Source organism: Diabrotica undecimpunctata, chromosome 4 (genome assembly GCF_040954645.1).
Source record: "Diabrotica undecimpunctata isolate CICGRU chromosome 4, icDiaUnde3, whole genome shotgun sequence".
Taxonomy (NCBI): Eukaryota; Metazoa; Arthropoda; class Insecta; order Coleoptera; family Chrysomelidae; genus Diabrotica; species Diabrotica undecimpunctata.
In genome coordinates this window covers 117,441,400-117,585,578 of record NC_092806.1, presented here as the reverse complement: position 1 = coordinate 117,585,578, position 144,179 = coordinate 117,441,400, and the positions used below count along the sequence as shown (strand labels likewise).

At 33.4% G+C, this 144,179-nt stretch overlaps 3 protein-coding genes across 3 annotated transcripts; 2 read left to right on the top strand and 1 right to left on the bottom strand.

Annotated features, from left to right (window-relative positions):
- Positions 1 to 39,942: 39,942 nt before the first annotated feature.
- LOC140439901 (non-structural maintenance of chromosomes element 3 homolog) lies at positions 39,943 to 60,299 on the bottom strand. Its single transcript, XM_072530074.1, has 4 exons — positions 59,815 to 60,299; positions 58,176 to 58,371; positions 51,104 to 51,315; positions 39,943 to 40,124 (listed from the first exon to the last, which is right to left on the bottom strand). Exons 1-4 carry the CDS (start codon positions 60,061 to 60,063, stop codon positions 40,002 to 40,004), a joined length of 780 nt encoding a protein of 259 aa, XP_072386175.1. The 5' UTR covers positions 60,064 to 60,299; the 3' UTR covers positions 39,943 to 40,001.
- A 533-nt stretch (positions 60,300 to 60,832) lies between these two features.
- Positions 60,833 to 127,447, top strand: LOC140439899 (breast carcinoma-amplified sequence 3 homolog). The gene is made up of 10 exons (XM_072530073.1): positions 60,833 to 61,088; positions 71,578 to 71,890; positions 71,998 to 72,219; positions 72,423 to 72,680; positions 72,738 to 72,926; positions 73,005 to 73,416; positions 73,542 to 73,730; positions 77,190 to 77,676; positions 81,241 to 81,479; positions 105,672 to 127,447. The coding sequence occupies exons 2-10, from the start codon at positions 71,606 to 71,608 to the stop codon at positions 106,919 to 106,921; spliced, it is 3,531 nt and encodes a 1,176-aa protein (XP_072386174.1). The 5' UTR covers positions 60,833 to 61,088; positions 71,578 to 71,605; the 3' UTR covers positions 106,922 to 127,447.
- On the top strand, positions 121,669 to 121,998 carry LOC140438920 (uncharacterized). The gene has a single exon (XM_072528554.1). The coding sequence runs from the start codon at positions 121,669 to 121,671 to the stop codon at positions 121,996 to 121,998; it is 330 nt and encodes a 109-aa protein (XP_072384655.1).
- Positions 127,448 to 144,179: the final 16,732 nt, after the last annotated feature.

Genomic DNA, 144,179 nt, shown 5'->3' with positions numbered 1-144,179 from the left:
AAGAAGGATAGTTGGAAAGACAAAATAAGATAGATTAAGCAACGAGACTATTAGGAGAATGGCCAACCAGGAACCGATAATGAACAAAATAGCCAAGAGACAAATGAACTGGTATGGGCATCTGATGAGCATGCAATTCACTAGAATAACAAGAAAAGTTTATGAAGCAAAAACATCGGAAAAAAAAGAGGCAGACCAAGAAAAAAATGGATACAGCAAGTAGTAGAAGCGGGAAACCTTAAACAAAAATTACTCGAGGAATTGAAAATAATGGCAGGAAACAGAAAAGAATGGAAGAGATGGGTAAATGGAAATTAAAATAGCTGGCCCAAATCCGACACCCTGATAGGGTAAAAGGAAGGGGAGAAAGAAAGTTTTGGATTTACGATTGAAGATACGAGCAAAAGTCAATTTATATTTATCAATAAATTCTTTTAACAGTGATTGGAATTCTACTTCAGCTATCCGATTGAAGCTCATCGCACAAGCTTCAGAGGTTGCCTTAGGTCTTCTTAAACTTAAATCGGGATTTCCCTCCAAAAAACCATTAATCCAGTCTTGTCCTGTTAGCTTCACTTTATTAACTTTTTCTTATATTTTACTATTTTTATTTTAAAAGTAGTTGGCACTCAACTATGCGATCAACTTCCTATTTACTAAATATAAATATGTCTGTCATATTCTTTTTTTTATTTAATAAAACTCCAACAGGAATCTTATGACTATTGCTATCTGATCATTCACTCTGATCAATAAGCTCTGTCATAATCTAAATTCCAATTTTAATTTTGATTTAATATTTTAATTCCTTTTATTTAGACCCCATTTTGTTTTACAGAACAGTATACAAAACGAATACTTTAGTTAAACAAATAAAAAGGGAACACTGACAGGGCTTCTTAAAACAGATGGAACACGACTTCACCGGAAAACAAAAAGAAATATGGAGAATGATCAGAGGACAAAGAAAACAGATGAACGAACTAATAAAAACGAAACACATTCAGGAAACATGGGCAGACTACTTTCAATCCCTATTTGCCAATGGTGATGATAATGAACCACCAACACCAGAAGTGACGACAAACGAAGAAATAAATATTGAGAATGAAGAGGTAAAGGAAATTAAAAAACAGAAAATCACCAGCAGATGACGGAATACCGAACGAACTCCTGGAGTGCGACGGACCAGATCTGACCAAACAACTACTAAAACTAATCGAAAAAATTATAAAACAAAACAGAATTCCTCAAGAATAGAGATAAAGTATCCTAACACCTCACTTCAAAAAGGGAGACAAATCGGAAAGGGAGACAAATTACAGAGGAATTATAATTACACAACACTAAAATTAACAACCAAAGTGATAAACAATAAACTGAATGAAATTATAACATCAGTAGAAGAACAACAAGGTTTTAGTTCAGGAAGATCAAGCACCGACGCTATATTTATAATGAGACAAGTGCAAGAGCTCTGTCCCATAGTGTTTTACCATCAATTGTTCTTTTCATCTCTGCTTTTTCTAACATCCTTTTTATCCTCCGTGTGTCAGGTCGTGTTTCTCCCGCGTATATCATTATTGGTCTGATGACTGTTGTGTAAATTCTTATTTCTCCATGTTGTTTTATTCAGGCAACCTGCAGCTCTGTTTGCTCTATTCACTTGATCTTCCACTTCTATTTCGAGCTTTCCGTAGCTAGATAATTTGATGCCTAGATATTTAAACTTCATCGCTTGCTCTATTATCTGACCTTTCAGATCCAATTTATATCTTTAGTAAATTTGCTGTTATAACCATGCATTTTGTCTTTTTTGAGGAAATTAACATGTTCAATTTTCTAGCGGTTATATTAAATTGGTGCAGCATACGTTGTAAATCATCTTCACTTTGAGAGACTTGTATTGCGTCGTCTCCATAGCAGATTATTTTAAGTTGTTTTTCTCTCATTGGGTATCCCTTTTTTAGTTCTTACTTTTTTATTATTTCATCCATAATCAGGTTGAATAATATAGGACTCAGATAATCTCCCTGTCTTATCCCATTGCCAGCTTCAATAGAGTCAGTTAGTTCTTCTTCTACTTTTACTTTTATTGTGTTATTTTGGTAGATATTTTCAATCGTTTTGATTATTCCTAGAGGTATCTCCCTTGTATATAATAAGTAGATAACGATATCGTCCGTTATTCACGTAGGATAAAAAGGATGTTAGAAACAGCAGAGATGAAAAGACTTAGAACAATTGATGGTAAAACACTATGGGACAGAGCTAGAAGTACAGACGGTGGAACGACAACTTACTGAATGCACATTGTAAAACAAACAGTTATGTCTAAATAAAAAGAAGAAGAAGAAGAGGAGAACAGTATACAATTTCTATGCCTGTCGATAAAGTATATCCTGTCAGTTGGCAACTCTGCCGTGTCATGTCAGTTTAATTCAATGTAGAAGTTAAATGTTTTTATATCTTTTGCCTACTTAGGTAGGATTGAAAGTTGATTTTTTTTAACGTGAGTCGAGAAGGGGGTGGGTTATTTTTAACTGTGTTACCTACTCTTGCTCATAATAACCTTTGTATGATCTGATAAGAGATCATAGCTGGATTCTATATATACGTGTACAGTGGTGTTTCACTAAGTCTTTTGACCTAAACCTCAAGAATTTTGGAATTTTGAATATATATATATATATATATATATATATATATATATATATATATATATACATTATAGTTTATTTATGTCAAAATGTATGTAAGGTAGGAGTACGTAATATGGCCATGTATGGTAATATGGGCATCTAACAAATTTCCTACTATTTTTATGTTTAAACGATAGAAATCTTGATACTAGCATAGTAATACAAATTTAGTATCGAAATTGTTAAACAGATGGTCCCACATTCACTATACGTCAGTCGCCATTGTAGAAGCTGGTTAATAATTCCATATTTTAAAAAAAATCATAACTCGTTTAATAGGTACGTTTTTATTATATTAATTGTACTTACATGTTTCGTAGACCTTAATAATCGTGTACATGTTCTTATTTTAGTGTATAATTTTTGATTTATTAAATTTTTTTAGACAAATATCAAAATACAGTGTTGAGTAATATGGCCAGGTGAAAAGTAGGGTTGTATGGCCATGACCATATTTATTTTCCTGTGGCCATATTACTCTACAATAAATATTTTGCTTGCTGTATTGATATGATTTCTTTTGTTCAAGAAGCAGAATTAGTTCAACGTATTATCGTCTATCGCAAATTGAATATCCACTTACTGAAAGGGTACTTTGTAAGTGTGTATATCGGTATACAGAACTGATGGTGCAAGATGTCACTTGGATCACATTATTGTAGAAACTGTCGAAAGATACGAAATCACTTTATACTGTTTACCTAGTAATACTACTCACGAGCTCCAACCAATAGACAAAGCTGTATTTAGAGCTTTTGAATATTACTGGAATGATGAATTTATGAAATATTTTTCTATCCATAGGGATCGTGTTATTACTAAACAGAGATTTGGGGTAATTTTTTAGACTGTTTAGGACAAAACAATGACATCATTTAATATAAAATCGGGGTTTTCTTCAACGAGAATTTATCCATTCAACCCAGAAGCTATCCCAGAGATAGCGTTTGCTTCTAGTACTATCACGTACCAACATCAGAAAGATAAAGAGAACCACTGCCACTGTCAGAAACTAACGTTGGTATAAAGCAGATGATTGCATCCCATCAACTTTAGACATGCAACAAAAAGATTACCGTTGTCATTCTACTTTCGCATTACAATCGAAAAATAGCTCAAAAGAAGTATGTCTGGAAACTGATAATAGCAACTCTTGTCGCACCCTTCACTTCAGGTCACACGTTCAGCTCCGTCTCTTTTTTTAAGGGAAAACAGTGGGCCACTGAGATGTATTTGTGTAAACTAATTAATTTTTAAGGTACTCTTTAAAAAGTCATTTATAATAAATATGGGTACAAAAAAAATTAATTTGGTCACAAAAAAAAACTCACCGCGTGAGTCGCGTTGGTGGCCACAGGGCAGAAAATTTGTCGGTTGAACTTAAAAAAAAATAATAATCTGATTGAGAAAAGATATAATTATGAACCTAGATAACTAACATAAGTAATTATTAAATAGCAACAACATCAAGAAAACAAATTAATTATCTAATTTTCAATTTCTTCATGAAAACGTCTAAAACAATTTTTTAAGCACAATCCCGGATGTTCAGGGCACTCCGCACAATGAAACAATGAGTTTTCTTTCTTTCTTTCTTTTTTAGTTTGCCAGCAATATTTACACCGTCGTCGTTTTGTAATACCATTAGCTGATTTAGGGCAATGGGATGGCAAATGAAACGTCAAATTTTTCTTGACTTGATGGATTTTTGGGTTTGGTCCCAAAACACTATCAATCACCGACAATCGAAAGTCATACAATGACATTTTTGTATTAGAATTATTAAAGAAATAGTATGCGTTGATTAGCATAATTTGAAAAATATGTATGCCTATTTTTTTGTACCACCTCATAGTTTTGTGTTCGCAACTATAATAATTTAACATCTGGTCGCCTAAGTCAATACCACCTTTATTTTTGTTATATTCAGCGACTAAACGGGGCTTTTCTTTATCAATTCTTTTTCTAGATATTGTTGGAACCATTTCATGACCAAATTCGGAAGAGATCATTAAAATATCTCGCTGATCTTTTCATTTACACACACATATCCCTTTATTATTGTAAGCACTCACCAGTTCATTTTGTTTTATTTTTTGAGGAACAACTTCGTGTGGATTTCCCGCTCTTCCTGTTCTCAATGTTCCTGTAAGATAAGTTTTAACCGAAAGTAGTTTTTTACACAATGGAACACTAGTATAAAAATTATCCATATATAAGGAGTGACCAACATTTAGTTTCGAATCCTTCAAATTTAGCACTACTTTTTCCGTATGATTACGTCCTCCAACTACAGGGTCACTAGCTCCACTATAAACTAATATGCGTTGAATCATCCCGGTACATTCTGCCAAAGTATACAGTTTAATACCATATTTGTGTCGTTTGCCCTTGAGAAATTGATGAAAACTAAGTCTTCCTCTTCATAAAATCATAGATTCATCCAGGGCTAATTTTCTTTCTGGATAATAAAGATTTTCCATTTTATTATTAAAAAAATCTAATAATGGAGATATCTTGGCAAGTCTGGACTGGTTATTGTCACTATTATTGTTAAAATGTAACGCACGCAAAATTAACATAAAACGATTTCGGCGCATGTATTGTCCAAACACTGGAATACTAAATAAATGATTTTTCTTCCAATAATCATTCATACGATTAATTTTTATGGTTCCCATGTGAAACAACAAACCAAGAAAAATTTTAAATTCCTCTACAGTTATATCCTTTCAAGCTGCAATTCTACTTTTCTCAGATTTACTTAGAGAAAGAATATCAACGGCATATAAATTGCTATTTTGAATAATCAGGTCATAGAATAATTCACTTGCCAATAAATTGAAGTAATCAATAGGATTGCTGCCACCCACATTAATTTTTAATCCTGGTATTGCTGTAAATGGTAGCACTGTAGGATGTTGAACCTCTGAAGACCATTCAATAATATTTTGAGACTCATTATCACCATCATCATCTTCAGATTCTTCTTGTAAATTAGGATCGTCTGTCCGATCATCTTCATCACAATATAAATCTTCATCACTAGCGTCATGTGAATCTTCTAATATGTGTAATAATTTATCATCTGAGATTGGCTGAGAAGTTCTCCACCTACCTCGTTTACAAGTCGAAGGTTGGCAATATTCATCACTCATTTTAAAAATAAATTAAAAATGAAGCATTTAACAAAACACGTGCAATGACTAACAGTAAATCCAAAAAACATCCAACACCGAAGGCGTAGAAAATATTACTGAATGCATAGCAAAATAAACTGACGGGATTAGATTATGATAATACAACAAATTATTGCAAATGCAATATAATCTAAATACATCTGGTGATTCTTTCAAAGCTTACCGATGCTTTTAATTTTATTATTTTACAACCTTTTATTACAGCTAATTTTGTCGTTTTCGAGCACGTCTAGCTTGAATATTTAAAAAGTATGCAATGCAATTGAGGGTTTCATATTTTATCATCCAATTTATCAATGGGACAGAAGATATTTGTTATAATTTTTGAAAAATCCGCCTAGATAACATTCATACATTGTCATATACTCAGAATCACGATACACTTACACACGGTATGCCAATGCGCATATTGACAACATCTCTGTCGCTTGGCGTGACGTCACTTGCGAGGTAAAACTCTACTGGTTCTAATGGTGCTAGCGTAGTTGAAAGCATAATTTTCAGTTATTTAAAATTATAATAGCCAATTTTTGGGTAGGATATACTTAAAACGAATTTTATAAATATTAGCTATTTTTACGGAATTGTTCAATATCGATAAGTTCATAAATTATATATTCAAATGACAAATGCTGATATTAATATAAAGATTATCGTTTTTCCGCTAATGTATATTCTTACATTTTTTGTAAATACTAGGTATATTTTTTCTTACATAATATAATAAATATTCTTACATTTTGTATACCAAAAATGAGGTTTTAAAACGCGTTTTATTGTCAGTTTGATCTTATATAGCTATTATTGAATGTTTTGAATTCTTTGACCAGATTAATTAAGAAAAACTGAATTATTAGATTACTAAGATATTCTAACGACTTTCAAACCTTGGAAAAAGGTGAATATTTCGTTAAATAATGTAATACAATAAAATATAGGAGCAAATACAACATGTCCTTCCAATAATACACTATACTATAATACTAAAAAACTTGTTACAAAATATAATACATACTTGTTTTTATTCCTATGCGGCGTCGGCTTCCCGAATTAAGTTTCTCATGGATAAAAGTTGTAGGTCTACTTTCTAAAATTAGTAAATTTTGTCATCTTTTTCTCCAAGTTTCTTTGAGCATTTTTGAAACTTATTTTCCTATTCAGGTCCCTCAGTCTTATATAAGTTCTAGTTCTGGCAAGACACAGGATAACCTCATAAGGAACAGTGGTATTTTGTATTTCGGCCATCGTGTTTTCAGCTAATTTGTGATAAATGTTTACTTCTTTAGATAAAGAATTGCCATGCATTTTATGAAACTGAGACTCGAGTTTCAATGCTACTTCCCATAACTCATGATAGGGTTGCACGAGAGAACCTCGAGAAAGAGCATCTATCCAATCAGGTGCATTTTTTGTGTCTATACATGTAGATGTTCCTAGAGAGTACTTGTTTTTATATTTAAATGCCACGAAGCCTGCTATATATTTTAATGATTCCTGGCTTACTGTTTCTTTCATTTCAAAATTTTGCAACAACTGTTCTGCTTCATCATCTATAACTTCTTGTAAATAACATGGTTAACCGACATTTTATAGAATAAATTATAACAAGATATCTTATTACAAGATAGAATAAAAAGATATCTACTATTATTTTTTAAAATTGGTAAATTTTGACATTTTCTTCTCTAGGCTTCTTTGAGCATTCTTAAGACTAATTTTTCTATTTAACTCTCGTAGCCTAATATATGTTCGAGTTTTAGCAAAGTAAAGGACAACTTCGTAAGGCACAGACGTGGTTTTTATTTGTGACATGGTTTTATCAGCTAATTTATGAAAATTTTTCTCGTCTTTAGATAAAGAGTTACCATGCATTTTATGGAACTCAGTCTCAAGTTTCAGAGCAACTTCCCACAAATCATCATTTGGATGTATAAGAGAACCTCTAGAGAGAGTTTGTATCCAGTCAGGGGCTCTAGTTATGTCCATACCTGCAGTGGGGTTTTCCAATGAGTATTTATTTTTAAATTTGTATGCTACAAATCCTGCAATATATTTTAGTGATTCTTGACTCACTTTTTCTTTTACCTCAAAATCTTGCATTATCTGCCCTATTTCGTCATCGATAAATTCGTCTTGCAAATAATATGGTTCTACAAAAGAAATCGTCATAATTTCTTTTTCGGCATATTCTTTTGTTTCTTGCGGCTTGTCAAATTTTGCAAGGTTGTACAACAATTTCTGTGTCAAGCAAACTTCTTCTGTTTCTAGATCAGATGTTACGTCCTGAGACTCCTTGAGAATATCCAACAAACACTCCTCATTAGAATCTGTTGTATTTCGGTTTTCTGTGAAAATTGCTGACGAATTTTTGCCCAGAATGTACCATCGAAGTCTGTACCGAAAATCGAGGGGAGAAGGGTGATCATTACTTGTACCCATGCCCCGAATATATGCAAAAAAGTTCTCAAGAACATCTTGGTTTAGTCTGGAAGTTAATATATACTCCACATCGTATTTGTTTTTCAAATAATCGTACATTTGCGACATTGATGTACTTGTAAGTCAAATTCCTTTTTGAAAGGGAATCATTTTCTTGTGAGTGCCTACTCTCATAGACTTAATGAATACCATCATTTGATCCAGTAGGTGTCGTTGGTTGTTAATATCTGTACCGAAAGCATTTCTTCCTGGACAGTTAGAAGTGAATTTTGAACGTGAGTTGAACAAATCGAACCAGCCATTGAACAGTTGGACCATATCAGAGGCTTCTTGCCAAAAGCTATTTTTCGGCATAAGGCCACTCTCTCCACAATATTTTATGGCTTTTGCCACCGAGTTGGATAGAACTTGCACTGCTGGACGTACCCTTTGTCGCATGGATCCTCTTACATTCAAATGTTGTTGGGTCAATTTATGAGCGTAGGTTAATTCTGAAGTAGATATGTTAAGGAGCGTTTCAAAATAATCGATATTTATTATTTTATCATCAATAATGAATCCATGGTCCATTAAGTGATTTCTTACAAGTTTTATCAAATGTGGAATATCTGCAAAAACAAAAATCTTTAAAGTTTCGTCACATGGATGAACGAAAAAGCAACTTTTATCGTGTTCGACCTTCAGTTTATTCCACAACGAAATATTTCCAGGACCCATATCACTTGTAATGAAAACCACAATAAAATTGGCTTGGTAATGTTCAGAAATAATTTCTTCAGGAATTTCTTTAGATATTGGTTGATCAAATTGGTAGTACAAGGGTTGTTTCCAGTTTGAAATTAATCCGCGTGCCATAACTGTCTGACAAGCGTTGTGTGGTCCAACAGCCTGCTCTTGTTTTTTCTCTATGTCCATTTTATTTGAGACATAAATTTCATCGAATGTCAAAACACATTGCCGATCAAGAATATTGAAATCGGATGACTTTTTCTTCATTAGTGTTATAACACTTTTTAAAATCCCCTCGTTGACATCAAAATTGCTAGCCCATTTTCTTAATGTCGACAGAGCTGGCAATGGATAATTATTTGCTCTTAAATATCGGTACGCTTTCGGACTTACGCTTCGCAATGAAATTGCTGAAGCGATATCTTCTGTCGACCAACGAACCCTTATTTTTTTATCTGGGTTTAATAACATTTTAATTTGTCCCGGCGTAAACACTGTCGCTAAAAGACTATGATATTTTCGAGCAGTAGATGACTTAGTCTCTTCGATTTCCTTCAAAAGATGTTTGTTCTGTGCTTCCAAGGACTCTACTTTTTGTCTGAGTTTAATTAGTTCAGCCTGGTCTCTTCTGGAAATAAAATAAGTCTGTGGATGTTGGAAGCTGTGATTCCTCAGTAACCGTTTCATTGTTCTGTGCTAGTGTACAACTTGAAATACTACTGGCTGATGTTTTTATAATATTTGCCACCTCTTCTCTACGTCTTCTTTTTGTAATCCTCAGTGTTCTTTCCTCAGATTTTCGCTTTTTGTCAGCATTTGATGAGCCTCCAAGTAAGTTTAAAGTAGGTACTGCATCAGCCTTTAAATGACGAGCATTCTTTGGGAAGTAATTCAATAATCTTTGTTTCAGAGGAATTTCAAAATACTTCTCTTCAAAATGTATTGAGCAAATCGTTGCTGAAATATATATATATATATATATATATATATATATATATATATATATATATATGTATATATATATATTGTTATGATGTGTTTTTTGTTTGAATGATGAGCAATGAGTATTTTTAATAATATAATATATAGGGTTTTTATCGCGGTTCTCAAAGAATTAGCTTGTAAGTACTTTTTTAAATTATCTTTATTATAACTATTATGAAACACACATATATATCTAACCTAGTCAATGTAAATTTAAAATAAACTATCTTTAAACTGATATTCTTATAAAACTAATTAAATTCTATAGACAATCTAAAATTTAAACAAACTATCTTCAAAATTGAAATTGTTATGACACTAACTAAATTATATTAACAAAATTTTGTACCTTTCTTTCACTGAATGCCTAAATGAACTATTTTCCACTAAGTATATAGATTCTAATCACCACTGAATGTCTTCGTACTTCAGTTATCCTTGTTTTTTTGTGAAATTACTTTTTTCAATTATCAGCTTCTACCAATTTAAGATATATTTTTCTTCACCAGCATCTATACACCACCAACCAAACCAGCAAACAGCATTTATATTTATTCTTCTTTTCAATATACCAATATCCAATTATTATAAGTTGATTTATACTAATCTCCAACCATAATATAATTTAATTTCTTCCAATATACCTTTTTTTATCTTCAATAATTATTTGTGTATAATTATAAATGTGCATTAAATTATATGCATAATTTTTAATCTTCATTTAACTCACTATATTAAACTATTGGACTATTTGTACTTGATTCACTGACTCTAACTAACTTTCATAATAAACTGCTTGACTTCTGACTAAAAACTTCTAAAAACTCCCAAAAACTCTTCTGACTGCACTATCTAAAACTTTTCTGACTAAAAACTTTCAAAAACTGCCGAACAATTGACTTCACTAAGTAAATGTATCTATCTTCTAACTAACTTTCATGATAAAACTGCTAAAAACTTTTTAAAACTGCCATCTTGAATCCAAATCACGGGTATTTATATCTTTTGGACATTCTAGAACCATCTCGTAAGATATCATGTTCCAATTTGTTCTATCAAATACTTGTCTGAATTTTCTGGAACAAACCATTTCGCAAACATGGCCATCTCCGGAGATCCAGAGAATTCCATTCTTTTCTATTAATAATTTTGTTTACATTTAGGCTTTTCAGATCAGAATATATAATTAAATTAGTAACTTAACATTCTAATTTAATAAAATACACATTTCAAACAATATATTATTATAACCCACTTATATTCGTAAATATTCTTAAACGTCACTTCAGAGTATAAATATCTGTCAATCTCCGAGAGTATTTTTGGTTGCCTAAGCACATGGCTCACTTATATATATTTACAACATTAAAATTACTAAATACAACTTTTTACAATTATTATTTGCTAATTTATTAAAAATGCCCTCACATAAATATTATTTTATAAAATTCTCTAGTATATAACTTATTTAAATTAATCAAATACTTTTTTATATCTAATATTATGTAGTATATAACTGATAAATTATTTTCTATAAACCCCAATTGTCACAATACCCCAAAATTTAAATTTAAAATAAATAATTTACTTATTATTTTTTTAAATATTAATTTTCTTATCCCTTATTAAATTTAATAAATCAATTTTTTTTTTTTTTATTTAAAATGTGTTAAATACATCCCTGTTCGCTGTCTATGTCAAAACAGAGAACAACGGAGCAAGCACAGTTCGGCTATTCTATGGTCAAATTGTCATGTCAATTGGAGCAATGAAAATGGAGGCTATGTCAAAAATTAAAAACAACTAATGTAAGGTTCTATAATTATTTTGTATTCTGTTTATTTATAGACAAAATCTAGGAAGCATTTCCATTCAAAATAACTTTCATCAATATAAATTGGTAAGTTTTTCCACTTTATTACATTAGAAAGACATTTTTATAGCAATTATAGTATCTAACCCCAAATTATGATTTTTAGGGTACCAAACAATTTCCATATGTACAAAATTCAACAAGTATGATGTCAAATTTATTCACAACAAAGAAATCTACCATCTATCTATGAAATGGATCTATCAGTAAGTTATTAGTGTTTTTATAATTAGTGTTAAGTTTATAATATATTACTTCTTTTTGAAAAATTGTACATTTTTCTTGATTTATTTTAAGTCCAACTTTATCTAATCTGTTTATTATAATTTTTAGGTGTTTCTCATGATCTTCAGCCGTTTTAGAAACAATTAATATATCACCAATGTAGTGAATTACAAAATGTTCATATTGATCCAAAATATCATGAAGACATCTACATAGAACACTGCAAGATCATTGAAGTCCAACTTGTACTACTTTGAATTGATATACTAATCTATCTATCTGAAATCCTGTATACTGTCTACTTTTTCTTTCTAGAGGTATTAACCAGAAACTATGCTGTAAATCGATTTTAGTGAAAAATGACATTCCTGTAATTCTTCCTAATATTCCATCTATACTCATTGGTGCTTCAAATTGCTTTTCAGTAATCTTGTTAATATTCCTTGCATCCAAACATAACCTGATTTCAACTGATCTTTTTCGTACTACTACTATGGGGTTAATAAAATGTGTATCTGCCTTCTCAATGATTCCATCTTCTAACATATTATTAATTGTTTTGTTTACTTCTTCTCTGTATTTATATGGTATTGGGTATGATTTTGTTTTAAAATCTTTTTCTTCTTTAACTTTTATACTATGGATATAATTTTGTGCAATTCTATTTTCTTTATTGACAAGTCCCTTGTGTTGCTGCAATATGGAAATGACTGTTGATTTATATTCTTCAGTGCAATTTAAAACTTTTATCACATCTTCTTCTTTACAAATAAAATTATTCTTCATTATGTACTCATTATTCCTTGCTTCCAATTTTACGCACTCCGCCTCGTAGGCATCCATCTGCTTAAAATTTCCATTCCTTAAATATTCACTACAATAATTATTCTTTACATTCTTTTGGGACATATCCCTATCATCAAAATACATTTCTTCTTCATAAACATCATTATTTTCTTTTAATAATATCCTATCAACTCTTATTCCTTCTTCCACCTCATCTTTCTGCATAAATTTAATTATTTGCCCTTCCAAAGTTACCATTTTTTCTTCAAAATCTATCTTTACTTTCTTCTTTTCCAATTCATCATTTCCCATTAATATATCAACACATAAATCCTTGACAATAAATCCTTGCATATTAATTTCTTTATTAAGAATATTAATTTTAAAATTGGCTAGTTTATCAATTTCACCCAACTTCTTATTATTTGCACCAATAATTTTAATTTTTGGAATCTTTATTATATCTGATAGTTTTAATGTATTAAAAATAAAATTCTCCGAGACTAAAGTACTTTCTGAACCAGTATCTATCATAATTTTAATCATTTTATTTTTGGCCAAAGCATTTATATAAATTAAATTAATAGATTCAATAATTTTCTCTTCATCTAAAGAAATAAATTCAGAAGGTTTTTCATAATAGCAATGGCCTAACTTGTAATTCAGAAAGTTTACTGCACAAAATTTTGATTATTAGAATTGTCAGATTGTATCTGACCACTTGGATCTGATGTCCTATGTCTTTCCCTACTATGACTTCTACTCACATTCTCCTGCCTTGTACTACTTCGTTCCCTGCCTTCGCAGCTTCTATTCCTTTGAACACAATTTACCTGTCTGTTATAGTTAGGTCGCTCTGTATTTCTTCTATTGTTAAAATCTTGTCTATTATTATTAGTACTGTTATTAAAATGTTGTCTATTATAACTAGTATTGTTATTGCAATTTTGTCTAATTTGATTACTGTTATTATTATTAAAATTTTGTAAATTATTACCATACCTAGTATTATTGTTATATTGTTGATTATCATTTTTATTATATTGAAAGTTATTATTGTTTTTTCTGTTGTTATTATTACTTGTCATATTGCCTCTTTGTATTCTTTGAATAAAATTAATAAAACTATCTATTGTTTGAATATTTTGTACAGTTACGGTTTGCACAACATCAGCATCAAAATGTCTAGATACATTTAAGACTGTTTCATCCTCTCTAAGTGGTGGTTCTAAATATTTTGCAACTGTTATCAATTTCAATGCATAATCTACCATATTTGATTTTAAATTTTGATTATACTTTCCAAAATATAGAATTTCTCTAAACTTGGCTTGCTCTAGTTCACCCCAATAATAATTTAAAAATTTATTTTCAAATGTTTGAAAATTATCTAAATCATTCTCAATACTAGCAAACCAAGTTGCTGCATTGTCATTTAATGTCACTCTAATATAATCTTTAATATCATTAATATTATTCACAAATCTTAATTTATGTTTTAAACTATTTATGTATACTCTAGGATGCAAATTTTTTATATTACCAGAGAATTTAATCCCAGTCTCATTTGTTAAATTTAAGTAAGGTCTCCCTATGTCTCTCATTTGTGAAATATCATCTATTCTCTGTTCCACATTTCTTATTTGATTACAATTTATTTGGATATTTTGTTGTATATCGTCTAATTTTTCTTCTGTGTTTCTCCTGTCTTCGTTAATTTTTACTTCTAAGTTACATTTCTGTAACTCTATTTTCTGTTCTATATCTATCTTATTATCTTGAATAATCCTCTTTACTTCTGTCCTCTCATTGTCTATCCTTTTCTTGTAGTCATTCCGTATACTTTTTATTTCATTTGCTACTTTTTTCTCTGCAGCTTCAAGTTTTTTATCCATTTGTTTTACAATTTTATTATTATTATCTTCTATTTTCTTTTCTAATTTTCTATAATTCTCTTCCAATTTCTGTTCCATTTTTTTCATGTCTTCTTTGACTTCTTTTGAACTCTCTTCCAATTTTTTTATGTCTTCTTTGATTTCTTTTGAATTCTCTTCCATTTTCTGTTCCATTTTTTTCATGTCTTCTTTGATTTCTTTTGAATTCTCTTCCATTGTCTTGTTCATCTGCATCATTAATGACATCAAAGCTGCCATATTAACATTTTCCTCTCTTTCTGGATTCATTTCTGCAGTATCTTGTGGAACTTGAACTAAACTCTCCTCTTGTATAGGTTGTGTTTCTACTTCCACATCTTCTTCATTCTTTTTGCTTCTTGTACCTTTCTTTCCTTGAGACATTTTGAGACTTTACTTGTTCAAATATAATTAAAAATAAAATCTATAATTTTTCCTTTCTACTGATAATTAATTTAATTATATGAGAGCACTTATCTTCCCAAACTAATTCTTTTAAATAGAGAGCCACCGCGTTGGGTGCCAAATTGTTATGATGTGTTTTTTGTTTGAATGATGAGCAATGAGTATTTTTAATAATATAATATATAGGGTTTTTATCGCGGTTCTCAAAGAATTAGCTTGTAAGTACTTTTTTAAATTATCTTTATTATAACTATTATGAAACACACATATATATCTAACCTAGTCAATGTAAATTTAAAATAAACTATCTTTAAACTGATATTCTTATAAAACTAATTAAATTCTATAGACAATCTAAAATTTAAACAAACTATCTTCAAAATTGAAATTGTTATGACACTAACTAAATTATATTAACAAAATTTTGTACCTTTCTTTCACTGAATGCCTAAATGAACTATTTTCCACTAAGTATATAGATTCTAATCACCACTGAATGTCTTCGTACTTCAGTTATCCTTGTTTTTTTGTGAAATTACTTTTTTCAATTATCAGCTTCTACCAATTTAAGATATATTTTTCTTCACCAGCATCTATACACCACCAACCAAACCAGCAAACAGCATTTATATTTATTCTTCTTTTCAATATACCAATATCCAATTATTATAAGTTGATTTATACTAATCTCCAACCATAATATAATTTAATTTCTTCCAATATACCTTTTTTTATCTTCAATAATTATTTGTGTATAATTATAAATGTGCATTAAATTATATGCATAATTTTTAATCTTCATTTAACTCACTATATTAAACTATTGGACTATTTGTACTTGATTCACTGACTCTAACTAACTTTCATAATAAACTGCTTGACTTCTGACTAAAAACTTCTAAAAACTCCCAAAAACTCTTCTGACTGCACTATCTAAAACTTTTCTGACTAAAAACTTTCAAAAACTGCCGAACAATTGACTTCACTAAGTAAATGTATCTATCTTCTAACTAACTTTCATGATAAAACTGCTAAAAACTTTTTAAAACTGCCATCTTGAATCCAAATCACGGGTATTTATATCTTTTGGACATTCTAGAACCATCTCGTAAGATATCATGTTCCAATTTGTTCTATCAAATACTTGTCTGAATTTTCTGGAACAAACCATTTCGCAAACATGGCCATCTCCGGAGATCCAGAGAATTCCATTCTTTTCTATTAATAATTTTGTTTACATTTAGGCTTTTCAGATCAGAATATATAATTAAATTAGTAACTTAACATTCTAATTTAATAAAATACACATTTCAAACAATATATTATTATAACCCACTTATATTCGTAAATATTCTTAAACGTCACTTCAGAGTATAAATATCTGTCAATCTCCGAGAGTATTTTTGGTTGCCTAAGCACATGGCTCACTTATATATATTTACAACATTAAAATTACTAAATACAACTTTTTACAATTATTATTTGCTAATTTATTAAAAATGCCCTCACATAAATATTATTTTATAAAATTCTCTAGTATATAACTTATTTAAATTAATCAAATACTTTTTTATATCTAATATTATGTAGTATATAACTTATAAATTATTTTCTATAAACCCCAATTGTCACAATATATATATATATATATATATATATATATATATATATATATATATATATATATGTATATATATATATATATATATATATATATATATATATATATATATATATATATATATATATATATATATATATATATATTGATTTAGAGTATCAGCAATCGGTCAGGAAATAAAACTCTATTTGTTCAGTCTCAATATTTCGTCACGATTTTGTGACTTCTTCAGGAGAAAACTGTAAATTTATTAGAATAATTAATGATTATATGTAAACAAAATGAATATTTTAATACTTACAACTATAAGAATAAATAAAAATTATATAAAATATTCATTTTGTTTACATATAATCATTAATTATTCTAATAAATTTACAGTTTTCTCCTGAAGAAGTCACAAAATCGTGACGAAATATTGAGACTGAACAAATAGAGTTTTATTTCCTGACCGATTGCTGATACTCTAAATCAATATTTAAAACAGTACGGTCGAAAAAATCATTTGAAAAATATATATATATATATATATATATATATATATATATATATATATATATATATATATATATATATATATGTATATATATATATATATATATATATATATATATATATATATATATATATATATATATATATATATATATTACCTATTTAATACAGTTCTTTAAGGTCTTTCTTATAAATATACATTTCAGAATTAATTCCACACTTACCATTTTTTAAATTAATTTTATCTTCTCTCCGACAAGCGTTTATCCATTGCTTTGCCAAATTTTCTTCTTTTGGAAAGCTGAAGTATTTTATTTTCGTAGCTTTTGTACTTTGATTACAATTTTTGCACTTACACACGGCACAATTCGGCATTGTAAATTTACTACATACTCACAAAATACAAAAAACAATACAAATAATAAATTGGGTATCCAACACGTTAATAATAATGAGAAACAATTAAAAAACAACAAAATATTCTCTCCGTTCCGTAAAAATAACATGTAAACAAAGCACTTGCAAGTCAAATAGCAAGTGTTGGTCCTCGTACCTGACGTCATGCGCGAAGTGGACGGAATTACGTATCAATAGTGGCATACGTCTCAGAATAAAGTTTAAACACAGTATATTGCTTTAAGCAATATACTGTGGTTTAACATCAGAATTCGAAAACCAAACACAAATTCCAGTATATGCCAGTGTTTCAAAGCGGCCAGCAGATATTTGTTGTAATTCGTGAAAAATCCGTTGAGATAACGTTCATATATTGTCGTATAGTCAAAGACCGCGCGACTCGCGTTGGTGGCCTCTGAGGCTATATTCACTGAACGCGACAGTCGCGTTGTCGGACTTGAACGTGCGCCCGAAAAAACCTTTTCTAGACACTGATAGTAGCAACTCTGACCCATCCTCTGAAATTATTGATTCAGAAGACGATCAGAGATTCCTTAAACATTCACAATACTTCATTCAGAAGTATGCTCGAAACTCCTGAAAATGCAGCAATCAAGAACAATAACAAAAAGCCAAGAAAACTAGCTATCAATAGTTAAGCTATTAATCTTGGTTCTGCAAATATGTAGCGTATGTAGCGTATGCACTTATATCCACGAAGAGTACATGGTTCTCACAGCCAAAGACAAAATTGATACATTCTTATGCCCTGATTGTGAAAAATAAGATAATATTAAGTTTTTGTACTGTATTTGCTTAACATTTAATAAAATTGTTAAAAATTCTGAAACTATTTTATTGTTTTATGTGTTAAGTTTCATAGTTAGAGATAAAAATTTACTTATTGTAGAGTGGCCATATTGCGGACACCATGTTGGTAATATGCCCAAATTCAAGGCTCAAAAGCGTATTGTCAGATGTATTGCGGGTGTTCCGTATGGTTGGTCTTGTAAAAACCTATTTAGAGATTTGAATATATTAACAGTGTATGGAATTTACATTTTGGAATTATTGATACTAATTCATAAAAATAAAAGAACTTTTTTATGTAACAGTGATATTCACTCACACAACACAAGAAATAAGAGACAGTTTGTAGTACCCTATCGACATTTAGAAATAAGTAGGAAGGCATCTACTGTCTGTGGTTTACTATTGTATAATCAGCTTCCTCAAAAATTTAAAAACATTCATTCAACTACAGCCTTTAAAAACAAAGTCAAAGAGTACCTAGTGACCATGTGTCCTTATACATTAAGTGAATATTACCAGAGTGTATCTGTGAATGCCCAAGCTGTAACATAACCAAATTTAATGTTATTTTAATTATATTATGATGTCCATATTGTACGTTTTATATGTATTTTAATGTTTTAAATCTTTTTAATGTATTGTTTTCATTTTGTTGTAATGATTAATATTTATAATTTCAGTTTGACTTGCTGTAAACCTTGTTGTAAATTACAGTCAAATAAACTATCTATCTATCTATCTATCTATCTATCTAATAGCAGTATTTTTTAATTACGTCATAAATACCTATCGTACTTTTAGCAATTTTTGAAATATTATAAAACAAATATATATTTAGAAAACCCATATAACTGTAATAACAGTTACTTTTTAAAAGACTTATATTTGGCCACAAATACAGACAAATGTTCTTAAGGTGTCCATATTACCTGCACATACCTTACTTGATTACTAAACAAACTTTATAAGCATAATTACGTTCTAAATCGTATAAATTTCACAAAGACATACTAGAATTGAACAAATGCAACCAAATATTAGTATATAAAATATTACAATAATATCTTTGAGTTTCAGTGCTTCAGAGTCAAGTTCGTTTTCACCTTTATTGTTAACGGAAAAAATTTCTTGTTTCCATTTCTGAACTACTCCTGTAGATAACAATTGGTGAATAATCGTATTAAATTCATTAATATATAGAAAACCTTTCCTCATAATCAAAGATATGGAGCTTCCATATGAATAATGAAAGCAATAAATGGATTTTTTATTAACTTCTTTCATATTTAGCAAATACTCAGTATTACTTTTCGTAGTCAAAAAAGCGGAACCTCTTTCTGAAATAAATTTTAAACATTTTAGTGCATCGTGACAATCAATTTTCCTCTTTACTATCTCATCTCTCGATATACCCTCAATGAAGTCACTGCTGAAATATCTTAAAGAATTTGTAACAAAATAAGTTGTTAAATTATGTTTATATATTTTAGGCATTGAATCATACATCTGGCATGGTTCCCTTCTTATAAAGAAACTTGTTATTTTCGTGGTAAACATGGTATTGCAGAAAAATGAAAAAATAATTAATAAACCCACAAAGTATCTTAACCTGTTAGATTTTGGCAAGCGCGTAATCGTAACGTGCAAACAAATGGCAAATGTTTTTAAAACGATACCATCGATAGATGAGTCAAATCTTAATTTGGGTTCTTCGCTTCTGTTAGCATACCAAATGAAAACTATTAACACTAATAATATTAGTAAGCCAAGCAAGATTACCATGTTTTGAATGTATATGTTATCTTCGTAATGTTTTGTGCTTGGGACGCACCATTGTAATTCATCATAGTAATAGGAAATACTAGGACTGAGGTACAATATTCTTTCGTAGGTTAATACATATCCACCAAATATTATATCGAATTTGTTATCCGATAACTCTTTAAACTCATTTGTTAGAGTCCCATTGTCGAAAACTTCCCCGCTAGGATATCTTGGGTCAATTACATAATACTCCACAGTAAGTTTAAATGTTTGAGCTAATGTCTCTATCAGCCTTATCTCTATTCCCGGTTTTTTTAAGTTGAAAGAAATACCGTTGTACATAGTAAAAGGGGGCCATGGGTAGAATTTGGCCCTAACTATTTTGAATGTGTCCATTGGCGTGGTTACTATTTTGTTATAAGCTATATTTTCTCTTCTCAATCGTCTACATATATTCGACGCTGAGACATCTACATTTAGGTCGTACGTGGAAGATCTCGTAAATATATTAAAGGAAGTTAAATTTTTTTGATCTATTAGTATAACAGCTATTGGTATAATTCCTTCTTTCCAAAGTATAGTGAAAATCATGTTAGCTGTTACCTTGGAATCTTCGAATGCTGTAAACGATATAATTAAAAAGTTAGCTTTAGGGTTCCAACTCGGTAGTACTTTTATTATTTCAATAGTTTCTTTGAATTTTTCGACAGACGAAATTTCTATTAATAGATGCTTGAATATTCTTGTTGATTTGTTTCTTAATATGGATTTTTTCAAAGATATTATATAGTATGGTTTATTTTCATTGGCTAATTCACTGACTAAAAATGAACGGAGAGTTGAAAATTTCGTAGAATTTTCGAAAATCACGATAACGGTTTCATTAAATTGGTCTTTAAAATGGATTCTAGACAATTCAGCAGCACAATTATTTAAAGACTGTTCAGTGCTTAGGTCTTTAAGTGGATCAATATTTAATATTGCTTCAGTAGAAGTAGAAGATATTAAAAATAACCGAACAATCAAAACAAACATATTTAATAATATAGTAGCGTTGGCTGTTAAATATTAGTTGAAAATTTTATAGATATATTCTTACTTGTTTAAATTATTTTACTACAATTATGTTGAAAATTCATTTTTGCGTGTAGATAGCTAGTAATGATAAAATAATTATAATATACCTCACGGTAAAAAAATTTGGCTTGTCACAAATACAAACTAAAATTTTATAAAAATAATTATACACAAGAAACTTTGATAAATATAAATTACATAATATACAGTTTGTACATAGAAACGATTTAGAAAATCGTACGAAACGGACACGCAGAACTACCACTTAAGTTTTTACAACTTATTGTAAGCATGCTACTCCAGTCGTCAGAGACGAAAATGGCACTGAATCTCTAAAAATCATACCAACAAGCTGAATTTTGCCAAGCATATTATTTTGGGACTCCAAAAAAGATGTAAAAAAAGTTTAAAACCCCCCTCACAGGGGGGTAAAAACGCAAAAACATCAATTTACCAAGAATCTGTACACCGTAGAAAAAAATGTTTTAAATAAAAAATGTAGCTGAGATAATTTTAAACAAAAATGTTTATAAGCATTTTTTGTGTAGAATGAACCTTTCTCTTAGAAACAACGCATGAAGAAACCGTCGATTTTGCATGTGTTACGCGCGCGAAATCAATGTTCAATAAAATTTATATTTTGATTCAAGTGACCTATCGACAAAAATCAAGATGCATTTTAAAGGTAAAGAGTTCAGCTTTCGTATGCAGTTTTTGTATTTTGCCGCAAATAAACTCAGTTTTTATAAAGGTCTTAAATAAATAAACGTGGCGCGATTTTTGTCATTTTTTATGATTCTCGCGAGATCAATACAATCTATCCCTTTCATTGACTGGTCACTATGAAGTTTCGATTACTAGAGCCTAACCTTTATAACCTATAGTAAGGGAGCCTTATAACTGGCTACCTACATAAGAGGGTTGGAAATCTTTGGATTCCAAGCCTTACTTCAAAGGACCTGTGAATGGATGTATCTCCATAGGTTTGGTTCTTCAGTAACAGTTGAAGGATAAGGATTCTTAATATGAGCAAATATAGCTCCAGAGAAATAAAAGCACTTTTGAGTTTATCGATTTATAATTAAGTCTTATAAGAGTAGAGAGGCCCAACACGGCCGTAGCTTACTATACAATATCAAAAATTCTTTCTTTATAACACGTAAAAGAAAACCGGTATGATAAAATGCCCAATTTCGGCGGAGAGAAGTATTTAATACGTGAATTGAGAGTTTTTAAATAATCGATGCCTCGATGGCGATGTGTGAACTTGAACTGATAAATCACTACTTTATGCGTGAACGTGAAGATTACTCCTCTTTTATTTAGGTGTGAAAAAATATTTAAGAGGGTCAGACGCCAGTCAGTCGGGTGTCGCGAACAAACTTGATGAAGTGACTATTCTAGTTATTCTACACTAAGAAAAGTCTGAAGAACTACATTTTTATTTTATATTTTAAAACAATATTTTCATTTCTGGAACATATAGCATGAAATTTGAGTTTTGGTTACAAATGTGAGGCATTTAAAATATGCTTAAAAAACGCTGGATTTAAACTTTCACACAACAAACGATCTAAAACATTTTTTTTAATTACACTAGTACCTTTTTCAAAAGAACAAAATTTCTGTAATAAACTACACCCAAAACCGTCTTCTTAAATGCATTTCACGTGACGTGTGATCGTTTGTAATGTAAAACATTAAATTCTGCGATTTTTATTCATATTTCAAATGTCTCATATTTGTTACCACAACCCAAAATTAAAATTTCATGTCATTATTTTAAAGATTGATCTCTAAAATGGAAATTTTACTACAACTGTCGTATTACAATCGTATTGATCTCACGAGAATCGTAAAAAATGGCAAAAATCGCGCCACATTAATTTATTTAACACCTTTATAAAAACTGAGTTTATTCTCGGCAAAATACAAAAACTGCATACAAAAGCTGCACTCTTTGCCTTTGAAACGTATCTTGATTTTTGTCGATAGGACATTTGGATCAAAAGATATCGAATTTTTACCGTCGAGCTGATACAAATTTTATTGAACATCGATTTCACGCAAGTAACTGACATACAAAATCGACGGTCGCTTCAAGCGTTGTTTCTAAGAGAACGGTTGATTCTACACAAAAAATGCTTATAAATATTTTTCTTTAAAATGATCTCAGCTATATTTTAATTTTTTTCTACGGTATACAGATTCTTGGTAAATCGATTTTTTTGTTTTACCCCCCTACCAGGGGGTTTTGGGGGGAAGCCCGGGGAGTGGTAAACTTTTTTGCATATGTGTTGGGGTCCCAAAATTAATATTCTCTGCAAACTTCAGCTTGTTCGTATGATTTTTAGGGCTCAACTCTCGACCACTGGACTATGCAAAGAATTTGATATTTTAATTCTCTAATTTGTCTTACTCTTCGGATATATACAGGTTAACAAAGCGTAGTGGCTATGAATGTCGACGTTATTTCATTTTTAATTGCCCATAATGCAGTAATGAAGTTGGAGTTTAGTAATTTAACAGTCCATCGGATTTGTGATAATAAATTCTTCTCCTTTTCGGTTTCCTTGGATCCCAAGTCTTTCTATATTATGGGTACGTATGATATATCCGAAGAATGTTATTTTTCTTGAAAATATGGAACTGGAAAGATGTTATTGATTAGTTTCAGCAAAAACATGTATTTGCCCTTGTATCTATTTACAGTGGGATTCAAATGTGGTAGTGATGCGCAAATAGTATGCGTCAAAATATGACGCTGAGGTAATCTAACCCAAAGATCAGGCAAAGATTAGGGAGTTGGGCAAAAGTTTAAAGACCTCTTCCCTCAAAAAGAAATTGAAAGCTTGTTATGAAAGCAAAAATCTAAAAAGCCGGACTGTTTAATAATAATAACGATGTACGGATCTACACATGGAACGTACAAACAATTTATGTCACAGACGCTCTTAGATTGCTGACACAAGAACTGAATAAAATGAAACCGATGTAATAGCGATTTAACAAATGAAATGGACTGGTTCAGGAATTATCGAGAGAAGTGACTGCAATATATAGGGAAGGCCTGGAAGACTTTGGACATATTTTAGATATACTTTCCAAACAATGATTAGAAAATTAATTTAAGCCCATACTATATTTTACCAAATACAATACATATTAACTAACGTCTAGGCAGTTTTTCATTGTGTTAAAATGATTACAGTCCTTATGGGAGAGTATAACTCACAGAGGTGCTTCTGTCCATAGTCTCCTTACCCTCAAGGAGACTATGGCCAACCATAAAGGAGATAGAGGACAATGAATTTCTCCAAAACAACCTTTATTTTTAAGAAAAACTTAAACATTGTATATTCAGAAACGCTTACAAAATCGATATAATACTAATAATTAATGTAAATTGTATTGTGATAAATCTGTATTAAAATAAATCATTCCCTCATAGCTTGCTCTGTTATCTTTAATTGGCGAGGATAGAATTAATACAATGTCAGTAACACTCATTGTAGCTTTAAGCTCAGAAGTGAAACTGAATCTATTTGATGGAATATTTTTCTTTAACAATCTGACCTCAAAATCTGTTTGATTCACTTTATCCCACAAAGCCACAAAATTTCTAACACGTTTTTCCCAAAAACTTTGGTAATAATGTAATCGCCCTTAAAAATTTCTGTATCTATCTAGCCTTTCTTCTTCTAATTCGAAACTATCATCTGACGAATTATCGTTGTACGCTACTTCATCACTCTCGGAGTCCGATGATTCCTCCTGTAAGATTTTCTTCTTAACTTCTTTCTTTTCTTATTTGCGACTATATTTTTTCCCTTCAATGTTTCCTCAAGTAGATTTTTCTCCAGTGTGTCGGTTGTAATCATACATCGGCCTCTTTTCCTACCTCTATTAGAAATTTTTGTAGCAGGCGCTTTTGGATAGGGCTAAATAAGTTCTAAAGATATAAAATTATTTGTGTCTTGTAATGAGTTGTTTTTAAGTGGTGTTTGCAGGTCTGAAATTTCCTGATCTTGAACCGAACTTGTAGATGCAGAAGCCATATTGTCAGGTATAGGACGATCTGTGACAGACGAAGATAGAAAATCCTCTTCAGAAAATATATTTTTATCAAATGGAACAATCCGACGTTTCCTCTCAAATCTCGCAGTGTACGATCAAGCGCTTCCAATGCTTTCTTGTGAATGCGACGCTTTTGCAGTACTTTTCCCATTCCAAAGTTTTTGCTGATATTGCATGTTGTTACCTCAGTGTTTTGCAAATTCAACGGCAGTTTCAATGCTGAATGCACTCTTCGGCTACCAACCAAAAGACTTGCCGCAATTCCAGATGATGCAATGGCCAGTGCAATTTTATTTTGTGATCGTATGATTGCTAAAATGAGTAAAAGATGAAAAGTCTTGCCCGTACCACCTACGAATCTACGAAAAATGCCATCTATGAAAAATAGTTCACCGCTTTGTTCTGTGATTGCACGCGTAATTTTGTCATAAACAATGCGTTATTCTAGAACCAACTGCGGAAGATTTGTCTGAATAAATATCTCCAGTTCGTCAGAATCAAAGTGTGCTTCAGTTGCACTAGTGCCTTGTTAGTTATTGCCTTCAATCAAAATATGCCTTCAATCAAAATCAATGTAGAATATCTTCACTCATGTCATCATCATCATTGGTGCTACAGGCCTATAAAAGAGTCTGGACCTTCCCAAGTCTATTACGCCAGTCAGTTTTATCCACTGCCAACTCTTGCCAGTTTGCTGCGCCTATTTTTCTACCATCCTCATCTACACCATCCCTCCATCTGAGTTTTGGCCTACCCCTACTTTTGCTTCCCACAGGTTGTGACATAAGGATTCTTCTAGGAGGGTTGTTCTTTTGTGATCTTGCCAGATGTCCTGCCCATCTTAGTCTTCCTATTTTTATAAGAGATACCACCAAATATATGTTTATATCTGTGATATATCTCGTAGTTGTACCTCCTTCTCCAAACACCATTTTCACAGATGCCACTGAATATTCTTCTCAGGATCCTTCGTTCAAATATAAGCAGGAGGTTTTCATTTGCCTTGGAAATGGTCCATGTCTCCGATTCATATGTCAACACTGGTTGTATAAGGGTTTTTTATATGGTTATGTTTGTTTTTTGGCTTAAGTTTCTGCTTCTCATATGTCTACTCAGTCCAAAATAGCATTTGTTTGCTAGGATTATTCTTCGCTTAATTTCTTCCGTCATGACGTTCTCCTTAGTGATCAGGCAGCCTAAATATGTGAATTTGTCCACCACTTCAAAGGTAGAGTTATCAACCGTGAATTCGTGGCCAATGTTTTTGGCTCTATTGTTGGGTGTTGATGTCATTATCTTAGTTTTCTCCTCGTTTACTTGCAGGCCCATATTTTTTGAGACATTTGACAAGGTGGTATACATTTATTCTAGCTTGCCTGTTGTGCGGGGAACTAGATCAACGTCATCTGCATATGCCAAAATTTTGAATGATTTATTAAAAATGTTACATCTGTTGTCTATTTGGGCATCCCTGACCGCTTTTTCCAGAGCTATGTTGAAAAGGAGACACGCCAGCGCATCTCTCTGTCGCAGCCAACATGCGTTTCAAATGCCTGTGATTGTTCGCCCTATATTTCGACCTTGCCAACAACTTTACGCATTGTAGCCTTAACCAATCTTATCAGTTTATCGGGGATGTGGAATTCATCCATGGCTTTATACAATTTATTTCTTAGGACACTATCATAGGCCGATTTAAAATCTACGAAAAGATGGTATGTGTCGATATTGAATTCATTGGTTTTTTCCAGTATTTGCCTTAGCACAAAGATCTGGTCTGTTGTTGATCGACCAGGCCTAAAACCACTTTGATATTCGCTAAGAAGCTCCTCTGAATATGTACTCAGGCGACCATATAAAATACTTGAAAATATTTTGTATGCTGTATTAAGGAGGGTTATTCCCCTATAGTTTCTACATTCCAACTGATCACCCTTTTTGCGTAGCGGGCAAACGATCCCAATACACCACTCTTCCGGGATTTGTTCCTCATTCCAGGCTCATCCCGTACTTCTTGAATTGATGGAGGCTCTAATGGTGAATTGTTGCTTGCTCTCGAGGGGGGGGGAGGGGGGGGGGGGGTTGATTTGGATCTTCTACTTCGATAGTAAGTAGTTCTTTATAGTGTTCCACCCACATTTTCAATACTTCTTCTTTTGTATTAAGTATGCCTTATCCTTACATAGTCCGATCCTTGGTTTAAATTCTTTTCTTGCATTATTTAGATTTTTATAGAATTTTCTTGTTTGTTTTTCCTTTTTTAATGCCTCGTGTTCTTCCAATATTCTATTTTCATAAGTTCGCTTTTTTCTCCGATGGATGTACTTCTCTTCTCTTCTGAGATCTTTATATTTTTGTTCTTTTTCTCGGGTTCTTCTTTTCTGCATCAGTTTATATGCATTGTTCTTTCTTCTTGTAACGTCCTCGCACTCAGCATCGAACCACTTATTGCGTGGTGGTGGTCTTTGCGGCCCTAGAATGTTGTTGGGGCTTGTACATTAATAAGGCTAATATTAAAAAACTTGCCCCTGATCCTTAAGCAGCTCATTCACGGATTTATCGGCTTAAAATCTATAACCAAGTGCTTGAATTTATTGTTGACTATAAAGGCTGTCCCAAATTCATGTCTGGTTCTATGGCAACTATAGTATATATTGTAGTTTGCTTTTTGGATTATGCCATAGCCTGTCCATCGTATTTCTTGTATTGCAGTAATATCAGCATTATATTGTGCTAATATGTCACACAGTTTGCGGATGTTTCCAGGTTCGTTAAGTGTGCGAACGTTCCAGGTATATACATTAAGATCATTATTTCCATTATTCAGGTCCGTATTTCGTTGCATAGGTCGTCGTCGAGATTTCCGTCCGGCATTTTTGACTTTCGATTTCGTAACTATAGGGTTTTACCGGGTTGGGTAGTAACCCAACGCCAAACCCCCTTTTTGAAGGGCCATTTCACTCGCTCTCGTCAGTTCCCGACCCAACTTTCTACCCAGGTTGGATACCGGATCTCCAACTGGGTTGCTCGGTTAACAGGGGGCATCAGCGCGAAGGTGAGAGTCGGATTTGAGTAGAAGAGGCTAGTTGGAGTAAACTGCAATCAACTACATGTATTCGCATTCTACCACTATTATCCCCTTCTTCACTCATCTAGTCCTTGTATTTTTCCCAAAGATCTTTTGGATTAGATGGGAAGCAGGTTGTCGATATTATGGCAAATAACATGCGTATTTACTGTGGTCAAGCGGTATTCGATGCATCAGCGAGTGCAGTGTCCCAATGTGCATCATTCTCAAGAATATTTAGTTCCTGGCAAGCTTGGCGATAAGTGGCGCACAGCTCACCATTGACTTTTTTTAAATCTTGGAAGGATGTCGGTCTACGTACATCGATTAACAGCAATCGAAGATAGAAGCATTCTGTACTGTTCGGGTGAACAGTATACAGACGACCCAATGCGCCACTGGAATACAATTTGGGATGTCCTTAAACTGCTTTACCTTGTTTGCGAAGTTGAAACTTTTTAGCCGATGCATTCCATGTCCAAAATTTTGGTACTTCAGAATAAAGTAGAGTTTTTGTAAAAAGATCATCTTGGCACAATGAGTAAAATGCAGTTCAAGTTGTTGCCGGTGGAACCAATGCTGATGGCCAAAGCTCTGAAGTACATGCGCTGTCCATTTTCAAAATGTACCGCCAAGTGTACTCCTGTTGGATGTCGTTCATGGATCGAAAATGATAAGATGCGCTATACTGCTTCATTGCTGCTAATGTAGCATTCAAGTAGGTACTGGTTGATTTCATCTAGCGGTGCGGCCACATTCCCTACTCCAAAGACTGCCATGTGGCTTCCTTCGTTGACATTTTTGCAAATGTATTTAATCGACTTCACTGAATTGCAATGCTCAACATTAATGTGTGCTTTGAAGGTCTTTGAGAGCAACGGTGAATATTGATTGATTAACTAAACCAAAATATGTACGTGTTAATGTTTTTGCTCCATAAGTGAGTACAGGTAACACACATTGGTCAAAGATTTTCCTTTTTGAGGCATATGGGTAGATCCGATTTAATTATAGTTTAATTTACCAAACGCTTCCCAGGCTAATCCTATGCGACGTAGGAGCTCACATGTCTGGTTATTTCAGTCCAATCGAATTTCATTTCCTAGGTACTTATAAGATGTAGTCTGTACGATATCCCTTCCATCAACAGCAATATTTCGATTTAGCAGCAGATTAGTCATTATTTGCGTCTCGTCCATATTAATCTTTAGTCTGACCTCGAACGAAGCGTGATATAATTTTTCAAACATTATTATTGCATCATCCATACGTTCGGACGGTGTTATACTTATGTAAATCTCAAATGACTAAGTTTCTCTGAAAAAGAAAAATTCAAAGAAGAATAGTAAAGGGAAATATTTAGACATATTAAAGAAATCTAAGTATGGAGATCCAGGTACAACCATGAACTCTACCATTTGTTCAAAGAGACACCGATTTCAGAATTCGTTAAACTCCAGATACTTCGATGGGTTGGTCATATAGTGAGAATGGAGAAAGATTGGCGAAAAAAATCCTAGATGTTAATATGCAGCTCACAAGACCAAAAGAAAGGCCATGGAAATGGTAGGAGGATGATGTGGCAACGGACGCCTAAAATTTGCTAGTCCTGAGAATCTAGAGAAGGCTGGAGGCATAGTTTGAAGGAGGCCAAGGCTTGGTTTGGGCTGTAGCGCCATTGGGGATATATATATATATATATATATATATATATATATATATATATATATATATATATACACATATAACACTAAGCACCTGAAAATATTATAACAGATTTTTGTCAGAATGCAGATTCTGTGAGATAGAGAATAAAACCTCTATACATATATATATATATATATATATATATATATATATATATATATATATATATATATATATATATATATATATTTGAGCGCAAAATACTAAGGAAGATATTTGGACCAACCCAATGCAGCGATAATTCGTGGAGAATTAAAATGAACCACGAGCTGGATGAACTAATCCAGAGCGCAGATATTGTCAGATTTGTAAAATCACAAAGACTAAACTGGCTTGGTCACCTAGAAAGAATGCCAGATAATCGAGCTGTAAAAGTAGTTCAGAGATGGAAGCCCCAAGGAAACAGAACAAGAGGAAGGCCCCGTAAAAGATGGATAGACGACGTAGAGAGGGATCTTAAAACCATGAACATCAGGCAGTGGCGAAGGAAAGTATCCGACAGGGCAGAATGGAAGAACATTGTTAAGCAGGCCAAGACTCACAAAGGGTTGTAGCGCCATTAGAAGAAGAAGAAGAAGAAGAAGATATATATATATATATATATATATATATATATATATACATATATATATATATATATATATATATATATATATATATATATATATATATATATATATATATATATAAATATATATACTCCCAAACTGCTGCGCCCTAATAAATTCCAAAGCACGTTATCTGATAGCATATAAGTATACCGTTTGCACTTCGTTATTATTTTTTTTAATTTCGGTTTATTCTATTTTTTTAATTATTTTAGATATACTTTAGATGACTTTTGCATAAATTTTGTGTAATTTTAGGTCCGCATTTTCATAATAATTTAGCTAATAATTTCGAGAAATTTAAGTAATACGACCGATGCGGTGAAAGTCTGATAATACTAACATATCTTTTATTTAGCAGCACATTTATTTAGTGTATCATTAATTTGTATATATTGTGAAATATTTTTGAACTACTGAAAATATCGAGAATGTTGAACTATATTTACCATGACGGTCCTTATCAAAACCTGTAATTAAATCTAAGAACTTCGTGGACGTATTTATTGATCTTGTTATGTTTTGTATAAGATAATTGTCATTTCTCGTGATTTTTGTTCCTTATCAAATTGTATTGAAATCTTCCTGGTAAACTACTTCGTACGATAATAATTATGAGGCAAGACGAAATATTGTTTTGACTATTGAATCCGTCTTGACGTATTTTTGATATTTTTTTTTTTTAATTCGTAAAATGATTTTGGTAATTTTGATTAAAAATATTTTTGAGAAGTGCATGTTTTGTTTATAGAAAATATATAGTCTATAATATTGATAAACTAAAAGTATTGTAAACTGAATTATTCGTAATCAGAATCACAAATATAGGTACATTAAGTATTACTAGGTAATCTGATGTAACGGCCTAAAGAAGAAGTTGGGAAGTTGTTTTATTGCTTTATACAATATCGTAGTTGACATTCTTCTACTAACATCGGTTTATTCCAATTAGCATGAAATACATTTTAGGGGATTTTAATCTAATGTTAACTAATTCTAACTTCTAACTCTAATCGTTGATTGAATAAACCCTCTAATCTAGTTAGATTCTAACTCGATGTGCTGTGGTCAATTCAAAGTTGAGTTTAGACAAATCCATCCATCCATGGCGCTACAGCCCAAATCGGGCCTTGGCCTCCTTCAACAGGCTTCTCCAACCATCTCTATTTACCGCTGTTCTTTTCCATGAACGCGTTCCCAGGCAGTTCCTGGCATCCTCATCGACTTCATCTTCCCATCTCTTTTTAGGTCTTCCAACAGGTCTTTTTCCCTGCATTCTTGCATTTAATAATTTTCTGGGGATTCTATTCTCATGCATGCGGACCACGTGCCCTGCCCATCGTAATCTCTGCAGTTTAGTATGTTGTGCTAGAGTTGGTTCGCTATATTGCTCGTATATTTCTCTATTGTACCTAATTCGCCAGTTGTTGTTTTCACTTATTGGGCCCAGGATCCTACGTAATATTTTTCTTTCAAACACATCTAAGGCATTGGCAGAGTTTAGACAAATACGGCGCCATATTTGTATTTGTTTTATTTTTTATAATTTAAAATTTTTTATATAAGTAGTGTAAAAAGGTACAATTTTAGATGATTTTTTATTATGGCATCGAACACATTATATGGAATACCAATGGAAAAACGAAGAAATGAACAAAGAAGATGTGTTCCAGATTGCATGGATACTACTAGCAAGCATTACCATTTTCCAAGTCCATGAAATTATGTATATATGTTTGATAAATGGGTGGAGCCCTAAATTGTAAATTTATGCGACTAAAATTGTAGTAAAATGCATTTTGCAGAATTAGGCTTTTATTCACATAAAACTTGACATAAGAATGACAAAACAATTATTTAAATACTGACCAGTTGTTTTCACAACATTAAGAAAACTAAATTATACTACACTTGGCTAGTACCTATTATTAATATTTCTTGTAACACACATAACATTTCTTGTTACATTTTTATAAATAAAGGTTTTATTCTATATTTTATTCTTTAATTTTTTTAATCACTTTGACATTTTAATGTAATGGAAAATAAATATAGTCTCAACATAACGAGAAAACCCAAAAAGTATACGAAAAATATTTATTATCGTATACGATAAGGATTTTTCTTGTTATTTTAGGATTATATCGACTTTCCTTTACTTTAAAATGAGTTCACAATCCTAGGCAATATTACTAAACTTTTGAATTTAGCGCCATGTATATATAGTTACGCTCCCGGTCACTAGGTGATGCGCCAATCATTGTTTTATTCGTTAACACGGAAGTTTCAATGCTATGTGGTAGCTTTGGTGGTAGTGGTAGTGTCAGTGTGCTATGGCTTCAGTTTGCTTGTTTGTTTTTACGTGTCAGCTGGTATTGTGATTTTTGCTGCCGAAACTAATTATATTGTTCCTCACATCCACCGATATTATTCGGTTTTACATTGAGTTATTATCGATATTATTTTTATTTTACCGAATTTAGAAAAAATATCACACTTTGGTGAAATTGTACCTGTGGGGTACAGTGAGACAATTCTTAGTGGGGCAGACTGAGACGCGTCTTACTGTACCCCATCGAGGACGTTAGTTGGATAATACAAACTCATACTATTTGTTTCTTTTTTTTTGTAGATCATGGCAAGGAATAGAAAAAGAAAGACTAACATTGCTTCATTTTCTGACATTCAAATGAGAGAAGCCGTGGAATTCGTCACAAAAGAAGGGTTTTCATTGCGAAAACTAGCAAAACTGAAGAGGGTGTTATTTCAGACTTTAGCAAAGTAAAGGAAACTAGGATCGATTGGGTTTCGCGTAAAAGATTTTACTTTTTCAATAAACAATAATCTTTTTAAATCTTGAGTATAAGAATAATATTTTTATTTCATATACGTGAAAAAATAAAGGAATAACCCTGCTACCGAAGTAAAAATACCGCCAAATTATGTCGAAAGAACAAGAATTTGCACTGGCAGAATACCTCGGAATGTGCTCAAAAATGAACTACGGCCTAACAACTCTTGGATGCCGCCGTTTAGCATACGAAATGGCTTAAAAAAATAATACTCGGATTCCGAATAATTGGTCAGAAAATAGAATTGATGGCTTAGAATGGATGAGAGGATTTTTAAAACGATCACTTAACTTGAGCATCAGGCAACCAGAAGGATGTAGTCTCCCGCGTGTTACATCTTTCAATAAACATAATGTGTCAATTTTCTTTGATAAAAAGCACAATATCTTGAGCAGACACGAAGGCTTTGCTGATGGCTCTAGAATATGGCATCTAGATGAAACTGGGATGACAACTGTGCAGAAACAAAAAAAAAAGATCGCTTGCAAAGGAGTTAAACAAGTGAGTCAAGTAACTAGTGCCGAAAGAGGGTCTTTAGTAACGACTTGCTGCTTCATAAGTGCTTCAGGAAACACGATTCCACCAGCTATTCTATTTCCTAGGGCTCATTTTAAATCGTATATGCTTCGTAATGCACCAAATGCTAGTTTGGGACTTGCAACACCTTCGGGCTGAATGAACAGTGAGTTGTATGTGGATGTGATGTGTCATTTCATAAACCATACAAATTTCTCAATCAAAAATCCAACATTCCTGTTGTTCGATAACCACGAAAGTCATCTTTCAATTGAATGTGTCGATTTAGCCAAATCTAATGTACCTAGTGGCTATTTTAACCTTTCCGCCCCATTGCACTAATAAACTACAACCATTAGATGTTGGCGTTTATTTTTGATTTAAAGCACACTATAACAGTGCTGTCGACTTTTGGCTGATGCACCACCCCGGTAAATTGGGTATTTTCCCTTATGATCGGAATGTTTTTTTTACTAAACGTGCAGATTACTGCACAAATGACAAACATGGGGAAAAGGATCCTACTTCGAATCTTGACACTGTGATAACAAAGCTTACTATTGACCATGATTCTGAAGCAACCATCATGAAAACAAAATCGTTTTCGAGCCCTCAAGAGTTTCGAGGCTACCCCAAAGCCCCTCCGAAAAAACGAGCGCAGAACAGAAAACGAGGAAAAAGTTTTATTCCAACAGACACTCCAGAAAAAATTGAACTTCAAACAAAGAACGCCGAAAAACGCAAAGCTAGAGATAAGACAGTAAAAAAAGATTTATCGAATCCGAAAATAATTCTTTAAGTGACTAAGCAGAATCCCTGAATAGCTCATCTGAATATCATGCCGACCTTGATGCTCCAATAACAGGATTCGCAGAACTGGATAGAAATGCAGTCATTGATGACTATGTTCTTGTAAAGTTCGCAAGCAAAAAGTCAGTAAATATTTTGTTGGCAAAATTTTGACTAATCTTTCCGATGATTTCGAAAATGAGATCAACTATCTGAGAAGAAAAAATAAATCGAACAAATTCTTTTATCCAAACTTTCCTGAAGTTCTTCTTCCTGTTTATAAGCAATAACTTATTTATTGGCGGATTAATACCTCTATGGAAGGTTGTCACTCCATCTTTTGCGCGGTCGTCCGATACTTATTTTGCCGATTGCTCACTTATCTCTTGCTATTTTGACGACACAGGTCTCCTCCATTCTGCTTATGTGGTTATTCCATTCTTTTTTTCTATTTTGTGTCCATTCATTTATACACTGTACGTTACATTTTTATTTAATGTCTTCACTTCTCTTTCGATCTCTCAACGTATTTCCTGTAATTCTTCTCAGTACTCTCATCTCTGCCGTTTCCAATAGCCTTTGCGTTGTGGCTGTGTCGGGTCTTGTTTCTGAGGCATATGTCATTATTGGTCTTATACTGGCTTTATAAATTCTTGATTTCATCTCAGTGTTAATATGTCTGTTTCGCCATATGTGTTATTAAGGCATCCTGCCAGTCTATTTGCTTTTTGTACTTGATCCCTCACTTCTTTGTCCAGGTCTCCATAGCTAGACAGTGTAATTCCCAAGTATTTTATTTCCATTACTTGTTCAATACTGATGCCATCAATTTCTATCTTACATCTGGTTGGTTCTTTGCTGACTACTATTGTTTTAGTTTTCTGAGATGCGATTGTCATATTAAATTCTTTTGCTCTTATGTTAAATCTATGGACCAGTCTTTGCAGACTATCTTCATCTTGGGCTATCAATATTGCGTCGTCTGCGTAACAGAGTATTTTGATTTCTTTGTTTCCCATTCTGTATCCTCTTCATTTGTTAACGCTTTTTCATGATCAAATTAAAGAGCATGGGTCTCAACGAATCCCCTTGTCTTATTCTGCTGCCTATTTCTGTAGGTTCTGTAAGTTGTCCATCTATTCTGACTTCCATTTTGTTCTTTTGGTAGATGTTTTCGATAGTTTTTATATTTAGGGGAGCTTCTCTATTATACAGAAGATGGATTACATCTTCGAGTCTTACTCTGTCAAACGCTCTCTTTAGGTCAATCAGACACAGAAATGTTGGTCTATTATACTCTAGTCATTTTTCAGTAATTTGCTTTATAACGAATATTGCATCTGTACATGATCTTCCATTACGAAAACCCTGTTGTTCATCTGCTAAACTTATCCTCTGATTTAGTAGCACTTGTACAATTTTAGTTGCAAGTTTTAGCGTAGTATTTAAAGAGTTTATACCTCTGTAGTTTTCTGACTGTTTTTTTTATCTACTTTTTTGAATAGTAGAATTAGTTCGCTCGTTCTCCATTCTTCCGGTATTTTATTGTGTTTTATAATTTTATTAATTAATATTGTTAATTGTTCTGTCATTGCTGCTCCACAATATTTCAGTAACTTGTTTAGTATCCCGTCATTACCAGCTGCTGTTCCTGAAGTTGCTAGTGTTTTATCACAAGACATAGTGATGATTTTACCTGTACCAGTGTTATATGGAAAAACAAAGAGGCAAAATAATTGTATTCAGATCGAAGTGAATTTTGGCGCACTACATGTTCAATGAACGATGTAATGTGAATGATTAAAAGCCATCTCACCGTGGACCACTTCTCCCCTACATTAATATACATAAGATACTTTTAATAATATGACAGATTAGGTGATATTCCTCATATACAGTGTGGCGCACCGAAAACGAAACAGAGGCATTTACTGGCAGATGATTCCTTTTTTGAAAAAACGCTCGGATCCGTCGATTTTGTTTTCGAGGGGGACACAAAATGGGCATAAAATCACTTTAACATTTGCAGCCCCTTAAGCGGGGGTGGCATCATCCCTAAAATCTTAAATGAAAAGGGGGGTCGAATGATCCATTATTTGAAAGGTCTTTCAACTCCCTTTATAATGATGTAAAATTCATGTATTCAATTCAGTAGTTTTAGAGATTTATTGATTTAAAGTTTAAAGTAGACTTTAATAGGTACATCAAATTAGTTTGTACTTCTTTCAGAAGAAATTTGAGTTAAAGCATTTTCTTGATAAGTAAATGCTTTATTTACTACGCCCATGGTTTATTAATAATAAAAATAGCAATTGAAGTGTCCTTTGTGACAAAAAAAGTTGTTTTTTGAAGAAAGATAAGTAGAGAATGCCACGTACTTATTTTAAATAGGAAATAGTACATTAGTTTGCGATTGATTTGACCAATCTTTGTTGTTAAAATATCATTTATTGCTTTATACATAAATTAACCATGGTATATTCCACGGCAGAAAGGGTTGAAATTATTGAAATATTTTTCGGAAATAATCAGTGCGCTAATAGAACAGCACAAATTTTTAATAAGCGACATGAGAACAATAATGTGCACCGAAAATATGTTCTAGAACTTGTAGCTAAATTTCGGGAAACTGGATCAGTCGCCAATAAAAAAACGTAATATTAAAAATCCTATAAGGAACGAAGCAACAGATGTGGGGGTTTTAGGGCAAGTTATTGTAGATCCTACATTAAGTACCCGCAAATTGCAAACTTCGTGTGGCGTTAGTCGATGTACTATCCAACGGATTCTAAAGGCCCATAATTTTCATCCGTATAAAATTTACCTTGTACAAGAACTTAATGAAGACGATTTTGATAAGCGATTAGAATTTTGTGAAGTTATGAGTGAACGAATTACAAACGATGAACAATTTTTATTTAACATTTGCTTTTCCGACGAAAGTTCCTTTTTTTTTTTAAACGGCAAAATAAATCGTCATAATTGTCGATATTGGTCGGACTCTAATCCCAGAATTTACCATGAGGTACATACACAGCAGCCACAAAAATTAAATGTTTGGGCTGGCATTTTTGGCGATCATTTGGTAGGTCCTTTTTTCTTACCTGGAAATTTGACTGGTGAAATGTATTTGGAATTACTGCAAAATGCCATAGATCCTGCGCTAACAGATATAATTGAAAATTAGTATGATGGTCGATACGTTGAGAATATGTTGATGTTCCAACAGGATGGTGCCCCACCACAGTACGCATTAAGAGTTCGGCATTATTTAGATCAGACCTTTCCAGGTCAATGGATTGGTAGAAGAGGTGCCGTTGAATGGCCCCCAAGATCGCCAGATTTATCACCTTTGGATTTCTTTTTGTAGGGTTACTTAAAAAGCAAAATCTATGCTACTCAGCCAACATCCTTAGAAGATTTACGACAAAGAATTGTGAATGAGTGCCATCAAATTACTCCTCAAATATTGCAAAATGTCCGGCAACGTTTTCAGCAAAATCTTTATTATTGCATGAAAAGTAATGGTGGTCATTTTCAACATTTACTCGGCTGACAGGTCAGTTCATTCTTTATTTTTTAACAAGTTTGCTGCTATGTATTGATCTCCTCTTACGATGATGTATTTAAACTTTAAATCAATAAATCTCCAAAACTACTGAATTGAAGTACATGAATTTTACATCATTGTAAAGGGAGTTGAAAGACCTTTTAAATGATGGATCATTCGACCCCCCTTTCCATTTAAGATTTTAGGGATGGTGCCACCTCCGCTTAGGGGGCTGCAAATGTTAATGTGATTTTATGCCAATTTTGTTTCCCCCTCGATAACAAAATCGACGGGTCCAAGCGTTTTTTTTTAAAAGGAATCATCTGCCAGTAAATGCATCTGTTTCGTTTTCGGTGCGCCACCCTGTATAATCACAGATAATAATTTGTGGTTCATAATTGTTTTTTAAACGCAATAACCTATCAGCACTATCTCTATATCTTCTATGACCCACTTAGGTTGTTCGCCTTTTATGTACTGTTAAATTTTTAGTTCATTTAAACTTTGTTCTCGTTTTAGGGTGGATATAAATTTTCAAATGCTTGGATGGTCAGCACTTATTTGTATTTGGAATCCGCGATAAAATTATTTGCTTTAGGAAATCCATCCCGTATTCCATAGTAACAATTCCACATGGTATGGGCAAAAAGTGGTTGACGTCGTTGAACTGAACTAGCCTCTCTTCTTACGTGTTCCCAGTCCATATTCGCCTACTTCGTCTCTATTCCTTTCCCTACCTTGACATTAAATTCGCCTAAAATAATATTAACTTCCTCTTTTTTGGTGTCTTCCAGTGTTTTGTCTAATGCAATTCGATTCAATTTAATATTGCCCGACATTCGAGATATCTATGGGAGCCTAGTAACAAAAAACATCTGGGTTTCTTTCCAGTAATGGACTCCTTTTTTCTATACAGCTTTTTAAATTTTCTTTTATATTTTCAATACTGAGTTCATTTCTTACATCCTCATGACGTAAACTAGAGTCTTGTGCAACCTATAATGATTTCTAGAAATTCCATTTTCAAAACTTCATTCTGCTGTCATTGGTCCTGCAGGTATTTTCCACTACGTTAAATAATCCGCATTTAAAATATTTTTACATTAGTACAATTTATACACGCTCCATTAAGATAGAACATAACACTAATGTTGCAGCACTATTAAATTTACATTGGTGTTCCAATCCATATATTTGGATTTTTCCATGTCATATATTTGGACGAAAGTTCTAGACTTTCGTGCTTTCTTCAATATGTCTAGTTTCACATCAGAATACTTTTAAGTTTTAAGAACATTCTTGCACTGACTTTGGAAGACAAGCTTGTGAAATGATGTTATATAGAAACTGTTAGTTCATAAAAATATTTTTATTAAGAAAAAACCAGTAAGAGATAAGTAAAATAAATATATATCAACTTTGTGTGTTTTGTGTAAGTCCATCATCAGCAACATTATTAGTTTCATTTGCTTGGATTTGTTCTTGAACAGATTGGTACTGTTTGGTCCATGCAGTCGGTGTAGTTGTTTTGTACATCTAAAACACAATTTATTAATATATTATACGCTTGTATATAAAGTTTGGTATAAAAAATTTAAACTATAAAATAATGGTTTAAACAAAAATGCGATAATTTTTTTCTGACTTTACATAATAGTTATGCAATCTTCAGTATACGATCTTCAGTATGGCTGAATTGTAAAAATATTGTAGAAAATATGTAGTAGTATGTAGTAGTATGTACTGAAAAAAGAGAAAATATGTACTCCATTTTTTTTATTGGGAAACACTCTGTTTTGGAACTGGCTGAAAGTTCTAGAAATTGTGAATTCTGTATTTATGGTGACTAGAACTTGCCTGCGCCGTTATTGTAAAATCTCAATAAAGGTGTGATAGTTAAGTACCCACCTCTTAAGTCTGCAAACATCTTCGTCTACCAAAGATGGCTATCTTCTTATGATATTGCCGACCGCATTAACATCTTATCCGATTCACTGCAGCTCGAAATAGATCAGTAGACGTTAGACCAGTCAATTTCCTAAGATTGGCCAGCCAGGATATACGTATGCGTCCAGATCCTCTCTTGCCTTTTAGAATTAACTGTAGAAACCGGTATTTATTATTACGCATATTGTTGCCGAAGTAAGCTATTTTTCTGTTTTTAAGGTGTTAGCAATTTCTGTCTTTTTCTTAGTCTCTCGAGAATAGTTACATAGTTATATAGTGTACATATGAGATCCTTAACATACGTCGGTAGCACCATATTTCGAATGCACCGAACCATTTTATGACTTCTTCTGCGATACTCCAGCCTAGTATTCTGTAGAGGAGGATGATACAATAAAATATCACAATTGTAGAAAGCGACTCATGTTTTAATTTTTTTAGGCCAGTAAAATTAGACGTTTACCCTATAGAAAAAAATATATTTTTTAAACGTAACATTTATGACGTTTTATGCGTATTTTGATACTTAAATATAGGTTACATAGAATCTTCATAATTAAGAGGTTTTTCATTATTAGTTTTTATTTCGTAGCTATGATCTTAAGTATCCTTAACATTGCAACCCAGGTGGTAAAGATTTCCTGGCTGTAAAATCTACGTACGTGGTTCAACACAACAACCACAAATCTTTTCAGAGCAGCAGTTTGCAAAATACAGATTACCATAATGGTCGCCAACATCTGAAACGGATAAGCACTACAAGAAAAAGAAGGTAGCATATTTTCTCGACTTTCTAACGGTGTATCGTTTATTGTAACTTGGGCGTTTATATTGCTGTTCTTTCAAATGATCATCATGTTTTTCTTCTTACAATTTGTCCTTGAGTCCTTGCACTCTATATGATGTCCTTGCAAGGGATACGGCGGCGTTTGCATATCTAATATTGTTTATAAGTTGGTAATTCCTAATGTTTTTAGGATATCGATTAGTTTCACATGTGGTACTTTGTCAAATGTTTCCTCGAAATCGATAAAACATGCAACCACACCGCAGTTGACATCCATGTCTCCCAATACTAGAACATACAAACTGAAAAGTGCTTCCATTATTCTAAGTCCTGCTCTGAACTTTGTGAATGCTTTAGTGAATGATAGTAAGGACTACTTTCAGAACATTTCTCATTAAACTAATTAATATGTATTCTTCACATTTCCTGGCCTTGGCTTTTTTGGGAAGTGGGATGAATATTTATAGTAGCCAGTCTTTTGGTAACTTATCAGTCTCATATATGTTGTTGAATAGCTCAGTAAGAGCTGTGATTTGGTGTCCCTCTAATAGCTTTAAAATTTCACCATGCACTTCATCAGCTCCTGCCATCTTTAACCTTCCAGTCGGTCCTCTTGTTGTATCTTCGAATAATTCTTGCATGCATTCTTTCCATCTTCTTAATTTGTCTTCAATTGTAATCAAAATCTGGCCTTCGATGTCTATAACTATACGAGTATTGCGTTGTTTTCTGGCGTTCTGTACCTCTTTAATCTTTTTGTTCATATGGAAGTCGTCACGTTTGCGTTTTAGTGTTCCAATTTGCGTACATTTCTTCGTCAGTCCTGATTCTTTTGCTCTTTTATTTTCCGTAGTATATTCTTATGCAACTTATTGTATTAATTGACTTTTACCTTTTAATTTCCTTCGCTCATCCATCATCTGCAATATTTCATCTGTTATCCATTCTTGCTTACGGTAGATGTTTTACTTAATAGGTGTCTTTATTTCGTTCCACTCTTCTTATATGTCGCTAGTGGGGTTTTCAATTATTTCGCAAAATTCTTATTAAGCTCTGTTTTTACTTTATCCTGGATAATGTTTTCTTTCAGTAATTTCATATCTATTTTGGGTCTGAATAAAGACATCTGCACCTGGATATGTTTTTGCCGAGGTGATAAAACGTAACTTTTTGTTTATGTTAATAAAATCAGTATAGTCTCTTATCATTCTCCTAGGGTATCCCCGGAAGCTTTCCATGCATAAAGCCTTCTTGAATATAATTTGAAAAATGTATTCGTTACACCCATATCCGTCTCTTGACAGAATTAGATCACCCTTGCTCCTCTTTCGGTTCTTGTGTCAATATGTTCCTACATTTTTGACTGTACCTTGCCCTATTTTAGGGTTAAAATCGCCTATGATAATAGTTTGTTTTTTTGTGTCAGTTTTAGAGAGTTATCTAGACATTTTCTATTTCTTCTTTAATAGGTTGGGTGCATAGACCTGAATAATTGCAACGCAACTCTGTCTGAAATGGGCGTAAATCTTATCACTGCTTTAGCTATTTTCCTTGTTACTATTATCGCTGTTTCGTGTTGTGCCATCTCCCGAATAATAGATATAGTGTTTATCTACATGTAATTGTTACTCCAGAAATTCAATGCATCCTAGAATATCTATGTTTAAGAGTGTCATTTCTTGAATAATATTTACTGCCCTAGCTGATTGGTACATGCTATGAATATTCCACGTACCGGTCCTTTTCACTTTTGGCACAATATTAACTCAATTTTTAAATATGTTGCAGGTTAATTGTCTACCTAACCGTAATAATAATTAGTTGGATTTAGTTTTCTGTACACATCGAGATGCAGTTGTGTCGATTTCGACTGATATTCTGTTGAATACTTCGAAGCATCTTTCAGTATATTGTTCTGAAGCTATTTTCTTGTGGCATTTTAAATTAATTACTATTTAAATGAGAATAAGCCACAATTAAAGGTTAAAGTAAGTTTATTGACGTTTCAATTTCCACTTCGGAAATCGTTCTCAAAATACAAATATTAGTAAATTAAACAAATTTTGTTTTTTGTTACTTAGTGAAAAATTCTTCTAATAATTTAATTTTATCTGACTCATCTATATTGACAATTCAGACATACCTTATACATTTTAAAGTAGACGACTTTAAAATGATATTGCCAATATTGTTGAGTTGCGTTCCTGGGACGACTTTACTTATAAGATAGTTCATTCGATTACATGAAATCAACTTTAACTTGAGAATATCCGTCAGAAAAGATCATAACATGTAATTCGTCTTTAAAAAGACAAATACATGACATGATGACAGTAAAATTCTCCTGTTAGTGATTCCATAGTAAATTATGAGGGAAAAACCAGGAAAAAACCTCATAATACTATCCCGACATGGTAAGTATTTGATCGTGCATTTAGTTTACCTTCAATAAACACCAAATTCCGATTTTATATGTTTGTTATTTAAAAAACATAAATGATGTATTGTCTATATGTTACTGACTTACCAATACTGGTATTTTCCTTTTAATAACTTCCTCTTTCAATATGGGTAACCAGATCCTACTACATTCTGCCGAGGAATTCGCGACACAATTGGTCTCATTTAGCATAATTAGAGCCGCTTCTTTGATTTTTCTCTTTTTACCATCCGTTTCTTTTAGGACTATATTTGAATCATTCCATTGAACCCTATGTTCATTATTATTATTATTAGGGATAATGAACATAGGGTTCAATGGAATGATTCAAATATAGTCCTAAAAGAAACGGATGGTAAAAAGAGAAAAATCAAAGAAGCGGCTCTAATTATCCTAAATGAGACCAATTGTGTCGCGAATTCCTCGGCAGAATGTAGTAGCATCTGGTTACCCATATTGAAAGAGGAAGTTATTAAAAGGAAAATACCAGTATTGGTAAGTCAGTAACATATAGAGAATACATCATTTATGTTTTTTAAATAACAAACATATAAAATCGGAATTTGGTGTTTATTGAAGGTAAACTAAATGTACGATCAAATACTTACCATGTCGGGATAGTATTATGAGGTTTTTTCCTGGTTTTTCCCTCATAATTTACTATGGAATCACTAACAGGAGAATTTTACTGTCATCATGGTATGTATTTGTCTTTTTAAAGACGAATTACATGTTATGATCTTTTCTGACGGATATTCTCAAGTTAAAGTTGATTTCATGTAATTGAATGAACTATCTTATAAGTAAAGTCGTCCCAGGAACGCAACTCAACAATATTGGCAATATCATTTTAAAGTCGTCTACTTTAAAATGTATAAGGTATGTCTGAATTGTCAATATAGATGAGTCAGATACAATTAAATTATTAGAAGAATTTTTCACTAAGTAACAAAAAACAAAATTTGTTTAATTTACTAATATTTGTATTTTGAGAACGATTTCCGAAGTGGAAATTGAAATGTCAATAAACGTATTTTAACCTTTAATTGTGGCTTATTCCCATTTAAACAGTAATTATCTTTCAGTATGTACTATTAGTATGTACTATTCAGTATGTATGTGTTAAAGTCTTAACATGCCATCAAGAATTCTTTATTCGTTCTGTTAAAATCAGTCGAAAAGTTTCGTTTTTACAAGCTTACACATAGTCATAAAATGTTCTTCGTATCTGATCCGCTTTGCAAATTCGTTAAAAAACAGGTATCAATGGATACTCAAAAGTGGGTCAGTAAGCTTTATTGTTTTCGGAATTCTCATTTAAAGGGGAATAAATCTTTCAGTTTTATGTTTTATTTATGCATTTTCTTCGTAAATATATGGCAAAAATTGTTTATTGCTGAAATAACTCACTTTATCAAAATACGTTAAATTTCGTCAAAAGCCGTTGAAACTATAAAGCCATTTTTAAGGATTCCACTAAACAATCCATGAAGAAAATTTCTATAATGAATTCCATTACTATTACTATTCACAATAACACATGTTATTACTATTCACAGATGACTATCGAATAAGATCGTAACTATAAATTCCACTTTTACTATACTGACAATGAATTCCATATTAAAACCAGATAGTAACAGAACATTTTATATATGGAAGAGAAGGTTTAGGTACTATTTTATCCAATGGAAGTGGCTGTGAAGTTGAAGGTTCAACCATTGTAATCTACAGCAAAATTCTATAACCTAGCGAGAGATCAAAATGAAGACAATTTTAAATATGAATTGTTTAATGAAGACATTATTGAACTTTCTAAAGTTAAAGATGTTTGAGCTAACCTTATATAATATTTTAGTGTTATGGAGAAACCTCAGAAGAATCATTAATATACATGTATGATTTTTTTATTCGGTATTAAATTTTTCTTTACGTAATTTAATTTATTCCTACCACCACAAATTGTATAATCAAAAGAGATATTAAAACATTAGTGTGATTTCTTTGACAATTAATTAAATATTGGTGTGTTCCGAAATAAATTTTACATTTATCTTACAGATAAGTAACAAAATTTGATGTTAAAAGACGGGTAAATTTTATTCTATGAATAAATGTCTATCCTGCAGATATCTATCTGTCAGATAGGACAGTATTATCTGGAGATGAAAAGACCGGCCCTTTCTTGCATGAAGTTTATTATTTTAAAAATTTAATTTTTAACTCTTGAAAGTTTGATGATTGGTAAAAAATTTATTAGAAAACTGCACTAACTTAAACTGTTTTATCTTGTTGATTTGCTAAATATTTCACTTTACCTCATACTATTTTATTGTCTGCTACTTCCAAAGCTATAAAGATCCCCAAACATCGCCCATATAGGCGAAAAGCGAGTACCACTAGACCAGTAGACAGCTGATCTGATCCCTTAAGATGTCATTTTCGGGTATGAATTCAAAAATTTTGTATCTGCGATCTAATTCACACATCACAACGCAATCTCAGCAGTAAAAATTCCCCACGGATACTCCCAAAGAGTGTTCCCCCCGAGACTGGAATACTTTGATCGGCGCACTATATACGTCGATTCTCACACCGGTCTTAATTAAAATCGAATTATTAAAATGCAATTTCCGCTGAGTAAAATAAATATTAGATGTTTATTCTATTCCAAGAAAACTTAAACACTTCGCCGAAGTTTTTAGATGAGATTCGAATGTTTATAACAAACTTTCGTTAGAATATACGTCTAAGAAAGAGGTATATTAAAACCTTATACAGGATGGAATTTGAAATGCGTGAATGAAACAATGATTTTTTATATTATTGAAAAAAGTGAAAGCAATTTTTAAAAAAATATTTCCAGGTTCTGGAACTTCGCCTGAGTTATTGTGTTTGGGAAAATATGAGTCGAAAACTAAGCAACGTATTCATTAAGAATGCATGTTTTCCTTATGTACATCTTTAAAACAAATTTTAATCTTGCTGGAGCATATAAATCCATATTCTGACCAGTGTCACAAGCGAGTAACAAACGCTTAATCCAGCCGTAGCATTTATTACAAAATTTATAAAGAAAAAGGAAACACTAGACAGATCGAGATCAGATATTTGGGGGTACAGGAACATATTCCGTTGTTTTAACTTTTTACAAATATTTTTATTCTATTTGCTGATATTATGCAACTTTTTTATTGGGGTTTTTATCTGTACATGCATTTTTTACCCTTCCCCATTTTTTTAACATAAAATTTCGATTTTGAGTTTTGGCAACAAATATGGGGCATTTGAAATATGCCTAAAAAACGCTGAATTTAAACTTTTACATTACAAATGATCTCACGGCATGGGAAATACTTCCACGAAGAAAGCATTCGGTGAAATTTGTAGCTGAAGTTGTGTAGTTTTGAAAAACCTACTTGTGCAATCGAAAAGAAAGAGTTTTAACACGTTCAGCTCCGTCTCTTTTTTAAGGGAAAACAGTGGGCCATTGAGATGTATTTGTGTAAACTAATTAATTTTTAAGGTACACTTTAAAAAGTCATTTATAATAAATATGGGTACAAAAAAAATTAATTTGGTCACAAAAGAAAACTCACCGCGTGAGTCGCGTTGGTGGCCACAGGGCAGAAAATGTGTCGGTTGAACTTAAAAAAAAATAATAATCTGATTGAGAAAAGATATAATTATGAACCTAGATAACTAACATAAGTAATTATTAAATGGCAACAACATCAAGAAAACAAATTAATTATCTAATTTTCAATTTCTTCATGAAAACGTCTAAAATAATTTTCTAAGCACAATCCCGGATGTTCAGGGCACTCCGCACAATGAAACAATGAGTCCTTTCTTTCTTTTTTAGTTTTCCAGCAATATTTACACCGTCGTCGTTTTGTAATACCATTAGCTGATTTAGGGCAATGGGATGGCAAATGAAACGTCAAATTTTTCTTGACTTGAGGGCTTTTTGGGTTTGGTCCCAAAAGACTATCAATCACCGACAATCGAAAGTCATACAATGACATTTTTGTATTAGAAATATTATAGAAATAGTATGCGTTGATTAGCATAATTTGAAAAATATGTATGCCTATTTTTTTTGTACCACCTCATAGTTTTGTGTTCGCAACTATAATAATTTAACATCTGGTCGCCTAAGTCAATACCACCTTTATTTTTGTTATATTCAGCGACTAAACGGGGTTTTTCTTTATCAATTCCTTTCCTAGATATTGTTGGAACCATTTCAGGACCAAATTCGGAAGAGATCATTAAAATATCTCGCTGATCTTTCCATTTACACACACATATCCCTTTATTATTGTAAGCACTCACCAGTTCATTTTGTTTTAATTTTTGAGAAACAACTTTGTGTGGATTTTCCGCTCTTCCTGTTCTCAATGTTCCTATAAGATAAGTTTTAACCTAAAGTAGTTTTTTACACAATTGAACACTATTATAAACATTATCCATATATAAGGAGTGACCAACATTTAGTTTCGAATCCATCAAATTTAGCACTACTTTTTCCGTATGATTACGTCCTCCAACTACAGGGTCACTAGCTCCACTATAAACTAATATGCGTTGAATCATCCCGGTACATTCTACCAAAGTATACAGTTTGACACCCTATTTGTGTCGTTTGCCCTTGAGAAATTGACGAAAACTAAGTCTTCCTCTCCATAAAATCATAGATTCATCCAGGGCTAATTTTCTTTCTGGATAATAAAGATTCTCCATTTTATTATTAAAAAAATCTAATAATGGAGATATCTTGGCAAGTCTGGACTGGTTATTGTCACTATTATTGTTAAAATGTAAGGCACGCAAAATTAACATAAAACGATTTCGGCTCATGTATTGTCCAAACACTGGAATACCAAATAAATGATTTTTCTTCCAATAATCATTCATACGATTAATTTTTATGGTTCCCATGTGAAACAACAAACCAAGAAAAATTTTAAATTCTTCTACAGTTATATCCTTCCAAGCTGCAATTCTACTTTTCTCAGATTTACTTAGAGAAAGAATATCAACGGCATATAAATTGCTATTTTGAATAATCAGGTCATAGAATAATTCACATGCCAATAAATTGAAGTAATCAATAGGATTGCTGCCACCCACATTAATTTTCAATCCTGGTATTGCTGTAAATGGTAGCACTGTAGGATGTTGAACCTCTGAAGACCATTCAATAATATTTTGAGACTCATCATCACCATCATCATCTTCAGATTCTTCTTGTAAATTAGGATCGTCTGTCCGATCATCTTGATCACAATATAAATCTTCATCACTTGCGTCACTAGTGTCATGTGAATCTTCTAATATGTGTAATAATTCATCATCTGAGATTGGCTGAGAAGTTTCCCACCTACCTCGTTTAGAAGTCGAAGGTTGGCAACATTCATCACTCATTTTACAAATAATTTAAAATTGAAGTATTTAGCAAAACACGTGCAATGACTAACAGTAAAACCAAAAACATCTAACACGGAAGGCGTAGAAAATATTACTGAATGCATAGCAAAATAAACCGACGGGATTAGATTATGATAATACAACAAATTATTGGAAATGCAATATAATCTAAATACATCTGGTGATTCTTTCAAAGCTTACTGATGCTTTTAATTTTATTACTTTACAACCTTTTATTACAGCAAATTTGTCGTTTTCGAGCATGTCTAGCTTGAATATTTAAAAAGTAAGCAATGAAATTGAGGGTTTCATATTTTATTATCCAATTTATCAATGGGACAGAAGATATTTGTTATTATTTTTGAAAAATCCGCCTAGATAACATTCATACATTGTCATATACTCAGAATAAAGTTTAACATCAGAATTCGAATACCAAACACAAACTCCAGTATATGCCAGTGTTTCGAAGCGGCCAGCAGATATTTGTTGTAATTCGTGAAAAATCCGTTGAGATAACGTTCATATATTGTCATATATTATAGTATATGTGTCGCATATAGTCAAAGACCGCGCGACTCGCGTTGGTGGCCTCTGAGGCTATATTTACTGAACGCGACAGTCGCTTTGTCGGACTTGAACGTGTTAAATGTTTTAGATTGTAATGTAAAAGTGTAAAGGCAGCGTTTTTAGGCATATTTCAAATGCCTCATATTTGTTGCTAAAACTGAAATTCGAAATTTGATACTATAGGTTTTAAAGATTCAGCTCTAAAAATGGAAATTCCATAGTGACCGGTCAATGGAAGTGACAAATTTTATTGATCTCATGAGAATCGTAAAAATAGCAAAAATCGCGCAACTTTTATTTATTTAATAGCTTTATAGAAACTGACGTGGCAAAATACAAAAATTGCGTACTAATGCTGCACTCTTCACCTATAAAACATATTTTGATTTTTGTAGATAAAACACTGTAAAAATTCGACATCTTTTGATCAGAAGAATTGATACAAATCTTATTCAATAAACTTAATTTCACGGGCGCCAAATTGAAATAATATTCAAAATCGCCGGTCGCTTCAAGCGCTATTTCTGAGAGAATAGTTCATTCTACAGAAAAAGTGCTAATAAACAATTCTGTTTAAAATTATCTCAGTTAAATTTCCTGTTTAAAACATTTTTGAAGTTTGTATCAGTCTGGGCTACGACGAGGATGCGTCGGACGGAAGTTACATCCGATAATATCACGTGTCCATATGCCCCGTCGGAAGAGGCAAGTGGTTTTAGGTAGTAGGCAGTGCACCACAGATATTCGGGGGCAGGATTCCCAAGTGAGGCAAATGTGCTCGGAGATATCCTTCTGCATTGAATCCAACACACGCCAGGTCATCCCCTACAGGGATATAATCAGGTATGGTTTTTAGAAGATTTCCACCTGCCACAAAATAATATATAGGCAGAGCCAAACTCAGGACATGTAATAGGAAGCATAGCTTTGTTATCGCGGGCTACGGACTGAATACATTATGATCGGTGTGGTAGATCGCGCAGCAAAATAAAAACAAAAAATGCAGTCCGCTCGGCGTTTCTTAATAAAATAAAATAAAATCAAAATAATTTAAAATAAAATAAAATAAAATCAATTAAATTAAAATAAATTAAATTAAAATAAAATAAAAATTAAAATAAAATTAATAAAACAAAATAAATTTAAAAAGCTATGCGTTTTCTCTTCGATCACTTCTGGAGTGCCACATCCCGTTTTAATTTTTTTTCAGTCCCGAACTTATGGCCTAAAAACATATTTATTTAAAAGTTTTATAATTTCGTCTATTTGAACGCTCAATACGGTTAATATAAAGCAATTAATGTTTGCTACAATTTATTATGTCTTCCCTTATCTTACCTTACAGACAAACTTTAATACTTCCAGTTTGGATATTTCTTTTTCAGCTCTGCTGCCCCAAGAAAATGTGACCTTTTTGGATAACTGCTCCGTTTCCATGTTTATATATTTTTTATTTTTTAATAAATTTAAACAATCCTTAATGTTTCCAAAAATTTCATGTCGCCTTTGTATGTCTATCCCAAATGTCTCTAAGAAGGAATAAAGAGAATCTGAAAAAGAACATTTTCATTAAATTTGAAATATATAGTTTAGATCAACTATCAGTTGATTTTGTATTTCAATTTAATAATACTCTCAGACCACTAGAGCTGCACAACCCCTCTCTTGCATACTAAATTCTATTCTCGACGGTTTTGATCTTTCTGCAACTTCACCCTTTCATATCTCTACACATCCTCCGTGGCATAAGCAACTTCCGAATGTCAACACTTCCCTTTGCTCTTTCAATAAACACGATACTCCTAAAGCTATAATTAAACAATTGTTCCTAGACATACTTAATCGAAATCAGTTTCGTAAAGTTCTTTATACAGATGCCTCTAAAAATGATGTGGGGGTGGGTAGTGCTGTTGTTTCCTCTTTCAGCACTACAAAACTAATCAAACTTTCTGCCGTTTGTAGTGTATACACTGCAGAACTATACGGTATCGTCGAGGCTTTTCATATGTTGGAACCAACTGACCGCAATGTAGCGATTTACACAGACTCCTTATCATCAATACAAGTAATCAAAAACATGTTCTCAGATCATCCTCTGGTAAATTTAATACATGACATATATAATAAATTTACGGATAATGGAGTAATTGTCACTATTGTCTGGCTACCTTCACATGTAGGAGTTGTAGGAAATGAGGCTGCAGATGTAGCCGCAAAAGAAGCTTCTACTTTGGATATACCTATATCAAATATCCAGTTGCATAATGATATTAAGAAAATGTTTAAATAGCGTATATATGACAAATGGCAAGCTAATTGGAACACAACTCAGAGTCACTTACACGATATACAACCAGTTACACCTTCCTTAGAGCTACCACCTATGCCCAGAAGACACAAGGATATTCTAAGAAGATTAAGACTTGTACACACTCGTCTTACACATGGCTTTCTAATGGCATCTAGCGATCCACCTTCATGCGGCCATTGCAGCAGTCTCTTAACAGTCAGACATTTTTTTATAGAATGTCCGCACCTTTCTGCTAAAAGAAAACACCAGTTGGGAGATAATATTAAAGAAATGTTAAGTGAAACTCAGAAATTTGTAAACCTGTTTAAATATTTAAAAGACATTGAAGTGCTTAGTAAACTCTAAAGTTTAGTAATTATGTGTAACGGTTAAATTTGTAAAAAATAAGTACCTACTGTATATTGTCAAATGTAAAATTGTATATACTTTATATTGTATTATAAAATTATAAATCACCATTATAAAACAGGTGGTGAAACTAAAGAATAAGCAATGAGCATTTCTTGTTCTGTATTTTCTTAAATTCTTGATAAATTTATATTAATTTTTACTATATATTAATTTATATATTAATATTTACTGGCGTAAGCACATATTTTTCTGCTCTGTTAATGATGTACAATTTAAGTGATATTTATTAGTGATTAATGTGTTTTTTGGTATCAAAAAACCCGTAAAAATTCAGACCCTATTTATCTGTAAGTTATTTTTCATATTTATTAGTGAATGTTCCAGAAATTGCATTTATTTGCAATTAGAAGCACATATTCTCCTAATTGAGTTCAACAAAAACTTAAGTACTCTTCATAAAAAGTTATCAGTACTTCTACAAATAATATATTTAGAAGATAGGCCAGTACTTGATCTAAAAATTTTTAAAATTTTTTAAATATGTCATGCACAAAATGTTTGTTGGATGTCAAGGGTGGTGAATATTGGGTTTGTGATGGTTGCAATCAGAATATTCATCATCAATGTGCCAATCTGACAGCATCAGAAATCAGGGTGTTGGAGTTGAAGGGTAGAAGAGTCCTTAAACTTTTTTGCGAATCCTGTGAGGAGGGTATTAAAATGATTCCTATGATGAAGAAGCAAATCAGTTCTCTTGAACAAAAGGTGGAACAACTTATTGATAAAATTAGCTCACTAGAACTGCCTAGAGATAACAAAGCCACAGATCTTGACACCATCATCCAGGAAGTGGAGGAACGTAAATTCCGTGAAAATAATATTATTATTTATAACCTCCATGAAACCAACTCTAGCACAGCACCAGCAAGAATTGAAGAAGATATGAAGAAAGTTAAACAATTAAGCGTGACCAATCCCAATATTCAAGTTAAAAAAGTCATTAGACTTGGTAATATCAAGAATAATATTTCACGTCCACTTTAAGTAGTCCTTGAAAATAAGAATGTAGCACTATCAATTTTAAAAAATAAAAATAAACTTGCTGCATCCAATATTAAGATTAGCTCCGATTCCACCTATCTACAGAGAAAATACCTTAGTGAACTTCGTACTAATTTGGCAGATAGGGTTTCAAAAGGTGAAGAAAATCTTACCATTAGGTACATTCGTGGCGTACCAAAAATAGTAATCCAGAAAAAAAACTGAATTCCAGGGGTACCTCCCACATTGTGTCTAATGAACTAATAGTATATTATCAGAATATTAGAGGAATTAGAACTAAGCTTGGTGCTCTTGAAGAAAGTGCTGCTACAACTGACTATGATGTGCTTATATTTACTGAGTCGTGGTTGTGTGATGGTATCAGTAGTGACGAATTGGGACTCTTAGATTTTTATATATATCGAAAGGACCGCTCTCCATTAACTAGTGTTAAAGTAATTGGAGGGGGTGTCCTTATTGCAGTTAAAAAATGTTACTCATCGAGGTCTATTCTATTACCACATGTTCACTTGGAGGAACTGTTTATCAAAGTTTGCACTCTGAATCAATGCTATATACTTGGTACAGTTTATCTTCCGCCTAATTCAGCCTTAATATGCTATGAGAATCATTGTATTAGTATAGAATCTGTCTGTAACAATTTTCCTGAACACAAGTTCATTCTAACAGGAGACTACAATCTGCCAAACAGCCAAATCAAATCACAAATTGCAACGGAGTTTTACTTGACCTAGTTTTTGCAAATGATAATGAAAATGTAACAGTTGAAATTGCTAACGATTATTTATTGCCTTGTGATCGTTATCATCCTGCGTTATCAATTTCTTTAGCTATAAAAGATAATATGCCCGAGCTTCAATATAATAGTTTTGCCTTCAATTTTAGGAGAGGAGACTATGTTGCTCTTAATATGTATCTTGCTAGTATCTCCTGGGAGAACGTTTTAGGTATTTGCAGAGATATTAACGAAGCCACGGAACTGTTCTACTCCATATTGCAGTTTGGTGTCAATTGTCCAATACCACGTACAAGATTAAAAAATCCCAAATTTCCTCGTTGGATGACTAATGACCTAAAATCATTAATATTTAGGAAAAAAATTGCTCATAAGATATATAAACAAACAAATTCTTGGGACGATTATCTACTTTTCTCTTCCTTGAGAACCAAATGCAAAGAACTAAGCAGGTCATGTCATGAAATTTATATAAGTGAAACTGAATCTAGAATTAGTTCAAACGTAAAGCACTTTTGGAATTTTGATAACAGCAAACGCAAAAATAATGGTCTACCAAACACAATGTTTTTTGGAAACACAATGCTTAATAATGGTGCGGATATCGTTAATAGCTTTGCGCAATGCTTTCAAAATATTTACAGAGCAAATGATGATTTAATACAGCCCATCTTAGAGTATGAGAAAACAGTGAGTCTAAATTCTTGTAATGTATCTATTGAAATCATATTTGAAAAATTAGCCAATTTAGACATTTATAAGGGCTCTGGGCCAGATGGAATTCCACCCATACTATTAAAAAAATGTAGATGTACTTTAACCCATCCCTTATATTTTCTGTTTTCTCATTCAGTTGATTCAGGTATTTGTCCAAGTTTGTGGAAATCTAGTTTTATTGTTCCTATTCATAAATCAGGTGACAGGAGTAACATAGCTAACTACAGACCAATAAGCATTCTTTCTTCTATTCCTAAAATACTAGAGAGTATAATATGTGACACTATTAAAACACCTTTAGGCAATGTACTAATTGAAGAGCAACATGGTTTTCTTTCAGGTAGATCAACTTTGACAAATCTTTTACTTTTCACGCAATACATATCTGATGCTTTGGAAAGGAGACTACAGGTGGATGCTATTTATACAGATTTCTCCAAAGCATTTGACACTGTGAATCATAAATTGTTGTGTAACAAGCTTAAAACTATTGGATTTACAGGCAATCTGTATAACTGGTTATGTAGTTACCTAACTAGCAGAATACAACTTGTTAAAATTAAACACTTTCAATCTAGTGAGATCTCCGTAACATCTGGTGTTCCACAAGGAAGCCACTTAGGGCCTTTCCTTTTTAATACATTTGTTAACGACATTAAATCTCAAATTAACTCTAAATTTTTGCTATTTGCTGATGATTTAAAAATCTATAGAATTATCGAAGACATCTCAGATTGTGAAAAACTCCAAATTGATATTAACAAAATTATGGCATGGTGTAATTGGAACCAAATGAGCATTAATGTTGGAAAATGTCACTCTATTAGTTTCTGTAGAAGAATTAACAACCTCTCTTATAATTACAAATTAGCTGAAGAACCACTGAAGGCTGTCTCAACTGTAAGAGATCTAGGATTCCAAACTAAATTTTTGCGCTCATTTTGATTATGTGAATAACCAGGCATTTAAAATGTTAGGCTTCATTATTAGAACCTCTAGATGTTTGCATAACATTAATTCCATCAGACTGATTTACATTTCCCTAGTTAGATCTGTTCTTGAGAATTGCTCATTCGTTTGGTCACCCACTTATGAAGTCCATATAGCCAAGCTTGAAAAAGTCCAAAATAAACTCATTAGGTACTTAAGTTTTAAATTACACAAACCTTTAAGCGACCATTCCTACTCAGAAATTAGAAATACATTAAACCTTCCTAGGCTATCTTCCAGACGGATGTATGCTGATGTTTTGTTTCTTCATAAACTACTGAATTCAAAAATTAATTGCAATGATCTACTGTCTCTAACTGACTTTAATGTTCCCTCTAGAGTTACTAGAACATCTCATAATTTTGCAATTAAATTTCATCGCTCTAACTTTGGTAGGCATTTTCCACTGAGTAGAATCATTCTAAATGGAAATAGAATAGACTTTGATTTGTTGCTGTGCGCTTCGGAAAATGTCTGTAGAATGTGTTAAAAAAAAAAAATTGTAATTTTATGTGATTTATATTTGCTATGGGCTTTATATAATTTTAATATTTGTTTTTTTTTTCTATATAGCTGCATCGCCAATTCTTTTCATACATATTTACTATATCTTTATAATTATTGTATTACTAGATAATACTTGTAATACTTTGTGTATATATTAAATTGGGTGGTATCCCGTTAATAAATAAATAAAAATAATAAAAAATTATACTGTCATGGTGTCAATGACCTCGTAGTCGAGACACGTTAATTAAAACAAAAAAAAATTTCAACATTAAAATTGGGTAAAGTGCAATGAACTCTTGAAATAAAGACGGGATGAGCCATTTCATCAAGGAAGGGAAGCACATTCAAATAGTTTTAAATATACTAGAGACATTAGGATAGCATCCTGCAATGTCATTTTGGCAAAAACTTCTAAAACGTAACACAGCAATGACACCAAAAACTGAGATTTCCGGTTCTCGCCATTTCATGGATTTTAGATGCTTTAGATCTTCAGTTGTGGCTAATAACTTAACACAAGATACAAATGTAGATTATCTTAAACCCTCTCTCATTTCCTCCCTTACGCAAAATCTAGGTTGTATACGGTTGCAACTTCTCTTACAAGTTTTTTACTTCTTAGGTTTACATACTGTTCTTTTGTTATTAACATGAAAGTATTTTATTTATGAACACCTCAAGTTAAAAGATGACTCATGAAACTTTTTTGAAGATTTTTTGGTGGATATTCCAGTGTGTGGTCTTTTTAAGTCAGATCTAGATGTTGTGACTGTTTCTGCTACTTTTTGTTTTACATTAGATATAAAATATTTTATTGGTTTATGTTTATCGTTGCCAACAGTGTGCAGGTCATAATGACTAACCTGAAGTTTGATATTAAATAAGGTTACAAAAAAAACAGCAACGAAATAAAAATTCAAAGTGGTGTTAGACAGAGTGACACACTATCGCCAAAGCTTTTTATAACTGCCCTAGATTATGCTGTTAAAACCCTTAATTGGGATCATAAAGGAATACATGTCAACGGAAAAAGACTGTACTACCTGAGTTATGCTAATGACATAATTTTAAAAAGGAGATGACTTTAAAAATAAATATCTCCAAAACAAAATTCATGACGAACCTCGTGAACAGTAACAACTTATAAATTCAGAAAAACGAAATAGAACTTGTTCATAAATACATATACATTGAACACGAAATTAGAATAGGCAAGCAAAACCAAACAGGTGATGTATCAAGAAGAATAGCACATGGATGGGTAGCACATGGATCTCTTAAAAACGTATTTAAATACGAAAACATACCGATCAATCTGAAGAGGAAAGTCTTCGATCGTGTTCCGAAGGTAATGACCTACGAAAAAATTGTTATAAAAAAAAACAATGTCTCAAAACTAGGAATAGAACAAAGGAGGATGAATAGCATAAATAGAAGCAGAGTTACAGATGTTAGGGAGACAGCTTGCAGATTGAAATGGAGATGGGCTGGTCACTAGGCAAGGATGAAAGATGGAAGGTGGACACGTAAGTTAACCGGAATCAGATAAAAGAAGCAGAGGAAGACTAAATGGCAATGGCAAAAGATGGCAAGATGATCAGCGAAAGATGACGAAAAATTGGATCCATACTGCATAAGACCTTGCACTGTAGATACAAACAGGAGAGGGCCATATCCTGGAGGGGACTTAAAATGGACTGATGATGATAATGATTCTTAAGTTTAATACTTACTATCACTCACTGAATTATTACTCATAAATATGTGGGACAAAACCAATAGAGTAAAAACCTTATTTACATCTTCAGGATAACCATTGGGAGGTATATATTCAGTGGGATCTGGTTTATATGGTAAAGCATTAGTAATCAGGTACTCCTTTGCCGAGTTTTGTGATGAATCTCCTACTAATATCTTATAACCATATACCTAAAAAAAAAATAGCTTTATAAAACATTAAAACACAAGAATAAATTTAAGACAGTGGCACGTGATAATTTACATTAAAAATATTGCAATAAACAGAAAGATCATTAACCTGAAGGGTCTACTTGTAACACAGTTAAAATTATCAGTCAGTAGATGATAAAAATGCAAAATAAGATAGGCCTAATCACATCGCACTGCGAATACAATACTAACATAACTCAAAATTAACAGTTTGGAGATAATCTCAATTAAAGTTTTTTAGCCACAATCTTTAGATAATATCGTTGGATCTAAGGACACCATGTTAGCCAGTTTTGCGGTATTTGATCGATTATTCATATTTGTATATGGTGTGATAAAATGAAAAGCTGTTAATTGACCACAGATTAATAAATTCGAAAAAAATATAAATAATTTCAAGTTATGATGGTATTGCATTGATTTTTTTTAAGTAAATACCATTGTTTTTGAAGTAATAACATAATTTTAATGAATTGTTGTACCCCAAGGTAGTAAATTAAATTAGACCTACTGCTGTAGAAAAATATTGGTACCAGGAGCAGGGAATATTTTTTATTTTCAGAAAACTTTTTCCCCATTTTCAGCAATTTGACACAGTACGGCATTCATACACAAAGTTCCAGATCAGTATATAGATTATTTATTTTTGTAACTCTGTACATGTCAGCCGGAACAGGGATGAAAAATCTGGGGCACAACCCTTAATTTGAACCCCCATGATTTGAATACCAATAAGAATTGGCAGCATAGTTTCTTAAGTTGTTATTACATATTGTAATATTGATTTACATGTGATTCAAGTTAAATCACCTCCTAAAAATGTCCCATGGCCTTGCAGTCTATACTTCCATTGTTCAAAAATTTTCAGTTACCAAAACTGTGCAACATAGTCTAGAAAATGAACTAAGAATGATGAAGAGAGTAAAAAATAAAGGGATCTTAACTATAATTTGGTAGATATTGTTAAATATAAAGTTTACATATAACAGTATGAAACTAGTAACAGTAGAAAAGAAGAAAACATATAATATTGGAACAGTCTAATGTTCGGGTGGTACAAACACCAAACAACCTGTCTATTAAAACTGGTGAATTGTCTTTTGAAAAAGGGCCCTAAACTACAGCAATCACAATTTTACTATGTAGGTAGAGTGTAGACTATTATAGTCATAGTCTTCAAAGCGAATAAATATAATTGTAAAAATATTGTAGTTTTTATGACTCCATTAAGTCCTCATATAAGGTATATATTATGCTTGAAAAATTATACAAAGAAAATTTATCACCAATTGAAAGAATATAAAAGAGTTTTGAATTTTTGAAAACTATTTCTTACATAACACTCCGTTTAAGTAATTTACTCTATACTTTGAGGAACATGTCATATGAAATTTATAAACTACCACTCAGTTATAAACTTACTTCTTCCAATATTTTTGAAGCTTTATTAAAAATCTCTTGAAATTGTGTCCCAACGTTTGCTAGTACGTTTTTCCTTAATTCCGTTTTTTTGAAAGATACATGTACTCCTGCTCTATTGATAAAATACCTTAACAAATTATTAACTTGTTCTTCAATATCATCTGTTCCAATTTCATTTCTTTGTGAGCTTTGCTGAGATAAAGATGTTTTAGATCCTTTACTTCTAGACGAATTTGGTGGTCTTCCCATGATTAATTATAACGCATAAATAAATTTACTATTATTTATAAAAGTACATTGGTTGATTTTATTTTAAATTTGCACTGTTTACCTTTAAAAACAATTCAAGAATATTTACAATACAGAACAAAATAAACACTTTCCCACAGTTTAATTTTCTTAACCATTTACAATTATTTAATGTTCTACAATATATTTATCATTGAAGGAAACGCCTTTGATAAAAATAAATATTTAAAACCACAGAGTTAAAAAACGTATCTTTACATTGTTGCCATGTGTAAAGCAAACTCAATCTAACTGAAAATTTTCAGTAAATAATAATTCTTCAAGTTGGAAAAAATAGTGTAAACATTAATTTTGCATAAAAACCTATTTACAAATATTTAACATATTTACAATTAATATAGAATTTACAACAATTAATAAATAAGGAGGAGGTAAGGTAATTATTTCTAAAATAGCCCAAACATTTGTATAGACAAAAATCAAAATCTTTTATTTAACTGCTTTTGTAAGTGCAAAAATGCATGAAGCGGGATAGCTAGCAGCTAGTTAAATAATATAAAGATTATAATAGGTTACGTGTATGGTGTATATTAAATATAATTAATTAATAATCATTTCGAAAACAACATAATTTCTCTTTCAAATTTTGCTATCAAAGTTGCCTAATTATAGGCGCGATGTAACATTCCTTTCGATGGCAACATGCCTCCCTCCTTTTCCAAGGATTTTATTTTCAAGGGTGGGAGTGGGAGTGTTTTGTTTTCCTACCAGCTGATTTGTGTCTGAAGAAAATGTCACTATTGTGAAGGTTGTTGTTGACTATTATTTTAAAATTAGTAAATAACTTAAAAAGCTGGTTGTTTTTATACTTTAACTTAATATATCGGTTTTTAAAATGTGTGATTTTGTTTTAAAAGTATTAATTTGTATCTAGATTGGACATAAACTATATTAAGATGATCTTTTGATATATTGAGAAATGACGCAGTTTTATATTAAAGCAATTTTTTGTTAGGTATTTCAAGGTAAGGAAAATGTTTTTATGTAATTGAATGTAAACAAAGCTTAATGATGTTTTTAGTATGTTACATTTTCATATGCACCCTTAATTATCATTTATTTTATATAATTTTATCCACACCCCTTTGTTGTCAGTTGCTTTGTTTTGCTTGATTGTGCAAAGCTGTGACATCCAGAGAGTAATGATGTTTTGATTGTTTTAAATTGCCAATCGCGATTAGGTATGCTCGTTTTTATTTCCTCTTGTCTATTTTAATTATTCCTACTAAATCTGTAATTATTTAGATAATTGCTTTAAGGGTAAAAGGAAGGTATTACTGATCTTTTGTAAGAAAATGACACTAAGAGAATTAAAACAGTTTTTAAAAAATACTGGAATATGATTTTGATTTCTTAAAATATCTTTCTTTATCAGTGTATTGAAACCTCTCACTTCTTGTATTTATTGACATAGCAAGGGGAATTTAATTAATACTTGTAATTTTATTTCAGTTAATCATGTTTCCTAGTTTTAATGCAGTAATGCATATTTAATGCATTTATTGGTAGATTATTATCTATAAGTTATACTATTTTTAATCCTTTATAAAAAATTAGAAAAGTCTACAGGAGAAAAGTCTGGAGCTTTTGTTGGTTACTTGTTATCACTATTTTCATACAGAATAAATATTCATTATGTTTCATAGAAATATAATCTTGGGTCATACCTTGTTCCAATATTTTACATATCTACAAATTATTTATTGGGATTGGATATAATTATCATTATCAATTAATATATAGGAAATCATAGTTACAGTGAAAGTATATTATTATTTTGTAAAATAATCATATTCAATTAGATAATTATTTTCAATGCAAGAAGCATGATACTATGAATAACAAGATAAGATCTTCCCGTAGCACAAAATCTGTCGTGTTCGCGCATGCCGTCATTGGAGAGCAGAATTTGAATTCTTGTTAAAGTTAAATGGGATTTTTATGCATTCTGTGATGAAATTATTAGCAAAATAATAATATTAAAAAAAGGTCTAATAATTACAATAATCGTACACAAAAGGATATCTCCAAACTATTTATTAAAGATTATTTATTGACACATACAAAAAACTGACATTACGAACGTGCAGCTGTCCAATTACGTCACGACTTATGCGCAATATCTTATCTTCTTAATCATAGTATCATGGCAAGAAGTATAAACTTAAATAAAAAGTAATATATGATAATTTAACATTTACAAAAGTTAATGTATCAAAATAAGTAGTTTACCAATATAGAGCTAATTCATTTATATTAGATTTGGTTATAAAAAATAATATTTTTGACAAAATATTTAAGATCTTCATTTCTAATGACAACATTAGATCTGGTTGGTAATAATTTGTGAATTATTTCCAACAAGTATGGCATACTTAGTCTGATGACTCCTTGCACATGTGCCATCCCTCAATTTATGTGAACTAAATGTGATTATTCCATTCATTTTGTGTTTAGTATCTACTCATTTATACCTTGCATTTTCTTCTTGCCTTTACTCCTCTTTAAGCCTCAGTGTATTTTCTATAACTCTTTTAAATATCCTAATCTCTGCCATCTCCAATAGCCTCTGTGTTGGGTATTATTTCTGATACATATGTCGTTATTAGTCTTATACTGGCTTTATACATTCTTGATGTTGATTTTGCTGATAGTGTTATTAACATTTCATGCCAGGCTATTTGCTTTTTCTACTTGATCTCTTATATCTATCTCCAGGTCTCCATAGCTGGACAGTGTAATCTATATCTACAAATCTGTATTTTTCTTCTATGTATATCTTTACTCATCACTATAGTTTTGGTTTTCTGAGTTAAAACCGTCATATTAAATTCTTTTGCTCTTGTGTTGAATAGTTGAATATATGGACTACTCTTTATAGAGTGATCATCTTTGCCTTAGGCTATCAGTATTGCTTCATATGCACAACAGAGTATTTTTACTTTTTTGGTCCCCATTCTATATCCTATTTCTTTGTTAATGCTTTTGATAATTTCATCCATAATTAAATTGAAAGTATAGGGCTTAATAAGCTCCCTGATATTATTCCATTGCCTTTATGATATCGAAGAGAACATTTCTATTATAAAAGATGGATTACATCTTTGAGTTTACTCCTAAAATTGATTTCTTAGATCAGACACTACATTACTATTATTACTACTATTATACTCTATGATTTCAGGGTAATTTGCTTTATGACGAATACTGCATATACACACATTCTTCCAGTATCTATTAAGTTTATCCACAAGTGTTTTTTGAAAAGTGTTCCTGTGTGTTCTTATTAACTTTTTCATTTCTGGCTATCTCTGATGCTTCTAGTCCTAATCACATTTGTTGTCCCTTTGTGTACAGATAGTCAATCCATGTATGCTTTTTATATGTTTGAGATCTATTAGTTTCTTCATCTACATTTTTTGTCCCCTTATAAAGTGCCAAATTTCCTTCTGTAGACCAATAAAATCATGTTACCATTTCTTTTGAAAAACTTTTGCACTGATTTTTTCCTATTCTTTTTACAATAGTATGTGTTTCATTTCTTATTGTCTTGTAACTGTTGTAAGCTTTTTGTATCTTGGTTGACATTTAAGTATTTCATTTAAGATTTTTTTACATTTTTCCTTCCCTTCTGTGCAGAACCATTGAGTGTGTCGCCTTGAAAACAATTTATTTTTATTTATCTTTCTTTTGGCAAGGGTTTCCTTAGGTAAGTAAGGTATTTGATTTAATTTTTGCCCAACTTTCTTCGACTTCAGAACTTTCTCTGATATGTAGATACAAAAAAAATAATCATTATTATTACAAAATTAGCAAAAGATACTAACATTATGTTTCTGCTTAATAAACAGAAATCAAAATCATATTTCCCCCTAGTCTCCTATCCACATTCTGCATCAACTCCCACAATGAAGCATTATACCGAGTGATAAAACTGATTGTTTATTCATATAAATCCCTCATTTATTCGAGAAGTAGCTACTAGGTGTGACAATCAAAATTCAATATGCGGACTGTTTATACCACTACAGAAAGAGTAAAAAAATAATAAAATGGTACTTTGGGGGACATTCTGTACAAGAAGCTTTTAATTTATTACAGCTTTTCAAAAAAAAACCTATACCCATAGAAAAAACTGTATTAGCCATTATTTATCAATTTGAAAAGTTTGGCTGTACTCATTACAGATGTAAAAACTGCTTCTATCAGATCAACCTTATGAAAGGAAAATTAGTTAGGCAAGGCTGAAGTAATGCCATGTTCAAGTAGACCAATTGTCGTTGAAGTTAACATATATGAAAAAAACAATGAGGAATACTTTGAAAAGAAACAACTACTATTGTTATAAAGTGCAGACCACTCAAGAAAGATCTCCTATTGATCATTTTAAACAGATGGAATTCTGTGAAATAATATTGAGGAAATCAAATGAAAAAAATAATTTTTAAAGAATATTTTGTTTACAGATTAGTCCTTCTTCAGAATTTACTAGACATAATCTATCCTTTGTATGTTATTGGTCTCAGGAAAATAAGCATTTCAGTGTGTCTATACATATGCAGATACACTTTGATACTGGAATCAAAGAGCACAAATCGTAATAGATAACGAACCCAATCCAGAAATTGAAATCAGGAGAGGAGTTAGGCCGAGATGTATTATGTCCCCATTACTATTTAATGTATGTAGTGAAGCCATTTTGACGAAGCATCTCAAAGTGAAGGAATAATAATTAACAGAAGATCTATTAACAACACGAGATATGCAGATGACACCGTGATTATGACAGGCTTTGGTGAACATTTCTAATTACTGCTAAACAAAACAAACAGTTTCTGTGAAAAATATGGACTAAAAATGAATATAAAAAAGACCAAATACATAATAATAACAAAGAAAACAAATATACCAACAAACATACATTTGGGAAATGTACCGATAGAAAGGGTTGATAAATACAAATACCTAGGAACTTGGATTTCAAGACAATAATGATCAAAGAACCGAAATAAGAGCCAGGATAGAAATAGCAAGAAATGCGTTTGTAAAAATAAAAACAATTCTCTGCAACAAAAACCTTAGATTAGAACTGAGAGTAAGAGCACTGCGATATTATCGATACTGCAATGTGGACTTGAAAGCTGGGCATTAAAGCAAGAACACATAAATAAGTTACAGTGCTTTGAAATGTGGTGTTGCGAGAAATGGGCAAAGAATGCAAAATAATAAACACAATAAAAATAAGAAATCCACAAGGAAACTAAGTTCCTGTGTTTGGCTGTATACCATATATTAAAAATTTTGAATAAAATCCTTTATAAAAAGGTATATAAAAAACCCAGTTGGGCTATGTTAAATTGGCAAAACGTTTTCGGAATAAGTATTCCATCATCAGTACCAAGTTAATACATGGATGTAGCCACTAAATATGGGGTTACAAACCCTTTAAAAATTGCTAATTGAAATTTAGTTTACATAATGTCTGTTTTACAATTTAGATGGTAAAGTTACCGTTGGATTGGTACCTGGATTGGCACCATGTTACCAATCCAACGGTAACTTTACCATCTAAATTGTAAAACAGACATTATGTAAACTAAATTTCAATTAGCAATTTTTAAAGGGTTTGTAACCCCATATTTAGTGGCTACATCCATGTATTAACTTGGTACTGATGATGGAATACTTATTCCGAAAACGTTTTGCCAATTTAACATAGCCCAACTGGGTTTTTATATACCTTTTTATAAAGGATTTTATTCAAAATTAAAAATAAGAAAGTTACAATATGTTGGACACGTAATGAGGGGGCAGTGATATGAACTGCTAAGGCTGATACAGGGAAAGATAAGAGGAGGAAGGAGTATAGGAAGAAGGAGAGTGTCATGGTTGAGGAACTTAAGGGACTGGTTTAAATGCAGTTCTATAGAACTCTTCAGAGCAGCAGTAGATAGAGTAAAGATAGTGATGATGATATCCAACCTCCGATCGGGAGACGACACTTAAAGAAAAATATGTACATACGCAGTATCCATAAAACGTTGAACGTTTGGATTGGAATTTTAGGGGATCATATTATTGATCTCCACCAGGAAAATCATTTAAAGTGTTTTTACATGCATATTTAGTGGATTCACTCATGTATACCTGGTAACCGCACTGATGATGGAAATTCAAATATCTTGAATTACTAGGAAATCAAACTATTCCTGCCCTTCAACATCTTCAAATCAGGTTAAACTAAATTTTTCCTTCTTATTTCGTATATTATGTCTAGTATGTAATTTTCTCAAATTCATTTTCTAGATCTGGCAATTAGTGATTTGTTAATAATGATAATAATACTGATCAATTGTAACTACTCTCCTGGGTTATTCTTGTTTTATGATCTAGCATATGGTAATTTTTTTTTATTTAATGAAGAGGTTTCCATATTTAAAACGTCAGGTGGGTTGCCAGTTTTAATTCAGTTATCCACTTTGGGTCACTCGCTGTTTGCAACCTCTCACTCAGACGAGCTTTGTTTGCTAGTTTTGGTGACAGTCATGAGCACTAGCTTATCTCTATAGGCTATTATTTTATGTTTGAATTCGTTTCTACAGTTGTTGATAGAATTTTCGTAGGTGTTTTTTTAAAATCGTGATTGACTATTTTGATTTTGATTGACATCACGATCTTAAAATCGTGATGAAGCCATGGACGAATTCTACATTCCCAGTTAACTAATAAGAAACATTGGGCAGCAATTCATTGTTGATAACTCTAGCTTTGAAGTGATGGACAAATTCACATACTTAGGCTCCCTGATACCCAATGAAAACTTGAAGAATTCAACGTAAGAACAATTCTAGCAAATAAGTATTACTTTTGGCTGCATAGACACGTGAAAAGTATAAACTTAAGCTAGAAAACAAAAATAAAAAAAATATGTGTGCATCAGAAACTTGGACCATCTTCAAGACAGATAAAAACCTCTTTCTTATGTTTGAACAAAGAATCTTAAGAGGAATATTCGGTGGCATAGGTAAAAACGATATTTGGAGAGTTGGAGAGGGTACAGCTATGAGATATACCACAAATACAAACAGATATCTAATGACGTGATATTTCCCATTAAAATAGGAAGACTAAGATGAGCAAGACATCTAGCAAGATCACAGCAGAACAACCCTTCTAGACGAATTCTTATGTCACAGCCGGTGGGAAGTAGATGAAGATGTAGGCCAAAACTTAGATGAAAGGATGGTGTAGACTAAGATGCCAGAAAAATAGGTGTAGTAACAGGCAACGATTGGCAATGGATAGGGCTGACTGGCGAAATAAACTTGAAGGTCAAGGATCTACTATAGTGCTGTAGCACGATTGATGATGGTGACACCATTGATGAACATATTTTTATGCCTTCTGATGTTTTTTCACACTTTCCATCATTATTATATTCTAGTTAGTAGTTAGTATACCATCATGTTTATGTGTTCCCATCCCATTAAATCCATCTTCTGTAGCTAACATTATTTTCTTTAAAATATGTAACTATTATCACGTATTCTGTGGCCAAAAATAGTTCGATTGAACCTAACTTACATTAGTACAAAAATGTGCACATAAAAAAAAGTTACAGCCCTCTGAAGTTATAGAATGAAAATCGATTTTTTCCAATATATCGAAAACTGTTCTATTATATATATTCTATTGAAAATGGAGATGTGACTTTCTTACGGCAGGAATATCTTTAAAAAAACGTGAAATTTGTGTCCCCCCATATGTTTTTATACATACGTTCCAATTAAATTATTATTGTGGTACCATTAGTTAAAAACAATGTTTTTAAAACTTTTTTGCCTTTTAGTACTTTTTAGATAAGCCAGTTTTTATCGAGATACGGATTCTTTTTTAATATGTTTCAAAATTTTTAGAGTATCTAACGAAATGTAAAGTATAAATAAATTTTCATATTATGTATTACCAGGTCTCTATAAACTGACTTAACCATTTACAAATATGTGGTGGATTTTACAAATGGTGAAAATGACCTCCATTTACTCGAATACACATTCGACACTGTTTTAAAAAAGGAAAATCGAATATTTTGGAAAATCATGGGCTTCTGACGAAATCGATTTGCAACTTCTATGATTCTATTTCTTATTTATTGTTCGTTCAAAATTGATGCGGAATTTACGTACCCTTTCATAAAACTCCAGAAGCAAAAGTCAATTGGGTTAAGATCTGCACCTATTTGTGGCCAAGAAATAGGCGGATCAGGGCCCCTTCCAATCCAACGTCCAGGATACTGATCGAAAAGATATTCTCTTATTTCATTATGTTAATGCGCTGGAGTAAAATCCACATATTTTTCCTGACTGCGAGATTGACCTCGTCTAAGTGCTCTGGTAACACGTTTTGTAGAAAGTGTATATAATTTTCACCTTTTAAATTGTTTGGAAGAAATACTGGCCCTATTAGGTTATTATCCACAATTCCTGCCCGAACATTTTTTTTCCGTGTGGGTTTTCTTCGGCCCAGATGTGCGTGTTATGATGGTTCGTAATGCCATTTCTGTTAAAGGTAGCTTCGTCGGTCAACAAAACATGATTAATAAAATTGACATTTTGTTTGTTTTCCGTTAAAAACCAATCGCAAAAGCCCCTTCTTCAAGCTCAAATTCTTGAACGGGTGTTAAGTAATAAGGATCATACTGCTGTTCCTTGAATCTTCTCCAAATCATCATTTGAGAAACATCTAATTGGGCCGCTACTACTCTTTTATTGCTTCCAGGGATTTCTTCAATTGCTTCTAAAATCTCTTCATCGTTTGTATCTACTTTTGGTAGACCATTATTGCCAAACAAGTTGCGGTCGCAATGTGCCTGTCTCTCGTAAACGACGATCAATGGAAAGAAATAATAGTCTGTCGGGTGTATTTCGATTAGGATATTTTTCTGTATAAGGCCTTGCAGCTGCTGTACTATTCTTTTGGCATTCGCCTAATTCAAATTACTAATATCTAAAACCCTAATTTAGCCAGCTCAAACGTAGCCAGAATTAAATGCATATCTGCCATTCCTAAAAACGTGTACACATTGCTAAAAAGCTAACCACAGGAACACCTGTAGGAAGAAGAAGCAAAGGCCGACCGCGAATTAGGTGGTTAGATGGAGTTGAAACCGACTTACGGATATTAAAAATAAGATGGCAATATGTTGCCAGAAACCGAACAGAATGGCGACGAATCTTAGAGCAGGCCAAGATCCACAGAGGATTGTCGAGCCAAAGATGATGATGATGACTTTTAGTTCATAGTAACCATAGTAACAATAATGACTAAAGAATTTTTAATTCATAATAAAAAAGTAACCTCATCTGGATAAAAATTGGCTTCTCGAAAAAGTACTAAGAAGCAAAAAAGTTTTAAAAACATTGTGTTTAACTAATGGTACCACAATAATAATTTAATTGGAACGTATATAAACATTTGGGGGGGGGGTTTAAGGGAACAAAACCCCTAATTTTTATGGGGTGTACAAATTTCAGTGTTATTTTTTTAAAAGATATTCTTGCCATAAGAAAGTTACATGTCCATTTTCAATATAAAATCTCTAACAGTTTTCGATATATTGGAAAAAATCGATTTTCATTTTGTAACTTCAAAGGGCTGTAACTTTTTATGTACACATTTGTATTAAGGTAAGTTAGGTTCAATCGAACTATTTGTGGTCCCAGAATACGTGATTTAATTTATGACTTAACTTTTTTTTACACCCTGTATATATTCTCAAACGTTGTTTTTTATCTTCCATTATACACTCGCGATCATAAAATCCGGGTCATCTTGAAAATTTCAAGTTTCTTAAATATTTTTGCCTCTGGTGCAGTAATAACCTTTTTTTTTGGCTGATGTATTTTTTATTTGTCATCAATGTTTGTTTTGAAAGAAAAAAAAATGGTTTTTTATTGTTTTTATTAAAAAAAAACAGAAAACAAATAAAATTGTTGATAAAACAGACATACGAAAAAAAAATGGAAAATACAGAACGTGGTAAAAAATCAGTGAAATTTTAATGACCAATATCGTGCATTGCCTCCCCTTGCTCTAATAACCTCTTGCAGACGACGGGGCATACTCTTAATTTTTCTCCGGATTACATGGTGGTATGTTATTCCACTCTCTCACTAACAGATCCTTAAGCTCCTGTGCGTTGTTAGGAGGAGGTGTATGGGTTTGAATACGTTTTTTCAAATCGTCCCAGAGATGTTCGATGGGATTCAGGTCCGGAGACCTAGCTGGCCAGGGTACCCTCGTAATTCCAACTTCGTCCAAGTATTACATACTGATCCTGGCAACGTGCGGTCGCACGTTGTCCTGCATAAAAACGGCGTTTTCTCCAAGCCCTGTCATGTTCGGCATAACAGGTTCTTCCGGAATCTCCGTAATGTACCTTCATGCAGTTAGGGACCCATTTTCGATGAAGGGTAATTCTGTGTGGAAGTCGGAAGATATACCTCCCCAAGCCATGACCGAGCCTCCACCAAATGGCATTCTTGGAGTAATGCAAGCTTGTGAAAATCGTTCACCGGTTCTCCTCCAAACTCTTACACGTCCATCGGATCCAGTTAGGCAGAAACGGGATTCATCTGAGAATAACACTTTGCTACAATCGTTAATTCCCCAATGCGCGTATTGTCGAGCAAAAGCTAGTCGTGCAACTCGAGGCACCCGGCGAAGTGGCGGTCCTCTAGCCATTACCCGAGAAATAGTCAAGAAGAACGAAGTCTTCTTCTGTCTGTTGCAACACTAAAATTGCTATTTCGTACTTCCTCTAGACGATTTTGATGCATAACCGCAGTAGAGGTCCGGTTTCGTAAAGCCTGAAACACAAGGAAACGGTCATCTAGTGCCTTGGTCGTTCTTCTTCGTCCAGAGCCAGGTCGCCTGGTTAGCAAACTTGCCTCCTGAAAGCATTGAAGCACTCGTTGAACCGTAGAAAGGCTTACGCCAACAGTTCTTGCGACTTGCCGTTGAGTGTGACCGTCTTCCACAAGTGCAACAATTTGTGCCGTTTCAACAACAGTCAAAGGCATTTTTGTCAAAAAATAAACACTAATAATGGCACTAATAAACACTAATGGTGGCAATAATAAACGTTTGTCTGTTGCATTTGAACAGAAAGTCGAAGTACAAACGAGACATTTAAAACAAGCGGAGTTACAGGTAGCGTTCATTTTGGGAAGTGTGCACTTTACCGCGAAATCGGCACTATTGGAATTCTTTGTTACAAAGGAAACCGCAACAATTCTCAGAAACATGCATTAGTTTGTATTTGTGTTATTATTATTTACGATAAAGCTCGTTAAAAATGAAATATCGGTGATTTTCAAGGTGACCCGGATTTGATGATCGCGAGTGTATATACCTGAATAAAATTAAACTATTTAATGTTTTTCTTTATTCCAGACTATAGTTTAGTAAATTTATTTTAAAAATGTCAGAATCACCTGTAAACACAGGCCCTGAAGCACTAAGTGGACCGTCTAAAGTCTTACCAAGACATGTCAATGATCCAACGATTCTTGAAAGTGTTGCTGGCTTTATAAATGATGTAGTTCCTACATCCCACTTGGATCTTCATAATATCAATAATCAGATTCTTTGGGCTAGGTTTGAAGAACCTGAAACTGACAAAACAGCGGTTGTTGAGGTTGGCAGCTATGCTAGCTTTATACCATCGACACTTATTCTTATTTTGGGGTATAATACAGGAATACAGGTAAGTTATATGTGATAATTTTTTCTTGATGTGATCCTAGGAATAATCTACATTAAAGATGAATATATGTATTTGTGCGGCTGTATTATTTTAATTTATTTTTGTAGGTCTGGGCCATACCAGCTAATGGTGAAGCCACTGAAATTTTATCTTGGAGGCACGGTTATGTTAATCTACTTAAATTTTTACCTGTGCCATATATAGTTGGTAATACAACCAAAAAGGACTTATATTCCTCGAAGAGACCCTTGCTTGCGATCTGTGATAATTCATCGTCTGGACCTAAATTTAGCTCTTTAAATTTTGTTTCACTGAAAACAGGAGAACAGGTAGGATATGGCTTTTATTTCTAGTTTGCTGAATCATGTTTTTGTTTTTAAAATTAATCTACATTATTAAATTATTCTACGTTAGTGCACATAAATTAGGTCTCTTTATTTAAACAAGTTTTCCAGTAGTTTCTTTTTTCCAAATATCACTATCTAATCATTATTTTTACTTGGAGAATAATCTTATTTCTCCTTTTTTCCAGGTTAAAGTAATTAAGTTCAAAAATTCTGTAATTGATGTGCTAGCCAACAAACAATTTGTTGTGGTAAGTTTTCAAGAAAAAATTGCTGTATTCGATGCTCTCACTCTGGAAGATCACATGACTGTTACAACTTGTTTCTTGAGTCCTGGGTTGAACTCCAATCCGGTAACTCTTGGATCGAGGTGGTTAGCCTATGCTGAGAAAAAGTTAAATATGTCGAAAAGAAGCAATGGAGGGATGGATGGAGAAGGTGTACAAGTAAGTTTATCCAACTCATGCTGGAACGTGAAAATTACTTGTTAAAATCAATTTTAGAGTTATACCGCAACTGTTATCCATGCTGCGAAGTCTTTGGGCAGAGGACTACGAGGCTTAGGAGAAACTGTCGCCAGTAGTTTGACGGGAAATAATACATTTAAACCAGGAACTTCTCCAAACAGTCCCCAAGCTGGTGGTCAGTCGGATGTTCCTCATAAAGGAATAGTTACCATTTTAGACATTGGGGTAAGCCTCTCAGAAGTGACAATATACTTTTGATAATATTTGGTTAAAATTTATCTATTAATATAGAATACTTTTCAGTGTCCCAGTTATAATAACATTCAAGAAAACTCGACTCCAACAGGTGATCCGGTGATAGCACACTTTATCGCACATACAAAACCCGTAGTAGCTCTACAGTTCGATCCTAGCGGCATGTTACTTTTGACGGCCGATAAACGTGGTCACGATTTTCATCTATTCAGAATTCATCCACATCCAGGAGGACCTCAGTTGACGTCTGTTCATCATTTATACATTTTACATCGAGGAGATACATCTGCGATTGTACAAGATATGTGCTTTTCAAAAGATTCAAGGTGGGCTTGTGTCAGCACTTTAAGAGGTACTACACACGTCTTTCCGGTTACACCGTATGGCGGGAATGTTGGAATGCGAACACACGCTACCTCACATGTTGTTAACAAGATGTCACGGTTTCATAGATCTGCAGGTAAGTTATTTCTTGTAATGGATATTACAATTGACTCCTATTCGTTGTCTATATTTCACAGTATCAAGAATAGTCATTATCTACAATGATTTTAAAACATATGTTAACGCTTATTCATTTTTTAGGTTTGTCAGTTGATGGGAGGTCAAACAGTCCAATCTCGGTGATAGAAATGCCTAGTGTGTCTCATTATCCATATCACAATCCAAGATTTCCGCCATATCCACATCCGACTGTCGTTAATCCCCTAGCTCAAATTAGGCAACCCATAGTGCTGCAAAATAGCGGGAATACCCCACCAAGACAGTCGACAGGTTTGTAACAGGTTTTATCTTTAAAATATAATATATCTCTATATAATATATATAATATATCTCTATAAGCGATTTAAAATTATTTTATGAAAAAAATTACGAGAGAATTAGATTATGAGAAATCTGGAGACATAACTGAGATATTGGACACAATAAGGCTTGTTGTTATGTGCACAACACAATTTATGGTAAAATTAGTTCGTGTAAATTTAACACTTTTCCAAAAATCAATTTGGAATGGAAGCAAATATGGAGTATTTAAAGAAAGTTTCCTTAGTAGGGAAGTACACATGGAAATTTTTTACTTCATTGAAAAAAAAAACGCGTATAAAGTTCCACGATTGTAGAGGTCCAACTTGCAATAGTGGCCACTACTTACTAAGCTGCACTCTAGCCTGCACTTTACTTACTAGATTTTTCTCAATTATAAAGTATTTAGTACTGAGTAAGAGCTATTTGCAAAGATCGGTTAAGTAGAACCAAAGTGTTTTTCTATAAAAATGTTTCCACTATCCTCCACCTCTTAATTGAAAAGATAGACTAAAACTGTGAAATCAATTACACGCAGAATTTTGTGAAGAATACGACGATATTTCAGTGCCTAAATAATTTTTAGGTTAATCTAGAAGCCACTTTTATTATAAACAATTTTATATTATAACCCATTCCCGAGATATGGTCGAGAGCCGTTCTTAGTTGGTCACCCGATACATAGTTTTGCCGTTTGAGCAAAGACTCACAAACGCTTGATCCATTAGTTGTTGCTCATGTTCAAGTTATGTCAGTGTTTCGGGTAGTAACGGATCTTTCTTTGACCTCAAAGCATCTCTCTCGGATTGAGTTCACAATGAGAGAGAAGTAATTGCAAGATTTCTACACCATATTTCTCAGCCAAAGTTTCCATGTTATACTTGTATAAATATATCTACATAACTGTTTGCTAAATTCAATATCTACATAACTGTTTGCTCTGACTTCAAATAAGTAATGGTATTTTCAAAATAATTCATGTTCTCATAACTATTCTTTAATGTGTACTTTGTTGCAGTAACTGTTTTGTTAATTTGAAATTAATTGAAAATTTGTTGGAACCATTTGTTGGTACAAATGGTTTGGATTGTTCATTAGTAGCCCACTTAACACCCTATTTATTACATTTTCATCCAAATAAAAAATATTGTATCCTTCCGATCGATTTTTCTTGATGTTCATTAAAGTTGATGCATTCGATTTATAATGTCAGCGTACTCCACCATTACAGCTTTCCAATTTTTTTCACAAATAAAGCCTAATTATAAAAAACCTGCAATAGTCGGTAGAGAGTACTTTTGAAAATTTGGATACATTTTTATGTAAAACAACGGCTGCCGGTATGGCTTTGATTCTGGTAGATATGTTATAAAAGAATTCCATGTAGTCTTCTCGATTGAATCCTCATAGTCTTATTGTAAGTAAACTCCTCATTGGTCTCCTATCGGTTTGTTTCCAAATATTTTACAGAAATATTGGAGAAAGTTTCAACTATTATCTAATCGTTCCTCATGAATTTATCCGACTGTTCTGTCGCTAACACCAAGCGTTGTACTTGTAGACACAATTTCTGTTGGAGTCAGATCGGAATTAGTTTTTGTTGTATAAATCAACAAAATGATTTTTTACGCATACCATTTGTAAGATTTGTGCTCACTTGAAAAGTTTCACCCCTAAATGCTCCATGGTTTTGACGCAGCGGATAAAAAATGCATTTATGTTTCGATCGGTTTTTCGAAATAAAATATTCACTAAGTCCCTGGAGAATAGAGAGAAGGTTATTTGATGATTTTAAATAATAAATTTGTCAATTATAGAGGCATTGCAATCACCAGTACAGTGAACAGAGTCTAAATCCCAATCAATTTATTTTAATTGCTACTATCAATCAATTTATACTACCAATAGATTGGCTAGAACTACCAATGTGGGTAACGAATAGACGATAGATGAGTCCGTATAAGGGGATATCTTAAAAATACCAATTTTCTAACTTACAATCAATACAGCTGATACAAAGCTAATCTACACATCATCATCATCATCAGTGGCGTTACAGCTCTTTATGAGCCAAAGCCTTCTTCAGAACAATCCTCCATTCGCCCCTGTCTCTGGCAACTCTTCTCCATGCTCTAATTCCGATAGACTTCAAATCATTTTCTAGGTTGTCTTGGTACCTAAGTCTCAGTCTTCCTCTTCTTCGTTGTCCGATCGGCCCTCTTCGGTCAAAAACTTTTCTGACTATGGCATCTTCCTCTCGTCTGATTACATGACCTATCCATCTGAGGCGTGCTACCTTAATGAATTTTACAACGTCAGGTTCTCCAAATCTTCTATACAACTCAAAATTGCCTGCGCCACAAACCTTGTTCTTTTATGCCTCCATATATTCGTCTTAGTATTTTTCGCTCAAAACGTTTGAACAATTCTTGGTCATTCTGTGTTAGTGTCCAAGTTTCTGAACCATATGTTAGCACTGGTCTTATTAGTGTTTTGTATACAGTCAGTTTAATTTTTCCAGGCATTTTTGACGCCATCTGTCTTCTTAAGCCATAGTAACACTTATTGGCGAGCACTATTCTTCATTTGATTTCTTCACTGACGTTGTTATCTTTGGTTAGCAGCGACCCTAAGTATATGAAGGTGTCAACACCTTCCAGTTCTAGGTCATCAATTATTATTCGTGTAGGTGTCGGGTTGCTTGACCTAGTGCGACACATATATTTGGTCTTTTTAACCTTTATATTTAGTCCCATTCTGTGTGCAGATGCTCTTAACGACCGAAATGCTTCAGTCAGAGATTCTGTGGACCTACCTATGATGTCTATGTCATCTGCGTATCCGACAATTTGTACTGATTTGTTAAAGATAGTACCATTCGTAGTAATCTGCGACTCTCGAATTATTTTTTCTAATGCCAGGTTAAATAAGAGACACGATAGTCCATCACCCTGTCTTAGTCCATTTTTGCAATGGAAGGGTCTTGAGAGATCGTTTTGGATTTTTACCATGCTCTCTGCACCTGTGAGTGTAAGTTCAGTTAACCGGACAAGATCAAACGGAATGCGAAATTCTACAATAGCAAGTAGAAGTTTATTTCTATTTTCGGAGTCGTATGTAGCTTTGGAGTCAACATATATGTTGTGGTGGGTGTCGACGCCGAACTCTAGGGTTTTTTCAAGGATCTGCCTCACTGTAAATATCTGGTCCGTTGTTGATTTATTAGGACGGAAACCGCACTGATATCCTCCCACTATTTGTTCGGCGTAGGGGAGAAGTCTTTTGTACAATACGTTGGACAACACTTTATATGCCATATTGAGTAGAGTGATGCCTCTATAATTATCATACAAATCTACACATACAAGTGGTATAAATTTTTCAAAGTATACCCAATTTTACTTTAATTATAATCAACTCGTATTTTAGGTCGCCAAAGATTGCCATCTTCATCAGAGGAGAACATCTCTCTTCGGCTGGTCACTTGCTTCGGGGCTCCACGAGCCTTGCTTGACATGACCCGCGATAGCTCCGTAATAAAGAACACGAAACCTATTGACTCTCTGTTTGTCATGTCCTGTTTGGGAACTCTTATACAATATGATCTCGATCCCCACCAGCAATCCAACATACCGAAAGAACGAGTCTCCAGTGACACTCCCATTGAACTGACAGTTACCGCTCGAGCGCAGTGGTTGTTGCAGAGAAAAACTGGTGGAGTAGATTTGGTGCCACCCATGACGAAAGAGAATCTTAATTTCGTTAATCAGGACAAGGTGGAAGTTAAGAATAAGAAAGCGGAATATAATGATGAGCATTGGTTGTCACAAGTGGAGATAATTACACATGCAGGACCTCACAGGAGATTGTGGATGGGACCACAGTTTACTTTTAAAACATATAAAACTATTGCCGGGTAAGTTTTTATATATTTTTTTGTATTTGCCATCTATATTGTAAGGTTTTTATCCTGAAAGTAAATAGTGCTATGATGATATTGCTAAAACACGGGTTCATCAGCCAATATTTCTATTTCAATCGCATTATAACGTACTAATGGTGCTCAAACTAGAGATTCTATGTTCTTGCATGCAGTCATTCTCGAGAAATATATGCAATGTTTAGTTCAACGTTTTACTTAAAAATCTAGACAATGCTGAGCAGAAGTGCTAATATCAATCAATAGTACAGGAAAAAGGGAAATCGTAAAACATATTGTCTTCAGACATCTTCCTTCTTAGGCAGTGCTATGATGCGTTTTCAGCAATACCTTAAATTTTTGTTCTTATTATTTGACCATGTGTGATTTGAGTATGATTTTTTTATTTCTAGATAAATTCAATATTTCTCCTTTTTCTCTTGTCTGGTGGTGATCAGTTCGTTATCTCTTTTTGATAATGAGCTCTCAGTTTCTCTCACTTATTTCTTTGTTAACAGTTTTGTATTTAAATTGCCCTCTCTTCCACTAATGTCCTCAGTTTTGGAAATGTAAGCCAGAAATTCATTTCTGTGACTTCCAACATATTTTTCCTTTTTTTTGTTCTAATTAATATACAGCTAAAAGGTGCAATTGTGTCATTCAACAAACAGCAAATACTTATCAATATAGTATGTTAGAACTCATTTTGGCTGTTGACTAACCCAAGAAAATCATATCCGAAAAAAAGAAAATAGCTAAATTCCGTGAACTAATTTGAGCAAACCTTAACTTATGATATAATTAAAGAACAAATGATGATCTAGTGATATATATGAAATCTAATCGAACCCCACCTATCCAAATAGTTTTGATTATCCCTATTGGATATTAGTTATAACTGTCATCGCATGCCCTTAGTCGTGGACTAATACGCACTCCGATGAGCATCACTCTGCCTCAAAACTTCTACAATATTAGCTATTAAAACTATTAGCCAATTGACCTGAAAATGCCCATATCGAGAGAAAAGGAAATGTATAAATATGGTCCTAGAAACAAAAATAAGGCTCCTTAAATGTTACGTGTACTCAGTGCTTTTGTACGGAGTAGAAACGTGGACATTGAAGGCGGAAACTCCATCAAAACTTCAGGCTTTTGAGCTATGGTTATACAGAAGGATCCTGAAGATACCATCGGCAGAAAAGTCACCAATGAAGAAGTACTGCGGAGGATGAACACAACCGCAGATTTGGTCAACATCGTGAAAGGCCGTAAGCTGCAGTACTTGGGATATACAATGACAAATCAAGGCAGATACGAGCTCTCCAATGCATTTTGCAACGTAAAATTGAAGGAAAAATGCCTCAGGACGAAGAAGAATATCCTGGCTTGCTAACCTGAGAGCATGGTATAGAAAGACCTCAACACAGCTATGCCGTATAGCAACCAACAAAGTTATCATAGCCAGAATGATTGCCAACGTTCGGAACGGACAGGCACCCTAAGAAGAAGATAATTATGGGACATTTTCAAGTCACTAACCAGTCTCGCTCCGGCTCCCATACAGGGTCTCCTATACCTTGGGAGCCCTTTGCCGGGACTCCGCTCTTATTCTACGAACCTAGACTCTTGGCTGGACTCTTTTTACCTTTAAAAATGTGTTTTTTATTACAGATGTAAAAATTAATGATAATCCACCAAAGGTGGAATCTGCGCAGAGGGCACTTCGAAATCCCTCTGTAAGGCACCGTGAGAATGGATAAGTGGCCGTAGTATTCCAGGCCCTTACTTTCCTCTTGTTTATATAACATACATAAATTTTTTGACTGTTTGACAACAAAATTTTTTATCTTGGTTTATGTTATGAATTTTTTCCTCGCAGGATCTTCATGTTCTACAGTCTGCTTGGTGCTCGCCCAGTTGTTGATTTAAAATGGGCTCTGCTTTATTTAACAACAGCCCAGATAAGATTTTTGTAGGTCTATGGAAGCAAAGAGGTTCCGCGGTAATTGTCTAAATCGGCGAATTTGCACATTTCATCCAAAATACAATTTTTACCACCAGATTTGTTGTTTTTCATAATACGTATAGTCTCCATGATTTCATCTAAAGTGAGTGGAGGACTATCTGAAGGAGACACACATCTTTTATTTGGGATTTTAGCATTAAGAAGGGATGGAAAATAATCTCCAAAAGCTGCAGCACAGAATTGGTCTTTAAGATTTAATTTACCATTTATTCCTCTTAATGTAACGATAGAGGTTTAAATTAGTTTAATTGTTACTTGAAAGCCTGATAGAATTTACGAGTATGGGGTCTTTTGAAATTATCTTCAATTTCATTGATTTGACTTTTGTTGAACAGTCTTTTAGTTGATTTTAATATTTTTGATGTCTCTTTCCTAGTCTTACTTAACTTTCTCTAAACTCTGAATAATGTCAGACGAGTTAAGCGGGCTACTTCAACCAAACATTTGAACTTATAGTTATTTTAGTCAGATTGTTCAAGAGCATGACGGAATAATCCTCGTCCAACACAGTTTTAAAAAGTCCACAAGGAAAATGAAATTCCTGTAGTTGCCTGTATACCTTGAATCATAAAACTCTTATTAAAAAACCCTTTATAAAAGGTAAGAAAGGCTAAAATTGCCATCTCGGGTTACATCCTAGAACGTTTTCGGACTAATAAGTTCATCATCAGTGCAGTTACCTAAAATAAGTGCCAACACTTTGATTAAAGCAAATAAAAATATGAAATTTTGACCAAGGTTAAAGAACACGTGGTTGAACTCTGACTAGGTATACATGAGGGAAGCCACTAAATATGTGGGTAAAAACCTTTTAAAAACTTAATTGTGATTGATAAAAAACTTGTTAATTAATAAATATTTGTTGTTGTTAAGCACATATTTATGTTTGTTTTTTTTTAAGTGTTGATACTTAGGTAACTGCACTGATAATGGACTTATTAGTCCGAAAACGTTCTGTGACGTAACCCGAAAGGGCAATGTTAGAATATATATACCTTTTATAAAGGATTTTTTTAAATAACAGTTTTTTTTAGAACTGATAGTTCTCAAGTGCTCCTTGAAATAACGGCGGGAATTATCCGGCTTACTGGCAGGCAAATTGAAGCAGCGCTGGTAAAAGTAAAAAATCTGGTGATGATAACATATATCCAGAGTTCTCAACATAATGTAGCCTATGATGAATTCGTGGTTGACTAGATTTTTACTGATTCCTTGCTCGACAAATCTACTCAGATAATTTATACAATCAAAAATTATGTCAATTCTTAAGCTAAGCAAATCATAAATAGTCCAGTTGTCAGAGATTTGACCATTTGATTTGATTACTCGACAAGGAAGTAGAAGTGGCTTAATTTTATGGGTTTATGTTCTGTAAGAAAAAAAGATACGTAATATAAAAATATTTCATAATATGTGAATAATGTCATATTCGCAAATAATTACCAGACGAACTTATGGTTTGTTTAGTTTTGTTTTTTGTGATTTACGAAACGTCTCCTTCCATCTACTTTTATTAATTAAAAAAATTTTAGGTCTCCCCTATCAGTAGGAGAATCTCAGCCTATTGATTTGGGTCACTCAAAACCCATCAATATGCCGATAACGAAAGCAAACGCTGTTCTGATAGAATCAAGTTCTGCCTCGAGCTGTGAACAACATCTGCTGGAGAATTACCATAGAACTTTGGAAGAAGGAGGAGGAGTAGGGGAGTTGCAATTGAAAGAAGATCTAGCCGACGCAATGTTGGAATCGCCTGGAATGAGAGATACTGGTAAGTTGACAATGATGAATGTGAAGTTTTCTTTTCGATGTTTTCTTTTGATAGTTTTTTTTATAACGTAGCTTACGCACGATTATTTCATTTTCTTACATAATTATTGATTGCGTCCATTTTAATAGCCTACAATTTAGACTTATTTTTGATCTTTTAGTTTTCAGTTTTGATCTTTTATGAACATTTTACATTTTCTATCGTGGCCAAAACGGTAGGCATGTCGAGTACTTACTGACTTTCTATAAATCTTTCTTGAAGTTCTAGGCGTGTATTTCTAGTATACTATATTAATAAATGTAATATCAGCCTATCAAGATCTCTGTAAAATTTGAAGTTGTTAACCGATTTCAATCAACATTTTTTGGATGTCAAGTAATAATAGATGTAGTTCGGACAGGATATAAAATATTTAATTAAATGTTCAGAGCATACATCGATACCTTTTCTTAGCCAAAGATATAGAATTTTTATCGAGGATTTTCATAAAAACATTTATTGATAACAAAAGCAGAATAACTTAAAATTTAGAAATCTATTTAATCAATGTACAAAAATTAAGACTGATGAATTTTCCGTTACTTGATAAAAATTCATTTTATCTAACAGTAAAACAGTGCAAACTTTTGTTTTCAAAACTTCCAAAAAATTTATTATCACTACAGCTGTTTCAGCAAAGTGCCTTTCTCAAGAGTTTCTCACTCTTTAACTGAATAAGTTAAGGGAGAACTGTTTGTCTTAAGTTGGTCATTCAGAATTATGTCTGTATTTTTTAATTTGTTAATTTTTTTTTCAATTAGCGCTTCCAGTTAGCAGTGAAGAATATTTCATAAAAATATGATTAGATATACGTTAGATTAAGTTCTGAAATTCCCTCATATAAGAGTTGAATATAATGTGACACGTGCCAATAATATTTTACTAATGGGTAACTTCTAAAAGACTTCTTTTAAGGCGTTTAGCCTGCTATTAGTTGTGGTACAATTAATAAAATAACTAAAATATTGAATGAATCTGGTCTTGTATAAAAATTTCGTTTAAAAAGTAATCCGTAAAAAAAGAATCAGGAATGATCAAATCATTTTAGATCATTTTGGAAATAAACCTAATGACAGTTTAGATTTCAACTGAGAAAATAATTGTCGCGAAACAAAGTTAAATGTTATTGTTAATGCAAGCAGTATTAAACCTCTAAAACAAATGTATAAAATATTGCTTAAGGCTAAAGAATCAGAGTACAGTGTGCATAGTGACATAAAATGCTTAGTACAAGTAGAAGTCCATTAGTAAATTGGTCACTCAATCTTACACTTGACTTCTTTCTCAGGAGAGTTACCATACAAATCCTTTGTACAAGAATTCGACAAACATGTGCAGATATTAACAATACAACAAACATGTGCAATAACTAAGAAATGTTATTGGAAACATTTGTAAGCTCGACGACAAATGTACTCAAAGATATAACCAACTACAGGGATGGGTATAAATCAGTTGGCAAATTAACAAACAAAAAATTTAAAAAAAAACACATTTAAGAAACTTTGGTTTTATTTCTTTAAAGGCAAAAAGGTGTATTTGCAATAAATAATCAAAACGTTTATCATTCATCTCAATACACCTCAAATAACGTTTTTCGATCAATGTAATAATGCGTGCGAGATCTCTATTGATGATATATAACTCGATTGTTATCCACTGTTTGAGATCTTCAACGTTTTCTATCGTATGCGCAAAAACTATGTTGCCCCAGATTGAGAAATGCGTAGAGGTTATGTCTGGCGACCTTGGAGACCATGGTTCTTTTTCGCCTCTACCGATTCATCCAGGAAAATGCAAAATATACAAGGGCTTCGTCCTGCTGCAAAATGATATTTCGTCCTTCTAAATGGTCATCTTTAACCAAAGTTGCGCGTAATTCCTGTAAAAGCTCCAAGTACCTTTCGGAATTAATGGACTCGTCGAAATAAAGAGGGCCACTGCTCAAATCATAACTCCGGGAGAATTCAGTTTCTTTTCCATGATTTCGTGAGGATGAGCATCGACCTAATAAAGACAGTTGTGCTTATTTACCGTGTCATTAACCTTAAATTGTGTTTCGTCACTCCAGAGGATTTGTCACTCGAAAAAGCGCCGGCTGCTCTCATGATTAGGTACCACTCGCAGAAATCGATGCGTGAGGCTGAAAGTGCTGCGGTTTCAGCTCTTGCAGCAAATTCTGACGGTAACAGTGCAAATCAATACCTTGAAAAATACTACAAAGCGTGCGAGATGGTATAAGCTTTAACGATGTCCATTTGGCGGAGAAGCGAGGGTTTTCAACGAATTGTTGCACGACTGCCATGGTATTCTCATATGTGCTCACCGAACGTGGGTGGTCGGCCGCTACGCTTTGCATCTTTAACACTATCGGTCCGTTCAAACTTATTGGCTGCATCTACCATGTAATTGCGATTCGGAAACCGTTCATCAGGCCATCTTTCTGTAAAATATTCCTCAATAACTTCGTAATCGCGATCCCGATAGTAAAACCTGCGTTTTAATAAAAACACACGTTGTTCTAACGTAAACTCTGCCATTTACAAGTATAACCAAGTACAACAAGTAAGTACACAAAAAACCGGTATTCATTCGTCTCGATGTCGTGAATTATGCCATGCACAGTCAGCCGTGTTGCTAGGTAACTAACGCTGAAGGCTTGTGTGTGTGTGTGTGTGTGTGTGTGTGTGAGAGAGAGAGAGAGAGAGAGTGCATGTGAACACATAATTAGGATAAAAAATACCAAAGAAAGGCTTGCTATAAAAAAGGAAATACCCACTAAAATAAAATAAAAAATGCGTTAATTAGCAAATCAATTTTTTTAATCGATTATTATGATACCTATATAAATAAGGAACAACGAAGCGATGTGGTTATCGAGTATGTAAGAGTGATACACGCTTTAAATAATTTAGAGACAACACATATTTTATAAATTTTCTAAAGCCTTTATATCTTAATAAACAATGTTATTTCTTTATTAAATAAAATATATTTATTTAATAAATATTTCTTTATAAATTTATAAACCATTCACGTATGAGGTATATTATCCGTCATTAATCAAAATTTTTAGCATTAAATTAACCCTCTCGTTTTAAGACCAAAATATGTTTGAAATGTCAGATGTTGGTAGTTCAGATTTCTTTCCCAGGTGGCGTAGCTACCCCATTGGACAAACTGTGGCACTTGTCATCCTAGCCTTTTATATAAATAGATAAAGAATCCGTGGCTATCTGTAATATGATACTAATTTGTGACTGTTAGCTTAATTAATTTTTCAAATTTGAAGTTTCAACTTCGTTATTAATAAATATATTTTTATAAAATTTTGGTCATAGCTATTTGGAGACACTATAAATTCAGTGACGTAGTAAGTTTCTTTTTTAATAAAAAAATTGCTAATAAAAATTCTTAATTTTCGAGTAAGAAATAATATCGTAGTATGCCCTGATAATGTGGTATAATAACTTAAAATTTTACATCGAATTCAATCGAATGGGCCACATTGTACGGGGTGGTCCAATAAGCCGATCTCTCGGCTATATATCAGAAACTATTCATGTTATAACTTTAGGAGAAAAAATTCCTTAGTAAAAGTGGCCAAGAGAAATCGCTGGAAATAACTTTCAAGTTTCTGGGTTAACCGCTAGGGGGAGTAACCTGTGAAAAAAACTTTGAAAACCAGTTTTTTGGGAAATATGCCCAATTATGTGTTAAATAAGTGTTAAATAAGTAAACTAGAAAGAGGCCTAAATTCTGCACAAAGTTGTTCAAGTACTTTTTTTAAATTTTTTCCAGTAAAGGGTGGGGGAGAGTGGGAAAGTATTTGTGGATAAATACCTGTAACTTTGGTTTGGATCAACCGATTTTAACGAAATTAGTGTCATTAGAAAGAGTTTGGATGATTTAATATACATCTACTATAAAACAATTGCATTTAGTTTTAATTGTCATGGGTAGAGGGTACTTTCGAATAGAAAAAATTAAAATTTGTTTTTCTTCAAAATGTTTAACGGAAACACCTATTTATTGTAAATTATAATGGAACTGGATGTTGATAGCTCAAAAAAAAAATGGCTCAAACCGCATGTTGATAGCTTTTGTCGAACTCGAGACGTGAATAAAAACGCATAAACATAAGTAAGTATAGTATTGACTCACCCTTTAACTTAAAATTAAATATGTGAAAGATCATACACATATCTCGATCATTAAAACTTAATGTCCAATTAAATGTTCAAATTGTTTTCCATCGTTGTCCACACAAAGATGTAATCTTTCGCACGTAGACATAACAGCTGCTTCAATCTCGGCTGTTGATATACTATTTATTGCGTTTATAATGCGCTGTTTCATGTCGTCTCGTGTGGTTGGTCGAGTTTGATACACTAAGTACTTCAATCTTCCCCACAGATAAAAGTCCCGACATGTTAAGTCTGGAGATCTAGCTGGCCATGAAAATATACTTCCCCTTCCAATCCATTTATTTGGATAACTTGCATACAAATAATCTCGAACTCGTCTGGAAAAGTGCGCAGGACACCCGTCATGTTGTAATATCATATCTCTTCTTGTTTGTAAGGAAATATCTTCTAATAAAACAGGCAACTGATTTTCCAGAAAATCCAAATATGTTTCGTCATTTAAAGTTCTATCAAAGAAATATGGACCTACGATCTTTCCATCAACTATACCACACCAAACATTAAGACTCCATCTACCTTGAACCTGCACCTCATGTATCCAGTGCGGATTTTCTTCAGCCCAATAATGCATATTATGCAGATTAACACCACCCGCACTATTAAACGTTGCCTCGTCTCTCCACAAAATCTTTGACATGATATGCGGTTGTTCTTCTAGCAGACCTAACATCCAATTGCAGTAATCCAGCCTTGCATCAAAATCTCTTTCATGTAAAGCTTGGTGGAGAACTACATGATAAGGATGCAGTCTAAAAAACAGATCAACAAATATTGGTGAAAAAGAAACCACTATATTTACTAAAACTCAAAAAATCTTGAAAAATCCACAATTGTTTCACAAGATAAATTGTGCATAAGTATTTTTAAGAAACGGATAAAAGGATAAAAGCGTTCACTTTATAATATGAAAAACCAACCTGTGATGTTTTAAAATCCTTAGAACAGTAGTTTTGGGTAAGTTTAATTCTATAGGGATTTGCCGACTACTTATATGTGGATTATGTTGAATTAAAGCAAGAACATTGATTGAATTATCTTCGGTCATACCTCTACTACGTCGTTTAAAACAAGGACGATGAAAACTACCAGTTTCTCTTAATCTTCTTGCCTTTCTTTCAAATACTTCTTTGCCATAATGTCTCCTGTCAGAATATCTTACAGAATATATACGTGTGGCAATAGCGGCATTTTGGTAGCATTCGAAATAAACTCCAATCATATCATACAATTCTGAATTTGATATACTCATTACGAATATTAGTAATGATAATTAATTACTAATATTACCAATATTAATATCTATTGAAGAAAGTGCAATCTTCAATTCGAATTATAATAAAACACTTCTTAACAATGTTTTGACTGCTGTCAATAAATAAACAATATGAACTCCCCGTCAAATTCATTGTCGTAGCCTACTTAGTTTCGAAAAAAAACTATTTTTATTCATATGTAATAACAATGGTCAAAATAGGTATCAACATTAAGATTCTTCTGCTATAAAAAATTTTGAAAGTACCTACTGACTTATTATTTAATTTAATTTATAATACAGGGTGAGTCATTACTATACTTACTTATGTTTATGCGTTTTTATTCATATCTCGAATTCGAAAAAAGCTATTAACATGTTCCAGTTAACAAATTTAATCCAGTTCCATTATAATTTACAATAAATAGGTGTTTCCATTAAACATTTTGAAGAAAAACAAATTTTAATTTTTTCTATTCGAAAGTACCCTCTATCCATGACAATTAAAACTAATTGCAATTGTTTCATAGTAGATGTATATTAAATCATCCAAACTCTTTCTAATGACACTAATTTCGTTAAAATCGGTTGATCTAAACCAAAGTTATAGGTATTTATCCACAAATACTTTCCCACCCTCCCCCACCCTTTATTTGAAAAAAATACAAAAAAAATTCTTGAACAACTTTGTGTACAATTTAGGCCTCTTTCTAGTTTACTTATTTAACACTTGGTATAATTGGGCATATTTCCGAAAAAATTAGTTTTCAAAGTTTTCTTCACAGGTTACACCCCCTAGCGGTTAACCCAGAAACTTGAAAGTTATTTTCAGTGATTCCTCTTGACCACTTTTACTAAGGAATTTTTTCTGCTAAAGTTATAACGTAAATAGTTTCTGATATATAGCCGAGAGATCGGCTTATTGGACCACCTGGTACAGTGAAGGAAATAAATTGTAATATGCAGTTGTCTGTATTTTTACTGGATTTTCTTACTGGAGTTAATATCCATACGTTTCTCTCTTTTTGCTTTTTTAATTTTTATTGGTATGATTGTTACAAATAAGTCTTACATTTTATGTGAATCTAATCTTATCTTCTTTTATTAACTTCTTACCTCTAAGCTAATTTGTAATAAGAAATAATAGGGACATAGACTTTATAACATGATACTTGTAATATATATTTTGTTGTATCTACTAGTATATTACTTGGTGTGGGATCTGTTACTATTGATTCAGCTTTTTGGCCGTTTTGCAAACCTATTAATTGGCTTACATTTTGGGTGAATAGTAACTAAAATCTTAAGGCTTCATCACTAATAATCATTCATTTTTTTATTTTCTTACTTTCATATGTTCGTGACACTACTAAAAAATCTATCTACTGTTTATCGACAAACATTTAATTGTTGAATAAATAGTAGTTGCACTTACGCACAAAGTTGAAATAAATAGTAGCAAGGTCGAAGCATCAATATTTATTTTAATTAATGTGAAAATTTTAAGATATTTAGTGATCAAGGATTGTACAGTTTTTTAACCACTTTTAAATTAACATATTTAATATAAATTCTTTAGAACAGCTCAAATTCTCGATTTTATTTAAATCGACAACAAATATATATATATATATATATATATATATATATATATATATATATATATATATATATACAAGAATTACTGGATATTAGTGACTGTCAATATAAACAAACAACACAGTTTATTAGGGTTGCAGTCAGAAAATTGGCCGGGATGTTAATGAAACACTCTTTTCCTTATAATGTCAAAAAACTTTTGTCTTTGGGTCCAAAATTTTGCCTATTTCCTAGTGCCAGAGATTTCAAAATGTCTTCGCTTCTCTCAGATATTGAGTTTCTTATTTCTGCTCTAGAACTTCAAGAGAAGGACATTGTGAGATCTCAAAGCACTAATGTTATCACTAACTTTTTACACAAAACAAGTAAAGAAGGACATTTTTGAACACAATATACAATGAGTGTAAACAATTTTTAAAATCACATCCAGAAATTTACATTGTTAGGAGTGACAAGGGAAATGTAACAGTGGCAATGTATAAGAATGATTACATTGAAAAAAGTAATAGTTTATTAAATGACACAAAAAGTTACATCAAACTTAAGAACAGTCCGGTGGGCACCCTCCAACAAAAGGCAAACAAGCTGGTGTCAGATTTAGCTTCTTCCAAATCCATAACAACAGAAGTTGCAAAATCCTTGAAAATTTATAATGCAGTTGCACCCAGCTTATTCACTGCCTAAAGTTCACAAACCCACTATTTCAATGAGACCTATTGTCTCTTCCATTGATGCTCCTAATAGTAAACTTGCTAAACACCTCACAGATATCCTCACAATTGCCTATAACGAATCCAATGAATTCTATATTAGAGATTCTTTTACGTTTAGTAACTTCATTAACAATGTTAAAGTTCCGAATAATTATATACTGATTAGTTTAGATGTTGTGTCACTGTTTACAAACTTACCACTAGACGCTATTCTTAACAGCATCAAAAATAACTGGAACAGCATCTCTCCGCATACCAAGATCAGTTTAGATGATTTCATAAGAGTTTTAACATTTATATTTGACTCTAACATCTTTTTATTCAATGGTAATTTCTTTAAACAAATCTTTGGCACTCCAATGGGCAGCAAAATATCCCCCATACAATGTAACTTTGTTTTGGATGAACTTATAACAACGTGTAAAGAAAAGATACTTTTTCACATACCTTTTATTAAACGATATGTTGATGATTTGATTTTATTCCCTAAAAACAAAGTAACTGATGTGTTAAACACCTTTAACGCCCAATGTGAACACCTAAAGTTTACGGTTGAGAGAGAGGTTGATAATATGATTCCTTTTTTAGACATGCTAATCCATCGTGGCAATGATGGCATGCTAAGGACGGAGTGGTATCGTAAACCTTGTTTTAGTAACCGTTTTATAAACTTTTATTCTCAACATCCATCCAAGATGAAAACAAATTTGGTTTTGGCCCTAAAAACTAGGGTTATCAACTTGTCACACATCGAGTTCAGAGACAAGGGACTAAAAAAGCTGAGATCTATATTACAAGAGAACTCCTATCCTATAGGGCTGTTAAATAAACTCATTTTCGGTTCTACTTTTCCTTCGCATTTTTCTGACAACCAAAATTTTCATAACAATGAGGTCCGACAATTGACATTGACACAGAACACGTCAGTTATACCATCTAAAATAACTTATGGTTGCCTACCCTACATTCCAGTTTTGACATCGAAGCTAATGAACGTCTTCAAAAATGTTAGTGATTTAAAAATTACAACCAAAAATGTGAAAACGGTATCAAAGTTATACACAAAAACAAAAGATCCTTTCACAATACGGGAGTCATCGAATGTTGTTTATTCTATACCGTGTAATAATTGTAACAAAATATATATAGGAGAATCATCTCGTAATTTTCACAGTAGGGTGATCTCACATCGTAGCGATATAAAAACCAAAAAATAAATGCATGTGCATTGACAGAACATGCATTAAGGTTGAAACATGAATTTAATTTCGAGGATTCCTGTATTTTGGCAAAGAAAAAGAACCATTCAAAGCGTGTATTCTTGGAAATGTGTTCCATAAAATCGAGTACATCTTGCATCAATAAAAGTCAGACATAGTTAAACTGAGCAACATTTATTGTTACTTACTGGAAAAACATCCAAAATAATATTAATATCTACCTGTACCCGTACCCACACAAATTACAGTTATATGCATAACATGTTGCATACCATTAAGACAGGTTTAAAAATTAAAATCACCCAAGATGGGTCTCTGGTTTTTCTTAAAAAGAAATATGATATTAAGTACACCTAATTACTTTTTAATCATAGGATTTTTTCTTTTTGTTCTCTATGTGCCAGAGTTAAAACACACCAGTAAAAGATGACAACAAAATGTTTACTACTTGTACCTAAATTTTAAAGAACTGTTGTGAATTTATTAATTGTTAAGTCTTTAATTTATAATGTCTTGTTCTTATCTTAATTCATTAAAAAGCACAATGACTGATATTTATTTATTTTCACTAAACATACATAATTTATTAAAAAGCGAACGTAACATTTTATCGCGAGCGCGTCGTCCGAATTAACTCTTCCTCCCAAATAAAATGTCCATTATTATATATAAAACCACAACTGGCCTAGAATTCAGGAGAACTCCTCTGATGTATACTAGAAGGTCATCGTCTGACCGGTTTTCTCTCTGCCAGCTGGTAGAATTCTCTCGTATAATCTACAACATATTAGTGAATTAGTCATAATATATTTACGGTTATTTTAGGCCAGGATAATTATCGTAACATTGCCCCCCTCTTAAAAGATGGTTCCTCCTGGAACCTTGTCGGGACTGAAACCGGAACTGTATGCTGGTATCGGCAACTGGACCCTCTTTTACAACTTCCAGTTGTATAAAAATGACAAGGGACGGTTTTCTCTCCGCACCAGTAACTATGCGGATTGCAACAGACTAACACCTGGACTTCGGTGTCTTTAAAGATCTCCTCCACCATATTTCGGATAACCCTCCAATCTAATTGGCGGCACTCCAACTTTGGCATGGCTAACTTTTGCACGTCGGACTCTAGTACGTGCTCTCTCAATTGAAGTAAGGCTTCCCACACATCTCGGTAGGTAGGTTGGTCACGGGCAGTGTCTTTTGTTACCAGGTAGAAAAGGTAACGTGATGCATCTTGGAGTTTCAAGGTTTTACCGGGAGCTGGCACCTGGCATTGAAGTTCTGCAACTCGACCAAACTTCCTTCGAAAGACGGATGCCAACCCTGGTGCGTCTTTGATACTGGCCGGGATGGTAAGGGCCAGCGAGTAGTCATCGGGGAGCGCGAGTAGATCTTGCTTTTCTTCAGTGGTAACACCATGTCTTGCTTTACCGGTACCTCCATAGGCACCCATGAATTCCTCAAACGTGAGGTCAGACACGTCTTGGACTTGGTTTACTTCCACTTCTTCATCTACGTCGTGGTCACCTTCGAAAGACGCCAGCCGGTTATGGTGTACTATCATCGGCTTTCCCCTCGGAATCTTGCTTATTCGGTAGATGACATCGTTGATCTTCTCCATAATTAGGTATGGGCCTTCCCAAAACTGCTGCAATTTGGGAGAACAACCTTTTCGCTTCTTGGGATTATACAGCCATACTTTGTCGTTCTTCTTAAAGCAACCCTTTTCGGCTTGTGTATCGTACCGTTTCTTCATTCTGTCGCTAGCGATCTGAAGGTGGGAACGGACCAACTCATGTACATCGTCCATTCTTCTTCGTAATTCGATCACATAATCTTCACCTGCTACATCTTCTCCAGGTTTACATCCAAACTCGAGATCACAAGGTAGTCGCATTTCGCGTCCGAATAGGACTTTGGCTGGTGTCTGGCCTGTTGATTCGTTAACAGCAGATCTGTAGGCCATTGTGAAGAACGGAAGGTATTGGTCCCAGTCTCGCTGATGATCGGACACCATCTTTGTCAAATACTTGCCAACTGTCCTATTCATTCGTTCTACCATACCATCCGATTGCGGATGATACGCGGTAGTTCTTGTTTTCTTCATGCCTAGTCTATCACATATTCCTTGGAATAGATCGCTTTCGAAGTTCCTGCCTTGGTCACTATGGATCTCCAAAGGCACTCCAAATCGGCTGATATATTCTTGGATCAACTTATCTGCAACGGTGGCGGCCTTCTGGTCTGGAAGTGCGTAAATCTCGACCCACTTAGTGAAGTAATCCATTACTACCAGCATGTACTTGCCTCCGTTTTCACTTTCTGGAAATGGCCCAGCGATGTCCAAAGCTATTCTTTCAAACGGGCTTCCAACATTATATTGTCTCATAGGAGCTCTCCTTTTCCGGTGAGGCCCGTTACTCGTAGCACAAATAGTACATTTCTTACACCAGTCTTTTACGTCGTCGGAACTGTTCATCCAATAAAACCGTTCCCGAATTCGCTGAAGGGTTTTCCTTACACCAAAATGCCCTCCCGATGGACTGTCGTGTAACTGACGAAGTACTTCGGCTATTCTGCTCTTTGGGATCACCAACTGTCTTCTCTTCTCTGAACCGTCATCATTTTCCAGGACTCGTTTAAGCAAGCCATCTTCGATGATAAATGAGTCCCACTGGGCCCAATACGTCTTAACTACTGAGCATAGGTTTGATATTTCCTGCCAAGGTGGTCGACGGTTTTCCTCTTTCCATTTTCGGATTTTCTGTATAACTGGATCTCTCTCTTGTTCTTCCCTTATCTTAGTAGGCGTCCAGTCGTCGTTGACAATCGTCGTTCTTAGCACTGCTGCTTCCTTGGATTCCGTTTTGTTGCAGTGGGGACACTCTGCTGGGCATGGCCGTCTGGAAAGAGAATCAGCGTTTCTGTGGCTAACTCCGTCTCGGTGCTCAATCTTAAAATCGTATTCTTGGAGTCGTTCGATCCACCTGGCTATCTGACCCTCTGGATTCTTAAACTGCATCAACCACTTAAGGGCGGCATGGTCGGTTCGGATTAAAAACTTCCTTCCATAGAGGTATTGATAGAAGTGCTCTACTGATTTCACTACTGCCAGAAGTTCTCTTCTCGTGACGCAATAATTCCGCTCAGGTTTTGAAAGGACTTTACTAAAATATCCGAGGACTCGTTCCTGTCCTCCTTGAATCTGAGACAGCACTCCTCCAATTCCCACGTTACTTGCATCCGTATCTAAGATGAACTCTCCTTCTGGCAGTGGATACCCCAAAATTGGTGCTGTTATTAAATGCTTTTTCAACGTTTCAAAGGCATTTTGGCAGTCTATATCCCAGCGGTATTCTCTTGCTTCCTCTGTAAGTCGCGTTAATGGCTTAGCGATATCTGCAAACTTCTTAATAAACCTCCGGTAGTAAGTACATAGTCCAAGAAAACTTCTCACTTGATGTTTGTCAGTTGGTTTTGGCCATTCCTTAATGGAATCGATTTTTCCCTTATCCACGGCCACTCCTTCTTTACTGACTATATGACCCAGATAATTGACTTTACCTTGAAATAGCTGGCACTTCTTGGGGTTTAGCATCAATTGGGCAGCTTTAAGTCGATTAAAAACGTTTTCTAAATTCCTCAAATGATCTTCGAATGTCTCCCCCAAGACGATTATGTCATCTAAATAAACCAGGCATGTTTTCCAAGATAACCCTCTCAACACATTTTCCATAAGCCTCTCAAATGTCGCAGGAGCATTACAAAGTCCAAATGGCATAACGTTGAATTGCCACAATCCAGATCCTGTGGTGAAGGCTGTCTTTTCTTTATCGACTGGGTCCATTTCTACCTGCCAGTATCCAGACTTCAAATCTAAAGTAGAAAACAATTTACTTCCAGCCAATGTGTCCAATGTGTCATCGATCCGAGGCAGAGGATAACTATCTTTCTTGGTAACGTTGTTCAGCAAACGGTAATCCACACAGAACCTCGTCGTTCCGTCTTTCTTCTTAACCAGGACCACCGGAGAGACCCATGGACTCGTAGAAGGTTCTATCACCCCGTCTTTCTTCATTTCCTGAACAATCGTTTCAGCTTCCTCTCTCTTCGCCTGTGGTAATCGTCGAGCTGTTTGACGAATTGGCTTAGCATTACCAGTATCAATTTTATGCTTAACAACGGTAGTCCTTCCCGTCTTTCCTCCTTTCGGTACGAAAATATCACGATACTGCCGAAGAAATTCCGTTAATTTCCTCTTCTCCATCTGATTTAGAGACTGTCCTGCAACTGCAACCATTTGGTCGAATTTGTCGTTGGAATTATCAGATGTTGTCGCCTGACGAATTATGGATGTCACAGGTACACAAGTTCCTACTTTTGTCTCTTTCTTTATGGTCACTGGGTAGTCGTTGACATTGATAAGTCTCACAGGAATTTCTTTAGCCGAAGTCACCAATTCCTTTCCAATTATGATTCCACGGCCAACCTCATCGTCGTGGTTCCAAGGCTCCATCATAACAGGTCTCCCTTCGTCTACAATTCCCTGTAGTCGCGCTACTATGATCGTTTCGCTTCTCGCAGGCACGACTGTATCTTCTGTAATGGCTGCTTGCACAGTGTTGTCATTATGTGGATGGAGAAATACCTCCTCGTTGCCAACTTTGATTACCTTATTCTTAAAATCCAATTGGAATCCATGCATATTCATTACGTCCATTCCTAATATAACATCCTCTTCGATGTCAGCAACTATAACAGTATGGACGAACTTTTCTGCTCCAATTCCCAATTGTACCTGGATTTCTCCATGAATGTTAGCATTTTCACCTGTAGCGGTCCGAAGTCGCAACCTCGTTGGTAACAGTTTCTTTCGGCTGTTTATAACTGTCGGGCGTATAATGGTTCTGGTCGCTCCGGTATCCACCAACAACGTATGCTTTTTACCATTTATGTCTCCATCGACATATACACTATCTTCACGACATTTCAAAGAAGCTATTAGTATGAGAGGGTCTTTGGAAAAGTTCTGGGTCGAAGCTGCCCCCCTAAGGCTGACCCGTTCTAGTTTTCCTGATGGTGAGTTTCTTGATTTGCGTCGTACCTAGGGTGCTTACAGGAGCTTCGTACGTGTCCTATTTCGCCACAATTCCAGCATCTGATGGTCTTCGTTTTCTTGTATGTCATGCTTTTCATCATATTAACGAGCTGGTCAAGTTTATCTTCATCTCCTTCCTCTTTTACAGTCCTAACTTTACTGTACCCGCCAGAGGCCTGCGTAGCTGACTCGTATTCGAGGGCGGCGGATAGGACATCAACCAGCGTCTTGTGACGAGCTAATCGCAGTGTTCTCTGCATTTCATGATCACGAAGACCATCAATAAACGTTTGAACGGCCAATTTTTCCATCATGTCTTCGGGAGCTGTTGGATAAGCATATCGTACTAATCTGGCAATATCTACCTCATATTCTTGAAGAGCCTCATCTTTCTTCTGTCTACGATTTTTAAGCTGTGACTGATATACATGCTCCAAATGTTCGTGGCCATATCGCATATTTAACCTCTTCTTCAGTTGTTCGAAATCATCGGTCTCCTCTACGGCTATGGTCTGAAGCACATCTAAGGCATCTCCTCGAAGAGCGATAGTCAGGTTTACCGCCTTTTCTTTTTCAGACCATCCATTTGCTCTTGCGGCTGATTCGAACTGTTTCATGTAGTTGTTCCATGATGATTTTCCGTCGAAAGTTGGGACTTTAACATGAATAGAACCTCCACTTCCTTCAAATTTCGGCCGTGTCTCCAACTTAAATTTCGTCTGGTCTTCTTTTATCTCCACTGTAATCGGATTGTTACCTCTCTCTGCTGTCCCTGTTTCCTCCATCTTCCTTTCCATCTCTTTCCATATCTTTTCTTCGAAGGCTAACATATCGGCAGCAACTTGGTTTTTTAATGAAGATATTCTATCGTCCAGGGCAGACATCTCAGAAGTGACTTTAGAGATTTCCGAAGAGATGTTAGCAGAGACTTTGCTTTCCAGCGAAGAAATCTCGTTAGAAACTTTGTCTTCCAACGAAGCGATGTCGCCGGAAACTTTGGCTACATCACCAGAAACCTTGGCTACATCAGAAGAAACTTTCGAAATATCGTCAGAAACTTTGTTCTCTAATGATGCGATGTCACCAGAAACTTTGGCTACATCAGAAGAAACTTTCGAAATCGACGAGAGGACAGCATCTTCAAATATATAAGTCTCTGGATCTAGTCCTTCTTCTAGCAAAGCGTTCTTTAGTCGTTGGACTAACTCAGCCTTTTTTCCGGTAGAAGCTAATTCTCTGTCTTCGAGATGTCTTCTTAAATTAGTCACTGTCAGCTCATAAATCGTAGCCATTTTCACAATTTATTTTATATTCACTTGTATTATTATTATAAGTCTAATTTATGTTCGATCTCACTCTGACACCATTTGTTGTGAATTTATTAATTGTTAAGTCTTTAATTTATAATGTCTTGTTCTTATCTTAATTCATTAAAAAGCACAATGACTGATATTTATTTATTTTCACTAAACATACATAATTTATTAAAAAGCGAACGTAACATTTTATCGCGAGCGCGTCGTCCGAATTAACTCTTCCTCCCAAATAAAATGTCCATTATTATATATAAAACCACAACTGGCCTAGAATTCAGGAGAACTCCTCTGATGTATACTAGAAGGTCATCGTCTGACCGGTTTTCTCTCTGCCAGCTGGTAGAATTCTCTCGTATAATCTACAACATATTAGTGAATTAGTCATAATATATTTACGGTTATTTTAGGCCAGGATAATTATCGTAACAGAACGTTAAAATTTATTTTGTCCACTATTTTATATTTTATGTGTGTGTTATTAATGTTGAGTGTCTATGCTTTTATAAATAATCTCAACGACTAGTAAGTTGCACTGAAGATTTGTGATATTTTATAAATATTTACACTTTTTCTTATTACAGTGTCTTGAAAAAGGAATAAAACCATTCCGAAAGCTAGACAAAAATTCTAAGAGTGTTTCATTAAAATCCCGGCCAATTTTCTGACTGCAACCCTAATAAACTGTGTTGTTTGTATATATATATATATATATATATATATATATATATATGACTTTAATTTTTCCGTCTGGCATATTCCTATCTACGTACTATAACAACGAAATTTTAAATTTTCAGTCGAACACACATTTATTGAAATTTTTAATCTACACAAACTTACTAAATTGAAGAACTGTATTAATAATTTATTAAATTCTTCTTCGTAGTTGTGCCACATCCAATGTTGAGCATATGCAGCTCCTATCCGTATATTATCAGTATTGTGTATTATTAAGTCTTCACAAATGTACCGGAACTGCAACGTAATGTTGACTCTTACTTTTTGATTTTATAATGGGAATCGAATCCGTATTATTCGGCACCAAAAATACAGTCAATGTGAGAGTAATTCTTCTTCTCATTGAGCCGTCTCCTTTCGAAGGTTGGCGATCCAAATGGCAATTGTAGTTTTGGAAACTGCTGCCCGAAAGATCTCTGCGGATGAGCGGTCGAACTATCTCCTCAGGTCTTTCAGCCAGGAGTTCTGGCGTCTTCCTACTGATCTTTTGCCCTGTACTTTTCCTTCCAGTATAACTTGAAGTATTCATATCTTTCGCCTCTCAACACATGACCCAAGTATTGCATTTTCCTCTCTTTGATTATTCTTAGTAATTCTTTTTGTTTACACATGCGACGAAGTACCTCAACATTAGTAACTCTTTGTACCCATGGACTCCTCAACATTCGTCTGTATATATACATCTCAAAGGCATCTATTCTTAGAGTAATTAGAGAGTAATTAGGCAAGAATATTATCTTCTTATTTTTCTTCCTCTTTTTGTGTAGACATAACTTCGTCTGTTTTTCAATGTGCCTCCAATAAGTTATCATTCCATCGTTTTCGTGGTCTTCCTACTGTTCCGTGATCTCGTGGTTTTCCTATTGGGGAACCGTCTCTTGCCGTCTTTACTACTCTATTTGTTGTCATTCGGTTTGTATGATCGTCCCATTCCACTCTTCTATTTCTTTCCCAGTCCTTGATGTTCTCCTTGCATCTACGTAGTATATCTGTACTTATAGCTCTGTCCCATAGTGTCTTATCATTAATTTTTCTAAGTGTTTTCATCACTGCTGTTTCTAACATCCTTCTTGTCCTGTCTGTGTCAGGTAGTGTTTCTGCCACGTGTCATTATTGCTCTGATGACAATTTTGTAAATTCTGCTTTTCATTTCTTTCCCGATATTTTTATTTCTCCATATTGTTTCATTCAGGCAACATGTGGCTCTGTTTACTCTATTCACTTGATATTCCACTTCTTTTTCGAGCTTTCTGTAGCTAGATAATGTGATGCCTAGATATTTAAACTCCATCTCTTGTTCTATTATCTGACCTTTCAGCTCCAATTTACATCTTAGTAAATTTGCTGTTATAAGCACGCATTTTGTCTTTTTTGGGGAAATTAACGTGGTAAATTGGTGCAGCATACGTTGTAAATCATCTTCACTTTGAGAGAGTAGTATTGCGTGGTCTGCATAGCAGATTATTTTAAATTGTTTTTATCCCATTTGGTATCCTTTTTTAGTTCTTACTTTTTTTTATTATTTCATTCATAATCAGATTGAATAAAAAGGACTCAGGGAATCTCCTTGTCTTATCCCATTGGCAGCTTCAATAGGATCAGTTAATTCTTCTACTTTTGCTTTTATTGTGTTATTTTGGTAGATATTTTCAATTGTTTTGATTATGTCATCAACGTACGCGTTTTGTACGCAAGAGGCATCCCTCTTGCGTACAAAAATGGATAACATCCTTTAATTTGACCAGGTCAAATGTATTCTAATGATTACTCTACTACTACAATGTTCATTTAGAGGGATAGGTAAGGATTCTTTATTTCGATAGGATGAACATGTGTGTTCCATTTATGATCTTGTCTCGTTAGCTTTCGAGAGGCGGTTTATCATAAGTAGTCCAGTGTGAGTGTGTTTGTGATAGCATGACAGAGATGGACGCTACCATTTCGATGTTACTTTGGTTCCGTTAGTCGGTTAGACGTCCCCAGCCGACCCTAGAATTTGTGGCGAACTTATAAAGTTTTATCATTGTTCAGTTTCGTGTATTAAAACCTGCGATTTTTTGATCAATGCGAGTTTTTGTAGCTGTGATGTTAGCGTTCCTGTTAATACTCCAGAGGTTGTGGTTCAAGCCTTGAGAAATCTCTTTTTAAAACGACAGCGGGACTATAGCTGAAGACAGTGAAGACATCATATGAAGGTCTATTTTCCCAGGATTTTCATATGACATTCATAAAATTTGACGTTAGTAGTCCTCCAACGTTATAACGATACGCATGGGATGGTGGTGGAGTATTTGGGGAGCATTGGGGTTGGGTGAGTTCGTGTCTGGCTTGTTCAAGTACTAACTCTTTCCTCCTCAAGAATGGATGTCCGATAGTATGTTAAGGGCATGCATTCCACTTCAGACCAGCATTATCACTTTGTGTGCGTGAGTGTGATCAATCCCTTTATCTCTCGTAAAACTTTTGTAACACCCTAGTTAATTAAAATAATCTATTTGTTTTAGTAGATGATGATCAATTACTATATTTGTTCTTATGGGGTATTTACCTTCAAACATCATGGCTTACGTATTTTGGTCGATATTTTTATATTGAAATGATGCTAGATATAGTTTGTACATGGGTCTTTGTAGCTCACTTTCACAATTTTGAATTATCAGCTTGAATACGAGTATATACCTGTCTGTATTGTTTTATCCCACTCTTTAGGATGCTATATAAAAAAACAAAAGTTTTATTTTGAGGTTGCAGTCATTAGTTGAAAGGACAGCATAAGAGAAACTCTGGGTTAATATCTAGCTTACGCTAAAATTTTCTTGCTTCTTCAGGATATGCTTCTAGAGTTTAAAATTATTTTTACAGTAATTGAAGATGAAAAGCATTGTATAAAACTAGCAATTAAAACTTATAATGTAAGGTCCTTCTTCTTGTAATGACATGGTTGGAGGCATATTCGTAGATATGGTTGTCTAGCTTCAGATTCTCATGTCGATTCGACTTTGTGCACTCCATATATTTTGTTTTCCTTTCATTTATATTTAGACCAACTGCAGCGGCCTCCTCTTTCAAATCTATAGCTTTTTCGGTTTCATAAAATTTTCAATATTGCCCCAAAATATTAAAATTAAAATTCTTACTTCATTCAACAATCATATTGTTTTAATATCATTTAAGTTGAGAAAGTACATCCTAAAATAATTTAATTAAAATTCAATCAATGTTAGAAAGAGACTCATCTGTGTTCATTATTAACGAGTGTCTTTCTGACATATAATATATGTCAGATATAAAATTAAAATATACAATATTTTAATTTTATTGAAATATATATTGTACTTACATAACTAGATAATTTTAATAAGTTAAGTTTTAATGTTTTGTAAATTTGAAAATTTAATGGATTAACCTCATGTTGTAAGTTTTTATACTAGTTTTATACAATGCTATTTAATTTTAATTTCATTGTATTTACTGATACCATATTTTAGCATATCCTGAAGAAGCAAATAAATTTTGCGAAAGCTAGATAAAGAACAAAGAGTTTCATTTTCCTGCCCTATTAATGACTGCAACCCCAAAATAAAACTTTATTTTACATAACTTGTCAGTCAATAATACCTAACTACTTTATATATATATATATATATATATATATATATATATATATATATATATATATGAAAGTTGAGCAATATGTTTTGTATTAATAACTGTCTGGTAGTTTCCTCGTCTAATTCTTAGTAAAATATTTTATTTTAAGTAATGTAAATGGGCTTCTTCTGTGCTGTTATATCTAATTTATTTTACAGGCTAGAGGAAATTCTGTAGGATTTCAGTTAAAGTACTAGTTATTACGAAAGGGCATTATATGATTATATAAGCATATAAGTGGTTAAAAAATTCTATTTATTCTTATTAAGATTATTATTTAGTATTTTGCGTAAGCACACTAGACTGATGTACAGTTTTGATCACCTAACGTTGAGAAGAAAGCCTTGCTGCCAAAACAAAGAACCAGTTAACCTTAAGTTCTGGATCCACGCATATTCCGAACAGTAGACATTTGAAGATACCATTTTTTAGTTGATTGCGCATAGTTTTGTGTGACCGCTTCATTGTTCATAGCATGCTTGCACGTGTGGCCAAAGTATTCGCACAATAATTTATATATCCAGCCGAGTTACTTATTAGTTGACCAATTAAACCAACCTCCTAACAGTTAGCAGGTAGATAGCGAGGTGAGGTATGTATTGATTGGGAAACTCACAGGACAAGTCTTTGATTCGACCAAAAGGCACATTCCTGTCTACCAGCTAAATGTTTCGATCAGTCTTTGTTGAATGTAACTCGACTTTTAGTTTAGTAGCTTCGCGAATAGATTAATTCTATAGAATATATTAACGTCACATTTATTTACAGATCGATTTGTTTGGTGTTTTTAATAAAAATCTGATTAAATATATGACACACGTTTTCAAAATTTTTTCGTAGAAATTATTACACATATTCAGCCTAAAACAAAACAAGTGAAATATGTTCCTTACTTCAACTGTGTAATAGTGGACTTACTTCCTGACCCTGTACTTCTTTAGAATAATGCAATGATTTTAATTTTCTCACATCTAATAGAAATAGTAATCATTGTACAAAATAATCTCTCTGAACATTTTTCTGTAACTTAGATTTATGTTGGGCACTTTATGCCTTCGAGACACAACGTTTTGCCAGACTTTCAATTAGAAATTTGTTTAATACTAGCATTTGTTATGTTATTTTAATTTGTTAAAAATAGAATATATTCATTGTCTGATACAAGTAAGATCAGTTGGAATATTATCTATCTTTTTAAATACAGTTTGGCTCTAAAGTCTTCCATTTACCCAAGTTATTTCTGAAAATTTCTTGAAATTTCTATCTACTTTCTGAAAATTATTTTCAGCCCAAAAAGCTCAAAGTATTAATTATTCAATTATTATATTCAAATATTAAGAGGTATATCCTCCTAGTGGAATAGAAATGTTTAAATTTCTATCACTACTAAATATTGTTACCCGACCCTTCTGTAGTTTTAGTCCCGCTTGTGTACTAGGTATAACCCTGCAGTATGGGTCGAGTGTTTCCTCTGTCCCATTCCTCTCGTGGGTAAATGTCCACTTGGAAAGGTACTTTAGGCGTATTACCATATTGTTAGAAATCATCATCCATTCGGAATGCCTAATTTAATTTATGATCCTGATCTAACTATTATGTTACTCAAGTTTGTTCACAGTCTATAATATTCCGTTCTCGCCTCCCCTCTTATGACTATTTATAAATTTATGTATTTGTAAAGGAGAGAGGTCAAGTAGGGCATCTATAACTGCCGTTGGTGTTCTCTTCATAGCTCCCTTAGGCAAACAAGTTTTTGCCACTTGCTTTTCTCCATGCAGGACCACGTAGAAACCACATTTCTCCATGTAGGAAGCTTTTAGGAAGTCCTTTTCTAGCTATCTTTAACGTAATTACCGCTCTCTTGGTTATTCTTTTTATTTGCTGATTCCAAGTATTCCTCGAGTCTAATATTACCCCAAGATACTTTACTTCACTCACCAGATGTGTGCCATTTAATTAGTTTGGAGTTAGATTGGAGGACGCAATCCCTCTAAATTCCTCCTTGTGATAAATTTCATGATTTTGAACATCTGTAACTAGTCAGAGCCTGGTATATTCTATAGCTAACTGTACCAATAAATTTGCCGTAGGTCATCCTCCTAGCCCAGGATACGATGTCTGTCATTTCTGAGTCTAGCTATCAGATCATCCATGACGGTGATAAAACTCCCCACTGCGGACAGCCTCGCAGCCTCTGGTTACATGAGCTGACACTGTATCCCCATTAACTTTGCGTTGATCACACGGCTTCTCAGCATGTAGTATATCCATCTGCAGCTTGTTTCGACTATTTCTTTCAGACGAATTACCTTTGTGATTGTTTCATAGGAGGTGTCGAATGCTCTCTGTATATAGAGAAATGCATCCAACATCACATCTTGGTTTTCCAGAACGTGCTCCACTCGTACGAGATGGTGCAATGCCGTTTCCGTAGAGAGTCCTGCTCGATACGCAGACTTTAATTGATGTATCGGACATTCAACCAATATACTATCTCTAATATGCATATCGAGCAGTTTTTCTAGTCTTCAGTACGAATGAAATCAGACTTATCGGTCTCAAAGACTTAGCTTTTTCGTGTCAGGTTTTGCCAGGTTTGGGTATAAAAACAACCCTTATTGGCTTCCATGCTTTTGGTATGTACCCCAGTCTAAGCTAGCCTGTAGTATCATACATAATTATTGTACGGAATGACATTTCCCCTTTGTAGAAGTATTGTAAAGCTTAAATGAGTAAATTGCCTATTTAATTTTGTCCTGCTTAACCACTTTTTTGCCAGCTTTCCCTATAAATATAAGTCGTAGTATTCAGCCCACTCTGCTACCATGTGTCGGGTGAAATCAGTTTTGTTTTACACCCAGGAAAGTATATCCTGAACAGTTCTTTCAGGGTATCTTCACCATTCTTAATGTATTTACCTGACTCCTTTTGGAGCGACAGAACGTTTACCTGAGGGCCCTTTGAGAGAACTATATGGAGCCTTGACATTTTTTTACATCTGTCCTTATCAGTTCGTTACTCGTTCGATATTCAGTCAGAGCTTTGCGATAATCGACCCACCACCCAATCTTTTTGCGAAATTTAATTTAAAAAAAAAATTAATTTCACCAAAAGTCAAAGGCAGAACCTTGCAATTATGTCCTTTGAATTGCAAGATCGTCATTCCGCCAACGTACTTTTCTATTGAAATTCTCGAATCGCTTGAATATTTTTATTCGTTTCAACTTTTTTGTTCTTACCAAATTAAGATTTATATGTTCCTTCGCCTGCTTGTTTTCTTTTTTTAGAAAAATGGACTTAGACTCTTTATTATATTAGTCCATTGAAAAGTTACATTAAGAATACATTTTTGAGTAGACGCAATTTTATTTTTTTTATGTGTGGGGGTGGTTATTAAAAATTCGTAAATTAGCAACCCCACGGAAAATTTTATAAAACATTATTTGAAGCAAATTAAATTTTCTACAACTTTATTTTTATTACTTTTTATCGTATAATTGGAAATAAAGAAGTTATAAACAATATAAAAAAATATAAATAAAAAAAAGTTATAAACAAAAATAACTTAAAATTTTTGAACAAATGTTTTTTAGATCTTATAACTTTTTCTCGTCATTTTACCTACTAATTTGTTTATTTGTAATTTCATTAATTTCTCTGCATTTTACAGCGCTCCGAAATTGACCGGGCAAGACAATTTAATTTGCTACAAATAATGTATGATAAAATGTTTTGTAGGGTTGCAAGGTTAACGAGATACAGCGCGAACACCCTTTCCTCCTTTCTTAAAAAGAAAATTTGGTAATTATGTATGTCAAAATAATGAAATTTTATAAAAATGAAAAGTTATGAATACAAATATAACATTTCTTTAAATGAATCGTTTTTACGATAAGGTACAATCTACTAAATAAGTATACAACAGATCATTATTTAAAAAGACAACTGTTATGCAAAAATGTAAATTAATCTGATGTTACAATACCATTATCAGGGTGTTGTTTTTTAAAAGTGGTTTCCTGAATTATCAGTGAATTACAATTTTAGTTTATGGGGAGAGTTTCAGAACATCATTTACGCCACTAATGATGAAATCGTCCCTCTGTATAAAATGGTATTAGCTAAATAGTTTGAATAAGATACATTTTCTAATATTTTAAAAAATATTCACCATTTATGGTTTTGATTTTGTCCTGTATGAAGCAATCATATAATGATTTCAGATTTTTATAAAAAATGTCAAACAGAGCTATTTGAGATAACAATTTGTGACTGTTTTATATTCGTTGTGAAGTTATTGGATTAAGAATACCAGTAAAAAATGTGAATAAACTGCCACTAGTTTTCTCTTTGTTCAGGTGGCCGTTGCGTAATCGTTCAAATGAAGCCAGCAGTGGCAAAGGTTGTGAATCCTTTGGGCACCGTGGTGAACGTTCATTCTGACGACGAAGCCGACATAGAAGTTTTCGAAGAAGCCATTCACGAGAATTGTGATGAAACGTTATTTAGGCCAGTAGTCGCACCTAAACCTGCACTGCATCACGATAAGGTGCAATACGGTGAGAATATTCTTACTAAAAGTTTAGATTCCACAACGGAAGTAGCTGTTAAAATATTAAAGAAATCCACAGATAAATCAGAAGACAAACCGATTGCTAGTTCGAACAAAATCACGTCGGTAGATGCCAAGAGTAAAAGTGAAAGTAAAAGATCTAAAAAATTTATTACCAAGGTTAAGGTAGAACCTATTTTTAACCTTTTAGACACCAAACCTCTAACACCAATTGTTACAGAAGTAGAAAAAGTCAAACCTCTAGTGTCCATAGAAAAATTAAACACAGATTTTGAACAAAGTAATAAAAGTCTCTTAGACTTCCCTACTTTAGACAATGACGATTTTTTCTCTCTAGAAAACCTTCCCAAGGTTGAGAGCTTCGAAGACGCAAACGAAGAGCCCAACACAGCGTTTAGCGATAAGAAAAAGTCCAAGTTAAAAGTCGATAGAAGTAGTATAGAGCACGTTTCAGAGAACAATTCATCAGAAGAAAACGCCTTTGAAGAAAAAGTAGCTCCCAAACGCAACAGAAAGCCGAAGGCAAAGCTAGGCGTTAAGATAGTTAATAATAATAACGAAAATACCAACGCGGATAAGAACCTAGAGAATTGTTCTTCTGATATAACACTGCCCGCTCCACCCAAGAAATCCTGGAGCAACATTGCTGCTACTAAACCCAAACCGAAGACTATCATCGATTGCACAGTAGACGATTTGCCCAAGATAGAATTCGTTGAAGAAGAATTCACCATACAGTTGCCCAAGAGGGCGCCTCATGCTTCCCCAAACATATCAGACTTCATCGATGTAAACGTCAGCGAAGAGGAAAAGGCGGATACCGATACAGATAAAGACGTCTTCTCCATACCTGAAGATTCGTTTTTATCGGCAGGCCATAAGTGTTCTGATGATGAAAAGTGTGATCTGAGCAGCTCCCCCACGGAGGCTACTGAGAGCGACGATTCGGGAAAGATTTCCAACACTACGATTTTCGTAGAGACCAAAGTACCGACGATAGCCAAGAGTTCGAAGAAGAAAAAGAAGAAAAAATAAGAGTGGTGTTAAAAATTTTTGGTGTCGTTTGGTAGACCCTTTGAAAGAGTGATGGTTAGGTTGATACTATGTTAGAAAATATTAATTTTTGAAAATTGTAATTTTCTAAACAAGAGTCTATTTTTACAGTTTGTTTTTAGCTTGTCAAACAATTATTAAGGGCCCTTTATATTAATATACATTTTAATATTTATTAAGAAACTATAATGGTATATTAATTCAAAAAGTTGCTTTAGGTATTATTCAAATTTTACTTATATTATTTCAATTATTATTTCGAAAAATTAAAATGTTATAATGGACAAAATTGGGAAAATGGAGAGAGGCAGGTAATTGCAGGTGTATGATCAGCGTTTTATCCTATAGAATCCCACGGGTTTTTAGTTTCTTCTGCTGACTATAACCTACTGTGAATTTTAAGTGTTGTGCACGTTCTATATGCCATGTCAATTGTAAAAAGTTTCGTCATCTTCGAGTCTTTTGCATTTTTATGCGTATTTGACAGTATTGTGACCGTTAATACGCATCAGATAATAGTTATGTGGTGCATACAAAATTCTATCGCCAACCATAAAAAACATTAACAAATAGTAATATTTTATGTAATCTTTTTATTGCATTAATATACAAAAAATATATAGTCATAAATAAAACAGTTGTTCGCTGGAAGATTAGCTATCTCTAATGACTTCTTACGTATTTCAGATTGCGTACATGTCACTTTTTCCATTTCCTCAAAAATAGCATTACAACAGAGTAGTGAGCAGTACTATTATAATTTCAAATTGTTGTTAACTAAAGAAATTTTAATTTTAGACAAAATAAAAAATTTCATATGACAATGGTGACAGATGACTTTTGTATGATGGCTGCTTTCTATTTTTAATCGATAGTTATCAATACTGAATAATTACTAAATCGGTAATTACGTTATTTTTGTACAATATTTTTAATAATTAGGATAAGATAAAATTTAAGTTCATTCAAATAAATAATTGATTACTGCCATCGACCCCTGACATTCAATTTCAGTTAACTTGGCTAATATTTGCGGCAGATAAAGTTCTTCTTTCAGTACAATAAAGTGTTACTTTACAGTTGCAAATGAGTACAATAATGAGTGACTTTAATGAAGGTTGGCGATAAACTATTTATTCCTTTATTCTGTTTGCATTATGCACCTACTCAAAGAGAGAAGATTTTAACACATATATTACCCTCCTTATGTCTTCACATCTTTTGTTTGAATTCTTTTCTGCTTTTGCTCAGTTTCTGGTAAAATATTCTTGTCTCTGTTGGTTTACTTAGTTCTTGTAATTCTTGAAGTTGTTTGTTCATATTTTCTCTCTTCTTTTTGCTGTGGATTTTATTTTCTTTTTTACGTAGTTATTTATATTCCTTCTCTGCTTTTCGGATTCTGTGCCCCTGTTGCATCGGTAAATATGCTGTTTTTTTCTTTCTGTTATAATATGACATTCTTCGTCAGACCAGTTACTCGTTCTTGTCCTTCTTTGTTTACATTTCATGCCTAGTAATTCTGCAGCTGATTCTTTCGTGATGTTTCTGCACCCTTCTCACTCTTCATGTATGTTTTCATCTTTTAGTATATTTTCTAGTTTGATGTTTATATTTTGCTTATATTCTCTATTTTTATTCGCATTTCCATTCTCCAGTCCTTCTACATTCTATCGTTCATGTTTAGAACCTATTTTTTTTATGTTCAAAATTCTGGCTCTTACTTACCCTTCTTTCGGCCCAGTAGTGATCAGAATCCGCGTTTGCTCCTGTCCTGGTGCAGAAATTTATTATATTCAATTGGTGACTTGAGTCTACAATAACATGATCTATCATATTTACTCTAAGTCTGTCTGATAGCCAGGTGCCTTTGTGTATATCTTTTCGAGAGAAGTTAAAGTTATAAACCGGTTGTAAAAAAAAACTACTATAAAAAAAAGAAGACTTTTTGAATGACATTTGAAATCAGAGCATCAAAAATATTTAAAATTCGTTATTTCTCAAGCACCAAATCCCTTCATTTTGTTGGGCACGTACTAAGCAAGTTAAACGTTTACTTTGTATTCCATTTCTTCCTTTGGCGGAATTTTCAGTTTTTTTATTGACGTTTATAAAATGAAAGTATATGCTTCGTTCCGTAGTTGCAGCAATAATTGATTTAGGTGCTAATTCAGCTGTTGATTCATCTGTTGTATCTTTATTTTGTTGTGTAAATACATTTCGACATAATGTCAGGACATTGATTAATTCCGCTATTAAATAGACTAACTCGGTTATTTTTACACTCAACAGATTTAAATTTTTCTCAGAAATAAACTTCGAATCTTGATAATTGCCTTTCGTCCTATTTACTGCCGAATACGTAGGATCAATTGCGCGGAGGATTGTATTTGTAACAATATGATTCATGAGAACTTATTTTATAAACTAGATCAAAGTATTATTTTTATTATTATAAGCAGAGAATAGAACAACAGAATAGTAGAATAATATTCTATTGTTACAATGTATAGTGACCACCAAAGAAACATATTTTTTTACGCACCGCCAATGATCGAATCCAAAATTTCCGAGAATGGATGATTGACACTATTTCCACTATTTTCGACCAGTTCTAAAATAGTGCAAACTCGTCTTGCGTACAGGGTACCTGTTCTCGTTCTTTCTCGCTTGCTTCCTCTCTCACTCGCTCTCTCCCTCTCTGTGTGTGTATGGGATGCTTTGGAAGTTCAAATCGAGGTTTGATCGTTTGGTTTGGTCAAATCGAGGATACCAATTTATTCACTAATTGAGGTCTTTGATTTGTCATATACCTTGATCTTGAGTGACGATTTTACTATAGTTAAAGATATAAGATTGAATCTTATATAGTATAGACATAGCAATTTTTTGAATTAATTATTGGTCTATTTTTGGTAGCTGGGATATTATGTAGCTAATTAACTAAATAATATATTTTTGAAAATTGCATTTTCTAGCAAAGTAAACACTAAGCCCAAAAGTGTGTAAACGTAAATTATTTTAACTGTAATCTATTAATATATTTGTAATATATATTTCATCTACTATTTAAGTATTTAGGCACTGCTGGACAACCTGAATACTATTGTATTTTAAATGGTTATTACACCATGTGAGTATAAGGTTTCCTAAACGTCATACATACACAATTATTAAGAGAAGAGTATATTGAAGCTTTCAGTTTTTAATTAGTATACCAAAAGAGATATACAGATAAAACTTATATTCCTTTCCTAAAGAAAATATTCCTTTTTATTTTAGTGATATATAGAAAGAAAGGGTGAAGAACTTATAGTAACTAATGTACGTTGATTCACTACGAAGCAAATTAATATTTTTGTTGTTTATTAAATTGTTTTTTAGAGGTAGTTACTTTTAAAATAATATATATCCACAGTTTCAGATTTTTAACTTGCAGGTTTACAATTTGGGATCATATTAAAAACACTAATGTGACTAAAATATGAATAAACTTTGAATGTTTTATTTATTATTTCTAACAAAGGAAAAACAAGTAAAAAAATCAACAATTCCAATTATCGTAAAAAGCGGCAACATTGCTGCAAAATCATATATTTTCTTTCACAGGAAAACAGTTTATCAGAGCCTCGTCATTTTGATCATTGTGCCTATACTTCCAGAGTTCATGATGACTGTTGAAGTCTCCAACATAACCTGAGGGATGTGGGTGGGTGTGAATAACAAGCGGAGGCCATAGGACTGCCGGTGGTTTATATGTTGCCGGTGAAATATGTAGAACATATGTGTGCATTTTCTATTTGGTTTCGAACATAGGTTGCCACTCCATAAGCTGGGTGGTAAGTTGCACCCAGTAAATCATATCCATGAATTCTTGCTCTTTGCGACCACGTCGATATTATTTTCAATGAGTTCCTTTTGAATGTTCTCGCATTTACTTCTACTAATACCTTCCATATTTAAATGGCAGATTCGGATGCTTGGTCCGAGTCCTTTTGTCGCTTGGTCCTGAGAAGGTCCATTTAAATTGTTGGTTGGAGGTATATCTTATATTCGTGATGTGTTCTTGCCAGGAGATCTAGAGATTCTAGATTGTCTAGATGCCTATTGCGCCAGTTCATTTAGCATTACCCAGGGTGCACGTGTAGTGTTCTACTACGGACGCGAACTAGCTTTACACCCCTTTTGTAAAAAAAATTACACGATGGGTCAAGGGGTTTTCACCATTTGAGATATAATCCCAATAATTCGGCTTTGTCTTTGGGCCCATTAAGATCTTTTACTAAGTGTTTAAGATCATTTTGAGATATTAAGCCGGTAGAGACGAAGACATATCTGTCAGCATCGATTTTTACTCGTTAGATGCACAAGTTTTATTTTGATTCCAGAATTGATATGACGAAACAAGAAATTTTTTAATAAATAAATTTTTTTGTTTCATCTGTTTTCATCTCAGTGATACATTTTATCTGTTTAAAGGCAACATAAACTGCAGAAATATAGCAAATCTACGATTTCTAGTGATTTTTAAAATTGTAATTGACAACATTAAAAAAATTGTAAAAATGAAACAGATGACAGGGAAAACAAAGTATATTACTGTCAACCCAGTAACAGCCTCCTTAATGTTGTAAAAAGTATAATAAGGAAAGTCCTTACAACGCTGTAATTGTCTTATTTTATCCTATAGGAATTAATACTTAAGTCACACAGAGTTGCATACCTACTAACTATCTTGTGTTTATCGAGATCTAAGCAAGTGAAAAAATTAGCAAAACGTATCTATTAATATTGAATTCGAAATGAAAATCTAAATCTATGATAAAAAAAAACGTAAAAAATTAATAAACAAACATTATTGTAGAAGAAAAATGACAAAAATATACCAAAGCATTAGTGTTTAGAAGACTAATAATGTAGAAAATCAATGTCGTTATTAGAATTGTGGTAGCAATCATATTTAGCAAGTAAATGTGTTTTTTAATCTTTTCGGAACCGCAAGTAAAAGATTGCGATTTCATAATCTTTCTCCACAAAATTTTTAATTCTGAATCCGAATCCGTCACCAGTTTTTCGGTATTTATATGCACAGTACATATCTCTCCAGACTAATTTATGATCTGGAGTCTACATCTGTCCACCCTCACAACGGCCATACACAGCATAGCCCCACTGGACACTGTACTTCTGCAGTTTGACAGCAACCATAACTCATGTCCAGGTGAGTGAATCATTAGGCTGTACAGTCTCTCCGCCTCTCTTCACAGTGTACTACGTCTATCCTGAAGTGTTTCATTTAGTGGTGAGTCCTTTGGATGAATCTGTGCGTTGATTTGAGATGAAGTGCACCAGTAATGGAATTAATTATACATCGGATTACTTAGCTATCTTGTTAGCTTCTATATTTTTATTTCAACGGCCACTCTTCTTCTTACATGTGGTGGTGCTGTCAGCTGTTGTGTATAGAGATACCGTAAAACAAAGTACCAATGCTGATGTTCTCAATATTTGTAGCTGCGTAGCTCAGACTTACTTTCATGTGAAACACACAAGTCTGTGTTTTTTAGAAGTCGCCCTAAGATAGTAAGCATCATAACATCTGGACAACTGTTCTAGAGCCTCTGAGAGGCTCATCATATGTTCCCCCTTGGCTGTAAACACTGGTCAACCGCATAAATACATCTTCTAGTGGTTGGAACATTTGCCTTGAACTAAATATAATATAGTAAAGGCGCCAAAACACTTTACCGATTCTTTTTCTTTACTAGGAGTAATACGTAGTATATTCTGTTCTGCTATATATCCCCGATTATGCTCGTTAGGTGGAAGTCTTTAGTGATGTCGTATATCTCGGTAAGTAATTTGCGATGATTGGCCGTATTATAAGCTGCACATAGGTCTATGAAGATAGCTCCAATGACCATTTCTGAAATTAATCCTCGATGTACTGCGTAAGGTTCAAATACATCAAGACTTTCCAGGACTGAAACGAACTTGTTCTGGGGTACTCTATTTTGTCAATATTTTAGGCCTCAGAACCATCCTTTGGGATCATTTGTAGATGTGGCATAGTAACGAACAGAGTTGACGAACACTCTGGAGTATATAAAAGAAATGCGCTGTATTAAAACTTAGAACACATAGAAAGAACATATTTTTTGAAATTATCATTAAATTTACTTTACCTGAGTGAGTGAGTGACCGATAAACTAGTCGATTCGAAAGAAGATCCAATGTTAACCATTTGAGAGTTGTAGTACCAGAATATTTGTGATAGTTTTCAGCTTAGTATGGTTGTACAATCATGTTAGAAACAGTTATTTATATAAATTTGCAAAATTTTATGAAAAAATTATCTGGATATCTCTTTTTAAATTTAATGACAGTTATTTGGCTATATTAGATATTAGTATAGGACATTTTTACTTAGATAACTAACCGTACAACTTCTTTTAAACCACATACAAAAGACCAAAAACATAATAATACAAAGAAATAATAAAAAATATGTTAGATATATTTGTAGACAATAGTTGTATTTTTAATTATAAGATTTTTACCTGTACCTGTTTTCCTTGTTCTACCTGTACTTTAATCAAAATGGAAAAACTACCAACTAGTTATAAAAAAAAGTAATTATGAGTTGATGGCTGGTTTCACAAACGGTTGTTGATTTCGCTGGTGGATAATTAACTTTGCCAGCTGGCTAATATTTTATACTTAAAATACAACTGGTTGTATCATATTTTATATATAATATAATATAAGAACTGTGATTATAACGAGACTAACACTGTAAAACCTTGGAATCACAATCAGTTGGTTATCTATGGATTTCTAGCCTTCTTCCTCTTATTTTTGGCGTATATCATCAACAAGAGTTTTTGTGTCTTTCGAGCATTTATCTGATGTCTTAATGTCTAATTCTTTCTGGTTTGAATATTGTTGCTGATCTTCTGAAAAAGCCCATTCTCTTGTTAGTAAGTTGTTTGCTGTTCGGCGATTGAATTGCTAAACCTGACTTCCGCACATGAGCGAACTTTTACCAAGAGAATCATAAATATAAAGCTTTGTTTTATTTTTTATATTTTTTTAGCAAATGACTAAATTTAATGCTCCTATAATCTTTCTATCATCGTTTATTGTAGAGGTAAATTTGCTTACATTTCCACTGTTGTGTATTTGTGCGCCCAAGTAATTATTTTGGCAGGTTTATACTGCATCTCCGTTGTTCAGTTCCATGCTTATATTTCTTTTCTATTCTAGGTTTAAGCAACATTAATTATTAGTCCCCATTTTATATAATCTTCAAATAACTCTTTGGTCATAATATTCTTGGGTAAAAATTGTCCGCATAATGGTGAAAATATAAAGGTGTCATCTTTTCTTCATCTTTTGGGCTCAACAGTCAGCTGTTCAGGGACAATCTTCTTCATGTCTTTATTTTTTTTGTTTTTCGCGTTTTTTTTTTTGTCTTTCGTATTATCTCTGTTCCACATCGATTTTCGGACCGGTTGTTCACCTTTCACATAAGGCATGCCGCAGCCTTCTCAATTTGTTGGTTTTATTTATTCTTATTATATTTCGTTTTGTGTGAGTGGTACAAATCAAAATTAAAACGTTTCCTCCACAATCCGTTGTCATTTACGGTCCATACGTATATGTCCTTCATATATTAATCATGATCACGACACTACACTTTGTTAAAAATTACAATATTCTCGGTAATATTCGGAAATAATAAATTTGCGCGACGTTGGGTCTTTCTATTGCATCATTAATCAGTAAATATGAAAATCAAAACATACTTCTAACAATTAATTTACAAAGTCAATACTTTACAAATATTTAAGTGGTCGCTACAGTTACCAGACGGTTGTCAAACCAGTCATTAATTATTTAAATTATCACATTAAATATTGTTATTTATATAATAAGTTTTTCTATGAAGCTTCAGTATACACTTCAAGAATACATACTGTTTATAAAAGAAGACATTTTACATCCAAAGTATATAATAAAAATCAGCTTTAAAGTCATGACTTATCTTATAAGATATTAATTTATTTGTACAAAGATTTTTTTATATTAAATATACGTTCGCAGCCATTGTTTCAACAGGTGTAATGACAAAAATATGTCCTGTACGGTATACATTACCTTAAAGGAAATCGGAGTAAATCACTACCAACGGGAAGGAAGTCTATTAGCAAAACGGTAAAAGTTTTAAAATGTTTGTCACTTTAATAATATCTATGTTGATAAAGGTTACATTTTAAAATTATTTTTTCACCTACAGAGTGTCTCGATAAATTGTGCTGTATTAAAGTTATGTTTTTATTTTGCTAGTTGTAAGGCATTGTATTTTTAGATACTACTTAAAATTATAAACAAATTTGGTATTTTTAAGAGTCAGCCATTATAGTATAGTATTTTTAGATTATTTTTTTTAATATTAAAAAATAATAAATTTAAAAAAATCTGACAAACCATATAAAATTTGGATTGATATCGCATAACTGTACGCATAAACAGTTAATATGTCATTATCATCTGGCCTCCAACGACGACAATTGAGTATAGAACTCTCGCATGCTTATCCTATATCCATTCCACGTAGTCAGATTTTGCGCCATCTGAATCCAATTTGTAATCTCTCGTTTTATATCATCGGTCCATCCCGACGGGGGTCGACCTCTGTTTCTGTTAGCTTGTATTAGGGGTCTTCATTCCAAAAATATTTTCGTCCACCGATCATCAACTGCTCTTGCTATATGACCTGCCCAGTTCCATTTTAGTATTGTTATTCTTTCAATAACGTCTGCTTCTCCTAACCTTTTGCGTATAGTACCATTTGGTATTCTATCACGTAGAGAAACCGCTAACACAGTGGAATCTTTGACCTAAAAATATCCTTCATCTTTCCAAACGCAGCCTAAGCTAAGTAGCTTCTCTTCAGCTCGATTGTCTCGACTTATTCTGATCTCATGGTCCAATTACTTGTAGGAGAGAACTGGCTCTATGTCCTTGTCTTCAACTGAAATATTTTTGCTGTTGACTAAATTGGTCATAATTTTTTTTGAAAAAATTATTTTAATACCCACTCTATTTGCGCTTGTTCAAAGCTGTCCGCAATAAAAACAATGTCATCTGCAAACTTAAGATGATTTAAAAAATTTCCATCTACAATGATGTCTTTCTCGTTCCAATCTATTGTTTCATCGGTGTATTCTAGCAAAGTTGTAAATAATTTAGGAGACAGGCCATCTTGCCGAACGTCTCTCACTACCAGTATCCTCATTAAGTCTTAAACAAGCTGTAGCATGCTCATAGATATAATTGTATCGGCGGTCTATTCTATTCTACATTGTGCTAGAGCATGCAGCATTTTACTTTGGTTGACCATTTCAAATGCCTTTTCAAAGTTGACAAAGACAAGTATCGATTATATTGGTTTGTTCCGTATCCAGCTCTAAATTCTGATTGCTCACAAGGCTGATATAATAGGTCTATAGTTATTCAGCTCGGTTATATCTCCCTTTTTGTACATGACTACTATAACGGCTTTATGCCACTGAGACGGTGTAACTGCTTTTGAAAGTCGTGAGTTATATAATTGTGCCAATGTTTTTAATATTATCTTTCCTTCTGCTTTAACTACCTCAGTAACGATTTGATCGTCACCAGCTGCTTTATTGTTTTTCATTTGATTTCCCACTCCTTGTATGCCTAAGAACTTCAAGAGATTGTCTGTAAACAGGCGAATTATCAATATTGTCTCTCTGTGTCTAAAGTTTTTAAAACAAATCACGAATATTTAAAAAAATAAAAGTACATAAAATTAAATATACTATAAAACATAAAATATATTTGAAATTTTATGTAATGGCTAAGAAAACAATAATATAAAGGGTGTCGCAACTCAGATCCGCAAAGTATTTTATTGGAACATCATGTATATTTAAAAACAGTTTGAAAATTTAGCCTTTATCCATATACAAACTATTAAAAAGACAAAAAATTTATATCAGTTTATTTATTTATTTGTGGTTACAAAGTAAGTGTAAAATTGATATTAATTAATTAAAAATCTACGCTACTGAATATTGGAGTCCTCTCTATCGTTTCTTCGTATTCTCTTCTTGACGACGATTTTAGCTGTTAGTGATACAGTTAGTGTCTATTTTTTTTCAGCTTAACTGACAGTCATCTTAGTGAATTTGTAGATTTTCTACTTTGATGGATCTATCTATTCTAAAGCCTAGGTAAATATTTATTCCAAAAAAATCTGATCTCAATGCAGTTCTAAATTGATAATCTATAATAATGAATAGATGAATTTGTGTGAATTTTGGCTCTGTTGCTCTTTTAAGAAAGAATGTATGTATAAAGACGTACGTATCAAAAATCACTTTTTGACTATAAAGCGAAAATAAGGTTATTGATTAATTGAGCACAATTAAATACAGTTTGATCGTCTCAAAATTGCCTATGAAGTTGGATACAGAAATAGAGGCAACATATTAGTAAAAGTAATACGCAGAAAAAAAATTAATGGAAAATTCCATCAACACTAAGAATATGAAACTAGAACTAAGCGAGAAATCTGAAAAAGGGAACAAGTGGATGTACTGATACGACAAACGATCCGTGTAACTCCAATACTCGATAGCATTAAAAAGGCGATAGTTTTTTTAGCTTTGTTTTTAAATAAATATATGAGAAAAATGTGGACTAAAAAATAAATTTAAATAGTAAATTACATATTGACGAGGAACAAAAATGTCTGCAAACGTATGTTGGGTACTTTAACAGTATTTTTTGTAGCAACTTGTGATTTTAGTAAGAGAATGATGCAGGAATTCGCAGTATTTTATATAACGATCAAATTTTCTTAAATAAATGTACCTTGTATATTTCAACTTTGTATCAAAATCTGCTTAGAATAATGAGAGATATATTTTCTTCTACATGGATTAAAAGCTTTAGTTTATTTATTTATCTTTCTATATGTAAATCAAAATACCAGGTGTGCCGCTTGTATTTAATATTGTATTAATTTTATTTTTGTGCACCAGCAACAGGTAAAAGTGAATTCAGGACATTCAGCTAAGAAACTGCATTGTTTTCAAGCAACACTTGTACTTGTATAATATTGTGCATTTGTATTAGAAAAACAGTTGAGGTTATTTGTCTATTCCTTAAAATAATAACAGATCGTGATTGCAGTAACTCGATAAAATACGACAGAGCCATCGAAAAAAAAAACTAATTAGAGTCGTCTGTGCATTAAAAATCACGCGGTTTAGGATTTTAACCACCTCTATGGAATACTAGATACACTTTATTTATGCATTTCTTAATAAAAGTTTGAACAATGTAATACGTTTACAAAAAACTTTTATATTGTCAATGGGAGATCATAAATGTCATAGAATATTTACATAAATACAGCAAATCTGTTACAGCTCAAATCGTTTCTCCCTTTCTTTGCACCGGGGATTTCTGTCAATCCAGTCATTTTGACCTGATTCTCTGGCTGCAATTGCCTCTTGGACCTCTACATTCAAAGTTCTCTCCTACTCCCTTTCATTCTCATGAGATGTCCATACCAAATAAACTGCTTCTTATTAATGGTATCGAGAATGTTGTCTTCTACTTACATCCTCTGTCTGATCTCTTCATTTCTTATATGTTCGAGTTTGGGGATCCTTCAACTTCTCCTTTAATCCATCTCCATAGCCTCTCATTTTTCTCTGTGTCTCTTAGACTCCAGACTTCAAATCCATATGTAGCTACACTTGTTATTACTGTTTTATAAATCAGGCGTTTAGTTTCTCTTGTATCTTTATCATTACATAATACGGAGTTCAATTGCCTTCTAGCTCCCGTACCTTGAGCTATTTCATTATTCATGTCTACGTATGAGGTTTCTGTATTAGAGAATGTGACACCTACATGTTTAAAATTTTCACAATTTTTAACCACACCATTCTCAAGCCTGAGTTCTTCAGTATCACCGATACTCTGTTATATGTTTTTTTTATGTGTTTTATGTTCTACTTTCCCTAAATTAATTTCGAGACCATATTTCAGCCAGTTGTTCTTGTAATTTCTGCATCATATAAGATGCAGCCTCCAGATCAGCTGTTGTGATAATCTGATCGTCAACAAATAAAAGAGTATACAGTGTTGTGTCTCCTATTGGTATTCCCATCCCATCCCACACAACAGAGTAGGAACAGTATAACACCCTTATCCTAATGCTTTTGAGACTTTTCCCGTCTTGAGACCCATCTTTATATTACTCATCGCCTCAAGGTATAGATTTTGCACAGCTATTTTAATTGTGTGTTTCATGCCCTCTTTTTGCAATGCTGGCCGCAGTCGCGGGAGTGGTATACTATCATAAGCCTTTTGAAGGTCTACCAAAGTTAGGTGGGCGGGTCTGTTCTTTTTGGATTGTTTTTTAATAAGCTGTCTTAAAACAAATATATTATCAATGCCTGAACGCCCAGTTCTAAAACCACTTTGCTCTTCGCTTTCTGTTATATTATTTTCTATTCGAGTTTTAATAATTCTTCGATGTAGACGTCAGTATACTGATACCTCAGTAATTTTTACACTTCGCCGTGCTGCCTTTTTGTATATTGATGCAATAAATGCTTGCTTCCATTCATTTGGGACATTTTCTCTTTTTAGACATTGCGTAAATTTAGTTGCTGGTATTTCAAATACTTCTCCAGGAGCTGCATTAATTAACTCTATAATATAGGTTTTTCATTGGTTGGGCAGCTTTTTAACTTCTGTAGGGGATATATCTTCATCTTTTGTGAAATCTTCAATTAAAATTGGTATGTTGTCTGCCAAAAATGTTTCTTTGTCGTTTGTCATCAGAGACTTGTAACATTCCTTCCACTTATCGGCTCCAAATAACGAAATACTTCCATTTTCCTTATTGTCTGTTCTAAGGTCTTTTAATTGTTTCCATACTTTACTGGCTTGAGTCTTTCGCTTACATTTAATTATCTCAGAATATCTCTCTCCCACATATCATTTTTTGCTTTGTTTGTTACTTTTTTATTTCTCTGCTGGCCCTAAGATATTCTTTCCGGTCATCTGGAGCATTTGCCGTGAGCGATTTTTCGTACAGTTGTTTCTCTTCGTTGACAAGTCTTTTGATACGATCATTCCATCCCAGGTTTTTCTTTTTGCAATCCCGGTTTCGTTCTCCCAATGCTTCGTTAGCCGGATCAGGTATTTGTCTCTTTAAGTTTTTATAGAGTTCGTCAACTAAACTTTCTGTCGAGAGGTTTTGCAGTTTATTGGCAAGTATTAGCTGGCGAAATCATCATTCAAACTTCCCAAATTAAAAAATATTTTAGCTTCTAGAAAAAAGTTCTGACTCACATTCGATACCACTTTTTACTATAACATCTAATAATTTAAATTTTGCTTCTTGTCTAATAATAGTGTTGTCAATAATGGACTTAAGATTACGTGTTGTATATGTTTTTGTGCTGAAACCATCCGTTAGCGATTTTCAATGTCTGCTGATGGCAAACGTACATATTGTTTGACAATTCGTTAAATAAATTATTTTTTTCTGCGTCAGAATAGTCGTTACCAGGCGCATAAGCTCCAATTATTACCAAGTCATATCCTTTTAATTTTATTTCTAGTTGGACTATTCGCTCGTTAATTTGATGTTGTTGATGATGTTGTTTCTTCACCAAAATAGAAACTCTTGCTTTTGCTCTCATATCTTTGGGAACTCCGCTATATATATATATATATATATATATATATATATATATATATATATATATATATATATATATATGGATGTAATCATTTCGTTCGTCAATTACTCTGTCCTTCTTTTTAGGTTCCTTTAGTTTAAGTGTGATAATATGTTTATTGTGTTCTTTCAGTTCTTGTGTTACTTCCTTATATTTTCTGGTTAAACTTCTCACATTACAAGTTTTAAAAATCATAGTCTTTTTTATTTGGTAGTGTCCATTTCCATTCGATCTGTCCGATGCAACCCCCATTGCCAGAGGATCAGGTGATTTTTCTGTCACGATTTTCTTCCCTATACTGGCTGTTTTACTAAGCTAGAGAGGCAAGTTTCCAATTTTTGGTTATTCTGTTTTATCCATCAGATGAGATACGCCTGTGTCTTCAGACTTCAAGACCATTGGCCATTCTTCGTCTATAACCTAGACAGGGGCCGTTACAGGGCGCTATCAGCCGGATCCAGCTGAACCCTGGTTTTCTTACGAGGTTGTTACCCCTCCCCTTTCGACGAGTTCTTTCAAAATTTTCATGCATCTTTTGATTTCACTGAACTTGTTTTTTCATACTCGTTTATCCGAACAGTTAGTGGTTTCACTAAAATAAAACTTGTCACAAGCTATTTTATTTGTATGTTTGAGCGTTCCTTTCGATATTGAACACCAGACAGATAATAGAAAAAGCGAGAGAAGACAACATACCAATGCTGCTCTATTTTGTGGATTACACAAAGGTTTCGATTCAGTAATGGGATCCCACTGGAGTATAATTGGATATTGCCTAAATACCTAGTTAACCTAATAATAAATCCGTAAGATAAAAATGCAACCAAAGTTACAGTATACATAATATACAAATGCATTCAAAACAAAACAGGAACTCGACAGGCGTACATACTATCCCCATTATTATACAACGTATGTTCTTAATACATAATGAGGAAAGTTCTAGATGAATGGGATGGAGGAATCACTGTAGGAGGCAGAAAAATCAGTAACCTACGAAACTCAGATGACACACTTATAATATTAGCAAACGAAGTCGAAATGACTACCATGATCGAATGGCTAAGCCGGATAACCAAAGAATTCAGACTTGAGGTCAACATTGGAAAAACAAAAATAATGGTGGTGATAGGGCAAATAATAATCTACACCGCTCATATATGGCAAGTGCCGAATTTCGAAGCAATAGACAGATTTGTATACTTAAGTGATAGCTCCCCAACAATGACGATAGCTCCTCAGAAATCAAGCGTAGACTAGGAGTGACTCGAACCGCAACAGCTAAATTAATTAAAATATGGAAAGATCGAACAAAAACAAGGAAGACTAAGATCAGGTTGGTCAATGTCCCTATTTTTCTCATTGTTATTATACTCGGCTGAAATATGAACTCACAAAAAAATCAATACAGGTAAGATCGAAGTTTTCTCAATGTAGGTCTACAGAAGAATTCTACGCGTGTCTTGGACAGAACAAAGAATTAACCTGTCAATTCTGGAAAAGCTTGAGATACAAGACAGTCTATTATAAAAAGTGAATCGAGTATTCCTAAAATACTTTGGTTATATAGCCAGAAGAACGGAAAGTATTGGGGAACTATTAGTAGTAGAATGCAAGGTAGAAGGATAAAGATCAAGAGGAAGATCTCCAACAAGATGGGCAGGCCAAATGAAAACTCTGGTGGGAAAATACCTACATGAAGCAGTCCATATGGTAAAGCATCGCAGCCAATCGAGTATACAATATTTCTAGTGTTACCACACCCTGACAAGGGCTCAAGAAATGAGGAGGAGGATTAACATGCTGATTTTATTGGACTCACTTTACAAAATTCTAAGAAAGAATCATAGCTGCGTACTCTTCCGTTAAAAACGGATAGGCGTAATATAAGTAGTTCACGATTCAGAATTATCGAAATATGAAACGAATATTGAACAAAGTTTACCGTCGAAGCGAATGATTTTTAGCGATTCAGTGTTTATTGTACTGGTTGAAATATGTGTAAACAAGCGAAAGTATTTATTCTCCAAACGTTGTGACATGGAAACAAGCGTAACGAATACGAAGTTCAAGCGAAATATCTTTTATAACTTTGTCCTAACGCAACTTTGCGTAACTTTGATATAAATATCAATGGACCTACATTTTGAGCATAAAAATAAAAGAAGCCTTCTATATGGGATATAATATATTTTGAAGAAATTTTTTTCAATATTTTGATTTAGTAACTAGTAGAGTAAATAAAAATCAAAAGTATTTATTGACCAGACATGTTCATTTAAACTCATAATTTACCTTCTTCTTCCTTTGCCCTATCCGTTTCGGACGTTGGCTATTAACAAGGCTATTTTGACTTTATTTACGGCACCTCTGAACAATTCGGTCGATGTTAGTCCGAACCATTGTTGCAGGTTATGCATCCATGAGTGTCGTCTTCTTCCCGGTCCCCTCCTACTGTCGATTCTTCCTTGGACTATTAACTGTAGCAGCCGGTACTTACTATGCCTCATGACATGTCCGAAGTACTCAAGCTTCCGTTTCTTTACGGTGAAGATTATTTCTTTGCTTTTGCCTATTCTCTGCATTACTTTCACGTTAGTCATGTGGTCTGTCCAGGATATCCGAAGAATACGGCGATATATCCACAGCTCAAAGGATTCTAGTTTCTTCAGGGTGGCTTCCGTTGTGGTCCATGCCTCTGCTCCATAGAACAAGACCGGGAAGACATAACACTTGACCAGTCTTAATTTTAGTTCCATTGAGATTTTGCTTGTGAACCACGTTTTCATATTGTTGAACACGTTTCGCGCTTTTTCAATTCGTGATCTTATTTCTGTTGACTGGTCAAATTTTGTGTTGACTGTGCTTCCAAGGTATGTGTGTGTCTCCACTTGTTCTGTTTTTCGGTTGTTTAATGTCAATTGCATCGGAGGTTATTGTGTTCTGCTGATGAGCATGCATTTAGTTTTGGTTGTATTGAGTTCTAAACCATATTCTTGACTTGCTGTGTGTATGCTTTGCATGAGTCTTTGAAGCTCGTTGCAGTCATTTGCGATAATAACTGTGTCGTCAGCATATCTAATATTATTGATTACCTCTCCGTTTACTTTGATAACCTCCGAAACTTCTCCCAGTGCTTCTCTGAAGATTTGTTCAGAGTATATATTGAACAGGAGCGGCGAGAGGACGCATCCCTGTCGTACACCCTTTTTAATATCTATCTTCCCACTGTGTAAGTTGCCCATCTTTATCTCAGCACTTTGGTTCCAATAGAGACTGGTTATTATGCGCAGATCCTTGCCATCAATATGCATCTTCCTGAGCATTTCCATGAGTTTATCATGTTTGACCTTGTCAAACGCCTTGGAGAAGTCGATGAAGCACAAGTGGACGACCTTGTGCATGTCTCTGCATCTTTGAATTAAAACTTGCAGACTGAAGATCGCCTCTCTTGTGCCCAATGCGCTTCGGAATCCGAACTGTGACTTCGATATATTTGCTTCGCATTTGTTATATATTCTATTGTGTATGATTTTGGTGAAAACTTTGGTAATGTGATTTATCAAGCTTATTAAGCGGTGTTGATCACAGTGTTTTGCATTTGGTGATTTAGGTATATCTACAAAGGTCGATCGAAGCCATTCCTCCGGAATCTCCCCTTTGTCGTAAAAGGTGTTAAAAAGGCCTGTCAGAAAATCGAGGAAGTGGTCATCCGTTTCGCATAGGAGTTTTATGATCTCGCCCTGTATGTTGTCGGGACCTGGTGTTTTGTCGTTTTTTAGCGGTGAAATGGCTTTTTCCACTTCAGACCTTAGTATTTCGGGTCCAGTCATGTCGTCATCTTGGTCCACTGTCGCTCTGCGTTTATCGTTAAAAAGTCGTTCTACGTAATCTTTCTATGTGTCAATGAGCTTCAAGGTGTCTGATATAAGGTTACCGTCTGCGTCTATTAGTGTCGGGTGGGGATTATTGGTTTTCTTTTTAGTTGTTAATTCTTTGATCTTTTTGTGCATGTGGTAGTCATATCTTCTGTCGCACTCTTCGATTTCATCGCATTTCTCCTTCAGCTAGCGTTCCTCCGCTTCCTTTATCTTTGTTTTTATATTGTGACTTGTTTCTTGATACTTCACTTGGTTTTTGCATTTGTGTTGTCTTCTTTCTTCCATCATATCAAGGATTTCATCCGTCATCCATTTTTTCTTCTTTACGCGCTCCTGTAACAGAAGTGTCTTGTTTGTCATTTCAACAGCTCTTTTTATTTCTTCCCATTTAGCAACTGCGTCTTGTGCGGGTTCACTCAAGTTTCCAATGTTTCTTCTTAAGGATTCCTTTACTTGTTGTTTAATGTTGGGATTTACCTAATTTACCTGAATGGTTTAAAATATATAAAGACAGATTTGCTATTCTTTGCTATACAACAAATAGAGGTTTTTATCAAAAATATGCTGTTTTTCTCTATAAATGCACAATTTTTTTTGTGTTTTACATGGTTATAAATACATATTTACATAATTGATCAATTCAAGTAATTCTCTACTTTATACTTCCCTACTACACATTATTCATCTGTAAACTTTGGTTTAAATTCGGATTGTGCAATTAGTAAAAACGGTTTCATTGAGAGAGAAAAGTGATCCATCAAAGTTCTTTTGATGGAGGGAAGAGGTCAAATAATACCTTACTGATTGTACAACAGTCCATAATTTATAGTGGTAATTTTTGTTTATAGAATTCAAAATTAACTGCTTTAATTAAAGTTTATGAGATTGGTTTCGTAATTTATTGTAAGCATTATTGAAAATATGGAAGTAGTGTTAATTCCAACTATTATCAAAATAAAAAAAAAATTTAAAAATTAAATTAAGAAAAACTGAGATTCTAAAGGTTGCTAAAGACTTGGTTAGCTGAAATTTATTGGTTAGTTAATATTGTAGTTAAGATTTTGTTTAAGAATTTAGTTTGAAGATTTTTGTTTATATTATCTACTATCTTTAATGGGAAATAGCCACAATTTTAATTGAAAATACTTTTATTTTGACATTTCGACGGTCTCAAAATACAAATTAAACGCGTTATTTTGTTTTGTTGCCTGGAATGTGATTGTATATTTATATCGACAGTTTTACTTTTTGTAAACTTCTTTGCCGCTTTGTAAACTTCTTTGCCGCCACTGGTATTTTTAGGCTACCTACTTTTCATTTATTTTAAGTAGTTTTTCAGTTTTTTCCTAGATTTTGTATAACTACTAGCATCGAGACGTACATCTGGCTTCCTAGCAGGAATTAAAATTAAAGGCAATGTTAAAGACTACTCAAGAAGTTCTTCAGTTATATTAGTCGGTATGGAAGCCTAGTACTCGAAGAGTAATATTATAATCTTACGTCTCTCTTTTGTCTCTTTGTTGAGCCCTCTCTCGAGCTCATTCGAGGTCTTCCCCTTTTCCTTCCTTTTGGGTTCCATTCTAACTAATATTTAGAGATTCTGCGATTGAGCATTCTCTGTTCCTCAGCTCTTCCCTTTTCAGGTGTCGCTGTTCCTTACTCTTCGTCGCCACTTATTTCTGTCCATCGTGTCTTTACCTAAACCTTTCTCTCTAAGTCCTCTACCATACACAGTCCTTTCATCTCCTCCTCGGTTTTCTTCTACCTCTTCTTCCATCAACTTCTAACAACTCTATTCTTCGTCCCATAGTTTTCATCACTACATCTGACATGACAAACTATTGCAGACTTTGTTATTAATTATTTTTTGAGACTGTAGTCACCCCGGCTCTTTCCCTAATCAAGTCGTTTCTGATCCTGTCCCTTCTAGTCTTACCCAACATCCACTGTAACATTTTCATTTTAGCTACCTCCATTTTCTTTTCCTGAAGCTTAGGCCACACTTCACCGCCGTACATCAACGCAGGTCTAACGACATCTTGTATATTTTTCTTTCCGCCTTTCCCCGATTTTTCGATCACAAAGTACCCTGCTCATTCGCATCCAGTTAAACCAACCAGCCCGTATCCTGTGGGCAATTTCACGATCTAGTGTCCCATTTTCCGTTATGTAGGAGCCAAGGTATTTAAATTCTCCTACTCATCCTAGTTTTTCTCCAAGCAATTCTATGTCACCAACCATTCCTCTTCCTCCCACCGACATATACTCCGTTTTCAACCTGCTAATCCTAAGTTCTTCCTCTTCAATAGTTCTTCTCCAATACACTAACCTTTCCAAAATTTGTTTGCTCTCCTCTACTAACACGATATCATCAGCAAAGAGCATTGAACAAGGAGCTTCCTCCCTTACTTTCTCTGTTAGTACATCCATAACCTGGGGAAGTGAAGTACCTGGGGAAAATTATATTTCATAGTTATTTCGCTTTTTAGTTTTAATTAAAAAACAAACAATACTTTTAATTAAAAAACATAAATTTATTTTAACGTTAAGTAAAACATTACAGAAATGCTAATAAAAATTATAAATGCTAATAAAGAAGAAAAAATAAAATAATATTGAATAATTTGTTATTAGTTTAGTTAATAATATTTTAATATATTTTATGGATTAATTTAGCTGGAATTAACAGTAAGTTCTATAATAAAACATATACCATTTGTGTATATGACACTAGTAGATCTGGTAATAGATTATTAGTAGGCGATGGCAGAAAAAAATAAAAAATTTATAAAATTTACGTACTTGCTAAATAGACTCATGAAATAAAAGGATTTTACAAAAAATTACTTTTTATTATTTATTTAGGTATTTCTGTACGAAGTAACATCGAAACCTGACCACCTATTATAAATGATTTCACTTTAATAAAATTTGGTATACTTAGCTTCTTCTTCGCGTGCCATATCAGAATTATCCGACGTTGGCGATCACCATTGCGAAGGCTTCTCGATCTTCTGCAATATGGAAAACATTGTCCTGCATTTGATATCTATGTCCATTCACGAATGTTTTTTAACAAAGAAACTTGTTTTCTTCCTACACCTCTACGGCCCTCTATTTTGCCTTTAAGGATCAGTTGTAATATTTTATATCGACTTCCCCTTAATCACTCCCCGAACTCAGATAGGACATTTTTCGATGTTTTAACAGTCTTTAGCAGTTCTCTATCTTTATTGACGCTCCTTAGTACTTCTTCATTAGTTTTCCTTGCTGTCCAAGGAATCTTCAGCATTCCTGTATGAACCCACATTTCCAATGCTTCAATTTTGTTTATGATGGATACTTTTAGCGTCCACACTTCTTTTTCTTAGTTCTAAACTGAGATGATTATTGCAAATAAATGACTTCATTTTCATAAAAGTAGTTTTAGTCATTGCTATTCTACGTTTTATTTCTATGTCTGGATCTAGTTGGTCCGTTATCACAGTTCCCAAATATGTCATTTTGTGAACTTTCTCAACTTGGACTCCGTTTAATTGAAGCTTTGCATCGGGATGTGAGTCACGACTAAACACTAAAAATTTGGTTTTGTTTGAGTTTATTTTAATGCCCATTTCCTCTCCTACCTCGTGAATACGATCAAGCAGAATTTGGTAACCTTCAATATTATCTGACAGAATTACTGTATCGTCTGCATATCTAATCACATTAAGTAGTTCCCCGTTGATTTTTATTCCATATGGTTGTCTCTAAAGTGCCTTTTTAAATAACTGGTCCGAGTAAACATTGAACAATGTTTGCGACAAAATGCAACCTTGTCTGACTCCTCGTTGTATGGAGATTTCATAGGTGTATTTATCTCCAATTTTTACGATAGCAGTTTGATTCCAGTACAAATTTTTAATGATACGAATATCCTTGTCATCTATTCCGATATTTTTCAGTATTTGCATTAATTTTACATGCTGTACTTTATCGAATGCCTTTTCGAAGTCCACGAAACATGCAAATACATCTTTTCTTTGGTCACGGCATTTTTGTAATAGAATGTTAAGCGCAAAAAGTGCCTCCCTGGTTCCCATAGCATTTCTAAAACCAAATTGGGTATCTTCGAGATCTTTTTCGCATTTGCGTCTAATTCTGTTGTGAATTATTCGTAGGAAAATTTTAAGAGTGTGGCTCAGTAGGCTAATTAATCGATATTCTGAGCATTTTCTCGCATTGTATTTTTTAGGTATTGCTACAAAGATGGATTTGAGCCAATCTGTGGGAATCACTCCGATGTTATATATTGAATTAAAAAGTCTTACTACTACTTTTATATTATCATCCTCTATTAGTGTCAGCAACTCAGTTGGTGTATCATCTGGACCACAAACTTTTCTAATTTTAGCATTATTTATAGCGTGTTCTATCTCGCATTTCATAATTTCTGGGCCGTCAGTAAAGTTTTGGTAGAATTCGGCAATATTATTCCTGTCATCTTCAAACAACTCTGATATATACAGCTGCCATTATTTTCTTATTTCGTGCTTATTTACAATAATTTTGTTATTATTGTCAATGAGCACAGACGGAACTCGTTTTTTAAATATGTTACTCATTTCTTTTAGTTTTTTGTGCACATTAAATAAGTCGTGTTTAGATATTACATCCTCCATTTCGTCGCACCTTTCTCTCATCCATTTTTCTTTGGCTAATTTGATCTTCTTTTTTATTCTTCTCTGCAGGTGTCTATATTCTGTTTCATTAAATTTTATCAGTCGACGTTTTTCCATTAATTTCAAGATGTCGTCTGTCATCCATTTATTTTTCTTGATTAAGTTTTTTCTATAATCATTGTTTGTGGAGATTTCGTTAACGTGGTTTTTAAATTCACTCCATAGTTCTTCTGGATCTTCTAGTTGTTCTCCGATGTTTTTTATTTTATTGTTAAATTCTTTTTAATGTTAAGTTTTATGTTTATATCGTCAAAGTTAAGTACATTGGTTTTTGTCGCTGAATTCGTTTTAACCTTAGTTTAATATCTGCTACAAGTGGTTGATGATCAGATCCAATATCTGCACCAGGAAATGTAGTGACTTTTTTGACGGCATTTCAGTAAATGGGGCTTTTCAAGTGTATAGTCGTCGCGTGGGTAGTTTATACCAAGTGTTTGCAATGATCATATCGTTTTCTTTACAAAATTCATACAATCTCTGTCCTCGATCGTTAGGTTGTCCTAGACCATAAGGACCTACAGTCTGACCTCGTCGACCTTCCCCAATTTTTGCATTGAAGTCGCCTATAATATATAAAATTTCGTGTTTATTTAGTTTCTGTAAGATATTTTGGATCTGATCATACAACTTCTCGACTTCTTCGTCATATTTTCTATCTGCAGTCGGAACATAGATTTGAAGTATGTTAGTTTTAAATGGTTGAGTATTTATTTGGAGTAATATTTTCTATCCGAGACTGGTACGAAATTGGTCACATATCTACTCAGTTCTGATGTTACTAATATACCTACGCCATTTTTGTGATGCGGGTCTTCTGTGCTGTTACCGGAATAATATAATACACTTCCGTCCTTTTTAAATGATCCTGACTCTGGCCATCTCATTTCGCTGATTCCCAGTAGGTCTATTTCATTTCTTGAATTACGTTGTCAAGTTTCCCAGCCGCAAATAGACTTCTCCTTGTGCACATTCTAAAATTAGATTACTTTATTTTTAGGATTTCTTCACGAGGTTTTCGCATGTTTACGACCTGAGAGGCCTCGTTTTATAAATATGTTTCTCCTCTCCTGCCGAATCTTGGCCTCCGCTTTCCATGATTAGTAACGGTTTGCAATTGCAGTGTCAACTCTATGGTGATTTTCCTGGGGGTGCTCTATGAGCCGTTAATGCAGTGGTTCTCCTTTGCCTTCTGCATTCTTATGCCGTTGACCATTATTTGTTGATTCATCCGTCTTTGGGGCCGATTTCTCAACCCCAGGACAAAAGAATGCCCTAGCACTCATCAACTCATCCGCCCTAAGCCGTTGGTTAGGAAGTGGGGGATTGTTTATACCGGCAATCACTCGGACGTCAGAGCCTCATTTGTTATCTAGCAGGATGCACCGGATGACCATAATCAAGATCATCAAGCGGGTAGGTGAGGTTGATATTTGGATAGTAGAGGCTATACGTTGCGCATCACTATCCCTTGCATCCCATACTGACTTATCTTGACCAAATTAATAAATGATTAGAATTTCAGACATACCAGTTTAGGTTTTCGTTTTTTATTAATTTTTTTTCTGAATTTGCTCATCACTAAAAATTTCAACTTTTAAATTTAGTACCGATCAAAATTTAGCGGTATACGGTTCTTGGTTTTTTTGAAAGTCGTTTATAGTTCCCAGAGTACGAAGACGGGCAAATTTTTATCAAGGGGTTTGATAGGGGCGGATAGTTGTACTAAGGGAAGCCAGACTTTCTTTTAGGGAAATTGTGGATAGGGTTCACAGAACTTGAGATACTGTGTTAAGATATTATCGGGCAGGGCGTCAAAAAGGTCGAACACGAAGATCGAGGTGCACAGGGCGGTACCGAAGAATAACGTAAATATCGTCGTCTAAGGTTGATGGCTCTAAGAGATCGTTTCTACACTACCAAGTATATTGTAAACAAATGATTTGTAGAACATGGAAGACCAATTGGTATGCGAACAATTTATCTTCGAATTCGCAATTTTGGCCTTTTTTCACTTCGGTCACACTGGAGATACCTCTTACCCCTGAATATTGGCTTAATCATCTTAAATGGTGCAGAGAACAATTGACTTGGGACCAGGAATGGAATGGTATTGTCTTTAGTGATGAATCTCGATTCTGTTTAGGGATGCATGATGGCCGAGTAAGGGTCAGAAGACGACGAGATGTGGTGAAAGACGAAATTCAGTTTTTTTTTTGAACGGCAGGTGCACCGCACTGTTGCTCGCTGATGGTTTAACTCTTTACGTGGCAAGAGGCTGCCAATTATATTTTTTAGGATATTCAAATGTTTCCCACCTCAAAAAACTTTGAAACATTTATCCCAATATACTATAATACTTTCTGCTTTCACATAAATTTCAGTGGGATAATAATTTCCCGCTAATAAAAGCTTTAAAGTTGTACATACAATGATATATTAAAAATCACAAATACTTATACTTGGTAATTGCATGTCACGTTATGCTTTAAGATGTGTGAAACGGTACAAAGCACCCCTTACATAGAGCCACATTATTACAATTAACACAAATCTTCCACAAATTTCCGAACATTGTCCTTTTTTTTTTTTTGTACACTGCATAAGCCGACGCATCGACCGTATATAGCCTGACAGAATTTTCTAAAGCCCTCCTTTTGCCCCTGGAGCGTACCTACCCCATTTTCTTTCTACAGGTACAGGTGAAATTAACAATCAGTTGGTTGACTAAAATTGAAAAGTTTCTTCGGCTCTTATTTCATTATAATCTTGTATACTATGTAACTGCTTACAACGCAAGCCTCAAAGAGGTAATAAAACATATTTATCCACCATCTACGTGATTTGCTATTTACGCAGTAGAATGACATATTCTGTCTTTCTTCTTTTTTAATTATACGCAGTGTAAAAGTCACTTGAAATGAATCGTGCATAAAATATATAACAGAAACACTTTTAGTACCCCGGTCTTTCCACTTCACAATTCCTACATCACCTGCATGTGTAAAGTCGTAATCACCCTGATGCATTTCTTTGTCAGGCTTTGGGCATTTAGGATAGTTTTTTCTATTTTGTCCAATTGTTCCACAGAAAAAGATAGCAATGAACAACATCTCAACAAGCCTTATGTTATCAAAATATAGAAAATAGTTTTTTCCGCGAAACTTGTTCGACAATTTGAGAACAACTTTTTCTCCTAAGTCCATGCCATAATTATTATACTCCCTTCCGGTATACATGCCAAAATCTAGAACCTGCGGGAAGGGAACCTGTTTCAGCGCAACAACAAGTCCAAACTTTAAATCCCCGTTTGATGGGCTTCATTGGAAGGTATTGTTTCATTGACAAGCGTCCCTTGAAACCAATCATTGATTCATATATTGCTATGTTCTGCAATGGATTGTAAACACGTGCAAATGTCTCCTTCAAGTGATTTCTGAGTGGACGTAATATGTAAAGTTTGTCGAATCCTTTAGAGTCTTTCGGTGGCATCTTCGTGTTGTCGTTTAGGTGGATAAACCTCATAATTTTCAGAAAACTCTAGGGACATAATTCTTCCAATTCTTTTGGAATGGAAGTTTTCATCATTGGAATAATATAGTTTCATACTAGGAAGGTAATTGAACCCCATGTATAAAACCATGCTAATAAATGCTTTTAACTCTTCTAATGAAAATTCCAACTAGGTTTTTTGATAAGCATACAAATTACTTTGGTTCACTATTTGCAGTAAATATTCTTCCGTTGGGAATAAGCTTAAAATTGATAGGGGACTGCTTGTGCCAATTTCAACGTTAGGTTCAATTTCTAACGATTATTTTGCCTACCACATAGGGTATTACTATGGGGGTTGAAAATTGGGGACAGAAATTACGGGGCTAGAGATGCGGCAAGCAAAATAAACCGAAACTTTGGTCAACGGCTACTCAGGGTTTATTTGAGAGCTGGGTCGTGGATAAGTGAAAGGCAAGGGGTTTGGATTGGGGTAATTGTAAAAATTAAACAAAAGGGGTACTTATATGAATCTCCTGGACAAACAAAACACAAGAAGGTTCTCAAGCTATTTAAAATAAGGACGCCGCTTTGAAGAATCTTCCTGCTGGATGAAAGAAAAGGCTCTTCCTTCCTAAAAACACAAAAAGGGGTTAGAAACTTTTTTTAAAAGAAATAAACAAATTGGTTTAGGGAAAAAATTTAATATTTATTGTTGTCTCAATACAGACAGTTAAATATGTAAATAATAACAATAAAATACACAATATCAAAAACAGACTTACTATGTCCTATCCGTTTACAATCTCTCGAAGTTGGAGATGCCACAAGAACTTACAATTGTTTCTGGGCGATAATTTGTAACAGAAATAAATTATTACAAATGAAAAATATCTTTTTAAATGGGACTATACATAAAGGTTAACCTTTTTTTTAAACAAAAGAAAAACAAGATCTTTTATGATTAGGTATGTGTCAAAAAATTAAAGCCAGCTCTCAGATGTCAATATTAAATTTTAAAATTGAGAACAATTAATATGACAGCTAAGCCACACTTTAACATCTACAATTTTAATTATTACAATTTCTTAAACTGTAATAAAAGCAATTATTATTAGAAAATGTTTATTTCTCCTTTAAAAATCAAACACAAAAGAGTTACCTGGATTTTATTAAAATTTCTTGGGTTAGGAACTGCACTTACACTCTCTGCCAAACGAACAAGTTCATCTCCAAACTGCGAAAAATATTCTGAAATGGCTTCTTAGGACAAACAAGTTGAGGCTTGAGTTGCCACTGGACGCAAATTTTGGAAACTCGTCTCCTTAAAAATTCAACAATGGAACATATGGGTATCTTTCAAATTTGTTGAAAAAAACGCCGTTTTACAAATATGTCAGATGAGAGACGGCCTACAAATAAAAAACAGTGATTACTCTTATCAGAACTGACACATTACATTGAGTATAAATCACTTTTTCTAACCAATTTGCCGGTTCAATTAAACTACACACGCTGCCGTCTGTTCTCAATGACCAATCTTTCAAACCTTATTAACTGCACATAAAACTTTACACTGCTAGACATTTTCCCATGAGAAAAAGGCGAAAAACGAAAATCCAATACGAATTTGAAGCTAAATTCGGACTACAACTAAACCAACTGCTCTTGACAGCGGCTTTACGGAGGGTGATATCATTTTCTTTCCCGCAAAACCTTCTTAGCGATCTAAGTGGATATTTATTTCAGGCGCAATATTAAGCAGAAACCGATCAAAGAATACCGAGGAAATACCCATCTGTGATATATAAACAAACTTTAAAATGTGACTATTATCGATGTCGGCGGTGCAAAAAGGATTGAAATAACATTTCGGTGTTTTAGCATATACTATAGGGAACTATTAGGAACTATTAGGATGATAGGTCATCCTCATCGGAAGCAACCACTAGCTGATCGTTTACAAGTCAGAGTATCAAAAGGAGTCCTGCCCAATGTCAATGCTCATGTTGGTATATTTTTTTCTCCAAATAATATTTAAGGCTTCTTGTATATAAATTTGAGAAATTTTTCCAAAACTTAACGTAACACTCCGTTTTCCTGTGGAGGTTATATACACACAACGCAAAAGTCTAAGGATATTTTAATAATTTGACAATACCAATGACAGAAATTTCATGATCATATAAATTTGCTTGTACTATAATTGTTAATACAGACACTCACTTCTTATCAAAAAAAAATTGTAAAACTGATAGCAATACGTGTTTTAGAATATTTTTTGTAAGGGACAAAAAAATCGTCATTTTTGTGTTTTGTTTATTTTTAATTTTAGTCACTTTATACCATTCTTGCTTAATAGGTGAGTTAAAGATATTGTCTTTTTACCATGCAACGACAACATTTAACGTTGGACAAGATGAATAGAGCCGTGGGCCTCCTTCAAGCTAGTATGCGACAAACTCAAGTTGCTGACCAGCTGGGTATCTCCCAAAGCGTCGTAAGTCGTTTGTGGGATCGGTTTAGAGACACTGGGAGTCCAGCCGAGCAACATCCAGGACGTGGTCGCTCTACAACCGTCGCTCAAGACCGATATTTAATTTTAAATGCTAGAAGGCAGCCAACAATCACAGCACCCGAGCTGGTTAATAAAAAACAGCTTGCACATAATGTAACAATTAGCAGCAGTACTGTGAGGAATCGTCTTCATGAAGCCAATCTTCGTAGTCGGCGACCACTGAGATGTCCACCTCTATCTAGAGGCAATCGCGCTGCAAGATTAATCTGGTGTCAAGAGTTTCAGAATTGAACTGACAATGAATGGGACACAGTTTTGTTTAGTGACGAGTCTAGATATGGATTTCATCCAGATTCTCGTCGGACAAGAGTTTGGAGACGACCCGGAGATGGAGAACGATTACGACATCTTTAAGAAGTGTATGCATACAGAGGTGGTACATTAATGGTATGGGGCGGAATCATGATTGACGGAAGAACTGACCTCGTTTTCCCACGTGGCTTTCTCACAAGTCAGCAATATTTGGACACTATTCTTGAACCTGTTGTGCGCCCGTTTGCTGCAGCTGTTGGAGAAAATTTTTACTTTATCCATGATAATGCTCGACAACATGTTGCGCATATTGTAACAAACTGGTTGGATAACGAGGGTATTGATGTATTGCCGTGGCCAGCACAATCACCGGACTTGAATCCCATTGAGCATTTATGGAACATGCTTCAACGAAGAATTACTCCACATATGGGCAATATCTGCAATGAGTTTCAATTAAAAGAGCTTCTGAGAGAACAATGGACACAACTACCTCAAGCAGACATTAACAATGTGATTCGGAGCATGAACAATAGATGTATAGCTGTGATAAACCAACGTGGTGGCCATACTTTATTTTAAGTTTATATTTTTTCGTATTTTTGACATTTTATGGTGGTGTGTGAAACATGGGTGATTTTTAATAGTATTTTTTTGCTCCAATTTTCTGTTTTTTTGCAATTTATGGTTTTTGACATATTAAACAACAATTTAAACTACAGATTTTGTATTACTTTTTTTAAGGTGATTACAGATAAACAAAATACGTCTATTTATAAAAATATCCCTAGACTTTTGCGTTGTGTGTATTTATCGGTTAACCGCCTCAGATATCTTCTTTTAACGTGCCACTATCGTAAACTCTTTTGTAGGTCAACAAATACAAGGTGAGTATAGCTATTTCTGAACGTTTTTCGGTGAATTGTTTTAAGACAAATATATTATTTCATTACCTTGTAACGAAAATTAATCCTAGATGGAAAGAAAGGATGCCCAGGCATTGGGTATTACGGTGGATTACGTAAAAATTAACCCAAGGCGAAGTTTCGTATTGGAAGAAGTTAATAAATGAAGAATTCAAGGTCTAAATTCGTTAACCATGCAAATCGGAACTCAGGTGTTTAGATCTAGACACAACGACGAGCGTTGATAAGTGGGTATACAATGCTGAACAGAACAGGGGATTCTAGAGTAAAAAAGAAAGCAAGTGAATCGTACTAACTGAATGAAAATAGACAAAAACTGAACGAAATAAAAGGAAAAAAAGGGTACGACCTTATCGTTTCTTTGAGTGACAAGGAAAACTCGGAATCTTATATGTTAGAGGATTGGTTTAAGAAAGATAAAAAATATAACAAATATATGCTTTGCCTCTCTTGAAAACCAATATGCTATAGAAAGAAGACAAGAAACACTCACATATACCTTATATTGTCGTTAAGCAAACTTCTTAGAATTTATTTATATGTGGACCAAGAGAAAGGAAGATTGTCAGAGAAATTTAAAATTCAAAGTTGATACCTTCTAACTGTATATATTACTAGCTAAATCATAAAAAATTGATTAAAAATGTCCAATACAAAATAATACCTTCTAAATACATCCTTATAAAAAGTTAAATATTAATTTCTTTCGGTTACCTGGTAAAATATTTGTTTTAAAAATGATAAAAATTTAAAAAAATGAAAAATTATAATTTACCTTTATCATCATCTTTTCGTGATATGGAGGTAGGAGATTTTTTCTTTTATTATTATCTGCATATAAATTTGATGTTATATACAAAAAACAATTGTTATTAAATCATGCAAAAAAAACTTTAAAGGTGTATACCCCATTCAAAAAACTCTGTAACACTGCACTGACACTAAGTACATGAAATGCTGTAGAAAAATATAAATAATAACAGGTGTTTTTCCGCCTGCATTGATCACCATCAGGAAATATTCAGCATAGCTATTGAATCTTAGGCAAGGTGATTAATTGGCAAAATCGCATTTATAGCGACGAAAGGATATTTCCCTTATCAACTTTATAGAGTCGTAACAAAATAATATTTTAATTATTTATTTAAATACAATAAGTAATTACGTAAAAATTAAATCTAAGACCGATATAATTATTAAATTATCATGTGTGTTTTGACAGGTAAAGTAAAAGCCATGTAAGAAGACAAGTTAGTAATTAGGCGATGATCAATGGGCATTAAACCATATTTAAAATTTAATTTTAATCACTTAAAAAGTAAATTATTTAATTTCAAATATTTTATGTTCTGTAAGAATATTTGATTTTGTTCCGTTAAAAGCAAATGAAATGAATATAATATTTATATATAATTTATTACACACTTTAAAATTTATTTTATGAATGACATTCTCAGACAGACCAACTGAGTGGTCTGTGTCGTTTTAACTGACAAGAACCACGTGTTCAAGTCGAGCAAAGAAACATGTTGCTCTTTAAGTATTAATTTTTTATCCAATGTCATCGACCTGGAGTCACATTAGAATTTAAATTTGGAACAATGTAAAACCATATATTGATGTTACAGCTACAATTTTAGTGTTAGCTTCAATTACAAAAGAAGGCACTGAGGATGATCTGATCTAGATTTTGACGACACTTTTTAAAAAAAAGTTTTAATTATATGTTTTATACCTAAATACAAATGCGAAGTGTTTTACTTCTTTATAAGTTTTTTAAACGATGGTATACAGCCAACTACTGGGATTTTCCCATTAATTTTTTTTTACCTCGTACTATTTAATTGACTGCATAGTCTTTTTACCACTACTGTCAGACATTTCTGGCAAATGGTCTTCAGTCTCTACCAGCGGCTTAAAATTCCGTTAACTCGATCCATTTCGGAGGTCCATACCGGTCCTTTCGCTGTCCCAATGAAAAGTTTCGTCTAAAAAAAATTCCACGCCACTGATCTCACGTCAAGGGGATTCTTGAGAGTTATATTTATTTTACGCATGGAAAAATGATCTGCCAATCGCTGGTCTATATTGATTGAGAACTCGGCATTTATTTTAAAATTACTATGAGTAAAAAAGAAGAAACGAATTGAAAAAATATATAATAATAATAATTAAAATAAAAAATAACAATAAATAACCACCTTGGTAGAGGCATCTAGCAAATTTAAACAAATACTTTAAATTCTGCTAGCGACATTTTTCTATGCAAATAAATTATTAGTTTTTGTTTATTTGAATTCGTTTTTCATTGTATATATTCGACCCGTAGTCGTCCTCCTACTATTAGATCGTTGCTGCCATTTTTGCTGATTTTCAGGAATTTAGTTTTATTTATGTATAGTGAACATTTTCTTTTTCGGTGGCATTTACTACTTAATTATCTTTGTATCATTTTATGTTAATATTAAAAAAATAAACTTTCTTTACAGGTGATACGACAGATTACCCAGTTCGTGAAGTAGAAGACGACCTCAGTTCCGTAAGCAGCTTCAGTTCTGCTAGTCGTGCTTCCCCAACACCTTTTGGGGAAAATCTTCTTCACTTTCCTGGAGATTCCAGTGGTTCCATGTAACATAGGGTGCATATGTCTGTGTTAACTCGTAAAGCTCAAAAGGAAAAATCTACTTTAACTTAAAACCCAGGGTACATTTAGTCAGGATCAGTTACCTATTATTGTGGATAACAGGATCTCGTCAAGCCTGCTGCGTTCTTAAAAAACATCGATTTCTAGCAATTCTTTTCATAAGTTTTCAATCAACGCAGTTCTGTAAACTGCTTAACTTAATTTCAGTACTGAAAGACTAGAAAGCTAGAAAACAAGAATTTTGACATTCTGAAGTAAAATCGGAAGGAAACAAAATAAAGCACAGTGCACAAATGTATAGTCTTGATTTTTATAAGATAGTTTGAATAATCATCTCGGATTGGTTTGAATGAACAATACGATCTTGTGTTGTGTAATAGGTTGTAGTTGTCTAATGTCATAATTATATTCTGTGCCTACTTCGAATAATTATATTTTAAAAGCCGTTTTACTATATATATGGTTCTTTATTGTCGCCCATTTATCTTTCTTCCTTGCCCTGTCAGTAATTTCGCGTCATGTTCTTTGGTTCCGAGCTCTTTGAGTGAGCTTCACTATTTTATAGCCTGTTTTATTATTTTTTTTTTGGTAATTGTGAGTTTATGATTTGTAAGTTATTGCTTACTTGGCTTGATATATAATTTTTAAATGTTCAAAGGTGGCCATGTTAGTTTTATTTCTTTAAATTTATTGCTGTGGATATCTCAACGTATCAGAGTTTCAGAACTGTGTTTCTAAAATGTGATTTTCTATTCCACCTGGATTAACTGTTAAACTGAAGTTGATTAAAATATTTTTAATCAACAACCCACTATTATAACGTAACAATTCCTATATCTTTGTGCACTGTATTTGGACACTACGGTAATTCATAGTAGGTACGCCGTTTAACTTATTTTTTCACGGAGATTTTTCATTTCTTGTGATTTTAGAAACATTTATTACTTTGTGATATGTATGAAAAAATTAGTACTTTTAATATTTTTTCTAGGGAATACAATCAAAATAAATTTATATAAAAATAAGGGAGTTTTATTTACAAGGAAAATAAATTGAGATGTTAATCGTCATAGTATTTATATGAATTTATTTTTTCTGTCTACGGTAAACCTCGCGATGGCATGTTTGATGAGTTTTTTTAATGGTCTTCAGTGCCTTCGCAGCATTTGTTTGAAACTATGCTGTCGAAACTTTGGCCTTTATTTGCAGTTATAGAAACAGAAAAATGTCGCAGGGTACTTTGTCGGGACTGTACGCAGATTGTGTTTTGTCAAAAACTGTAGCAGAAACACGTCTTGCTGCATCACACAATCTTTTTAGAACTTGAACATAAAATTTGTTGTCAGGTAGTAAATTGTACCAATAAATCAAAATCAGATGAGCTCGATGTTTGGGAATCGGTCTCTCAGAGAGACACCCAACATTTGGCGCTCCATAGCCATCTGAGTCACGCGAATATTACTAACTACCTTTTTTGTTAATGTTAATGTTTCGGCTTCATAAGTGAGTACAAGTAATACAAATTGGTCAAAGATTTTCCTTTTGAGGCATATGGGTAGGTCCGATTTAAATACATAGTTTAATTTATCAAACGCTTCCCAGACTAATCCTTTGCGACGCGGGACCTCACATGTCTGGTTATCTCTGACCAACCGAATTTCATGTTTTAAGTGCTTATACGATGCGCAATATCCCTTCCATCAACAGCAATATTTTGATTTGGCACCAGATTAGTCATTATTTGCGTCTTGTTCATACTAATCTTTAGTCCGACCTCCAAGGAAGCGTGATATAATTTTTCCAACATTATTATTGCATCATTTTTAACATGGTTTTATATCTTCTAAGTCTACAACTACAGCTCTTGCAAATTTCGTCAGCTTAGTGTTGGATGCTTTGGACAGACGAGAGAAGGCATGTGGTTTATTTCTCGATTTGTCCAAGGCTTTTGACACTTTGGATCATAATTTGTTGTTAATAAAACTTGAGGGTATTGGTATTCGTGGTGTAGTTCTAAAATGGTTTACTTCCTACCTAAAGAATAGAAGACAAAAAGTAAAGATAACATCTAATGAACTTGTAAACGAATCAAACGCATTGGATATCCATTATGGTATCCCTCAGGGTAGTGTATTGGGTCCTCTACTTTTTATAGTATTTATTAATGATATGGCTTTGTTAACTAATTCACTGACTGGGGTTAACATCATCAGTTATGCGGATGATACTAACATTCTAGTCACAGGAACATCTGATCAAAATTTGCAAAATAAAACCACACAGATACTATCCACTATCAACAGTTATTTCTTATCCAACAAATTAGTTTTGAATAAAGAGAAATCAAAGTATATGATTTTCACGTCAAATAATTTATCAAACCATCAAGCCACTATAGAAGCAGCAATAGATAAAACAGACTGCACGAAGTTGCTGGGTGTACTTCTAGACAGTAATTGTAAATGGTCAAACCACATTTCTAATTTGAAATCCAGATTAAGTAGCGCATGTTATGCATTGAGAATTCTTTCACGTCTCTTTCATACATCAGTATTAAAAACAGTATACTTTGCATATTTTTACTCAATAGCCAAATATGGCATTGAAATCTGGGGTTGTACCTCTGAATTAGAGCAGATATTCGCACTTCAGAAAAGAGCTATTAGGATAATGTATAAAATGAAATTTAGAGATTCTTGTAGAGGCATCTTTAGACAAAACAATATTCTTACAATTCCTGGTCTGTATATATTTTTGTGTATAATGTATTTACATAGCAAAATTTATGAATTTAATAAATTTCAATTTAACCATGTTTATTCAACAAGATTCAGAGACAATCACTTTATGCTTCCACAACATCGTTCTGTTTTGTTGGAAAGTAGCACACATTATGCAGCCATAAGTTTCTTTAACAAATTACCAATAGATATACGAATGAATTTACATCAGCCAAACTTTCGGAGGTGTGTACATCAATACATTTGTGAGCTAGAGCCATATTCTAAAAATAACTTTTAAGTATGTTTTATCGTGTTAATTAATTTATATACTTTTAAGATGTATTTCTGTAACTTTGACTTGTCTCATACATGTACTTTGTATAATGTCGCATGTGATCAATAAATTTGACTTGACTTGACTTGACATCCATGCGATCGGCTATAAGGACGATATCATCTGCGAATATCAAATGACTGAGTTTCTCTCCATTTATATTAATACCATGCTCGTTCAGATCTGCCTTCTTTCAAGTATGTTCTAAAAGCGTCGTGAATATCTTTGGAGAGACGGTGTCTCCTTGCCGTACTCCTCGCTGTATACAAAATTTATTTGTTTCTTCTTCAAATAGTCTTACGCTACCTCTGGTAGGCATAAACATTGAAAATATGTATCAACTGCACACCGAAGATTGCACAAAAGAAAATGTAGACATTGCAAATCTTTGGGTTTATTCGGATAGTTTCAATAATTTAATTTGGGATTCAAGCCACCACAAAATGATACATGTGACATTTGCCCGTGGCTGCTGTAAAAAATAACGTGTACGCGGAAAACGAACAAAAAAATATAATTATCACCTGAACGATTCAAGTCTTCGATATAAAATTGGAAGTATTACCATCTACGACACTAGACTCGTCAGCTCATTGTATGATGTAGGAGGAAACCAAAGCAGGGAGAGGAGGGGAAGGAATTGGTTCTGGTTTGCTAATTTGAGCAGAAGCAGTCAATAATATGCCTATATTTGAATCATGACAAAGTGGCCACAGATTAAAGAAATTAAATACATTTTTACTAAAAGACTACACGCATATGGAGGCAAGTGCTTAAAAAAGTACTTGGTTCATAATATGTTGCTGGGCAATTTTAAAGCGTTCAAAATGCCATACAGTACACCATGGACAGCTTACGTAAGCAGAAACATTGATAATGGTAAAGGTGCATTTTTAATTTTACAATGTGTTCAGATTTAAGTCCACCAAGAAAATATTCTCTAATCTCGATTTCAAAGAGGTTGCTCTCAACAGACGATTGGGAATTATTCTAACTGAACTACAACCCATAAATAAAATAAACCCAAAAATTTAAAAACATTAATGTCATGGGAGATTGTCCCGAAAATGATGAGTGATTACTATCCATTTTCATTTTTTTTATTTCATAATAATTTTAATTTTACTTCATTGTATTTGTATTTAATAAAAGGAAGTTTACTTGGCTTTTGTTGGGCAGCTTTTTTACTCAAATTCCGGTAAATTATCCAAATTTGTCAAAGAGCAGACTAGAATTTTCGTAGGTATACTACCTTATGTCATATAAAATTGTGAATTTTTATATTTATTAGGACTAAATAGAAAATTTTATTGGTGGGATTTTACAAATAGTTACATTATTATGTATAAAACTTGTAAACTTTAGTCATACACGTCAAGTTAGTCACAGTTGACCCACCTTTTATTTAAAACAATTACTATAAACTAATACTGTGGCACATGTCATAAGCGTCAATAGGCCTGACATGGGCAACATTTGGCAAACTAAGCGATATACTAAGAAGTTTAATTCTCATGTGTATCAAACGAAAAGTTTATCAATATGTTTTACCCTAAAAAAAATTATGGAGCAGAGACTTTAACACTGACGAAAGATCCCAAACAAACTCAGAGTTATACAATGCGCTATGGAACGTGCAATGCTGGTCGTGAGTCTTCGAGACCACATTACAAACTAACAAATCAGCAATGATCAGGCGTTCAAGACGTCATCGAAAAAATCACGACGCTACGTTGGAACTGGACAGGGCACTTAGTGAGAACACAAGATGGATGATGGACAAGACCTTATACAAGGAAAGAGAGAGGACATGTAACGCTCATTTAATAAACCTTCGCAAAGTGAAGCCAGTTGCGATGTGGCCGCCATGTTTTGGTGCCTATACGTTGCCCA

Excerpts from the sequence above, each read along its gene's own strand:
- LOC140439901 (XM_072530074.1), bottom strand. The coding sequence starts at position 60,063 with ATGGGAAGACCACCAAATTCGTCTAGAAGTAAAGGATCTAAAACATCT. Across the intron at positions 58,372-59,814 it reads CTTCAAAAATATTGGAAGAA|GTATATGGTTATAAGATATT; the intron begins GTAAGTTTATAA and ends TTTTTTTTTTAG. Across the intron at positions 51,316-58,175 it reads TAATAATTCAGTGAGTGATA|ATTCTCTTTATTCCTTCTTA; the intron begins GTAAGTATTAAA and ends GTTCTTTTTCAG.
- LOC140439899 (XM_072530073.1), top strand. The coding sequence starts at position 71,606 with ATGTCAGAATCACCTGTAAACACAGGCCCTGAAGCACTAAGTGGACCG. Across the intron at positions 73,417-73,541 it reads ACGGTTTCATAGATCTGCAG|GTTTGTCAGTTGATGGGAGG; the intron begins GTAAGTTATTTC and ends TTCATTTTTTAG. Across the intron at positions 77,677-81,240 it reads ACATATAAAACTATTGCCGG|GTCTCCCCTATCAGTAGGAG; the intron begins GTAAGTTTTTAT and ends AAAAAATTTTAG.
- LOC140438920 (XM_072528554.1), top strand. The coding sequence starts at position 121,669 with ATGAGGAAAGTTCTAGATGAATGGGATGGAGGAATCACTGTAGGAGGC.